The sequence below is a fragment of the Dryobates pubescens genome, chromosome 20 (genome assembly GCF_014839835.1).
Source record: "Dryobates pubescens isolate bDryPub1 chromosome 20, bDryPub1.pri, whole genome shotgun sequence".
In the NCBI taxonomy this organism is placed as follows: Eukaryota; Metazoa; Chordata; class Aves; order Piciformes; family Picidae; genus Dryobates; species Dryobates pubescens.
Window position 1 is genome coordinate 7,687,976 of NC_071631.1, and position 136,097 is coordinate 7,824,072.

At 58.8% G+C, this 136,097-nt stretch overlaps 3 protein-coding genes across 4 annotated transcripts; 1 reads left to right on the forward strand and 2 right to left on the reverse strand.

Moving 5' to 3' along the window:
- Positions 1-13,656: 13,656 nt before the first annotated feature.
- On the reverse strand, positions 13,657-21,379 carry LOC128898225 (collagen alpha-1(III) chain-like). Its single transcript, XM_054170903.1, has 8 exons — positions 21,370-21,379; positions 20,793-21,006; positions 20,547-20,710; positions 20,250-20,334; positions 19,804-20,136; positions 15,608-15,725; positions 14,034-14,383; positions 13,657-13,936 (listed from the first exon to the last, which is right to left on the reverse strand). Exons 1-8 carry the CDS (start codon positions 21,377-21,379, stop codon positions 13,657-13,659), a joined length of 1,554 nt encoding a protein of 517 aa, XP_054026878.1.
- Positions 13,896-79,306, forward strand: SCMH1 (Scm polycomb group protein homolog 1). 2 transcript variants are annotated; one of them, XM_054170928.1, is made up of 16 exons: positions 13,896-14,000; positions 33,171-33,277; positions 37,980-38,063; positions 40,760-40,828; positions 46,275-46,345; positions 47,714-47,948; positions 48,841-48,929; positions 50,495-50,738; positions 62,775-63,007; positions 63,558-63,684; positions 64,510-64,710; positions 66,173-66,358; positions 72,055-72,186; positions 76,497-76,697; positions 77,747-77,889; positions 79,104-79,306. In XM_054170928.1, exons 3-16 carry the CDS (start codon positions 38,039-38,041, stop codon positions 79,227-79,229), a joined length of 2,082 nt encoding a protein of 693 aa, XP_054026903.1. In that variant the 5' UTR covers positions 13,896-14,000; positions 33,171-33,277; positions 37,980-38,038; the 3' UTR covers positions 79,230-79,306. The 2 variants fall into 2 exon arrangements, with proteins under 2 accessions (XP_054026903.1, XP_054026904.1); XM_054170929.1 differs by having other exon boundaries at positions 66,173-66,347; positions 72,059-72,186.
- Positions 79,307-82,674: 3,368 nt separating this feature from the next.
- On the reverse strand, positions 82,675-102,281 carry CTPS1 (CTP synthase 1). Its single transcript, XM_054170999.1, has 19 exons — positions 102,179-102,281; positions 101,688-101,861; positions 100,818-100,988; positions 99,953-100,053; positions 98,202-98,318; positions 95,158-95,241; positions 94,851-94,931; positions 92,946-93,097; positions 91,209-91,341; positions 90,367-90,455; positions 89,537-89,631; positions 88,518-88,580; positions 87,754-87,797; positions 86,502-86,598; positions 85,874-85,929; positions 85,694-85,790; positions 84,723-84,867; positions 83,920-84,010; positions 82,675-83,251 (listed from the first exon to the last, which is right to left on the reverse strand). The coding sequence occupies exons 2-18, from the start codon at positions 101,851-101,853 to the stop codon at positions 83,926-83,928; spliced, it is 1,776 nt and encodes a 591-aa protein (XP_054026974.1). The 5' UTR covers positions 101,854-101,861; positions 102,179-102,281; the 3' UTR covers positions 82,675-83,251; positions 83,920-83,925.
- Positions 102,282-136,097: the final 33,816 nt, after the last annotated feature.

Genomic DNA, 136,097 nt, shown 5'->3' on the forward strand with positions numbered 1-136,097 from the left:
GAGATATAGAGTCAACATGGAGAGAAGACAAGCACTCAGACTGGCACTAGGAGGCTGGATGAGCTCTGGAGGAGCCAGGATCATCCCCAGGATCATCCCCAGGATCATCCCCAGGATCATCTCCAGGATCCCCAGGCTCAGCAGCTCCAGCTCCATAATGCTCAGCAGCAGGTCGTTGCAGAGCCCAGAGCCCCTCCTCAGCAGCTCTTGGGGGGCACCTGAGCCATGTCCCAGCCTGGAGGGCTCTGCCAGTGGACAAGGGGTGCCAGTGAAAGGGCACCACAGTGTCCCTGCCTTGGTGGCACCTCTCCAGGTGCAGCAGCAGGGAGAACTCTCGAAGAGCTGCAGTGCCAGCTATGGGGTTTGGTTTCTGGAACTCCCTGAGCCCAGAGCTTTCCTGCTCCTCGGGCAGGCAACTGGGAGTCCTGATGGTCCCAGCTGCTGAGTGTCCTTCCAGGTCGTGCCAGCGCTGGGCCAAGGCACGCGGGGAGAGGGCCAGCCCGGGGATGCCGACAGCCTGCCAAGCGGGCAGCGAGGAGCAGACGCTTGCTGCCAGCCTGGTGGTCCATCTGGCAAGCTGCTGAGCGCTTTGGCAGTCCCCACTCTGCAGCAACCTGTGTGGCAAGCTGCTGAGGACTCAGCGAGCCTGGAAGCCATGGGTGCCCATCTGCCAGCCTGGCAAGCACTTGGGCAGCAGAGCAGCCGTGGCTCCCGGCGCCGTGGGGTGGAGCTGGGAGGCAGCAGCATCCTGCAGGTCACTGCCAGGAGTCTCTGCAAGCCTGGCAGGGGCTGGAGAGCCCCAAACGGTGCCTGAGCCACTCTCATGTCTCAGGAAATCGACCTGGGGAGGAGCCTCTCTTGCCCACCACGACTGCCCAGGCTGCTGTTGCGAAGTTGTCCCTGAGCCACATCTCCAGGCCGGCTGCTAGTGCCGGCAGCTCTGTGCCAAAGAGCTGCTGCCCCTTGTGTGTCCGTGGCCACCCTCCATCTCCTGGGGCTCTGGAGACCTGCTACACCAGTGGCACTGCCTGCACCTCCTCAGGCACAGCTCCTGGCTCTGGCACTCCACCACTCCCCTCAGCTGCCCGTTTCAAAGCTTGGTCACCCATCCAGCCATGGCCCCAAGTGCCAGGGCTGGGTGCTGGAGCTGCTGGGAGCACCAGGCTCCCCATCAGCACAGCCTTGGTGGGGACCACATCACTGCTGGACTCCAGCCTCTCTCCTGGGCTCCTCCAGCTGCAGAGCTGAACTTCCTGAGAGCACAAGGAGTTGTTTATAAGCAACAGGGAAACAATGTCTGCGTGCTCAGCTCCTCAGAAGGATCCTGCTCATTTTCCTTTGGTTTTTCCAGCACAGCTCATCCTCTGGCACAGGCAGTGTGGATGTGTCAGACAGTTACAAAGAGCCAAAATAAATGGATGGAAGAGGTCTCTGGTGGTAGCTGCAGCACCTTCCTCAGCTATTGGTGGCCTGCTAAGAACCATCAGGCTGCTACCAGCCATGGCCCAGGTCCTGCAGATTCACCACACAGGATTAAGCTGCAGCTGTGCTCCTGTGGAGGCAGAGGTGCTGGCCTGCAGCTCCCAGGGTGCAGGCTTCCCCTGAGCCAGCCTTGCAGGTGAGGATGGAGCCTGAGCCAGCAGGTCCAGCACTGCTGCTGCCATTGCTGACCTCCTCCCAGCCCGAGGCTTTCACAGGCACCCAGCACTGCCTGCCCTGGGCTCAGACCAGTTCTGCTTCTGCTGCTTTTGTTCAGAGGAAGCTTTCAATGACTTCAAAGGAGCAGGGATGGCAACATCCAGCTCAAACCTTCCCACAACCCAGCTGCCCTGGGTAGTCACAGAATCCCAGCATGGTGGGGTTAGAAGGGACCTCCTTAACTGGTGGTTTTGGGGTTGCTCCTTTTCCTCTGAGGATGGCTTCACCCAGTGCAGCCACAGCAGGGGCCAGCCCCACATGCTTGCTAGACACTGGCACAGGCTGCCCAGGGAGGTGGTGGAAGCCTCATCCCTGGAGGCTTTTGCAGCCAGGCTGGAGGTGGCTGTGAGCAACCTGCTGTAGTGTGGTGTCCCTGGCCATGGCAGGGGGTTGGGACTGGATGAGCCTTGAGCTCCCTTCCAGCCCTAACAGTTCTGTGATTCTATGACTTTGAACACTGCTTTAGCTGGAAGGGACAGAGCAATTCTCCTGACCCCCCCCTTGATACCTCTGATTCCACCAGTTTCACAGCCCAGGCCTCTCCCTGCTCTGTGTCTCACATTCTTTTCCTGTTCTGAGCATTTTCTGCCCCCTTTCTCCCCCCTGGGCCTTGCCACTGAAGCCCTGCACACCGCCAAGGATGAAAGCAGGACCCCAGAACTGCCTTTTCTTGATTCCCAATTTTGTCAGATGCAGAAAATCAGCCTCTCTAGGTTGGTTTTTTTCCCCCTTATTACACAAAAGCACTGCTGCAAGGGATTCACAGCTGTGAGCAGCTGTGCTTCCAGGCTGCTCAGCACCACCGGGGTGTCTCCTTCCTCTGCAAGCAGATGGAGAACCACAGTACCTGTGAGGCTCTCACCTCCCCTCTGTTTTCCTCTCCCTTCCTCGAGAGCATCTTGTGTTTCTCTCATCTTTCAAGCTCAGGAGTCCCACTGGAGTTTTCCCATGCAGTGCTGTACTTTGTCATTTCCCAAACACCAGCAGTATCCTGGTATGACCTCACCCTGCAGGGCCCTTTTGCTAGGGGCTTGCTGCTTCTCCCTTCCTCAAAGCTCCCCAGCAGGTTTTTATTTTTGCCCCTCAGAGCTCAGTCACACTCTTGGAGCTCTTCCCATCTCAAACTGCCATGGCCACTTGCAGACATAGTCTGTTGGAAAGGTGTGACCCCCTCTGAGCCCCCCCCCCCCCCCCCCTCAGAGCCCAGCTGGCACTGCCCTCCCCATGTCACACTCTTCAGGATCACCAGTGGGAAGTCACTGGCAGCCATGCTCAGTGATGCCACCAGCAGCCACAAGCTGGGCTCAGCACCAGTTTGCCCCCAAAATAAGAGATGGTCCCTTAGGGGGAGGCAGAGCTCGTAAAATAGATCAAGTTTGTCACTTTCAGCCTTGGTGTGACCACCACTGCAGAGCCCTCTCCACCTCAAGGTCTGGGTGAAGAAGGGACCTACCCTTGCCTGATCTGCCAAGGGCCAGGGAGGTTTTTGCTTCCTTTACATCAGGAGCTCTCCTCACCTCCTGCTCATCTGGCCTGTTTCACCTCATCATCAGGAAGCAGGAGGGCAATGGATGGGCAATGCCCACAGCCCTCTCGTCTGCCGTGGGCACCACAGGCTCTGAGGATCCCTCTGGCATCCTGCAGATCTCGTGGCTGTGGCACGGTTGGTGGCTCTGCAGTGAGCAGTGGAGCTGCTGGCAGGTAGCTAGGAGCCAGATTTTGTTCTCTGCAAAATATTAATAGAGAAAAACCTGCAGCACCATGCCAGGAAATCATTCCCTACCTTGCCTCCAGAGCACTCCACTCCCAGTCTGTACCTGCAGCTCGATTCACCCTCTGCGAGAGGCAGAGCAGCAGCCCCAGGTCCTCCCTGCTCAGCAGAGCAAGTTCCCAGGGAGGGAGGAAGTCTTCAAAGAATGGTTTGGGTTGGAAGGGACCTCCAAACTCATCCAGTCCAACCCCTCTGCAGTCAGCAGGGCCATCCTCCACCAGATCAGGTTGCCCAGGTGCAGGCAGTGCCCAGTGCTGCGGCAGGGCAGGCACAGGCAGAGCAGGTGCAGGCAGGACAGGTGCAGGCAGGGACCCATCCATTGGTTTGAGGCCAGGAGGTTCCTCATCTCTCCCCTTCTGCACCTACTCTGCCCAGCTGTGCCTTGCTCTGTCCTTCCACCACTCTCAGACCCTCAAGCCAGAGGGGTTTGCCCCACTCTGAGGTGTTGTACCTTGCCCCAGGACTCCAGTGCTGACCCCAGAGATCTCTGAGCTGAGGCAGGGCACAGGGGACTCCAGTGCAGGCAGTTCACCATCCTGCCACCCTCCAAGGGCAGACTGAGATGTCCTGGTGCTGGACTGGGCAGCTGTGAATCCTGCAGGAGCCCTGGAACACGACAAACATTCTCCTGCAAGGCTCCTCAGCATGCTGGCAGGGGCTGAGAGCAGCATCCTGAGGAGAGCCAAGACATGACATAGGAGAAGTGCTTGTGGAGGGCAGGCAGCTCCCTCTCCACACTGAGCAGCCTGCCCTCCTAGTCCATGTCCTGAAAGAGCCCTGCCAGCCCCCACCAGCAGGACTGCAGAGGAAGCTCCCTTTGCTCTGAGGCACCTCTGTGTTCTCATGTCCACAGCTGGGTGAGGCACAAGCAAGAGGCAGCAGTTACCAGTGGTGTTCCTCAGGGCTCACTCTTGGGACCACTTCTGTTTAACATCTTCATCAATGGTCTGGGTGAAGAGGCTGAGGGCACCCTCAGTTTGAGGATGACACCAGTGTTGATCTGCTGGAAGGTTGATCTGCTCTGCAGATGGGCTTGGAGAGGCTGGACCCATGGCTGAGGTCAGTGGGCTGAGGTTTAACAAAGCCAGGTGCTGAGTGCTGCTCTTGAGGCATAACAACCCAATGAAGGCTCAAGGTTTGGGCAGAGTGGCTGGAGCCTGCCTGGCAGAAAAGGATCTGGAGGTGCTGGTTGAGAGCAGCTGAACATGAGCCAGGGTCTGCCCAGGAGGGCAAGAAGGCCACCAGCAGCCTGGCCTGGATCAGTAATGGTGTGGCCAGCAGGAGTGGGGCAGTGATGGTGCCCCTGTGCTGGGCACTGCTGAGGCCACAGCTTGGTAACTGGGTTCAGTTCTGGGCCCCTCACTCCAAGAAGGACATTGAGGGGTTGGAGCAGGTCCAGAGAAGGGCAACAAAGCTGGGGAAGGGTCTGGAGAACAGGGCTGGGGTGGAGCAGCTGAGGGAACTGGGGTGGCTCAGCCTGGAGAAGAGGAGGCTGAGGGAGAGCTCATTGCTCTCTACAGCTCCCTGAGAGGAGGCTGCAGTGAGGTGGGGGCTGGGCTCTGCTTCCATGTTAACACTGATAGGAGAGGGAATGGCCTCAGGCTGCACCAGGGGAGGTTTAGGTTGGACATGAGGAAAACCTTTTTCACAGAGAGGCTTCTCAGGCAGTGTCCCAGGCTGCCCAGGGAGGTGGTGGAGTCCCCATGCCTGGGTGTGCAGATGTGGTGCTTGGGGATACGCCTTAGCAGTGGAGTTGGCAGAGGAGGGTTAATGCTTGGACTCAGTGACCTTGAAGATCTTTTCCAACCTAAATGACTGTGTGATGCTGTGATACCTGCAGGGAAACAAAGTGGTGGCCTGGCAGTGGCTCTGCCAAGCCAAGCCCAAGGCAGGAGCTCACCAGGGCACCCCCGCAGAGCTCAGCCGCCCGGCACTAATGGGAACCAACAACTGCAAATTGCTGTGCCAGAAGGATTTTCCCAGCTGCCTCTCAGCTGAGCACTCAAGGATCTGCTGCAAGTGGTGATGAGGAGAAGGCAAACACAGGCTAGAAGCAGAGAATCTTGGTGTTGCCCTGACCCAGGTGCAGGACATCCACGAGGCTGGCATGGGCCACATCTGCAGCCTGGCCAGGTCCCTCTGGGTGCCATCATCTGTGGCCCCATCATAAAAGCCACCAAGTTTGCCTGGCAGGATTTGCCCTTGGTGAAGCCACCAACCACCTCCTTGTTTTCCACATGCCCTAAGCAGAGCCTTCAGGAGGATCTGCTCCATTGTCCTGCCAGGCACTGAGGTGAGGCTGCCTGGCCTGCAGTTCCCTGGGTCTCCCATGTCAGCCTTTTTGCTAATGGGGGTTATGTCTCCCCTCAGAAATGGTTGCCAGCTTTTGACCCAGTGAGCAGCAAGCTTGGTGGGGAACACTCCCCAAGGCAGGGTGGATGGGGAGGTTGTGTTCCACCATGCTTGATGCCGCTGGAGCAAGGAGCTGCAGTGAGATCTTTCCTGAGCAGGGGAGTTCTGAGCGCTGCCAGCCCCATGGCAAGGGCTAAGAGCTGCTCCATGCTTGCCCTTAACTGTCACTAGTTATTGGCTTTGCCCCCACGGGGCCACGGCACTGCAGCAGCCAGGCATGGGGTGAGGGAAGGGCTGGGAGTGACAGGACAAGAGGCATTGGCTTTGAGCTAGGAGGGGGCAAATTGAGACTGGAGAGGAGGAAGAAATTCTTTAGAGTGAGGGTGGGGAGACACTGGCACAGGTTGCCCAGGGAGGCTGTGGCTGTCCCCTCCCTGGAGGTGTTCAAGGTCAGGCTGGATGAGCCTTGAGCAACCTGGGCTGGTGGGAGGTGTCCCTGCCCATGGCAGGGGGTTGGAATGGATGAGCTTTGGGGTCCCTTCCAGGCCAACCCATTCTGTGAGGCTGACACCTGGGAGAGGCTCCTCTTGTGCAAACAGCAGTGAATTGTATTTGCTTTGGAGGAGAGGAACGGGCAGGGCAGCAGCAATCCATGGAGGGGCTGCAAAAATGGAAGCCCAAAGTAACCATTAGAGAGCACTTAGAGCAGCTCTTATCTCTCACAGGTCTCACCCAAATACTCTCCACTGAGCCCAGAGCCTGTAGTAAGGATAAATATTTCAATCCTCTAAGTTCCAGCTGCCAGCAGAAAGGGACCAGCAGGGCCTGGATCAGATGGGATCCACCATGATCCCCCCAGGTGAGTGTGGCACACCTCTTGCTTCAAATGAGATGGAAACCCCTCGGGTCTCTGCCAGCCTAAGGAGCAGAACTCTCCTGGGGTTCGTGCTTGATTAAAAGGCACTGGTGAGAGTCAGTAGTGACTCTCCATCACGGGTGAGAGCAGAGTCCACAACACTCCTTCTTCAAGTGGGATGGGCCAGCAGCAAGCACTTGGGGAAAGAACAACCCAGAAGGGCACAGGAAGCCCTTGTGCAGACAGAAGCAGCAGTCCAGTGTGTGCTATTTAAATGTATGGTGGCAGGAATTCCCTGCTCCACCAGGGTCAGCAAGGCAGGGTCACAGCCCCAAAACAAGCCTCAGACACTGCCCATGGGGTGATGTCCTATCTCCCTCACTCTGGTCAGGCCACCCCAGCACCAGCAGCTCCTGCTGCTCCGCATCACCCCCATTTCCATTCCCAGCCTCTCCACCTCGTTGCACCACCCAGCTGCCTCCTTGTGAGAGGGGCACAGCATGGCAAAGATCCTCCAGCTCTCTGTGTTGAGTGGGAACTGCTCCTTGACCTCGAGCCAAGGGTGTTTCCCAGCCCCCAGAAGACTTCTGTAGCTCTCCTTTCAATGCTTATTTGTGCTCCCACAGCCCCTGTCAAGAGCTGACAGCAGAGCTGCTGCTGTGCTCCTGTAATAGCTCTCCCAATGCCGTGTGAAGGATCTAGGTCACTGCTGCCTCCTTGCTGCTCCCCTTTGATAAGCCCCACGTCAGGCAGATGCACAGAACGGCTCTGAAGCTGCCCTGAATGATGCTTTGTGAGATGCAGTTTCTCATCCTGGGGAATGTGTTTTGCTGGAGCTCAGATGGGCTTTTGTGGATGGCTCTTCAGGCACAGGGGCTGGACTGGGACATTCTAATGACACTGTTGGGTTTGCCCTGCTCAGCCTTTGTGTGAGCTGCAAACATTTCATGCCTGCCATCTGCAGCTCTGACAAAATGACTCCATAGCACTGTCCCAGTTCTAGCAGGAACAGCGTCTCTCCTCCAGCTCAAGGCACTGGGGTTGGCTGGGTGCTCTGCCATGAAGCCAACATTAACATCCTCACTTGAGTGCACTCAATGATTTCCACACTGTGTTCAGCCTCCCTCTCTCATGGTGCTGTCACTGCAGGGCCCTGCCTTGGCACTGCCTGGCCCTGTGTGGATGTTTTCAGCAGCCCCAGGCTCTCACAGCAGAGACCATGGCTTTGTCCAGCAAGACCTGCTTGCCATACCAAAAGCCACCAATGACCTTCTTAGACCAACACTTAGCTGTGGAAGCTCGTTCATCCTGCCCACCATCTGACCTGGGCTCCTGGCTTCCTTTCTCAAGCCATCAGGACAGTTTTGTGATCCCACAGCCCCTTGAGGTCTTCCAAGTGTTCAGGGCTTGCTGAATCCCAGCATTCATGACTCACTGTCCTGGGTTTAACTCAGATGGAAGCTGAGCTTCCCAGCAACTCCCTTGTGAGGCTCCCTTCTGAGCTTCAAGTTTAGGCTTTCCAGAGTGTCAACATGAAAATGCTCTCTGTCATGGAGCCTGCACCCTCCCCAGGGCAAAATAAGAGAATCACAGAATGTTAGGACTTGGAAGGGACCTCCAGAGATCCTCCAGTCCAAGCCCCCCGCCACAGCAGGGGCACCCAGGGCAGGGCACACAGGAACACATCCAGGTGAGGCTTGAAAGTCTCCAGAGAAGGAGACTCCACAACCTCTCTGGGCAGCCTGCTCCAGGGCTCCAGCACCCTCACACCAAAGAAATTTCTCCTCATGCTAAGGTGGAACCTCCTGGGTTCCAGCTTCTGTCCATTGTACCTTGTCCTATCACTGGGTATCTCCATGGACACCCAGCTGAGCTGGAGCAGTTTTCAGGTGACTTCATAGTAGATTTACACAGAAAAGTTTCCCAAAAGGATGCCCACAACCATCAGTCCCTTGAGGGCTTTGAGTTCTGCTTTGTTCCTTCTTTTCTTTCTTGTCTCTTTTCTTCTCTTTTCTTTTCTTTTCTATTTTCCTTTCCTTTTATTTTCTCTTTCCTCTTTTCTTTCCTTTTCTTTCTTCTTCTCTTTCCTTTTATTTATTTTCTCTTTTCTTTTCTCTTTTCCCTTTTATTTTCCCTTTTCCCTTTTTTCTTTTCCCCTTCCCTTCTTCCTTTTCCCCTTCCCTTCTTCCTTTTCCCCTTCCCTTCCCTTCCCTTCCCTTCCCTTCCCTTCCCTTCCCTTCCCTTCCCTTCCCTTCCCTTCCCTTCCCTTCCCTTCCCTTCCCTTCCCTTCCCTTCCCTTCCCCTTCCCCTTCCCTTCCCCTTCCCCTTCCCCTTCCCCTTCCCCTTCCCCTTCCCTTCCCTTCCCTTCCCTTCCCTTCCCTTCCTCTTTTCTTCTTTGTGCAAAAGAAAACTGATTAAAGTTTTCATCCAGCTCCCCCACATGCAAGTGATGGAGGACAGGCCTCAGGGACTGATTTATGTTCTCCCACTTCCATCGGGAAGGATCACAGACTCCCAGCCTGGTGGGGGTTGGAAGGGACCTCTGAAGATCATCTAGTCCAACCTCCATGCTAGAGCACCTGAGTAAATCACAGAGGAGCACCTCCAGGAGGCAGGTTTGGAATGCCTCCACGGAAGGAGACTCCACAACCTCTCTGGGCAGCCTGCTCCAGGGCTCTGCACCCTCAAAGTGAAGAATATTTCCCCCCTGTATTCCAGTTTGTGTCCATTGTCCCTTGTCCTGTCACCAGACACCACTGAGGAGAGTCCCTTAGATATTTGCAAGCATTAACGAGCTCCCCGCCAGGCTCCTCTCCTCCAGGCCAAACAGAGCCAGCTCTCTTGACTCCAGACGGGCACAGTGCGCTGGTCCCGGCTCTCTGCGGTGACCCCACTCGCTCCCGCACGGCGCCCGTGCCCCGCAGCCCCGGCGGCTGCCTCGCCCCGCGCCTGGCTGGGAGCCCAGCAGCCAGCAGCGCTAATGACCCATCCGCAGCAGCTCGTTACGGCCCGGGGCTCCGCCTGCCTGCCCCATCAAAGAGGGCTCTGGAGTCGCGAATCCCTCCGGGAGGATGAGGGGTCGGCGCAGATTAAGAGGCGCAGTAATTTGTGAAGGGTAGGGAGAGAAGAAACAAGCTATTAGGGGACGTGTCTGGGGCTGGGGGGATTAAAGAGCAGCAGCAGGAAATGTTTAGAACGAGGCAGGAACAAAGCAAGGCTCTGCAGACCTCTGTGTCTGGTAATGGACAGAGGGAATTTATTAACGGCGCTGACAAATCAGGTGTTTGATAGCTGCCAAAGTTCTGCTCTTGCAGAGAAAATGAATCCTCCTCCTTGCCAGAGCAATGGGCAAGGATGCTCTTAGCCAAGACATTTAATCAGCTCACAATGAACTTATTTCTTACACCTATGTCTGGATAACCCAAACAGAGCGGGTCCAGAGCAGGCCACAGAGAGGCAGCTGGAGAACCTTCCCTGTGGGGACAGGCTGGGAGAGTTGGGGCTGTTCAGCCTGGAGAGAAGAAGGCTCCAGGGAGACCTCAGAGCAGCCTTCCAGGACCTGAAGGGGCTCCAGGAGAGCCGGGGAGGGACTTTGGACAAGGGCTGGGAGTGATAGGGTGAGGGACAATGGCTTTGAGCTGAAAGAGGGGAGATTAAGACTGGAGATGAGGAAAAAATTCTTTAGAATCAGGGTGGGGAGACACTGGCACAGGTTGCCCAGGGAGGCTGTGGATGTCCCCTCCCTGGAGGTGTTCAAGGCCAGGCTGGATGAGTCCTTGAGCAACCTGGGCTGGTGGGAGGTGTCCCTGCCCATGGCAGGGGGTTGGAGCTGGATGATCTTTAAGGTTCCTTCCAACCCAAACAATTTTATGAATCTATGATTCTATGATGCTGAAAGATCTGGTGGATGCATGGCAGGCTTTGGCAATACCAGACAGCTGCTGAGACAGGAAGAGTGCTGCTGCTGAGCTATGGTGAGATCCTCACATCGGGTAATTAAGGGCCAGCTAGATTGGTGTTAGGAGAATAGGAGGCAGAGTTATATGTACCCAGTCTTGCTGGGGTGTTCAGCAGCAAGGGTGGGGTGGAAGGATGTGCTCAGGGAAGCAGCAATGCTAGGAAGAAGTTAGTGGTGAGCACAGCAGAGCTGAACTGCAGCAGTGAGTCTTCAGCAGAGGAGTCCTGGTTAAGTCTGGGGGTGTACACTGGAGAGGGGAGGGTGTGATGAACGGGGTGTGAGCCATGGGCATGGCACTGTGTCACCTTGGCACTCTGTGGCCAGGCTTGGTGTCCACAGGGGATGTGGAACATAGAAATAGTTGAAAAGAGCCATCAGCAATAGGAGAAACAAATGTGTTCCAATGAGAGTTGCCCTTTTGCTTCACAAGGAGGTTGGAAACTGGGGGATGTCTGGGTGGGCTCGCAGGGTGCAGCCTTCTGGGTAGAGGATGACTGAAGCCTGGCAGGGAAAAGCAGAGCTGCCTGCAAACATCAGCCCAGACAGTTTCCCACTGCCTGTATTCACAGAGGTGGTTTCCCAAGCCAGGAGCTGTTCAGCACAAAAATGCACCCTTTGGGGAGGGTTTATCCTGGGTAAAGCCAACAGCTGGTCTCAATATGAGTATGCTTTGGGAAAGGGAACGCACGGGAGGTCCTGCAAGGTGATCTGCTTCTGATCAAGGCTTTAAACTCAGTAGATAACCTTTCCTCCTGCCTTTTCAAGGCACAGAGAGGAGATTTCCACCTCCCCTCTTCAAGGGAGATGTCAGGTCAGCAAACACATGGATGTGAAAGCCAGGATCACTGCGTGCACATGTTCCCTCAGATCCTCCTCTGCTGCCAGCCCCGTGCCCTGTTATTCACCTCTCTATGAAATATCAGATTCAGGGGCAGAAGATCAGGGGCCATGGGACCTGAGGTGTTTCTCTAGCAGAACGTGGTCTATATTTAGATCACCCATGCCAGACTCAGGATCAATTTCTGGCAGCAAATCGAGTCAATGATATCATGGGAACACTGCAAAGAGTGGGAAGCAGCCGAAGGAGGAAGTGCGCTCCCGATGGCTGAGAGGCACTAAGGAGGGAGGAAGGGGGAGAGAAAGGGAGGGTACAGACAGCAGGAGCTTTTCTTCCCAGGCACATTGCCTTATGTTCACCTCCATCCTCTCCTTCTGAAGGTCCTGCTTTGCTGGGCCTGACCCCACACGCAGCGAGGGAGCGGTGCCCTTCTGCCGCAGTGAGCTCCCAGCCGCTGGCACTCTCCAGGAGCTGGCTTGAGCCGGAGCTGTTCTGGCAGCACTTCATAACCAATGAGAAACCACTTCTGTGGCTCCTCTCTGCTGTGGTGTTCATCAAACTGGGTTCCTGTGGTGCTCATATGGATGTCACATGGAAACCCTTCTGAACTCGCCTGTGGTTAACTCCAGATTTAATTGACTGGGGAGAGTTCTCTCCCATCTCCATCTTGCAGCCCTCATGCATGGATTTCATTCATGAAATCCTGATTGTTGTGGAAATGGGGAAATACCAGAGCTGATGGAACCCATGAGCAGCACTGCTCAGCCCTCTGAAGCTATGGGGAAGGTTCTCAGAGGCCATGCTGACAGTCAGCACCACGAAGTGAACGCAGGTCCCACCATACCTGAGTACTGCACATGTTAACCCGAAGCCCTCACCAGCACTTCCAGCTGGCCACCCCCTGCGTGGGAGCAGTTTAGGAACCAGAGGCTCTCCAGGCCAGTGCTGCTCTCTGCAGCACTGTGAGCAGGTGGTGAGCTCTGCTATGGATGGAGAGGTGACTGTGTGTTGGTGCAAGGGGCTCAAAGAGGTGTGGGGAAGGGAACACTGATGGGGGGCATGGGGGCAAGGGGAACCATTGCAGCAGCCATGTGTCACACCAAGCTGTAGAACTGCTTGGGCTGGAAAAGGCTTTTCACTGAGTCCAGCTTTTAACCCAACACTAAACCACAGCCCTCAGCACCACAGCTACCTGTCTTTCAAATACCTTCAGGGATGGGGACTCCACCACTGTCCTGGGCAGCCTGTTCCAGGGCTTAACAACCCGTTGGGGGAAGAAATTGTTCCTCATGTTCAACCTAAACCTTCTCTGGAGCAACTTGAGGCTGTTTTCTCTTGTCCTGTCTCTTGTTACTTGGGAGTTCCCTAGCTGAAGGGAGCTAGGGGATGCTTTTGGGGTACCATGTGTAGGCTCTGGTGGCTCTGCAGGACCCAGAAGGTGCACAGAGAGGTCCATGTCTGGTCGGGAGAGGTCACCAAGGTTCATAGGCTCTCATGGGGTTGGCTTGCAGTGGGTTGTGTCTGGATGCAGGCTCGGGGATGATGTTGTGAAGGTTGTGAGATACAACAGTGCTGGGAGTCAAAGGGGTCTGATGCTGTCTTGGTGGGATTGGGGGCACTGAGGTTCATCTCTGCTGTCTCTAGCCAGAAGGGCTGCATGCAGGGTGAGGTCCTGCTTGAGATGGAGTAGGAATATTTGGGGGTTCCCTGTCCCCAGGGTCTGGATGTGTTGCATGGGGTCCACCCTAGTCCTGAGCATCTCCAGTGGGCCCTGGGGCAGGCACAGAGCTGTCACCAGTGGAGACCCACACATGGGTGGGCATCACTTTGCAGCACCCAGAAGGGTCTCTGCTGGGCACTGGGAGTCCATCCTTGGGCTGAGGACCATAGTGGGGGTCTGCCTTGTGCCCGGAGGTGGGCACTGGGGGATCCATTCCCAGCATGGGGATCACAGTGGGGGTCTGCCCCAGTGTGTCCTAGGTGGGCTCAGGGCAGTCCATCCCCAGGCTGTGGTCACAGTGTGGGTCTGCCCATAACGCATGTGCTGGGTGGGCACAGAAGGGTCAAGCCCCACGTTTGGGGCTCACAATGGGGGTCTGCCCTGTCCCTAGAGCGTCGCAGATGGGCGCAGGGGGGTCTGCCCTGTGCCCAGAAGGTGCTGAGCGGGCACGGGGAGGTTCAGGCTACAGATCACGGTGGGGGTCTGCCCCGGGCCCACAGGCGTGGGATGAGGAGCGGGCTCCAGCCCTGCGCGGGCACGGCGTGGGGCCGCCGCACCGCGCTCGGCGGCGCTCCGCAGGGCTTTGTGGGAGCCGCGCCGAGCCGGGCCGGGCCGGGCAGGACCCCGCGCGCAGCCCGCAGCGCACGGCGGCGGCGGCGCGGGGCCGGCGGCAGGGGGCGGCGCGGGGCCGGGCCGGGCCGGGCCGGGTCTGGCCGCGCTCCCTCCCCCGGTCCCCGCCCTCACTGCGCATCGGAAACATGGCGGCGGCGAGGGACTGAGCAGCCCCAGCGCTCGGCGGCCGCGCAGGTGAGGGGGCGGCGGGGGGCGCTACGGCCCGGCCCGGCTCGGCCCGGCCCGGCGCTGCCGGAGAGCGGGCGGGGGTGGTGCGCGTCGGCGGCGCGGTGGCAGCTCTGTGGGCCCGGCCCGGCGCCGATCCCGCTGCCGCCTGTCAGCGCGGCCCGGCCCGGCGCCGCCTGACCCGCGGGGCCGGGCCGGGGGGGACCTGTCACCGCCGGCACCTGTTGGTGCCTGTCACGGCCGCGCTGCCGCCGCCCCCGGGGCCGCCCCCCCGGCAGCGGGGCAGAGGGCCCGGGGGCTGCGCCGGCCTCCCGCGCCTGCCCCTGGGCCGCCTGCCCGTTCCCGAGCGGCTGGCAGCTGCCGGTGGAGCGCCTGCGAGGGGCTTTGTTGTGCTGCCAGGTGTCCCCAGGCAGGGCTCATGCGGGACGGCCCTGCCAGCCGGGGGGCGCAGGGCGCAGCAGCTCTTCCCGCAGCACCGGGGCAGGCTTGTCCTGCGCGCCCCGAGGCCTCGGCGCCGTTTGTGCCGGAGCCGGGCCGCTGTTTATTATCTGCAGGACAAGAGGAGCCAGAGCGAGCTGCCGGAGGGTTTGCATGCAGGAGGTGGCCCTTGCCTGCGGGCTGTGCCCAGGGGAGGTTTGTGCTCTTCCCTCTCCACGAGTCCTTTAGGGCGCTGGTGCAAGCCTGCCGTAAGCACCCTGCGTTGTGGACAGGGATGCTCTGAGCAGGACTCGTCGCCAGGGCCCTGCTTCTGGAGGTGTCCGAGGTGATCCTGGGGGCCCGACCTAGACATCTCCATATTGCCTGTCCTGGGGGAACGCCTGCGGCTCCTTCACAGCCCCCCGGAGCCGAGCACTTGAGCAGAGCTGGGAGTGAGACAAGATTTGAGCTTTTCGTGCACAGTAAGGTGTTTAAAAATAACTCCAGTGTCAGGCTGGCTGCTGCTGCGTGTCGCAGAGGTTTAATCTGCAGGCTCTTTGAAGCTGCCGTGTACAACTGGCAGCACTTTGGAGTCTTCAAAGGTAGCAAGAGCAAAGCTAAACAGGGAGCCTGTGTCTGGGATGCACGGAGCAGCCTGGCTCCCTTCGGCCTCGGATGTTTTCGTTTCAGCAGCTGAGTGCTGAAAGTCAGGGTGTGGAGACCGAGGTCTGGGGTAGCAGGCTCGGATTTTTGGCTCTGTTGTTGTTTATAGTAAACACCGTGCAGTGAGTGGCTGAGCACAGCCATGTGGTAACTCCTCTTCAGCAGCCAGTAATAGTGAGGGAAATAGGCTCCCTCCTCAGCTCAGCTGCCTGGGTGAGGACATAGAATCATAGAATCAATAAGGTTGGAAAAGACCTCAAGGATCATCAAGTCCAACCTGTCACCCAAGACCTTATGACTACTAAACCATGGCACCAAGTGCCACGTCCAATCCCCTCTTGAAACCTCCAGGGACAGTGACTCCACCACCTCCCTCGGCAGCACATTCCAATGTCCAATCACTCTGTGAAGAACTTCCTCCTCACCTCGAGCCTAACCTTCCCCTGGCACAGATTGAGATGTGTGGCAGGTTGTAGTTAGGCTGCTGGTGCAGGTACAGCCACCTCCTCCTCCTCTCTGCCTTCCTCTTCTCTCACCTTCTGCTGGTGGGGCTGTGGTGTCCCCAGGCACTCACTGGAGACGTTTGGAGCATGGGTGGTGGTTTCATGGCTCCCATGTGCTTCGTAGCAGGCACTGGCTTGTGGCTTGGTGCTGCTGTGGAGAACAAAATTGGGCTGGTGGGGGGCTTGGTTCGGCATGAACTGCCCTGGGCTGCAGCCTTGCAGGGCCTGTGCTGTGTCTTGGGTAGTTCAGGATCTGCCCAGTAGATGGTATGAAAATGCAAAGAGAAGTAGGGGAGTCCTCCACAGCGGGCAAGAGGGAGACACAGGCATTTAGATACTCATTTTACTAAAGTATTCCTTTCATAAAGTAGTCCTTTTGTTAAAGGCTAAAGTGTGCTTCATTTGAGAGGGAGGCACTGACCCTTGGTCCTCCTGGTTCTGTAATTTACATCTTAGGAAGTGATAAATCAGCATCTTGCTAAGCTGCTTTTGAGTCCAATATTTGGTATTAATCAAATCAAGCAATTAGCTAATTGAAAGCACCACAACCCCCCAAAAAGGCAGCTGCAGAGTTTAGGACAGGAGCATGAGTGGTGTCCCCTGCATGCTGTGAGCCCTTGGCCCCTGGTTTTCCTGTGGCAGAAGTTCTAATAATGTTCAACTCTTGAGGCACTTCTCTGGGAATGACTTTTGCAGCCCAGTTTGGTGTCTTTCAACGACAGATGCTGCAGGGGTATGAGATGGTGATGAGGCTCATGGGGTAGCTGTGTTCCAGACTAGGATGGGAGTGGTCTGGGGGTGCTGGCCTTGCCAATTTAAAGGACTGTCTGAAAGCTGTGTTTCATAGCTTCATAGATTTGTAGAGTGGTTTGGGTTGGAAGGGACCATAGAGGTCATCTGGTTCCAAGCCCCTGCCATGGGCAGGGACACCTCCCACCAGCCCAGGTTGCTCAAGACCTCATCCAAACTGGCCTGGAACACCTCTGGGGAGGGGACATCCACAGCCTGTGCCAGTGCTGCTCTAAGGTTCAGACCAGAGAGGACCTCCAGAGATGTTGCTGTTGTCCCCCAGCCTCAAGGTAAGGTCTAAAGCCTTCCTGAGGAACGTTTCTTCTTTTCAGGCTGTCCCTGCTGGCAGTGCCCCATCCTGGGCAGATGATCTATGTCAGCACTTGAGCCTCCTCACCATCAGATAGATTTTTCTGGGGTTTCATCTAAATCTCTGTCTTGCACTTTCAGCCTGTTCCTTCCTCTCTGATCCCCAGGGCCCGTGGAGAGCACTCTGCTCCTTACATCTCTGCAGCTAAATTTGAAGTATTTGAGGACTTGTTCTCTTCCTAAGCTGAGCAAGCTCTGTTGCTGTGCTCTTTTTGTGGGGGCTTGCTGTCTGCATGGGTGATCTCTGCCCCTCTCTGCTGCCCATCCCCACCTTGCTGTGGCTGAGTTGGGCTCGGTGGGACCGTGTTAGCTGAGCTTCTGTGGAGCAGTAGCAGCAAGCAGGCTGGAATGACCCCGTTTTGGGTATGTCTGTGTCCTGTTCTGTGTAAAAGCACAGAGCTCAGCCAGCTGCATATTTGTGTGCTGCAGGGTGTGTTTGTGGCAGGGCACTTGGCCTGCTCCTCGCTGCAGCCCCTGGCACAGCCTGCAGGCAGCCTGGGCTGGGAGCTGCTGGAGCTTAAGGCTTGGCAGGTTTGGGCCTCCTAAAGCAGTAAGGTTTGCATCTAGCCCCCTGTCTCTTCTGCTTTTCTTTTTCTTGGCTGCAACTGCAGCTCGGTTTGTGATGAGAGCAGAAGATTTTGAGTCGTTTACTCGTCCAGTTGCGTTTGAAAAGTTTCCTAACGAGATGGCCAGGAGGGCTTTGTGAGGAATGAAGGGAGCTGCTTTGAGGACAGAGCAGCAGCTCCACTGCTGGCTCCTTTTGCAAGATGGTTAACCTCCTGCATGTGTTTTATGGCGTTCAGCACCGTGCCAAGGTAAAAACCATCCCCAGAATTAAGCTGTCAGTGTGAGGGAACAATAACTCTGACCCTTCCTTCGCCCCACTGATATGCCCTGGGGTGGCTGTGTGACAAGAGCATTTCATCCCACTGTATTTGCAGGATGACAGAGGCCAGGCCTAAAGGAAAATACCCAGTTCCCCCCCTCCCCTTAATACTCCTTTCTTACCAAGCTTAAATATATACAAGTGGAAGCTTCTGTATAATGCTTGCTCAGTGTTTAAAGTGATAATGCAAGTAGCAGGAAGCACAAGAAATCTTCAGGCTGGTCAGGTCTGCTTGGAGCAAGCAATTAGAATGGCTTGGGTTGGAAGGGACCTTAGAGATCATCCAGTTCCAACCCCCTGCCATGGACAGGGACACCTCCCACCAGCCCAGGTTGTTCAAGACCTCATCCAGCCTGGCCTTGAACACTGCCAGGGATGAGGTGTCTACAGCTTCTCTGGACAACCTGTTCCAGAGTCTCACCACCAAACAGGACTTGTCCATGTCTAGTGACCTGAGCTGGTGGTGTCAGAGCAGTCTGTGGTGGGGCTTGTAGGCCCACCACAGCCTCTTGCTTGTGAAGCTCTGCTCTTTGCTGATGGCCCTGCACAGCACTCCCCATTAACAGGAAATCTCAGAGGTAGCTTCAATTGTGAGCCCTCGCCAAGGAGGGACATGGTTGCAGTCTGGCTGGTGCTGAAAACTTTTAATTCCCTGAGATCTCCATCTGTATTGAATTTCCTACCCCCCAGAATCAGGCTTAGCTCTTTGTAAAGGCTTCTGAGCAAACCTGCAGCAGTTGGTGTACAGCATGGCAGTCTGCAGGGTTCTTTGACACCTGGGGAATGTCTGTGCCTCTGGAGCTGGGGTTTAGCAGAGTGGGTGTCTCTGCCTCTGCTCCAGCTCTCTGCAGTCTCTTGGTTTTATGCAGACTCATCCTGGTCAAACCTGGAAGCTTTTGGCTGTGAGGAGGAGGAAAAGCTGAGTGTCTGATTCTCTGCTGTGTGCCTGCCAGCCTCAGCCAGCGGGCCAGAGGCACCAGCTAGTGCCTTAAGCTGCTCTGAAGGTGCCTACCAGCACCTGTCTTCCTCAGATCTGACTTTATCAGCAGTGGTAAGTCACCCCTGCAGCTCTACTGGCTGCTTGGTGACTGGGCAGCAGAGATGAGGGCAGGAGAGCAGACATGAGGCAATGTGGCCATTGCCAGGGCGAGGGAGCTGGTTTTTCCCTGGGACAAGCTGCAATGCACACTCCTCTCTCCTGTTCTTGCTCAAAAGTTTTCTCTGTGTGTTGTGAATCAACTGGTGGCAGCAGCAGTTGGAAGCCTTCTGGAGGTACCTGTGAGTTCCCCAACTTCAGTTGGCTCTTATGACACAGAACAGCCCAGAAACCTCCCTGGGGCTGGGGTTTGTTTTTAACAATGGAACCCACAGGAGCAGATGCTGATGGAAATCTGGGAAGCTCCATCTTTGCCCATTGAGAAACATGGAATTCCACCCCTGTCCTGGTCCTTCCAGCGTTGCACTGGACACTGTCAGGTGCCTTCTGGATATCATGGATATGTATGGAAGAGGGCAGGCCAAGAGGGGGTCTGAGCAATGGTTAAAAACAGCTGAAGGGTGGGGGGCAAGAAGGGGCCAGGCTCATGCCAGTGGTGTCCTGGGAGAGGCCAAGGGGCAGTGGACACAAACTGGAACCCAGGAGGTTCCACCTGAACATGAAGAGAAACTTCATTGTTGTGAGGGTGCTGGAGGCCTGGAGCAGGCTGCCCAGGGAGGTTGTGGAGTCTGTTTCTGTAGAGGCTTTCAAGGCCAATCTGGATGTGTTCTGTGTGCCCTGCCCTGTGTGACCCTGCTGTGGCAGGGGGCTTGGACTGGAGGATCTCCAAGGTCTCTTCCTACCCCACCATGCTGGGATTCTGATCATGGCAAGGGCACAGTCCCCATTCTGCAGTTCCATCTGCTGCAGTTAGTTTGGGGGCATGGCAGGTCGGTGCCCCTTTGGAGGTGCCCCACGGTACTGCTGATGGTTGGCTCCAGGAAAAGGTCCTGCTGGGAAAAGGAGGGAATCGGTGTGTGGAGGGGAGCTGCAGGACGCTTGTGCTGTGTCTGTTCAGCACCGGCAGAGCACTGTGCGGGGTGGAAGCCCAGCGCGGCTGTGGCCCACGCCGCAGTCTCTGTCTCACCGGCTGCTGTCCCCCCTGGCCTTCCCCTGTGCCGGGGCTGCCCCTTCTCCCTGCTCCCGGGCCTCTCTGCCGCCGTGTCCCGGGTGAGCCCCTGCCTCCTCCCACCGCGCCGAGCGCAGCGTTCGAAGCGCTGGGACGCGCCCGGCTGCGTCTGCAGCGAGCGGGGGCTGCCCTGCGCTCCCCCTCCGCTGCCTCCTGGCTCTTGGCCTTCCTCCCTGGGATACTTGCCAGAGGCCTCCGGCCCTCCCCGTGAATCCAGCAGGCAGCGAGCGGCGCCGGTCCGGGCTGCACGCAGGTGAGGGGAGCAGGACGAGCAGCTCAGCTCCGGGCAGGAGCCGGGGCAGCACGGAACGGCGTCCGCACCGCGCTGCCTCCTGCGCCTGGAGCCCGCCGGGCTGCAGGGGTAGCCGCCTTCGGGTGAGGCTGGGGCTGGGCTTGGGTTTGCTGGGTGGGCTCTGTTGGGTGTTGGGGCTCCTAGCAGATGTTGGGGCGCCTAGCAGGTGCTCGCCTCCCCGCTGGCGCTGCTGCAGAGGCCCTTGCCTCCCGCTCCCGTTTCTCGCCGGAGCGTGGCCCCTCCTGGCCGAGCAGCACCCCTGAGGCAGGAGAGATTCCTGCTTACGCCCACAGGGTATGATGGAAGGGAAGGCAGCAAGCAGGCAGCAGAAGTGGTGGAGTCTGCTGGGGACCCAGGAGGAAGTTGCAGCAGTTCCACTCTAAAAATAAGCCGAGTGCGTGCCCTGCAGCCGGGGGGCTGCCTGGCTCCGCACTCCGCTCCCTGCAGCCGGGGGGCTGCCCGGCTCCTCACGGGGCTCCCTGCGCTCCGTTCCGTGCAGCCCGGGGGCTGCCGGGCTCCGCACTCCGCTTCCTGCAGCCCGGGGGCTGCCGGGCTCCTCACCCCGCTCCCTGCGCTCCGCTCCCTGCAGCCGGGGGGCTGCCCGGCTCCTCACCCCGCTCCCTGCGCTCCGCTCCCTGCAGCCGGGGGGCTGCCCGGCTCCTCACCCCGCTCCCTGCGCTCCGTTCCGTGCAGCCCGGGGGCTGCCGGGCTCCTCACGGGGCTCCCTGCGCTCCGTTCCGTGCAGCCCGGGGGCTGCCCGGCTCCTCACCCCGCTCCCTGCACTCCGTTCCGTGCAGCCCGGGGGCTGCCGGGCTCCTCACGGGGCTCCCTGCGCTCCGCTCCGAGCAGCCGGGCAGCAGCCGTGCTCCGCGCTCCGCTCCCTGCACGCCGCCGCTCCCTGCACCCCGGCCTTGTTTGCTTTGGTATTGTTCTGGCAAATTTGAAACCACGATGACTTTAAACCATCAAATCCTTGCAGTGGCTGTGTGGTCGGATCTGTGCTTGGGCAGAAATTCTTGGTTGTTTCAGTGTTTCCAGAAGTGACCTTGAGGGATTTCCTACAGGCAGTGTTTCCTAGAGGTCTAAGCTGCTCTTAAAGATTTCCAGCGCTGCTGATGCAGCCTTTCCTCACAGTCTGCTCCGGTGCCTGGTGATGGGGATGATTAAGGAGCTGTGCTCGATTTCAGGCTGGTATTGCTGTGCTTTAACCTCCTCATTCTGACATTTCACCCTCTCTCTGGCAGGCCACCAAAGAGAAGAGCAGTTCTGTAAATGGAAAAGCAATCATTTATACCGAGGTTCATCTCTCTTTCCACCTCTCCCTTCTGTGCTCCTGCACTCCCTGTGTTTAATTACACGTGTGGCAGCTGGGAAGCCCCAGTCCTGACTCCTCCTGTTCTGCCGGCCATAACTTAACAGTCCTTGATCTGTGCTGATGGCAGTGATTTCCCCACTTGTCTCACACTGCTATAGCCCAGTGGATGTCTTGAACTTCCTCCACAGGTTTTGGTTGGTTGTCAACAAGATGACATTGAAAGTTGCATTGCCTCACAACGTCATAGAGAGATGCTGCAGGTAAAACTTCCTGAGTAGGAAGGAGCCTGGAGAAGAGAAGGCTCCAGGGAGAGCTTAGAGCAGCCTTCTGGTGCCTGAAGGGGCTACAAGAGAGCTGGGGAGGGACTTTTGACAAGGGCTGGGAGTGACAAAGTGAGGGGCAATGGCTCCGAGCTGGAAGAGAGGAGGCTGAGACTGGAGATGAGGAAGAAGCTGTTGAGAGTGAGGGTGGGGAGGCACTGGCACAGGTTGCCCAGGGAGGCTGTGGCTGCCTCCTCCCTGGAGGTGTTCCAGGCCAGTTTGGATGAGGCCTTGAGCAACGTGGGGTGGTGGGAGGTGTCCCTGCCCATGGCAGGGGGTTGGAACTGGATGACCTTTAAGATCCCTTCCATGAGTCTGTGAATGTTCTCTGTCACAGGTGGGGTTCTGTTCCCATTGCTGTGCTGGCACACTGCTGCAGTGTGTGTTTGCTGTGGAACTTCACAGGCTGCAGCTCATTTTCCATCCCCTTCCCTGCTTGCCATGGCTCTTCCCAAATCACTCCAGGGTGTTACTGTGACATTTCTTCATTTGAATCATTGGTAACACTGCTAGGATGCATTTCAGGGAGAGATCCACAGTAGGAGTAGGCTGTGACTTCATTTCAGAGAGGGGGAGCATGCTGTGAAACTCTTCCCTGGGATGCGAGCTGCTCTCCGAGCCAGGGTGGGCTGGGCTGTGCTCCAGGCTGTAGGGCAGCAGTGGTGCTGAAGCTGTCTGTGTTGCAGGAAGGCTTCTCTCACAGTCCCCGTGCTTCCTTCCTGCCCTTGCTAGGATCTGCTCCTTGTTTCAGCACTGGCAGTGGGTGACTGCCCCTGTAGCCCTGGCAGGAGAGGCTGTGGCAGCAGGCGTGCAAGATGCCTTTGCAGTGCCCCTGCCCTCCTCTCTGCTCAGCTAGAGGGGTGTGGATTCCCAGGAGGCTTCAGCCTCATTACCTGTTATCTCAGAACTGGATTTCTGTTTTGCTTTACTACTGCAGACTCCAGTGGAGGCTATGAGGATGCTGAAGGGCCTGGAAGATCTGCGTGGTGAGGAGAGGCTGAGAGCCCTGGGGCTGCTTAGCCTGGAGAGGAGCAGCCCCAGAGGGGATCTGAGCAATGGTTACAGATAGCTGAAGGGTGGGGGGCAAGAAGGGGCCAGGCTCATGCCAGTGGTGTCCTGGGAGAGGCCAAGGGGCAATGGACACAAACTGGAACCCAGGAGGTTCCACCTGAACATGAGGAGAAGGTTCTTTGTTGTGAGGGTGCTGGAGGCCTGGAGCAGGCTGCCCAGAGAGGCTGTGGAGTCTGCTTCTGTGGAGGCTTTCAAAGCCAATCTGGCTGTGTTCTGTGTGACCTACCAGGCTGGTGAGAAGTACCTGGCAGGTGATGCTCCTTGCTCTCTGCTGGTGGCAAGCCCACTGCCAGGCAGCTCTGGACTGGGGTGCTGTGTTTGGGCTGGGCAGCAGTGTGCTGATTGCAGTTGCACCATTCCAGCTCCAGGTTTCTGGCAAGCTTGTGCCTGCCTGCAGGACCATGGAAACATCTCAGTGATCAGCTCAGTTATCAGCTGCTGATCAGATTCCTAAAGAAAAGAACTTCTGAGGCTGTGCAGGTTCTTTGAAAGGTGTTTCAAGTGAGGGTCTCCATTAGAGCATGAGCTGTGGAAGGAGGGTTGAAGGCTCTACTGATGCAGGGATGTGCTGTCCCCACCAGCTGCTGGGGTTGTGCTTGGTTCAGGGCTGTGTTGGTAGTTCAGTAACAGGCACTGCAGCTTGCCCTGTTCTCCAGGGGGTGAAAGTTTACATAGAATCAGAGAACTGTTTGGGCTGGAAAAGCTCTTTAAGATCCCCCAGTCCAACCAGACTCTAAGTCTGCTGAGGCTGGTGCTAAGCCACAGCCCTCGGCACCACATCTCTGCCTCTTTGAAACACCTCCAGGGATGGGGATCTGACCACCTCCCTGGGCAGTCTGTGCAAGGTTTTGAGAACCCTTTCAGTGAAGAAGTTTCTTCCAAACCTCCCCTGGGGCAACCTGAGGCCATTTCCTCTCATTCTATCACTTGTTACTAGGTGGAAGAGACCATTGAAGATTGTGTCCAAACCCCCTGCTAAAGCAGGATCACCCAGGGACACATCCAGGTGGGGTTTGAATGTCTCCAGAGATGGAGGCTCCACCACCTCTCTGCCAGCCTGCTCCAGGGCTCTGCCACCCTTCAATCACAGAAGTTCCTCCTCATGTTCAGAAGAACCTCTGATGCTCAGTCTGTGCCCAGTGCCCCTTGTGCTGTCCCTGGGCACCACTGAACCAAGCCTGGTCCCATCCTCCTGACCCCCACCCTTGAAGTATTGATCAGCATTGATCAGATGCCCCTCAGGCTGCGCTGCTCCAGACCAAAGCCCCAATTCTCTCAGCCTTTCCTCCTCACAGAGATGTTCCAGGCCCCTCAGCATCTTTGCAGCCCTTTGCTGTCCCCTCTCCAGCAAGTCCCTGCCCTATTCTATGCTACACTATGCAGTTAACCACCAAACCTGAGCAGGGGACGTGGTCTGCTCTGGGCCTGCTCATTCAGTTCAAGTTGCTGTTGGCTGGGAAGTCTCTAAATGCTCTTTAGCATAGCATAGCATAGCATAGCATAGCGTAGCATAGCATAGCATAGCATAGCATAGCATACCATAGCATAGCATAGAATTAACAAGGTTGGAAAAGACCTTTGAGATCCTCAAGTCCAACCTATCACCCAACACCATCTAATCAACTAAACCATGGCACCAAGCACCCCATCCAGTCTCTTCCTAAACACCTCCAGTGATGGGGACTCCACCACCTCCCTGGGCAGCACATTCCAGTGGCCAATCTCTCTTGCTGTGAAGAACTTCTCCCTAACCTCCAGCCTAAACCTCCCCTGGCACAGCTCTGTGGTCTTTGATGGCTTCCTGAGCTGCAGAGAATGTCCAGCAGGTAGTTTAATGTCTGGCAGATCTCTGTGAGAAGGCCTTTTCTTCATTAGCTCTTTGGCAGCCACTGAGCATAGCTGCAGAGCTGCAGGGTGGACTTTGGCTTCCCCCTGGGCCTGGGTAGTTTTTCACTGGCAGCTGCTGTGAGGCCCTTGCCAGAAAAAGAGGTTTGATGGAGCCCTGTTCAGACAGCACTGCAGGGCCTCACCAGAGAGCTTGGAGCTTTCCAGACTCTTGGCCCTTCAGGAGCATGAGGCAGCCTCACAACTTTTTCTTTACATGCCATTTCCATCCACTTCTCTTGAATTAAAAGTGATCTGGCCAGGGTTGAATCAGATCCTGAAGGTAGTTACAGAACCCTTGAACATCTAAGTACCCAGGTGGTCCTGTGAGCCACTTTGAGTGCTGGTCATCACCTTGTGCCTTAGGGATGTGTGTCATCAAAGTGGATGTTGTCAGGTTAGAAACTGGCCCTCCCTAAAGGGTCTGAAGCACCTGAAAGCTTCCTGAAGCACCCACAGTGGTGCCGGTTCACATCCCGGTGAGTAAAAGGCTCCTCTTTGCTTTGCAGCTCAGGTGCAATGGTTTAGCTGCTTCTGTGGCAAGGGTGAAGACCTCTTGTGTCTTGAAACCTGCTCTGGGTGACCCTGCTTTAGCCGCAGGGGGGCTGGACTGGCTCCCTTCCAGAGGTCCCTTCCGAGCCCCACCGTGCTGGGGTTGGGTTTCCTGCAGGGACTGGCCGGGGGGGTTCCCTCTCTGGGAGCAACCTCTGTGTGCTGCTGGATTGCTCTTCCTTGTTAAAATTGGCAGCAGTTTTGATGGGCACCTGTTAGAATTTCCTTGCATCCACCCTTTGCAGCCTCCAGAGGAGGTTTCACCTCTTTCAGGAGCCCTGCAGCTAGGACTGCTGGGATTTCAGCTGCTTCAGTCAGAGCCGAGCCCAGAGTTGCACTCGGGCTAAAAATAGCAGGCAGTAATTAATGCTGGGGGAGCCTGGCTCTGCTCATCTCCTGACATGTTGCACTGCTGCAATTTCCTTTTCCTAAGGAGAAGATGAATTCATATCTGCCTACAGGAGTGAGAAAATGAACCCAAGATGCTTGTTTGCTGCCCTGGCAGGGCCCTCTCCCTGGGGTGCAGGGGGCTGAGAGCTCTGCTCTGCTGTGCAGCCCTGCTGCCTTGGCAGGCTGCTGTGGTGCTAGCAGCACAGCCTCTGCCCTCGCCCTCCCCACCCCTGCAGGGCTGGATTAGCTCTGGCTCCATGCTCCCAGCAGCAGGGATTGAGTTCTCCTCAGCTCTGCAGGGGTGAATCCAGGTTTGTGTGGCTCTGCTCCATCCCCTGAGGCTTCAGATCATTTTTTTCTTCATTTCCTTTGCAGACAGGACAGATCAGCAGGAACTTTGCCTTGTCTGCCCTGTGTTTGCACAAGGAGAATCAGCTGCTGGGAGAGTTGGAGGGGAGAGCTGGACTCTGAGGCTGGCTGTGCTGAGTGGGGTTTGGCAGTTTAATGATGCTTAAAGCAAAGGGATCATCTTACCTTGTCTGCTGCAAGGAAGGAGGCTCAGGAGGGCAGGGAGTTGCCTTTGGCAGGTCTGGGGACTTGGCTGTATGGCTCTGGAGTCAGGAACAGGGGGTTGTGTCTGGATCTATGAAGAATTCACCCTTAAGCAGGCTGGGGAGGGGTCTGCAGCACAGCCCTGTGAGGAGAGGCTGAGGGAGCTGGGGTTGCTTAGCCTGGAGAAGAGGAGGCTCAGGGGAGACCTTCTTGCTCTCTACAACTACCTGAAGGGAGGTTGTAGCCAGGAAGGGGTTGGTCACTTCTCTCAGGCAACCAGCACCAGAACAAGAGGACACAGTCTCAAGCTGTGCCAGGGGAGGTTTAGGCTGGAGGTGAGGAGAAAGTTCTTCCCAGAGAGAGTTGTTAGCCATTGGGATGTGCTGCCCAGGGAGGTGGTGGAGTCCCCATCCCTGGAGGTGTTCAAGAGGGGATTGGATGTGGCACTTGGTGCCATGGTTTAGTGGTCATGAGGTGCTGGGTGACAGGTTGGACTTGATGATCCTTGAGGTCTTTTCCAACCTTATTGATTCTATGATTCTAAGAGAACACCTTGCACACAAGCAATTGCTTTGATGCCACTTGAGGCTTAAGGGTGAAAGTTGCCATCCTGTGTGGTTTCCCAAGGGCTGCTCAGACCCTTCCATTTAATTGTTAGGAAATAGAAGGGACTGGAAGGGAAATAAAAGGGAAGCAGAGCCAGGAAGGAGCCTTTCCAGATGTAAGCAGCATCATCCCCCACCTCTGCAGTGCCTTAGCTCGTTAGAGAGCAGAGAGTTTGTCCTTTACCTTGTCTTCAGGGCTGGTTTGCTCTTGTCTGCTCCCTGAGCTCTCCTCTGCCTTCCTCTCTTTCAGTGGGGACACCTTGCCCTGTGTGCCTGTCCCTGGGGAGCTCTTCCTGCCTCCTGCTGAAGTGCATCCTTCAGGGTAGTGCAGGCCTGGGGTCACCTCCTTCACTCTCCTTTCCAAGGCTTTTCTCATTTGCATTTCTGTTGTGTCCCCTAATTACCATCCCTTTGGTTTTTTGTTCCCTCTCAGGCTCCTTCCCCTGCTTCTGGTCTCCTGAGGATGTTAGGCTGAAACTTCATCAAGCTTAGATTGCTCCAAACAGGGAATGCAGCAGCTTCTGTCAGGGCTGCTCCCTGCACAGCCTGTGCTGGCATGGCCAGCAGAGTCATTGCACAGAAGGGGTTGGGTTGGAAGGGATCTCAAAGCTCATCCAGTCCCAACCCCCTGCCATGGGCAGGGACACCTCCCACCAGCCCAGCTTGCTCAAGGCCTCATCCAGCCTGGCCTTGAACACCTCCAGGGAGGAGGCATCCACAGCCTCCCTGGGCAGCCTGTGCCAGTGTCTCCCCACCCTCACTCTCAACAATTTCTTCCTCATCTCCAGCCTCAATCTCCCAAACCCTGTGTCTGTTTATCCACCTGATGCTTCCTTCCCCCATCTCCCATCCCATAAAGAGCTGAGGGTTTGGTGAGATCCTGTCCATCAGAAAAGGATAAGGCTGCTGACACAGCTTTTGTTGAATCTGTGTCCTGGGTGTTGAGAGAGCTGTGAGGGTTTACAGTGTGTGACTGCTGTGGGGCAAAGCAGTCAGGACTGGGGCTGGGAGGGGTGCTGTGCTAGCCTGGCCTGTAGCTGTGCCTCTGCTGCACCCATGAGCTGTGGTTTTGGTGTACTCCTCTTTAACCTCTCATGTGGAGTCTTTGAAGCATCCCATTGTGTGCCTTTGTGTGGGGTGACTCTGGAACCCTGGCAGGCAGAATCCCATTTCAGGCTCTTCTGTAAGCCAGCTGCTCTCATGGATGGCTTTGGGCTTTGGTACCTGGCTGGGAGCAGACCAAAGTAGCTTCATGACTGCAGAGCTTCCATTCCTGCTCTGTCTCACCCCCAGCCTGGCCCTGGGCTGGGGGTGTGTGTGACCCAGCCCAGAGGTCCTGGAGCTGCTTTGAGGGGAACCCCAGGTTCCTCTGCTATGGGGACAGGCTGAGGGAGCTGGGGTTGTTCAGCCTGGAGAAGAGAAGGCTCCAGGGAGACCTTAGAGCAGCCTTGCAGTGCCTGAAGGGGGCTCCAGGAAGGCTGCAGAGGGACTGTTCCCAAAGGACTCAAGCCAGCCTCTGCCCTGGCTTTTTCAAAAGCCCTTTCCTCTCTCCCTTGCTCTCATCCTGGGGAGCACCAGGCCTGCAGGTTCCTTGCAGCCTTTGTGCAGAGCAAGGTTTGCTCAGGGATCCACAGCAAGATGTTTCTGCTCTGAGCCAAGGCCCATGCTGGGTTTTCTCTGAGAGAGAAGCAAATCTTTATTGGAATCTGCAAGGTTTTATTTCACTTCCTCCCTAGCCATGAGACATAGGAACTGCTGCAGCCTCCCTCGGGGTGCTGAGTGATCCCTTCCAGTGCTCCCTGCCCTTCCCCTCACCCTGAGCCATTGGCTTCCCCCTGAGCTCCACTGGGCAGTGTCTGATGATCCAGCTGTTGTTTGCCAGGAGGCTGACCCATCTCCTCTCACCTCCCACCTGAAGGTGTCCAGAAGGAAGTCACAGAGTTGATACTTCCCTCCTGGAGGCATGGTCTGCCCAAGGGTTTTGCCCTGGTTTTGTGCCTCTCAGTGTATGCTCTCCCCCAAGACTTGGCTCAGGGGCTGAGGAAGTGTGTTGCTCATGATCACATCTTTGAGACACCTCAATGTCTTCACATCTTGCACAGGAATGTGTCTGAGGAGCCAGTCCTGAAGTCTGGAGTTTATCAATCCACTTCTTACGTGGTAGGAAGATAAAATTAGTTCCAGAGAGAGAGAGATGTTGGAAATGGCACAAAATCCTCCTGGCAGAAAGGGGAATAATGGTTTGCAGCCATCAGATATTGCAGATCACACAAGGGGATCAGCACTCCAGATGGGAACACCAACACTGATTGTTACAGGGTTCCTTTGAAGAATTCCCTAGCCTGAATGTCAGAGACCTAGCCAGGGGAGGTGCTGCAGATTCAGCAGCCTGGCTTGGGAGCAGCCAGAACATGGCTGTGCATGGACAAGGAGAAGGAAAACTCCAGTCTTGGCCAGGAGGTGGAAGGAAAATAAGCTGTGGGTCAGGATGAATTCTGAGCCACCTCTGCAGCTACCTGCTCTGGAAAGGTCTCCTTCAGGTCTGATGTCAGTCTGTGTTTATTCATTTGGGTTTAGTTGGTGACACCAAGCTGAGTGGTGCTGTTGGTACACCAGAGGGACAGGAGGGCATCCAGAGGGACCTGGACTGGCTGCAGAGGTGGCCCAGGTGAACCTCATGAGGTTCAACAAGAGCAAGTGGAGGGTCCTGCACCTGGGCTGGAACAATCCTCACTGTCAGTGCAGACTGGAGGATGTGGTGCTAGAAAGCAGCCCTGAGGGAAAGGATTTGGGAGTGCTGATGGATGAGAAGCTGGACAGGAGCAGGCAGGGTGAGCTTGCAGCACAGAAGGCCCAGGGCAGCCTGGGCTGCATCCAAAGCAGGACTGCCAGCAGAGGTGATTCTGCCACTCTGCTCTGTGAGACCTCACCTCCAGTGCTGTGTGCAGGTCTGGAGCCCTCACAGCAAGGACCTGGAGCTGATGGAGCAGGTCCAGTGGGGGCCACAAGGATGCTCAGGGGGTTGGAGCAGCTCTGCTATGGGGACAGGCTGAGGGAGCTGGGGCTGGAGAAGAGAAGGCTCCAGGGAGACCTTAGAGCAGCCTTCCAGTACCTGAAGTGGGCTACAAGAAGGGTGGAGAGAGACTGTTTGCAAAGGCCTGCAGGGACAAGATTGGAGGCAATGGCTTTAAGCTGGAGAGGAGCAGATGGAGATTGGATGTGAGGAACAAGTTCTGCACCAGGAGCTGCTGGAGCACTGCAACAGGTTGCCCAGGGAGGTGGTTGAGGCTCCATCCCTGGAGATATGCAAGGTGAGGCTGGACAGGGCTCTGGGCAACCTGATCTAGTGGAGGATGTCCCTGCTGAGTGCAGGGGATTGGACTGGATGAGCTTTGGAGGTCCCTTCTGGCTTGAACCTTTCTATGATGGTGGTGGCTGGGGGTCAGGGTGGTGCTGGGAGCTGTCTGCTGGGGTTGCCTCCTACCCAGAAGGAGGGGGTCAGGCATCTGGTTCACCAGAGCATGCTCTGAGGGGGAAAGCCATGAGCACAGACCAGCAGAAGTGCTGGTGTCCATGCTGGTGTCCACAGGTCAGGCAGAAATCTGAGCAGCTGAGTCCAGTGTGAAAGCCAGGAGAGGTCAGAAGTGTTTCAGATGACATGCTGGCAGCCCTCTCATTGCTCAGGTGGCTCCAAGTGCCTTTCTTTCTCCACAGCACAAGTTAAAAATGGCAAAAAAGAAAGCTGCTGATAGAGCAGGCTGAGGTGGTTCCATGCATCTGCTCATCTTCTGCCTGTGCCTGGCCTGCTGCCTCAGCTGGAATGCAACTGGGTGCTGCCATGTCAGCCATGGTGCGTGCATGGGCTTCCAGAAGGGTGGCCAAAGAGGCCAGTGGTGTCCTGGGCTGCATTAGTAAGTGTCCAGCAGGCCTAGGGAGGGTCTCCTCCTGCTCTGCTCTGCCCTGCTGACACCACACCTGGAATACTGTGTGCAGTTCTGGGCTCCAGGAGAGACAGGGACCTGCTGGAGAGAGTCCAGGGGAGGCTACGAGGATGATGAAGGCACTGGAACATCTCTGATATGAAGAAAGGCTGAGAGCCCTGGAGCTGACCAATGTCTGTCAATATCTGAGGGGTGAGTGCCAGGATGAAGGCATCCAGTAATAGGACAAAGAATAATGGATATGAGTTAGAACCCAGGAGGCTTCACCTGAAGATGAGGAGAAGCTTCTTTGGTGTGAGGCTGCTGGAGGCCTGGGGCAGGCTGCCCAGAGAGGCTGTGGAGTCTCCTCTGGAGACTTTCAAACCCACTTGGATGTGTTCCTGTGTGCCCTGCCCTGAGTGGGCTGGGTGATCCACCCTCCCATCCCCTACCATTGTGTGATAAGGAGGCTGAAACAGCACCCAGCATGGCTGGGAGGCTGGAATGGCAGCACCTTTGGTGGGCAGGAACCTGCAGTGCTGCCCTCAGATTTCCCAAGGGAATGTGTAAGGGAGAGCTGTTCCTGACTGGTGTGTGGTGGCAAGAGAGCCCAGAAGAAAAGCTCAGCTGCAGCTGAGGTGATGTGGAGGGAGTGGGCTGGTCGTGGTGCTCAGCCTGCCATGCTTCTGTAGACCCTCAGTGACTGCAGGCATTTTGGTGAGAAGCCATCAGGATCCCCCTGTGGCTGTCCCATGGGAGCCCCAGGCAGCAGCATTCTCACAGAGCCCTGGCAGTCTGCAGAGCTTGCTTTCTTTCCACGCTCCCAAGCTGTGGGCTGTGCAGCCAGCCTCATCAAACCACTCTGCAGCTTCCCTCTTGGTAGTTTTCTTCCTCTTCTTTCTGCAAACATCTTGCCTGCTGGCAGCTACATTGTCCTGAGAGGTTTGGAGCTTGGCACTGTGTCAGCAAGCCTTCAGTTCCCCCCTCAATCAAAGATGTGAGCAGACTTGGCCTCCATCCCGAAGCTCACCATAATCTTCCTCCTATAATAGGAAGTCCAAACAGCCCCAGGAAATCATTCAGATGCAAGTGGTGCCCTCAGTGGAATAAAGAAGTGCCTGGAAGAGACCTTAAGGTCCTCAGCTTTTGGTGATTCTGCAGTGCAGAGGGGTGAGGGCTGTGCAGATAAAGAGATGACAGCCCCCAGGAGGGCTGTGGCCTTGGGCCAGTGCCTCCCACCCACATTTGCTCCCTTGCTGTTTTCCTGCCCTTGCAGCTGCAACACTGGGTGGAAGGATTCTGCAGAGCAGGCTGCCCTCTAGCACCAGAACAAGAGGACACAGTCTCAAGCTGTGCCAGGGGAAGTTTAGGCTCGAGGTGAGGAGAAAGCTCTTCCCAGAGAGAGTTGTTAGCTGTTGGAATGTGCTGCCCAGGGAGGTGGTGGAGTCCCCATCCCTGGAGGTGTTCAAGAGGGGACTGGATGTGGCACTTGGTGCCATGGTTTAGTGGTCATGAGGTGCTGGGTGACAGGTTGGACTTGATGATCCTAGAGGTCTCTTCCAACCTTACTGATTGTGTGAGTCCATGATTTTGGTGGTGTTTGAGCAGTGAAGCTGATGGAGAGCAGCAGCCTGAGCTGCCCTGGGCTGCTCTTCCCAGCCCTGGCTGCCTCTGCTGCTTTATTTCTGGAGCAAGGGAAAGGGAAGCAGCCGAGGTGTAAAGCAGTGCCAGGGGGCCCTGGGGGGCTGTAACACTGCTGGTGCCCCCAGGCCTGGCAGCCTGGCAGGAAGCAAGTGCTGGGCTTTTCCTTGCCAAAAGCCAAGGGGAGCAGCTCTTGTGGGATGTGTTGGGCAGGGCTGGGCGCCTGTGGTCAGCTGGCGCTGGAGGTGTGAGCGCCGGCAGCCTGTGCCTGCCGTGCTGTGACACCGCTGGAGATGCTGCTGTGCTTTTGGGTGCCTTTGTCCTTCCTCAGTGGTAGTCACTCCTCTTGCTAGCATCCTCCATGGGGAAGCTCCCAGTGAGCATCTCCTCTGGAGCTGGGTTTTCAGTGCTTCAGCCCTGCCCTGCTGCACTGGGGAAGAGATCATTTGGAGCCCCCACTTCACCCCCTTCCCACTCCTCCTTGTTTCCTGCACCTCTCCTGTGGTCTCTCTCTATTTCTAATCAGGTCTGGGCTTTCAAATCCTCCTTTGTGCAACCCTTTCCCTCTACAGCAGCTGAACTAGTTTCTGTCAGCTCTCTGATGTGCTCCTGCTCGAATCAAAGGTGCTTAACAGCTGCAGTCCCCTCTACTTGTTGCAAGCCCAACTTAAACTGTGTCAGGTTCCTCGGGGTGCTGTGGCAGGTGGGGATGTTTGTTGCAGTTGTCTTTAAATTTAAATGTGGATGTTTTAAATGAATTAAATATGAAGATGAATAATGCAGCTGCTCCCCTCTCCTTGCTGCAGCTGAATGCAAACTTCTCCATTTTGTCTCTGTGCTTTCAGGTTCTGCTATGCCGCAGTGGTTGTGCTGCCTTGGCTGTCTTGTAGGAGGGATGGGGAACTAGAGCCCATGACAGCTCCCTGGAGCCCTTGGCACTGTTGAGATCTTGGTGAGTGGAAGCTGGCTGGGGCTGTGGGAAGGGCACTCTGCCTGCTGCAAAAGGCAGCAAATCAGTTCGGCCTCTTTGGCTTTCGAAGGCAGCATCCTGCTGGAATCAATTTGCACCTTGAGCTGTCCTCTCAGGACAGGAAGCCTGGAAACCAGCAGCACTGGTTAGGCCACACCTGGAGTCCTGTGTCCAGTTCTGGGCTCCTCAGTTTAGGAAAGATGCTGAGTAGCTGGAAGGTGTCCAGAGAAGGGCAACAAAGCTGGGGAGGGGTCTGGAGCACAGCCCTGTGAGGAGAGGCTGAGGGAGCTGGGGTTGCTTAGCCTGGAGAAGAGGAGGCTCAGGGGAGACCTTCTTGCTCTCTATAACTCCCTGAAGGGAGGTTGCAGCCAGGTGGGAGTTGGTCTCTTCTTGCAGGCAGCCAGCACCAGAACAAGAGGACACAGTCTCAAGCTGTGCCAGGGGACGTTTAGGCTGGAGGTTATGAAGAAGTTCTTCCCAGAAGGAGAGATTGGCCATTGGGATGTGCTGCCCAGGGAGGTGGTGGAGTCCCCATCACTGGGGGTGTTTAGGAAGAGACTGGATGGGGTGCTTGGTGCCATGGTTTAGTTGATTAGGTGGTGTTGGGTGATAGGTTGGACTCAATGATGTCAGAGGTCTCTTCCAACCTGGTTAATTCTATCCTATCCTATCCTATCCTATCCTATCCTATCCTATCCTATCCTATCCTATCCTATCCTATCCTATCCTATCCTATCCTATCCTAAAACCTGCAGCTGAGCTCTGTACTTGCAGGGTTACAGACTTGCTGTGGCCTTGGGCAGCCTGATCTAATTGGAGGTGTCCCTGCTGCCTGCAGGGGTTTGGACAAGATGCCCTTTGCAGATCCCTTCCACCCCAGTGCAATCTGTGAATCTCCAAGGATGGGGATTCTGCAGCTTCTCTGTGGAACCAGAGAATGGCAGCCAGTGGGCATTGCCAGTTCCCAAGGGTGCAAGTTTATGTCCATTGCCTCCTGTCCTGTCACTGGGCACCAGGGAGAAGAGTCTGGCCCTGTCCTTCTGACACCCATCCTCAGATCCTGATAGACATTGATCACATCCTCTCTCAGCCTCCTCTTCTCCAGCCTAACCAGCCCCAGGGCTCTCAGCCTCTCATATGGGAGATGTTCCAGGCCCCTCAGGCTCCCAGTGGCCCTGTGCTGGACTCTCTCCAGTAGCTCTCTGTGTTTCTTGAGCTGGGGAGCCTTCCAGCCCTGGCAGCCCCAGGTCTCTCAGCCTTTCCTCATGACACAGATGCTCCAAGTCCCTTCACAATCCTCATAGCCTCTCTGCAGTACATCCTTGTCCCTCTTGAAGCAGCCCCCCCCCCCAAAATGGACACAATACTTGAGATGTGGCCTCAGCAGAATAGAGGGGGGGTGAGAACCACCCTCTCTGAGTCTCTGTGCAGCCTCAGCCTCCTGCTTTGGGGCTGAATCCCCTCGGTTTGGTTTATTTTAAATAACAGTGGCATGGACAATGCCTCATTCTCTTCCACTCCTTGCTGGGAGCCCCCTGCAGTGTGGCTGAGGGACTCTGGCAGTCCCAGTGTGCTTGGGGAGCATCTGAGGTTGCTGTGCTTGCTGTGTGTGTGAGGAAGGAGCTTCCACCAGCGGTCACAAGTGGTTCCTCCGACCCCTTCTGCAGGGACGGCTCACCTGGCCCTGCCAAGCAGGGCTCTGACCTGCTGAGGCCAAAGCAGCTTTTCAGAGGCTGTTGAGTGGCCCAGGAGCACCAGTCCCATGCCAAACTGTGAGGCCTGTGGTCAGTGTGTGGTTTGCTTCAGAGGGTCCCAGCTCTGGAGGGGCCGAGCAGAGGTGCAGAGCCAGGGCATGCCTTTGGAGGAGCCCTTTTCCCCGGGGGGGTTATGGCTGGGGGCTTTTCCTCCCAGCCCTGCATCTGCAGAAAATGCTGCAGAGCAGCACTGCAAGCTGTGCAGAAGCCAGAGACAGGCTGCCTGCTGCTGGTGAGAGGGCAAGAAACTGCTGCTCTCACAACCAAACAGGGTGGGTGAGAGGGGCAGCGAGAGACTTTGGGTGCTATGTAGGGGGAAAAACAGCCAGGGGAGTTCCTTCAGGGTTTAAGGTTCCTTCTGCTCTGTGCTGCAAGCACTGCTTGTAAGGGCTGCAGTTTGTGATGCTTTCATAGAAAATGAAGCTCTTCATTTCTCTTCTCCAAACCACAGCTCCTCCCCAGGCTGGGTCTGCAGCCTGCCCCCAGTGCTGTGTCCTGAGATGGCTTCTTCTGACATCCTCCTGCCTGCCCCTCTCTGAGCAAAGTGGAGTTACACTGACACAGTTCATAGAATCATGGAATGGTCTGGGTTGGAAGGGCCTCCAAAGCTCATCCAGTCCAACCCCCTGCACTCAGCAGCAACATTCCCAACTAAATCAGGTTGCACAGAGCCCTCTCAGGCCTCACCTTGAGTATCTCCAGGGATGGAGCCTCCAGCACCTCCCTGGGCAGCCTGTTCCAGTGTCTCCCCAGCCTCACTGTGCAGAACTTCCTCCTGAGGTCCAACCTAACTCTGCCCTGCTCCAGTTTCAAACCATTGCCTCTCATCCTATCCCCACAGCCCCTTCTGAGCAGTCCCTCCCCAGCCTGCCTGTAGCCCCCAGCAGGTACTGGAAGGCTGCTCTAAGGTCTCCCTGGAGCTTTCTCTTTTCCAGGCTGAACAACTGCAGCTCTCTCAGCCTGTCCCCCTAGCTGAGGTGCTCCAGCCTTCAGATCATCTTTATAGCCTCCTCTGGACCCTCTCCAGCAGTGCTCTGGGGCCTTTCCTGAGGGCTTGGCTGCAGCTCAGCCCTCCTCGCTGGTATTTTCTGTCGGGGCTCGGTGAGGCTGGCAGCACGCAGAAGGCACTGCCCTGAGAGGCCAGCCATGGGCTCTGTGCAGCTCCCTGGAGCTCTGCTTTGCTTCTGAGCAGAGTGTAAATGCTTTTCCTCCCTGGGGCCAGGCCAGGCAGCTTCCCTCCAAGCAGGGTACAAAGAGCCGCGGCTTGGCCGCTCGGTGCGGCGCTCATGGCAGAAATATTTCCCAGGTCATTGTCCCTTCTCTCATCCTCATTCCCCAGCAGTGCTGCCAGCAATTGGAACTGCAACTGTGGCTCTGCTCTGCCAGAGTTAATGTTGTGTTTCCATGTGTTTTCTTTCATAAATTTCAGTTCTGGGCCCTTTGTTAGTGAGCAGGAGCAGCCCCTGCTCCCTCGCACAGCCGGGGCCTGCTGTGGAGCCTGCACCAGGGCTGACAGCTGCTCCTCTCCCTGGGTTGTGCTGCTCCTCTCCCTGGTTAGTGCTGCTCCTCTCCCTGTGCTGCTCCTCTCCCTGGTTAGTGCTGCTCCTCTCCCTGGTTAGTGCTGCTCCTCTCCCTGGGTTGTGCTGCTCCTCTCCCTGGTTAGTGCTGCTCCTCTCCCTGGTAGTGCTGCTCCTCTCCCTGGTTAGTGCTGCTCCTCTCCCTGGTAGTGCTGCTCCTCTCCCTGGTTAGTGCTGCTCCTCTCCCTGGTTAGTGCTGCTCCTCTCCCTGGGTTGTGCTGCTCCTCTCCCTGGTTAGTGCTGCTCCTCTCCCTGGTTAGTGCTGCTCCTCTCCCTGGTAGTGCTGCTCCTCTCCCTGGTTAGTGCTGCTCCTCTCCCTGGTTAGTGCTGCTCCTCTCCCTGGTTAGTGCTGCTCCTCTCCTTGGGTTGTGCTGCTCCTCTCCCTGGGTTGTGCTGCTCCTCTCCCTGGGTTGTGCTGCTCCTCTCCCTGGGTTGTGCTGCTCCTCTCCCTGGTTAGTGCTGCTCCTCTCCCTGGGTTGTGCTGCTCCTCTCCCTGGGTTGTGCTGCTCCTCTCCCTGGGTTGTGCTGCTCCTCTCCCTGGGTTGTGCTGCTCCTCTCCCTGGTTAGTGCTGCTCCTCTCCCTGGTTAGTGCTGCTCCTCTCCCTGGTTAGTGCTGCTCCTCTCCCTGGGTTGTGCTGCTCCTCTCCCTGGTTAGTGCTGCTCCTCTCCCTGGGTTGTGCTGCTCCTCTCCCTGGGTTGTGCTGCTCCTCTCCCTGGGTAGTGCTGCTCCTCTCCCTGGGTTGTGCTGCTCCTCTCCCTGGGTTGTGCTGCTCCTCTCCCTGGTTAGTGCTGCTCCTCTCCCTGGGTTGTGCTGCTCCTCTCCCTGGGTTGTGCTGCTCCTCTCCCTGGTTAGTGCTGCTCCTCTCCCTGGGTTGTGCTGCTCCTCTCCCTGGGTTGTGCTGCTCCTCTCCCTGTGCTGCTCCTCTCCCTGGTTAGTGCTGCTCCTCTCCCTGGGTTGTGCTGCTCCTCTCCCTGGTTAGTGCTGCTCCTCTCCCTGGGTTGTGCTGCTCCTCTCCCTGGTTAGTGCTGCTCCTCTCCCTGGGTTGTGCTGCTCCTCTCCCTGGTTAGTGCTGCTCCTCTCCCTGGTTAGTGCTGCTCCTCTCCCTGGTTAGTGCTGCTCCTCTCCCTGGTTAGTGCTGCTCCTGCTGCCGTAAAGCTGAAGTTGTCCACGTGCTGGAGCAGGACTTGCAGTGTCAGGGGCTGGAAATGAATGGTCTGCCTTGAGCAGGAGATGTTCTGTGCAGCTCAGGGTGAAAGAGCCTCTCTTTCCTCCCCGCTGTGCGGTTAGTTCATGTGCAGATGACTGCCTGCTCCGGGCTGGCAATGTGCTCATCTTGGTTTCTTTTGTCCCAGGCATCTTCGGTCCCCTGAGGGCAGCCAGCGCCGGGAGCAGGCCAGCAGCAGGTGATAGAATGCGGAAGCCAGGCCCTCAGAAAGGTGAGCGTGCTGCTGGCACAGCCAGGGCCTGCCACCGAGCTGGCACAGCCACGGGGCTGAGACCTGGGTGGGAGCAGGGGGAGGGGATGGAGCTGTCTGTTCCCCCAGCAGCGTGCAGGGGATGGCTCCTCAACCCACCCTGAGACGGGTGAGGGGGAGGCCCTTGCTGGCTGCACCCCTGCGGCTGGCAGGGCCCAGGGCCAGGGTGCCCTGGCGGGGCACGGGGTCAGGGCGAGGGTGCCCTGGGAGCCCTCAGCACAAGCCATCTGCTCTTGCTCCCAGTGGGAGGCAAACTGCTCCTGGCTGGCACAGCCTCCCCATCTAATGAGGCGTGAAAGCAGGGAGCAGCCTACCTTGTGGAGCTGGAATCTGCCAGGGACACTTCCCTCTGCCCACCCCAGCCCATGCAGGGCTGCCACAGCGCTGCCTTGTGTCTGCTAGTCCCAAGCAAATGCTGAAGCCAGGCAGGCCAGGGGCAGCTGAGCTGCCCCTGGTGCTTAAGGAGCCCATTGATTTCCCTCGGTTTGGTGCCAGTGTGCCTGCTCTGGGCTGAGCTGATCCCGGGGGATGGGGGAAGGGAGAGGCTGGAGCATCCTCGGCAGCTCTTTGTTCCCAGCTGCCTCACGCTGGCAGGGTTTATGGCAGGAGATTTCTGTGCTCGAGTTGATCTTGTTTCAAAGGGCTCCTTTGCCCCTCTGGTGGCTCATCTTGCAGCAGCATTATCCTCTTCCTAATGCTGCTTGTCCTCTAATGAAGTGAAAATAAATGAAGGCAGGCAGGGAGTAGGGAGAGCCCTGCTGCGAGGCAGCTGGAGGGCTTGGCAGTAAAGAGGCAGGTTGAGCAGTCAGCAGCTCGGCCTGGCTGGCTTCAGCCTCTCACACAGCTTGTCCTCCATGCCTGCTGCAGCAGGGCTGCCTGCCCCCAGCTCTGCTGCCCTGCCCCGGGGTGCAGAAGCAGCTCCTGCATGCTGCACACGTTGGCTTCCTGCCCTACTTTACCTGCTTCTTAAATAATGCAGCCAGCCTGCCCTTTTTTCCTGATTTGCCTGCAGAGATTCTCCTCTCTCTCTGCTGCTTAATGAGGAGTTTTGCATGTGAGAGGTTAGGAATAAAATGGGACTTCCCCTGCAGTGCCTTGTGAGGGGCAGGGCTGCTGCTGGAGAGCTCTCCTGCTACATGGAGAGGAGCACTGCTCATCCTGGGAGGCTTTTGTTGCTTCTGCCTTAATTACTTCATGTCCTTTATTTTTGCTGTAAGGAGATGGCAGAATGCTGTCCTTGATGGGAACACACTGATAGGGAGGGAGTCCTTCCATACTCCTCATTCATTTGAGTCTCTCCAGGGAGGCTCTTTGCCTGGTCCGTGCCTGCTGGTGCTGTGGCCACACTCACAGTGACACACAGTGACACACAGTGACACAGGGACCACAGTCACAGAACCATGGAGCTGTTTGAGTGGGAAAACCCTCTGAGACCATTGACCCCTCAACCCGGCACCACCATGGCCACTAAACCTTGTCCCCAGGTGCCATGCCACAGCACCTCCATGTGCCCCTGGTGTTCACTTCAGTGCCAAGCTGCCTGCCGTGCTCCTGCCCCTCGTGTTGGGAAGAACCTGGCAAGGAGAGAACATTGCAAAACTTCAGCAGCTTGGAGAGATGCAAACTCCAAAGGCACTTTCAGACATCTGGAGAGTCACCAGGCCACAGGCCACCAGCAGCAGCTCATGGCCTGCCTCTCTCAGCTGCTTGCCAGGAGATTTCACAACCTCTCCTCTTCTCTGCAGCCTGCCTTTCACAAGGAGCTGCTCTCTGCAGGGAGCAGGCACATTTCAGAGAGCACAACCAAGCTGTTGTTTATAGTGGCCCTCAAAGTGCTGTGTGAGGTAAATGAGCTGGGCTGCAGCAGTGCTCAGGGGCTGGGGAGCTCGCTGAGGGCAGGCTCAGCCTCGGCACACTGACCTGGCACCCTCTCCTGGGCTGGAGGCTGCTAGAGGCAGGGATGGGCATCCCTCACTTCCTGCTCTCTCAATTTTCACAGCTTTCTTGGGAGCTTTATGTTTATTTTTGCTACTCCATGGCCCAGAGCTGTCCTGAGCAAAGAGGAGCTGCTCTCAGAGCTGCTGCTTCTTTGCTGTCCTGCCAGCTGCGGGACCTGTGGTGGTAGCCTGGTGTTGTGCATGGACAGGGGCAGTTGTGCAGCCTTTTGATGTCCTCTGTCCTCAGCAGAGAGGGTGGAGGCTGCTGGTGAGAGTCAGGCTGGCTGCAGTAACCTGCAGCTGATCAACAGGGACTGGTTCAGGGTCTGCTTCTCAGGGCACAAGATCCCCATCCCCATTTCCATCGAGGGGCTTTCACGTCTGTTCCTCTCAAGCCTTGCCAGCCCCTTCCCACAGCTCAAGTGGTGAAGCTGGAGCAGTTTGCTGCTCTTTGCCTGGTGGCTCAGCATGGTGGGAGAGCTCCAGCTGGTGAGGAGCAGGCAGAGGCTGAGACACAAGCTGCAGGTACCTCCCAGCAGCTCTTCTCTGGAGCCAGCTCAGAGCTTTACACAAGTCACCCCTGGGGGTGTGTCAGGGAGGACAGGGAGGTCACTGCTCTCCCCTGCAGTGCCTGTAGAGCAGGTGACAGGAGCAGGTGATGCTGAAGAGGACATTAGCTGCTTTCCTGCACTGACACAAATGGTTTGCTTCTTGTCTCAGCCATAGACTGGAAGGATGGTAAAAAGCACAAGTACAGCCGGCCCGCAGAGTCCCCCTCCCAGTACCAAGGTAAGAGAGCTCCCTGCTCCCCCCTGCTCCCCACTTCCTCCCTGCTTCTTTCCCCTTCTCCCCCCTTCTTCCCCCCTTCTTCCCCCCTCACCATGCTGGATTTTCCCCTGACAGCTTTTTGAGTTGCTTGACTCTGCAGCCTGCCAGATGAACTTGCAGGGGAGAGCTGCCCTTGGCCGGTGCTGGTGCTGTGTCTGGTGCTGACAGTCAGAAATGACCAGGATGACCCCGGGGCAGGCACACAGCTGGGTTTTAAATGTGACAGGATGGAGGAGATCTGCTCAGTGCTGCCCAGCCCTGAGTGCCAAGGGGTGACTCTGCATATTGATCCTTGTGCTCCTCCTCCCTGCTCCCAGCAGCAGCCAGCCCCATTCTCCTTGCTGTGGGAGGTGTGAGCCGTGCTCACTCTTCCCCAGTGGCTCTTGCTCCAGCAGAGGTGGTGCTGGCTGGCTTGACACAGCACAGGGCTAGGACTGGTGGGACTGGGACATGATTTGGTGTCCTAGGCTGTGGCCCTGTGCACAGTGCCTGCAGGCTGAGCTGGTGGCACTGGCAGCTCCTGGAGTCTCTCAGGGGGATATTGCAGACAACTTCCAACTTCAGCAGGTTTCTGTGGGGCTTGTGTAGTGTGGTAAAAGATTTTAAGGCCTGTATTTCACTTACAGGGTGTAAGGGGATGTCCTCATGTCCTTAAGGCCTCAGGCCCACACTTCCCACCAAGTGTGAAGCAACAAGGAATGAAATGGTTGTCTGAGTGAAGCCATTCCTGACAGGACACAGAAGTTTGCCTTCCTGAAAGGCTCTTTCTGAGCCTCCTGGGAGAGCTAAGGTGGCTGCTGTGCCTCAAGGGTTGGGTCACCTTGGGCCCTGAGGTGAGACTCAGGGTGGTGGTTCTCAGGCACTTTGGGCTGTGGGTCACCATCAGCATTTGCTGCTCTCTCTCTGGTCATCTCCTCTGTCCTTGTCCACCCCTGTACTGAAGTTTTGTGCACCAGTTTGGGAGGGACCTACTCCAAGAGGAGGAAGTTTAGTAGCACCTCCAATAAAGTCCTGGCTGCTGTGTCAGGAGGAAATGGCCTGAAATTGTGCCAGGGGAGGGTTAGGAAAAATCTTTGCTGCAGGAGTGGTCAGGGATTGGCACAGGCTGCCCAGGGAGGTGGTGGAGTCCTCATCTCTGGAGGTGTCCAAGAAGCTGTAGCTGTGGCACTTCGGTGGTCATGGCACTTGGGTTACACAGGATGATCTTAATGATCCTGTGGTGTGGCAGCAAGGATCAGCCAGCAGCTCCTGCAGGAAACCCTGAGCAGCTCATTGCTGCCCCAAGCTTAGGCACACAGTGAGGGGAGAAACTGCAGCAGCTTTTGGCACAGAGCCTCCCTGACACAGGCTGGAAGGGTTTCTGCTCAGAGCTGCTCCTGAGCTGGGAACCTCTGTGGAGAACCAAGGCAGACAGCACCCTGGTGTCTGAGAGCTCTTGGCTTGGGCTCACACCTTCTTGAGTTTCTGCTGAGCAGACTGAGCCTGGGAGACCCTGCTCAGGAGGAGGAGGAGGTGTGGCTGGCTGGCTGGCTGAGCAGGGCCTGGAAGTGGTAATATGGGAAGCATGCTGGAGCTGTGCACGGCAGTGGAGAGCTGACCCAGGCCAGGCTGCCCCCAGCCAGCCTGCCGGCAGCAGAGCCTCAGCCCCTGGCTGTGCTGCTTTCATCTGCTGCCTGGGTGCTCGTTAGCAGCCACACATATGGGCTGCAGGCTTTAATGGGCTGCCTTGATCTGGGGAGGGCACCTTCCCCTTCCCAGCTGTGACCTGCAGCACACATGGATCCATTCAGTTGGATTGATGACCCCTCGGGAGCTGAAATGCTAATGGGCCCCAAAGCAGCCTTCAGTTGGAGATCTGAAGACAAACTCTGTCTGTCTTCATTTACATCCTGGGCAAAAGACCAACATGAAATCAACCTGCTGAGAATCCAGACCCAGGGGTGCAGAGCTGCAGTGTGCACAGCTCCTGCAGGCTGACCTCTTGCCTGTGCAGTGTTCTGGTTGTGGGAAGTACTTTTGAAGGTTAAGACATCAGAGCCCACATCTGACACCCTGCCTGCAAGCAATCCCTCCCTGTGGCACAGCCAGGAGCTTGCCAGAGGCAAGTGAAAAGTGAGGGACAGGCACCTGGAGCAGGGAGCTGCCCCCTGAGCAGGGAGCTGCACAGCTACAGGGAGTGCCCAGGTCCAGAGTCCTCAGCTTTTGTTTAGCTCCCAGGGGTGATGACAGAACCAGAGCCTTTCTTGCTGTGTCCTTCTCTGCTTCCAGGCTCTAGGGCAGGCCTGGTGTGTGTCACAAGTTGGCACACTCCCAGCAGTGATTCTTCCAGGCTGGGAGAGTGAGGGTGGGGGGAGCACAGAACCACAGAATGGGTTGGGTTGGAAGGGACCTTAAAGCTCATCCAGTGCCATCCCCCTGCCACGGGCAGGGACACCTCCCACCAGCCCAGGTTGCTCAAGGCCTCATCCAGCCTGGCCTTGAACACCTCCAGGCAGGAAGCATCCACAACTCCCCTGGGCAACCTGTGCCAGTGTCTCCCCACTCTAAAGCATTTCTTCCTCATCTCCAGTCTCTGTCTCCCCTCTCCCAGCTCAAAGCCATTGTCCCTCAGCCTGGCACTCCCAGCCCTTGTCACAAGTCCCTCCCCAGCTCTCCTGGAGCCCTTCAGATCCTGCAAAGGCTGCTCTGAGGTCTCCCTGGAGCCTTTCCTTCTCCCAGCTGAAGAGCCCCAATTCTCTCAGCCTGTCCCCACAGGGGAGGTTCTCCAGCATCATCTTTGTGGCCTCCTCTGGGCCCTCTCCAGCAGCTCCAGGTCCTTCTTGTGCTGGGGGCACCAGACCTGGAGTCAGTGCTGCAGGTGGGGTCTGAGCAGAACAGAGCAGAGGGGCAGAAGCTGGAAGAGGGCAGAGGGCAGGTGAAGCAGAAGATGATCTTAGGGCTGAGAGGATGTTCTGCTGCAGGAGCAGAGCAAGAGTTCCCCTTTGCTGTTAGGGATGAGTGAGGATTGCGGTCCCTGCAGGCAGCTCTGTCCTTGGACACTGCAGCTCCATCACCAGTGAAAGGGACACTTCAGGACTGGTTTCTTACAAAGCCAAGGGGTTCACTGGCAGCTGGAGAGAAAGCACCAGGGGTTTCCCAGCAATGCTCAGAAAACCTTCTCCTGTGATCTGGCCAGGCCCTGCCCTGGCAGAGGTGATCTGTCGAGGTCCCTTCCAACCCCTGCTGCTCTGTGATTCTGTGAAACAAGCAGCTTGCAGACTGAGCTGTGCTGGCCCTCCAGAGCAAGGCATCCCAGTTACTGCCATGAGCAAGAGCACTGAGGTCTGTGCTGAGGAGAGAGCCAAGCAGGACACTCTCAGTGCTTCCCCCTGGCCTTGTACCCTCCATTCCCAGCAAGCTTGTAAATGGCCATTGGCCAGCACCCAGCAGCTCCAGCCTCCCAGCTGGCAGCACAGCTGCTGTGCAGGCTCCAGAGGGGATCCCTTTGGAGCTGAGTGGGGATCTGTAAGGTGAGCAGGATCCAGAGGCCTAAGGCTGAGGAGAGAGCCAAGAGCAGTGTGTCCATCTTCAGCCCTGGGCGCTCTTGCTCAGGTACAGAGCCTGGGGCTTGTTCCCTGCTCCTTTGATTAAAGCAGCCTGAAGTGCCTCCTGCTTTGTTCTGCTTAATTGGCTGCTCTCCCTCTGATCTCAATGACTTCTGTGTTGCACCATTTCCTGGCCCTCCCTGTGTTTTTCAGTTGAAGCTGGTGGGATCTGTTGATGTTTAGGTGTGGGTATAAGTTCCTGCTTGAAAACCCTCAGAGCTAAACACCAATTCAAAGCCATTCCCTGCATCCTGAGCAGGGCTTCCCCTCCTGCCAAGGCACTGCTGGCAGCCTCCACTTTCACTTGGTGGTTTCTGTCCTGCTTGGAGGGCAGTCCTGAAGTGGTGCAGTGTCACTGTGCTTGTCACAGTCCCAGATGGCATTCAGCTGGAGGGGACCCTCCAAGGGCAGCTTGTCAACCCCCACCTGCAGTCAGCAGGGACAGCTCCAACTGCATCAGGTTTGTCCTTGAATGTCTCCAGGGATGAGGCCTCCACCACCTCCCTAGGCAGCCTGTGCCAGTCTCTGAGAACCTTTCAGTGAAGAAGTTTCTTCTGATGTCCAACCTAAATTCCTCCTGGTGTACCTTGAGGCCATTTCTTCTCATCCTATCACTTGCTACCAGGGACAAGAGACCAACCCCACCTTGCTGCAGCCTCCTTTCTGGGAGCTGCAGGCTGACTCTGTGCCACTGGTTGGAAAAGTGAGGAGTGGAGAGGGGCTGCAAGCAGAGCTCTGCTCAGCCAGTGTGGCAGCCAAGCCGTGCTTGCTCTGCTCCCTCCCACCGTGCCCAGCGGCGTGCCCAGCACCCACAGCCAGCAGCCCTTCTCTCCAGCTGAAGCTGGGAGATCATCAAAGCCCTCCAAGCTTCTCAGTGTGCATGAGGCAGAAGCAGAGCCTGGGTGCCTGGGGTGTACTATGCCCTGCAGGGGCTCTCACCATAGCCCTTGCTCTGCACACAGCCTGGTTACAAACCTGCCGTGCAGGGGAAGCTGCTGCCTCTAATTGAGCTGCCACCAATGCTCCTCAAATGGCCTGGAAAAAGCTGTCTCCTGGGAGCCCTTGGGATGAATACAAGCTAATGTCATGCTGGAAGGATGCTTTGCCAGCTGCTCAGCTCCAATGGCAGAAGCCATGGTGTGCTGGGCTCACAGGAGCTTTTAATTGCTCCTTCGCTAGCAGGGCTCCCTGGATGGCACCGTGGGGCTCGGGAGGGGCTCAGGGGTGTGAGCTGCTGGGCTCAGTGCAGCCCTGTGTGGAGGATCCCTGCTTCCATCCTGCACAGGCTGTGGACTCCCTGTCCAGGGAGTTAATTCCTGACCTGTCTGCAGGTTGCTGGGGCTGGGCTGAGAGCTGCTCTGAGCCTGGCTCGTGGGGCTGGGAGTGCAAAGGGGAGCCACAGAGCCAGCACCCTGCGGGCTCCTGTTGCTCTGGGCAGCTTTCCCTCCAGTGGCTGCTCCTAATCCCCAGACTGAGCAGTGTGTTTAAGGGCTGATGTGTCTGGAGGCCTGCAGGGCTGCCCATCTGTGCTGGCTGTTGTGTGTGAAGCTGCAGGTTGTTATCCTCACTTCTTGCAGCCCCTTCCCAGCAGTGCAGAGGCAGAGCCACGCCATGGGCAGCACCAAGCTTTGTTCTGCCTGTCAGCTGTAGCTGTAAATCATCTGTGGCCACAGACATCAGAGGCTCTTGGTGAAAACATGCTGCCTGTGAGCACCTCCTCTGTGAGGAGTGGAGAACTGCCGGTGCTAGGAGCCCAGCCATCTCTTTGCTGAGATCTTTCCTCCCCAGCTCCTGTCTTGAATCCTTTTGTTTTCTCTTCTCAGGTCACTTCACCTGGGAGAAATACCTGAAAGAGACCTGTGCCATCCCAGCTCCTGCCCATTGCTTCAAGCAGGTGAGAGGCTGAAACAAGAAAGGCCAGGGGTGATGGTGGTGACCCAGGGGTTCTGTGCCTGGCACAGGCCCCTTTTTTGGCAGGGAAAATACTTAAGGATATCAGAGACTTAATCTAACTTTGCTGAAGCAAGGATCCAAAGGTGAGGTGCTGCAGATGTTGGAGCAGCACAGAGGGGTTTGCTCTCAGCTGCACATGGATGAGAACAGGAGAATGTTCTCCTGCCAAGCACAGGCCCCTGGGAAGCTGTTCTGACTGAGCTGTGATCCAGCTTCTGGTGGATCCTGCCCAGCAAGGAGGTTTTCTGCCAAGCTCACCCAGCCTGTGTGAGTGGCATAGAAGGGGGCACAGGGGTGTGGGTGCTGGGTACAGGGGCACAGGAGGGAGTCCCACGGGGTGCAGCTGGGGCTGGGTGGAGGGGCAGCAGCACAGAGCAATGGCTGCTGGGGTCCTGGATGGGCTTGGTGCTTCTGAGGGCTAGGCTTGGTTGTCTGCTGATCACAGGGTGTCAGGGCTTGGAAGGGACCTAAGAGATGATTGAGTCCAACCCCCTGCCAGAGCAGGACCGTAGAATCCAGCACAGGTTACACAGGAACACATCTAGACAGGTCTTGAAAGGCTCCAGAGAAGGAGACTCCACAACCTCTCTGGGCAGCCTGCTCCAGGCCTCTGTGACCCTTACAGTAAGGAAGTTCCCCCTTGTGTTGAGGTGGAAGCTCCTGTGCTGCAGCTGACATCCATTGCCCCTTGTCCTATCACAGGGAGCAAGTGAGCAGAGCCTGTGCCCTCCCTCCTGCCCCCCAGCCCTCAGATATTGATAGACATCAATTAGATCCCCTCTAAGTCTTCTCCAGACTATACAGCCCCAGGGCTCTCAGCCTCTCCTCCCCAGGCAGTGCTGCAGTCCCCTAAGCATCCTTGTAGCCCTCCCTTGGACTCTCTCCAGCAGATCCCTGTCCCTCTTGAACTGGGGAGCCCAGCACTGGCTGCAATATTCCAGGTGAGGTCTCAGCAGGGCAGAGCAGAGGGGGAGGAGAACCTCCCTGGATCTGCTGGGCACACTCAGTGCACCCCAGGACCCCATTGGCCTTCTTGGCCACCAGGGCACGTTGCTGCCCCATGCAGAACTTGTTATGCACCAGCACTCCCAGGTCCCTCTCCACAGGGCTGCTCTCCAGCAGATCACCTCCCAGTGGTGCCAGACTGGCAGATGGTGGCTGGGGCTGACAGCTTTCTGTGGTGCCTCCTCCTCGCCGTGCTCGCGGGACGCAGCTGGGCTCTGTGCGATGCGCCTGGGGCTTCCCGGCAGTGGGGGTGCATCCCCTGGCAGTGCTGGCTCTGACTGGCTCCCTGTCTTATTCCTTGCAGTCATACACTCCACCTGCAAATGAATTCAAGATCAGTATGAAGCTGGAAGCCCAGGACCCCCGGAACACCACCTCCACCTGCATCGCCACCGTGGTGGGGCTGACGGGCGCGCGCCTGCGCCTGCGCCTCGACGGCAGCGACAACAAGAACGACTTCTGGAGGCTGGTGGACTCTGCTGAGATCCAGCCCATAGGCAACTGTGAGAAGAATGGAGGGATGCTGCAGCCTCCTCTGGGTGAGCTGAAGCTCAGCTGTCCAGCACAGGGCCTGCTTTGAACGTGGGAATACCCCAAGGGGGTTCGGAGTTCTGCGCTTGGGCCAGAGTCCTGCACGCTGCCCCTGAAGGGGCTGCAGGAAGGCTGCAGAGGGACTGTCCCCAAAGGCCTGCAGGGACAGGATGAGATCCCCTCTTGGGGTAGAGTTCACAGCCTGAGTGAGCTGCTGCTGGAGGTGCCAGCACTGGCACTGCACGGGGGTCTGTGCCAGGATGGTCACTGCAGGCTGTGCTGAGCAGCAGCAGTGTTGCAGCCAAACAGCTGCTTCCAGCTGCTGCAGGCAGTGAAACATCTCCCTGTGAGGACAGGCTGAGGGGGCTGGGGCTTGGAGCTGGGAGCAGAGGAGCCTGAGGGGTGCCCTCATTGCTGGGGATAAAGATGTGCAGGGCTGGAGCCAGGCTCTGCTCAGGGATGGCCAAGGGCAGCACAAGGGGCACTGGGGGCAAGCTGGAGCAGAGGAGGTGCCATAGGAACAGAAGGGAAAACTTTGTCCCTGTGAGGGTGCTGAGGCCTGGAGCAGGCTGCCCAGAGAGGTTGTGGAGTCTCCTCTGGAGACATTCAGATCCCCCCTGGATGTGTTCTGTGTGCCCTGCCCTGGGTGAGCCTGCTGTGGCCGGGGCTTGGGCTCCAGAGGTCCCTTCCAACCCCTCACATGCTGTGGTAGCAGAGGTTCTGTGCAGCCACAGTGTGTCCTGTGTTCAGAGGCTCTGCAGAAGGTCAGAGCTGACTCTCCAGCTCGGGACAGAGGGTGGTGGGGGATCAGCAGCTGTGCTCCCATGGGAGCAGGCCTGTGCTGCTGGATCCAGGGCCCCCCCAGCCTGCAAGGCTCCAGCTCTGCTTCCCTCCGCGCAGGCTTCCGCCTGAACGCCTCCTCCTGGCCGATGTTCCTGCTGAAGACTCTGAACGGAGCAGAGATGGCTCCCGTCAGGATCTTCCACAAGGTGAGTTCCTGGCCTCTTGCTGCCATGTCCCCTTCACTGCCCAGCACCAACAGCACAGCTGGCACCTCCTGTCAGATCCCCTGAGCCTAGAGGAGATGAACACTGCCCAGCTTTGCCATGCTGCTGCTTCTGCAGGACAGACTCTGCCCCCATGGCAGGGGCAGGATGCAGCCAGAGCTCTGCTAACAAGTGAGGGTGGGGAGGCACTGGAACAGGCTGCCCAGGGAGGCTGTGGATGTCCCCTCCCTGGAGGTGTTCAAGGCCAGGCTGGATGAGGCCTTGAGAAACCTGGGCTGGTGGGAAATGTCCCTGCCCATGGCAGGGGGTTGGCACTGGGGGATCTTTAAGGTCTCTTCCAATGCAAACCATTCCATGAATGTTTGAGTCTAGGACAAAGAGCTTTGGGCTTCCCATCTTCAGCACTTGGCAGATGTGCTTGGGCTTCCCTTGGCCTTCAGGTGCTCCTCAGAGTCAGGGAATGTCAGCACCTCTCTGCAATTTGGTCCTGTAGCAGAGCTCATAAGGAGTGCAAACAGTGCTGAGGCAGCCCTGCAGCTGGGGTTTGGAGCTGCTGTTCTCCCACCCCTGGTGAAGCCAGACAGGGACAGGAACCAGGCTAGAGGTCTCTGCTGCAGTGTGGGTTGGTTGGCATGGGATGGTTGATGTAGTGCAGGGTGGTTGGTGTGGGATGGTTGGGGTGGTGTGGGATGGTTGGGGTGGTGTGAGATGGTTGAGGTGGTGTGAGATGGTTGGGGTGGTGTGAGATGGTTGGGGTGGTGTGGGATGGTTAGGGTGGTGTGAGATGGTTGGGGTGGTGTGAGATGGTTGGGGTGGTGTGAGATGGTTGGGGTGGTGTGGGATGGTTGGGGTGGTGTGGGATGGTTGGGGTGGTGTGAGATGGTTGGGGTGGTGTGAGATGGTTGGGGTGGTGTGAGATGGTTGGGGTGGTGTGGCCTCAGTGCAGCTCAGGTAGAAAAGACTAGGAAGAGGAAGCCCCAGCTAAGGATGGATGGTGGTTCTCTCATGTCTGGCAAAGCTGGAGGTGAGGGAAGGATGCTGGAGAGACACTGTCATGGCTGAGGTGTTCCTGCTGTGAGGTAAGAAGGTGCAGTGTCCTCCAGAGGAGCTTTCCTTCAGGGCTTTATTTCTGTGGAGCGGCAGAGCTGTCACAGTGTCTGGGCTGGGCCAGCAGCCAGGTGCTGGCAGAGCAGTCAGCAGTGGACTTTGTTGCCTCCTGACTTAAAAGACCTGTGGCTGTGTAGCAGACCCCTCACTGGGGCTCACACCCAGCCCAACAGGAACAAGTTCTGCACCAGGAGGGTGGTGGAACACTGCAACAGGCTGCCCAGGGAGGTGGTTGAGGCTCCATCCCTGGAGATATTCAAGGTGAGGCTCCACAGGGCTCTGAGCAGCCTGATCTAGTTGAGGATGCCCCTGCTGGCTGCAGGGATGTGGGACTGGATGAGCTTTGGAGGTCCCTTCCAGCCCAGCCCGTTCTGTGGCTGTTCACCTGCTGGTGCTGCAGGGGCCCAGCCTGAGCACAGCCTCTCCGCTTCTCCTCGTAGGAACCACCATCTCCATCCCAAAACTTCTTCAAGACAGGTATGAAGCTGGAGGCAGTGGACAGGAAGAACCCTCACTTCATCTGCCCGGCCACCATTGGGGAGGTGAGAGGTTCTGAGGTCCTCATAACCTTTGATGGCTGGAGAGGTGCCTTCGATTACTGGTGCCGATATGATTCCCGGGACATCTTTCCCGTAGGCTGGTGCTCGCTGACTGGAGATAACCTGCAGCCCCCTGGAACAAAAGGTAAGGCCCTGGGTGCTGCTGAGCTTCTGCCTTCTCCATTCATCTCTCAGAGAGATGGTGGCAGCTCCTAGCAGTGTGGCTGCAGGGTGCTGAGCAGCAGCCAGCTGGGCAGCTGGGCAGGGTGAGAGCTCTCAGCGTGGTGCTGAGCAGCCATGCAGCTGGGCAGCTGGGCAAGATGAGAGTTCTCAGTGTGGTGCTGAGCAGCAGCCAGCTGGGCAGGGTGAGGGCTCTCAGCATGGTGCTGAGCAGCAGCCAGCTGTGCAGCTGGGCAGGGTGAGAGCTCTCAGTGTGGTGCTGAGCAGCCATGCAGCTGGGCAGCTGAGCAAGGTGAGAGCTCTCAGTGTGGGGTTGAGCAGCCATGCAGCTGGGCAGAGTGAGGGCTGTCAGCACGGTGCTGAGCATCACTGCTGAGCTCTGCTCCTCCAGGACCTGCCTTGGAGTGTGCTGTGTCTTTGGAGCACTCTCCCAGGGCTGGGGGGCGTCTGTGCTCCTTGGGTCCAGGCAGGGCCTGAGCAGCGTGGAGCTGTGGCTCTGCACTCACTGCACTCTGGCAGTGCCTGGCTCTTCTGGGGCTGTCACCCCTGTGGTGAGGCTGAGGGGAGCAGAGCTGCCTGGGGTGATGTTTGCCTGTTCCTGGGGCCCTGTTGTTGCTCTGAGCAGGACTTGCTGCCTTGCAAAGCTCTGAGCTTCGCCTGGGGAGCTCGGAGGTGTCTCCAGCTCAGTGGTACTGCAGGAGTGCTGGGACCAAGGCAGCTCTCACTGTGCCCCTGCATATTCCTCTGGCTTTGCTGCCTGGCCAGCCCAGCACCTGCCTGCCAGTCAGAGGAGAAGCAGGAGAGCAGCTTTGCAGCTGAAGGGTTCCTTAGCAGAGGTGATTCTCTGACGAGACCCCAGGCTCAGCTTGTCCTGCGCAGCAGGCTGGAGGTTTCCTGCTGTCCCTGAGCTGGTTCTGTCCCCCCTGCTGCTGGGGGGGGTTGCCTTGGGTCATGCCTGGCTTGTGGGCTCCCCTTGGGTGGAGGTGGTTGCTGTTGTGGTTGGGAGGTGAGGGCCAGTCCTTTATCTTGGGTTTCTGATGTGGCCTCTCCCTCTCTTCTGCTCTTGGTTGGTGTCCTGCCCCCTGCCTCAGAGCTGCTGGGGTCCTCCTGGCCGGTGCCCAGCCTCTGCAGTGCTGCCATGGAGTCAGAGGCTCTTCCCTGCACAAGGGGCTAAAGATGTGCTTGTGCTGGGTGGGAGCTTTCCTGGCACTCAGCTGGAGGTGGGAGGTTGCAGGACAAGGTGGAGGTCACCTTCCCAGGAGGAGAGGGAAGCCCTGTCCAGCACAGGCACCGCTGCTTCTCTCCAGCCTCCCTGTGCCAAGGGCTGGAGCTGGGAGTGAGCAGAGCACCCAGAGGTCATGTCCCATCCCCAGGGTGCCTCCATGGTGGCTTGGAGCCATGGTGAGGAGGATTTGCCTCCCACCTTGGCAGGCAGAAGGGGGAGGCTCCCTGGCTCCCATCTGCACTGACCCTGCAGCTCCAGCTCATGGGCAGAAAGAGTGAACAGCTGCCCCCAGGCAGGGCAGTGCTTGTCTCAGGCTGGTGTCCTCTCCCTTTGCCATGTTTGCTGAGTGCTGGGGCAGGAGCAGGGCTGCCAGAAGGAGCCATGGAGGAATTCCCTGGAGCTGGGATCAGCCTTGTCTCTGTGGTATTTCACTTTCCTCCCTCTGGCTCCCCAGACTGATTTCCACTCTGGCACTCACCCAAAGGAAGGGAGTGCTGGGAACTTCCCTGGGCTGTAATTAAATTCCTCCTCTGTTCCTTGACTCCTCAGCCCTGCTTTGGAGGAGGGCTCAGCAGAGTCCTCCCAGGACCTGAGTGCTGCTCTTGGCAGGCTTGGAGGATCCTTCACCACAGAGGGATCCTCCTTTCCTTCAGGAAAGCTTCCCTGTGTGGCAGCCTGGAGCCTGCAGCACCGTGCAGTGGAGTCAGGCAGGTTCCCTTTCCTGGTGAGAGTTCCCCTTCCACCAGAGGCAGCAGGGGGTGGGTGCTGGCCATGGCTGCACTGCTGTGGCACCCCCTGGGCTGAGCCTTGCCCTGAGCTGCTGGGCACCCAGGGAGAGGTTGCTGGGGCAGCTGAGGAGTCCTGTGAAGATTAACTCCACCGAGATTGGTGCTTCCTGGGGCTGAGAGGGGAGAGGCCTCCTGGGATGAGCTCATGCTGAAGGGAAGCAGAACTTCAAAGAGGCCAAACATGTTTGTGCAATGCTAGAGCTTCATTCAGCTCTGATCTGTCCCTTCTGCTCCTTGGCAGCAGAGGTGCAGCAGTGAGGGGCAGAGCAGGGAGGGGTGCAGGGGTGTGGGCTTGTCTCCCAGGCACAACCCCACTGTGGCTCCAGGGCCTCCCACTCCCACCAGTGTTTGCTTGGCTGGGCCCAGCTGGGCTGGGTGCTGCTGGGGCTGGGGCCTGTCCAGCCACAGCAAGGGGAGCTTGCAGGAAGGCACTGAGTGAAGGGAGGAGAGGGAGGTGAGCTGGGCAGGAGGAGCAGCTCAGTGCCAGGTTGGTGATCCCATGGCTGTCAGGATGTGCTGGCAGAGCCCTGGAGCTCCTCTGCTTTCCTCTGGAGAGCAGCCAGGCAGAAAGGGACCTGGGGGTGCTGGTTGACAGCTGGCTGAACATGAGCCAGCAGTGTGTCCAGGTGGCCAAGAAGGCCAAGGGCATCCTGGCCTGGATCAGGAGCAGGGAAGTCATTGTGCCCTGTGCCCAGCACTGCTTAGGCCACACCTTGAGTCCTGTGTCCAATACTCAATTTTAAGAAAGATGCTGAGATGCTCAAAGGTGTCCAGAGAAGGGCAACAAGGCTGGGGAGGGGTCTGGAGCACAGCCCTGGGAGGAGAGGCTGAGGGAGCTGGGGTTGCTTAGCCTGCAGCAGAGGAGGCTCAGGGGAGACCTTCTTGCTCTCTACAACTCCCTGAAGGGAGGCTGTAGCCAGGAGGGGGGTTGGTCTCTTCTCCCAGACAGCCAGCACCAGAACAAGAGGACACAGTCTCAAGCTGTGCCAGGGGAGGTTCAGGCTTGATCTTACCCAGAAGCTCTTCCCAGACAGAGAGATTGCCCTTGGGATGTGCTGCCCAGGGAGGGGGTGGGGTCAGCATCCCTGGAGGTGTTGAGAAGAGCCTGGATCAGGCACTCAGGGCCATGGTCTGGTTGATTAGATAGGGTTGGGTGATCAGCTGGATTCTGTGGTTCTGTGAGTCTGTCTGTGCTGCAGCACAGCCTGGGCTGGGGGTGCAAACAAGCCTCCTCTGCAGGGAGGTGCAGCTCCCAGGGGGTCTGTGCAGGTCCTGATGCCCCCTGCTCTGCAGCAGCCTGTGCTGGGGGGGCATGGAGGCTCTGCTGGGCTTGCAGAGCAGGGTGAGGCATGGCAGAGCTCATCCTGTGCATCTGCTGCTCCACAGCAGCGTGGCATCTGTGGGGAAGGGGCCTTGTGGCTGTCCCAAAGGAGAGGGGTTGCTGTGGGGGTGCAGGAGGCTTCCTCCAGCTCCCCAGCCCTGCCAGGGGGCACTCCTGGGCTTGGCTCCTGGCCAGGACTCCCACATGCAGTGTGCACAACTCCTCTGCCTTCCCACACCTCTTCCACAGGGCTCCTTCCCCCTTGAAGGCATCTCCTGGGCTTTTAGGAGTACAAGGTGAGGTGAACTCCCTGAAAGGGAGTGGGGATGGCAGCTCAGAGCTCTGCTGCAGGTCAGGCTGTGCTGATGGCAGCTTCTGCAGCTCCCTTGCACAGGAGGTGCTCAGGACATCTCTGCTGAGTCCCCACCTGGAGCACTGTGCCCAGTTCTGGAGCCCCTGTGCCAGGAAGGATCTGGAGGTGCTGGAAGGTGTCCAGAGAAGGGCCACAAGGATGAGCAGAGGGCTGGAGCTGCTCTGCTATGAGCACAGACTGAGGGAGCTGGGGTTGTGCAGGCTGGAGAGGAGAAGGCTCCCAGGAGACCTAATTGTGGCCTTCCAGTATCTGAAGGGGGCTACAGGAAAGCTGGGGAGGGACTTTTGAGGGTGTCAGGGAGTGATAGGACTGGGGGGCATGGAGCACAACTAGGAATGGGTAGATTCAGATTGGGTGTTAGGAAGAAGTTGTTCCCCAGGAGGGTGGTGAGAGACTGGCACAGGCTGCCCAGGGAGGTGGTGGAAGCCTCCTGCCTGGAGGTGTTTGCAGCCAGGCTGGAGGTGGCTGTGAGCAACCTGCTGCAGTGTGAGGTGTCCCTGGCCATGGCAGGGGGTTGGGCCTGGCTGAGCCTTGAGCTCCCTTCCAGCCCTGGCAGTGCTGTGAGTCTGACTTGTGGGCTCACTCCGGAGCTGCAGAAGCTGCCAAGCTTTGGCTGTTTCTGGGGGAGCTGTTGGCAGCTCTGCTCTTGCTGACCCAGGCAGGCCCCTGGAGATGCTGACTGGGCAATGTTTCTCTGTCCCAGGCTGATGCAGCTTGCCTGGGGCAGTGAGGCCAGGCTCCCTGCAGAGCTGCTGCCCTTGCTGCCAGAGCAGGGTGCCGGCTGCCGGCCCTCAGCCGCCGCGGCGCTGCAGCCCTGGGGCCAGCACACCCTGGGTGCAGGCTGCCAGCTCCTGCCTCTTCCCAGCAGCAGCCCTGCAGGTGTGCTGGGCAGGGCAGGGATTATCCCATCCCCGTGAGCTGTGTGCTGCTGGAGCCAGGGCAGCAGGGGGTTGGTGTTCCTCAGGCTGAGCTGAACTTGTGAGGCAGCTGAGGAGCAGGCAGCTCTGTGCACCGCGGTGCTGTGAGGTGCAGAGGTGAGCTGGGAGAGGAGAGCAGAGAGTGAGGGAGTGAAAGGCACAAACCACCTGCTGGGGCTTGGCCCAGTGGGCAGCTGAGCCCCCCCCAGCTGCTCCCCAGCCTCCTCAGTGGGATGGAGGGGAGAATGGGAAGGGTGAAGGTGTGGAAGCTGGTGGGAGATGCAGGCAGTGTGACAGCAAAGCCACAGCTGCACCTTCAGGGAGGGCAGAGCCAGATACCAGCTCACTGCTGCCCAGCACAGCCAGGCTGCAGCAGGCCTGAGCTGACTGGGGAAGGCAAATCCAGAGCTCCAGTCAGCCTCCCCTCCCTCCTTCTCTCCTCCAGAGTCTCTTCCTGAGCTTGATGCCAGCTGCTCTGGACTGGCCCTTTGGTCAGCTGAAGTCAACAGTGCCTGTGTCCCCTCCCAGCACCTTGTGTCCCCCTCCCAGCACCTTGTGTCCTCCTCCCAGCACCTTGTGTCCCCCTCCCAGCACCTTGTGTCCCCCTCCCAGCACCTTGTGTCCCCCTCCCAGCACCTTGTGTCCCCCTCCCAGCACCTTGTGTCCTCCTCCCAGCACCTTGTGTCCCCCTCCCAGCACCTTGTGTCCCCCTCAACATGCTCAGTGGTGGGGTGGGAAACAGAGAGCCTGGCCTAGCCCTGCTCAGCAGCAGCTGACCTATGGCTGTGTCACCAGCTGTGAGTTGGTCACAGATCCCAGGCCCAGCACCTGGGAGCTGTTGTTAAAGTTAAGTCCAGCCCAAGCCAGAGAAGTGCTTGAGGAGAGCCCTTGGCATTTGTTGTGCCTTCTCCCTGCTGGCTGGGCAGCCCCTGGGCAGCCCCCAGCCCTCACAGCTCCTCAGGTCAGGTGTTGCTGTGTGACCTTCTCCAGGTGACCCTGCCTTGGCAGGGGGTTGGACTGGGTGATCTCCAGGGGTCCCTTCCAAGCCTCTGTGATTTCTGGGAGTCTAAAAGTGTCTGGCTGGGGATGTCCTCAGCTGCTGGGCACCAGCAGAGCTTGGTGGCTCTGCCTAACCATCCTCTGCTGCCAGGTTGGGAAGCAGCTCAAGTCTGCCCAGTGTGGCACTTGCATCTTTACTGGAGCCACCAGGAGAGCAGTTTCTTGCCTAGATGGAGTGTTTGAAACAGCACTGAGAGGCTTCACATAGAGGATGTAGGGCTCCAGGCCTAGTTTCTGCCTGTCAGCAGCAGAGAAGTGCCAGCTGTTGGTGAGAGGAGCAAGGTCCCTTGTAGGGAAGCTGCTTCTGATGCAGGCAAGTGCTGGAGGAACCAGAGTGATGGAGCAGAGCCTCCTCAGAAAGGTCTGCAAGGGCTGTGCAGGGTTAAGGGGATGGCTGTGATCAGAGCAGCTCATGGCAGAGCTGGGCCCATCAGGGTGTCACAGGGAGCAGCAGCCTTGCCTCAGCTCCTGGTGGCCTGCTGGCTGCTGGCTTTGTTCTTTCATTTCCTGCCTGGGTTTTGGAGAGGGGAGGTGAAGGGAGCTGAGCCCAGCTCTGGCCCTGGCTGTGCTGAGCAGCTGTCTTCCCATGGCACAGGCTTTGGCTCCACCAGGGAAGCTGGTCCTGGACATGCAGCCCCCCTTGCCAGAGAGCTTGGCCCTTGGGGGCTTGCTGTGGTTCTTCTCTTGGGCTCTGGGATTTTTATAACTTCTGAACAGCTTTAAAAGAGAACAAAAGGTGAAATAAAGCTGACCCAGCCTGCAGCCTCCTTGTTGTCTGTGCACTGCTGGGTTGAAGCTGCTCTCTAATGTTCAACCAGGAAGCTGAAGCTAAAATAAGAGCTCCAGAGAAGATGAGAAGCAGCAGGAGCTGTCCTGAGTAGCCTGAATGCAGCAGGAGCACAGAACCATGCCCAGCACAGGGCTTTGGAAACCCACTGGGGAGGAGCTGCCAGGATGTGCTCAGGCAGTGCACTGACTGTGGTGGCCTCTCTTGCCACAGAGGTTCTCCAGCCTCTGATCATCTCTGTGGCCTCCCCTGGATCCTCTCCAGCAGCTCCAGGTCCTTCTTGTGGTGGGGGCCCCAGAGCTGGAGGTGGGGTGTGAGCAGAGCAGAGCAGAGGGGCAGAATCCCCTCCCTGTGCTGCTGCTCTCCCTGCTCTGGCTGCAGCTCAGCACACAGCTGCCTGCAGGGCTGCCAGTGCCCATTGCTGGCTCCTGGGGAGTTTGGCACCAACTGACACCCCCAAGGCCTTCTCCTCAAGGCTGCTCTTGAGCCTGGATTTGTGCTTGGGATTGCCCCAACCCAGGTGCAAGACCTTGCACTTGGCCTTGCTGACCATGAGGTTGGCTTGGGCCCAGCTCTGCAGCCTGTGCAGGTCCCTGCCTGCCCTGTGGGTGCAGAGCAGTTAACTTCTTTCCTCTGGGGGGGACAAAGTAAGAGCTGGGTTTAGGGAGTACATACCTTTGTGTGCTCAGCACTGAACTGGAAATGGCTTTTGCTGAGGGCAACACTTTGGCCATGCCTGCTCTTCCCAGGCTGGCTCTGAGCCTCTCCCTCAGCTCTGCACAACAGGGGCTGTGCTGACCCCAGGGCACTCTGCTGAAGGAGTACACTGGGCCCCACACCCCTCAGCTTGCTGTGCTGGGTCTCACAGCACCTTCCCTCTGCCCTGAGGAGCAGCTCCATGGTCATGCCCTAGAAATCATCCACACCTGCTGGGTGAGGAGAGCTGTGGGCTCTGGAGTGCTGCTGGAAGCTGTAAGACAGGAGGAGCTCTGCTCTGTAGGACCCTGAGAGGAGACCTCATGGCTGTTGGTAAAGATGTGCAGGGTGAGTGCCCAGAGGCTGGGGCCAGGCTCTGCTGGGTGGTAAGCAGTGCCAGCACAAGGGGCAGTGGTGGAAGCTGAGGCAGAGGAAGTTCCATGCAAACAGGAGGAAGAATTTTTTCCCTGTGAGGGTGACAGAGGCCTGGAACAGGCTTCCCAGGGGGGTTGTGGAGTGAACATCTCTCTGGAGATGTTCAGACCTGCCTGGATGTGTTCCTGTGTGACCTGCTCTAGCTGACCCTGCTCTGGCAGGGGGTTGGACTGGATCACCTCTCTTCCAGCCCCTAGCATTCTGTGACTCTGGGATTCCTGGGTACAGCCTCAGCTGTGTTCCAGAAAAGATTTCAGCCAGGTTTCTGCCTGAGTCCAGTTGGCAGCCTGGCTTCAGCAAAGGCCTGGCTGAGTGGGAGGGGGGTGTGTGTGTGTGGAAAGGCAGCCTTGGTGATGGGGAGGTCTCTGTGGGTTGGGAGTGCTGGTGTCTGATCCATGTAAGCAGGCCCTGAAGATCCAGAGGAGGGTTTCTGGTCTCTAGCTCCTGTAGCACCAGCTGCTGTCCTCAGCTGCTCTGCCTCAGGGGGCCCTGTGTGCTCCCAGGCAGGGCTGGGAGGTTCAGCAGTTTGCTCCTGGCCTGCACTGGGGGCAGATCACTGCCCTGCAGCTGTGGGGGTGCTGCTGGCAGCCCTGGGCTGAGCATATGGGAGGGTTTGTTGCAGGGTGGGAGGTTCAGCAGTTTGCTCCTGGGCTGCACTGGGGGCAGATCACTGCCCTGCAGCTGTGGGGGTGCTGCTGGCACCCCTGGGCTGAGCATCTGGGAGGGTTTGTTGCAGGGCTGGCTGTGCTCAGTGCAGTCACCAGCATGGTTCAGGGCACACAGGAGAGCTGTGCAGGTAAGGTTTGTGCAGAAGGCAGGCAGCTGTTGCTGGTGTCCCTGGAGCTCTCCCCAGACCCTTTTGTGGTGTTCAGTTGTTGGCTGTTTGGTTTTGTTGTAAATCAAACAAACATAAAAATGCCACAGCTTGTGCCAGGGGCTGTGCAGAGGCATCTGCAGTGCACAGAGCTCAGCCCAGCACAGCCAGGCAGTGACAATGGCAATCACAGAGTCACAGAACTGGCAGGGCTGGAAAGGACCTCAAGTATCAGCCAGTTCCAAGCCCCCTGCCATGGCCAGGGACACCTCACACTACAGCAGGTTGTTCACAGCCACCTCCAGCCTGGCTGCAAACACCTCCAGGCAGGAGACTTCCACCACCTCCCTGGGCAACCTGTGCCAGGCTCTCACCACCCTCATGGGGAACAACTTCTTCCTAACATCCAATCTCAATCTACCCATTCCTAGTTTTGCTCCATCCCCCCCAGTCCTATCACTCCCTGACACCCTCAAAAGTCCCTCCCCAGCTTTCCTGTAGCCCCCTTCAGACACTGGAAGGCCACAATTAGGTCTCCTGGAAGCCTTCTCCTCTCCAGACTGAACAGCCCCAACTCTCTCAGTCTGCCTCCATAGCAGAGCAGCTCCAACCCTCTGCTCATCCTTGTGGCCCTTCTCTGGACACCTTCCAGCACCTCCAGATCCTTCCTGGCACAGAGGCTCCAGAACTGGACACAGAGCTCCAGCTGTGGTCTCAGCAGAGTGGAGCAGAGGGGCAGAATCCCCTCCCTGGCCCTGCTGGCCACACTTCTCTTGCTGCAGCCCAGGCTCTGCTTGGCTCTCTGGGCTGCAAGTGCTGACTGCTGGCTCCTGTTGAGCTTCTCCTCCCCCAGCACCCCAAGGCCTTTTCTTCAGGGCTGCTCTCAGGCCAGTCCCTGCCCAGCCTGAAGCCTGGGTTCTCTAACAAGTCTCTGTGCCTGCAGGAACCTCAGACCTCATGTTCAGACCTGTCCTTCAGAGCCCCAGGAGCCAGGCAGTGGTGCCCATCTTTGCTTTGGCTCTAAGCTCAGCAGTGGTCAAGGCTGCAGTTCAGGGTGATGTTCCTCACTGCAGCCAAGCTGATCCCATGCCAGGCAGCCCACCCAGGGGCCAGCCCATTGCTCCATGGCTGCCCTGCTGCTGGGTGCTGTGTGACCCAGAGCAAGGCAGCTCAGCCAGCAGGAGACTTTTTGTTGCTTAGTTTTCCATTAACAAGCTGAAATGATTAACCCTGAGTTCAGGTCACAGAGTAATTCAAGCTGGGAGGGCTCTTTGGAGGTTACATGACCTAAAGCAGGGAGGTGATGCCTTAGGTTGCTCAGAGCTCCTGTGAGCACCAAAGCTGTGGGGCAGAGACTTTCCACTGTGACAAGCAGCTTCAGTTTCTAAAGAGAGTCCCACTTGGTTATCTGCAAGCTGGGCTCTTCCCAGTGGCTCACCATGGGCAGAGGACAGTGGTACAGGGAAGAACAAGGTGAGGACATCCCTGGCAGAGGCTCACTGCAGGGCTGGCACCAGCACCAGCTGAACAAGGTGAACCTCTGGGCAGTTGAAGGATGTGTGGGCAAAGGTTTGTGGCTGTGAGAGGTGTGCTGAGCACAGCTGCTGCTGAAGCTCAGCTGGGGCTGGCTGGGTGCAGGCAGGGCTGAGAGCTCCATGCTGCTCCTTACTGCAGCAGCCCTGTGCTCCTCAAGCACCTCCTTGGAACTCAGGGCTGCAATCCTGAAGGAAAGTTAGCAGGCACCTGGCACAAACCTTTTGGGCTTGTGTAGGAAGCATCCTGTCACCAGAGGTGGGCAACAGCCAACTGAAGATGAGGCAGCAGTGCCCAGGTGGCCAAGAAGGCCACCAGCATCCTGGCTTGGATCAGCAATGGTGTGGCCAGCAGGCCAGGGCAGTGATGGGGCCCCTGTGCTGGGCACTGCTAAGGCCACATCTTGCATCCTGGAGTCAGTTCTGGGCCCCTCACTCCCAGAAGGACATTGAGGGCTGGAGCAGGTCCAGAGCAGGGCAGCAGAGCTGGGGAAGGGTCTGGAGAACAGGGCTGGGGAGGAGCAGCTGAGGGAGCTGGGGGTGTTCAGTCTGGAGAAGAGGAGGCTGAGGGAGAGCTCATTGCTCTCTACAGCTCCCTGAGAGGAGGCTGCAGTGTGGTGGGGGTTGGGCTCTGCTCCCTGGTCTCAGGTCATAGGAGAGGAAATGGCCTGAAATTATGCCAGGGGAGGGTCAGGTTGGAGAGGAAGAAAAATGTCTTCCCCAGACAGGTGGTGAACTCCTGGAACAGGCTGCCCAGGGCAGTGGTGAGGTCCCCATCCCTGGAGGAACTGAAAAGCTGTGCAGATGTGGTGCTGAGGGACCTGGTTCAGTGGTGACCTGGCAGTGTTGGGTCAGTGGTTGGACTCCATGATCCTAAAGGTCTCCTCCAGCCTAAGCTGGCTGCCCTTCACTCAGTCTGTGCTTTGCTAGCAGTGAAGGAGTTAACAGAGCTGCCAGCTCCCTGGCCCATCCCTGGAGGGTCTCCTGACTTGGGGCTCTCTGCTCTCACCTCACAGGCACAGATCTCCAGACCTCAGGGAAATGGCCCTGGCTCAGTTTGCTGCTCTGAGCTGTGTGCTCAGGGAATGGATCCCTGCTCCTTGTCATTGCTCATAAACCCTCAGGAAAACCTGGGCTCTCCCTTTGTGCACGCCCAGGGCTGCCACCCTTGGGTGCCTGCCAGCCTGGCAGCAGTCTGCTGCTGCACTCTGCTCCCAGCATCTTCCCCTGCAGCAGAAAGCCTCTGGCTCCAAGAGGGAGTCCTCTTCCATCAGCCCACCCATGCTGAGCTCTCAGTGAGCTTGCCAGGCCTGAGGAACAGCACAGCCCAAAGGTCACCACTGTGCATTGGTTGTTTTGTTCCAGCAGAGCTTTCAGCCTCAAGCTTTGCTGTCTGCTGGGCCTGGGCAGCTCACCTCTAGCCTTCAGCAGGACAAATTGAGGGCCAAGAAAGCAGGAACCTGGGATTATGATGGGAGGCATGAAGAGATAAGAGGGACTGAGCTGTGCTGGCATCACTCACAGATCAGGGGAGCAGCTCAGCCCATCCCTCTCAGCTGGGCTGTTGCTTAGGCCAACAGCAGTAGTTCCTACAGGCAGGGAGGGAGGATGGAGCCTTCCCCTGCAGTTCTCTGGTGAGGTAGGGACAGAGCAGCTTGGACTTTGCCTGGAGAGAGGGAATTTCCAGGGCAGCTCTGGCACTGTGACTGCCAGGCAGGTGAAGACTGGTTCCTGCTGCAGGAATGCTGTCAGGGCATCTGGGAGAGCTGCAGTTGCCAGTTCTTTTCAGGAAGGAAGCAGGAAGCAGGAGCCTTGTGGAGTGCAGCCCTTCCAGACTGAGCCACAGTGTCCCACAGCTCCAGGGCTGTGCCCACAGCTCCAGGGCTGTGCCCACAGCTCCAGGGCTGTGCCCAGGGGCAGTGTTTGGTTTGCTGCCAGCGTGGAGGCCGGGAAGGTGCAGGGTTTCCCGCGTGACACTGTCTAAAGATGGAGGCAGCTGGTGCTCTGGTTCTCACCTGATCTAATTGCATTTGCTCTTTCTCTTCTTGTTTCAGTTGTGATTCCAAAGAGCCCTCTGCCTGCCTCTGAGGTGGGCTCAGAGAAGCCAGGCATGCACAGCAGCACCAAGGCTGCTCTGGGGCACCAGCAAGGGCAGAGGCGTCGCAAAGCAGGCAAGAAGCGTGGCCGAGCGACCAAAGCACTCATCCACCACCCCATGCCTACACCCTCCAAGGCAGTGGAGCCTTTGAAATTCCCCAGAAAGAGAGGCCCCAAGCCTGGCAGTAAGGTAAAAGCTGATGCTGGTGCAGGCATGGGTACAGCAGGGGCTGCCAGGGGGTGCTGCGTGCTTGTGTCTGGGCACCGTGGGGCAGCCCCCGGCCCCGGGGCTGCAGCAAGTAGGAGCCCCAAGGGGTGTGTGGGCTGGGAGGGGTTCCTCAGAGGCCAGCCCCAGAGCTGTAGAGAATGTCTGTGTCCTAGAGATCATTTCCATCCAGAAGCTGTGTCCTGGGAGCTGCAGAGCTGGGTGAGCTGTGACGCAGCGTGGCAGATGCTGTGCCCCGGAGAGCGTGGTGGCCCTGCAGGGGAGCAAACTCTGCTGTCTGTGCTGTGTGGCGCTCTGGGCCTGGCACAGGTGGCAGATCTCAGGCTTGTTGCTTTTTCAGGGTTGTGGTTTATAAAATGCACGCAGAGTGAGGTTCTTGTGGCTCCCCCTCATCACCATCAGCAGTGTGTCATGTCCCACAGGGATCTGTTGGATGCAGAGGAGAGAGTGAAGTGAGCAGGGGTGGGGAAGGAGAGCAGGGCTAAAAGGAGAAATGTCTCCTCTTTTTCTGCAGAGGAAACCTAGGACATTGCTGAACCCGGCACCCACCTCTCCAACAACCAGTACCCCAGAACCAGACACAAGCACTGTGCCCCAGGATGCTGCTACAATCCCCAGCTCTGCCATGCAGGCTCCCACAGGTAAGGGTCTCCAGGGGCATTCCTGACGAGGTCACAGAGTCAGGAGCTGCACCAGGCAGAGGGCTCCAAGGCTCTGCCCTTGCTTCCTGCTCCTGTGCACAGCCAGCACTGCAGGCCCAGCAAAGCTGGCCTGGCAGAGAGGGAGGGAAGAGGCACTGAGTGCAGAGCTGCTGTTCAGTTCCCTCTGGTTGGGAAACAGTGAAGTCACAGGAAGGTTGCAAGTCCAGGGGCAGTACAGTGTGTGCAGCACCTCTCCTGAGTCTAGAACCATGCCAGGCACAGCTGCTGCAGCCACAGCCAGGTACAGCAGCTCAGCAACAATGCCCTGTCCAGCTGCAGCCAGGGAACCCAGGCAGAGAGGGGCAGGAGGGAGCAGGGGAGGAGCAGCAGTGTATGCTCTGCTGTGGCTGGGAGGTAGCAGCAGATGGATCCAGGCAGGAAGGTCTAAAGCAAAGCTGCATTCTCTGTGTTGGTCAAGCACAGGACATAGGCTGAGCCCTCCATCTGCCCAGAGCAGAGCTGGCCAGCAATCAGGGGAACCTAAAGAAGGCTTTTCCCTATGAGGTGGGGAGGAGCTGCATTCCTTCATCTCCTTTGAACACAGTGGCCACCTTACCTGGCTGGCAGCCTTGGAGGCTGCCCTGGGGAGCCTGAGAGCTGGAAAGAGAGCAGGTGATTGTGAGGCAGGAGGATGTTGGGATGCAGACAGGCAGCTGTGGTGGACTGTGACAGACAGAACCCCAGCAGCTCTCGGGCTGGGCTTCAGGCATCGGTGCCTTGCGTTCTGGAGCGGGTTAATGGCCAGCACGTTTCTCCTCTTGGCAGTTTGCATTTACTTGAACAAGAATGGCAGCACTGGGCCTCACCTAGACAAGAAGAAAGTTCAGCAGCTGCCTGACCACTTCGGGCCAGCTCGAGCCTCCGTAGTGCTGCAGCAGGCAGTGCAGGCCTGCATCGACTGCGCCTACCACCAGAAAACTGTCTTCTCCTTCCTGAAGCAGGGCCACGGGGGAGAGGTCATCTCAGGTGAGAGCTGGCACACAGCACTTGGCCTTCAGAGCTCTGAGGGCAGGAGGTCGCTGCCCGGGAGATGTCTGTCCCGCAGCCTGCTGCAGTCGTGGCCCAGGGACAGACAGAAGATTCCTCTCTTCTCCTTCGTGTCAAACACCTGCGGCAGCAAAGCAAGGGCTGGGGGCTGGCCCAGAGCAGGGCAGCTCAGGCAGAGCCGCTGGGGCGGGCAGCCGGAGCAGGGCAGCTCAGGCAGAGCCGCTGGAGCGGGCAGCCGGAGCAGGGCAGCTCAGGCAGTGCCACTGGAGAGGGCAGCCGGAGCAGGGCAGCTCAGGCAGAGCCACTGGAGAGGGCAGCCGGAGCAGGGCAGCTCAGGCAGAGCCGCTGGGGCGGGCAGCCGGAGCAGGGCAGCTCAGGCAGAGCCACTGGAGCGGGCAGCCAGAGCAGGGCAGCTCAGGCAGAGCCGCTGGAGCGGGCAGCCGGAGCAGGGCAGCTCAGGCAGAGCCGCTGGAGAGGGCAGCCGGAGCAGGGCAGCTCAGGCAGAGCCGCTGGAGCGGGCAGCCGGAGCAGGGCAGCTCAGGCAGAGCCGCTGGGGCGGGCAGCCGGAGCAGGGCAGCTCAGGCAGAGCCGCTGGGGCGGGCAGCCGGAGCAGGGCAGCTCAGGCAGAGCCGCTGGAGAGGGCAGCCGGAGCAGGGCAGCTCAGGCAGAGCTGCTGGGGCGGGCAGCCAGAGCAGGGCAGCTCAGGCAGAGCCGCTGGAGAGGGCAGCCGGAGCAGGGCAGCTCAGGCAGAGCCGCTGGAGAGGGCAGCCGGAGCAGGGCAGCTCAGGCAGAGCCGCTGGAGCGGGCAGCCGGAGCAGGGCAGCTCAGGCAGAGCCGCTGGAGCGGGCAGCCGGAGCAGGGCAGCTCAGGCAGAGCCGCTGGAGCGGGCAGCCGGAGCAGGGCAGCTCAGGCAGAGCCGCTGGGGTGGGCAGCCGGAGCAGGGCAGCTCAGGCAGAGCCGCTGGGGCGGGCAGCCGGAGCAGGGCAGCTCAGGCAGAGCCGCTGGGGCGGGCAGCCAGAGCAGGGCAGCTCAGGCAGAGCCACTGGAGAGGGCAGCCGGAGCAGGGCAGCTCAGGCAGAGCCGCTGGAGCGGGCAGCCTGCAGCCCTGGGCCCAGCCCTTTGGCCCCAGCATTGCCCCAGCCCCCAGGAGGAGGCAGGCCCCGAGGGACTGCAGAGCTCCTGCCGGAAGGACAAGGACGCCCCGGTGTTAGCTTTGCCTTTAAGGCCGCCCCTGCCCCGTGCTGGAGCACAGCCCCTGCTGGATCCCTTCCCTCCCCTGGCAGCGGCAGGCCGGTTGTGGCCTGTCCCGGGGCAGGCAGTGGCTGCCGGCTGGCTGCGGAGCGGCGGTGCCGAGCTCCAGAAGCTGGCAGCGCGGCCCTGGGCGTCGGCTCGGCCTCGGCTGGGGGTTTACGTGTCGGTCTCTGTTTGTTTCTGTCTCCAGCTGTGTTTGATCGGGAACAGCACACTCTGAACCTGCCAGCAGTGAACAGCATCAGCTACGTGCTGCGCTTCCTGGAGAAGCTGTGCCACAACCTGCGCAGCGACAACCTCTTCGGGAACCAGCCCTTCGCCCACCCCTGCCACATGCAGCGCCCGCACCAGTGCGACCACGACAGGTACCTACCAGGTAGGAGCTGGGGCGGGGGAGGCCTTGTGGGGACCCCAGGTGCTCCGTGTCCTGCCCCAGGTGCTGCCCGCGGCGGGGGAGGCGGGCTGCCTCCTTGCGTCACACGCGGCGGCGCCCCGGGGCCGTGCGGGATTCCAGTTGCTGTGCTCGCTGCCTGTCGCTCCCGTTCCCATCTCTGCCTGCAGCTCATCTGTGCTGTCTCCTTGTCCTCCCTCCTCTCCTTGTCCCCCAGCCCTTCCTGCTTCCTGTAACACGACTGTGGTGCCTTCAGCCGGTCAGGAATCCAGGTGAAAGCCTGCGTGAGAGGTAGGGGAGCGCTAGGGTGCAGCAGGCAGAGTGCCGTCAGCACGGAGCCCCAGGCCAGCAGAGGAGGTTGTGCGGCGGCCGCGGCTCCGCTGCCAGGCCCCGGCGAGCGCCGCAGCCGGCGCAGCCGTAGGTGGCTGAGTTCTTCCTGGCATGGCTTCTCTCGCTCCTCTGTGCCGAGACAGCGCAGCCCCGGCAAGACTGTTCGTGCCGCGGCGCAGATCACCGGGCTGCAGAATTGCTCTTGGACAGGGGGAGGCCCAGCAGCTTTCCCCGCGCTGCTGGGCAGTGGAGCTGCCTGCCAGGGCTGGCTGGGGCGCTCAGGAGGAGTTGCCGTGGTAGGAATGCCAGTCAGGGAGAGGGTACAGCTCCCTGCACCCTCTTAAGGAAGTTGAGAAGTGCGTTGTGCTGGTTTGCTCTCCTCTCCTCTCTTGCTTCCTCCACTACCTTTCCTCTCTCCAAGCCAGCCACAAGCTGTGGTAGTGTCTGAGGTCTCTCCAAAGGGAATCCTTTGGCCAGTCGTGGCTCTGCTGAGGGAAGCAGGAATTCCTCATGGGAACTGAGAGGCACTTGGGAAGGACTGGTTAAGGAAAAGCTGCTAAGCATGAGGCTTGGGAGCAGCAGCCCCAGGGCACTGTGCTGCATGGCGTCTCACAAGGCTCCTGTGCTTGGGGAAGGGATTCACAAGAGGCTGGAGATGAGGAGGGTCTCAGAGTGACTGCCCTCAGCTTCCTCCATGGCTGATCACCTCCAGGCTGGGTCTGTGCAGAGCCATGCTGGAGCTAGCAGTGCCAGGAGCAGGCACCTGCTGTGCTGGAGGAAGTGGGTTGGTTGCTGGAGCAAGTGCAGGAGAGGCCTGTCTGGCTGCAGGGATGAGAGGTTAGCCCTGTGGGGAACCCTCACCCTGCTGTGGTGAGGCAGGGCAAAGCCAGAACGGGAGGGAGAGGATAACAGGGGCTGGGCATGGCAGCAGGCTTGGATGGAGAGGGTCCTGTAGCACACCTGCGGTGTCCAGCCCCCATGAAAGGTCAGTGGTGGCTGTGCTAAGAGCTGGGCTGCCAGGCAGGGGAGAAAAGCCAGAGTTCAGGGAAAGTCAGAGCATGGTGCTGAGCTCTACCCATCCTGATGCTGAGCCCTGCCCATCCTGAACTCTCCTTCTGAGTGTCTGCACAGCCCAGAGCAGTGGGAGCCCTGAGTGCTTCCTGCTGATGTTTTGGGCATCAGTGGGCACCTATCACCTTCCCCAAGCACCTGGAAGAAGACATTGGACATTGTTAGCCACAGATGGCAGTGGCCTCTGGCCAGGGCCCAAGAGCAGTATTCAAGAGGTTAGGGCTGGCAGAGTGAGGCTGCAGCTGTGCAGCTCAGACCACACCAAGTGTCCAGGCTGCCCTGGGCTCCCCTTCAGCTGCCTGTGTCCTGCCTTGGTCCCTCTGCAGTACAGCTGCTTGTGTGACTGCCTGGGGCTGGGGCTTCCAGCAGAGGTCAAACCTTCTCTGGCTAGAGCTGGGAACTGCTCTCATTCCCAGATGCTGTGGGGAGTTCATCTGTGTGCTTGAGGCAGAAGAAGGAAGGTCTGCAGCAGCCCTTAGGCCAGCTGCATCCTGGCCTTCTGCCTTGCTCAGGCATGATCCTGGAAATCAGGGGAAGTAATCCAGTTGTCCATCAGGGGACTGTGGACTTGCAAGCAAACAGGAAGTTGACTGCAGGTCTGGAACAGGCAGGGGCTGTGAAAGGTCAACAGGTGAATCTCACCTGGAACCATCTGAAGACACAGGGCTGGAGGGACCTTTGGACCTGCTCCCCCAGCATTTGGAGATGCTTTAATTAACCCTGGACTTGGGGATGTGGCTTCTCCACTGCAGGCTGCTCCAAGGTGTTCAGATGAACCTCTGCCCATGTTTGTTCTTGGGCAGCTTGGTGTCCCTGCCTCCTTGTCTCAACATAGTCCCTTTAGGGAGTAGTGAGAGAGCAGCTGCATCCTTCAGAGGAGCTCACCTTTGGCTGCTCTGTAGGACAGGCTCCCTGCTCTCCTCCTCAGGGGCTGGCTTCAGTTCATCTTGCTGAGGTGAGCAGGGTGGCACCCAGCACTCTGGGCAAGAGCTCCTGGGGACCTGGTGCCCCAGCACTGGCACCACCACCCTCACAAGAAGTGGCTGTGGAAGGCACTGTTCATTGTGGTGCCCTCTTGTTCTTCTCACCTTGTTTTGTCAGCTGCAGCTCCTGGGCCAGTGCTGCCAGTGCTGCCAGTGCACACTGGTGCCCTGCTGCTGGGTCTCCTCCCTTTTGGTTCTCCATTCTGGATGTATTTTCATTTCTGGCCTGATGTGGGAGGCCATCAGCAGCTGTCAGCACTGAATCCTTAAAATGTGTGTCAGTAATTAATACAAACATGAAAGGAACCTGGGCTCAAGAACGAGGCCCAGGAGAACTCCTTGGCAAGTGCTCTCCAAGCTGATGCCCTTGCTCAGTGCCCTGCCACTGCTGCTCCCTCCAAGCAGATGTTTGGGCAGGTAACAAGGCTCTGGGAATCCCAGAGTCACAGGGCTTGGAAGGGAGCTCTGGAGATCATCCAGTCCAACCCCCTGCCAGAGCAGTCACCCAGGGCAGGTCACACAGGAACACATCCAGGGGGGTCTTGAAAATCTCCAGAGAAGGAGCCTCCACAACCTCTCTGGGCAGCCTGCTCCAGGCCTCCAGCACCCTCACACCAAAGAAGTTTCTCCTCATGTTGAGGTGGAACCTCCTGGCTTCCAGCTTATACCAGTTGTTCCTTGTGCTGTCACTGGGCACCACCAAATAGAGCCTGGGCCCTTCATCCTGACCCTCACCCCTCAGATATTGATAGACATGGATCAGATCCCTCTCAGCCTTCTCCTCTCCAGAGTGAGCAGCCCCAGGGCTCAGAGCCTCTCTCCATGGCAGAGATGTTTCAGTCCCTTCAGCATCCTTGTAGCTCTCTGTGGGACTCTCTCCAGCAGATCCCTGCCTCTCCAGAAGTGGAGAGCCCAGAATGGGACATGGCATTCCAGGTGTGGTCTCAGCAGGACAGAGTAGAGGGGGAGGAGAAGCTCCCCAGCCCTGCTGGCCACACTGCTGAATGCAGCCCAGGACAGCATTGTCTCTCTTGGCCACAAGGGCACATTGCTGGCCCGTGCAGAACTTGCTGTCCACCGGCACTCCAAGGTCTTTCTCCAAGGAGCTGCTCCAGTTCCAAACCATTGCCTCTCATCCTACCCCCACAGCCCCTTCTGAACAGTCCCTCCCCAGCCTGCCTGGAGGTCCTCTGCAGATACTGGAAGGCTGCTCTGAGGTCTCCCTGGAGCCTTCTCCAGGCTGAATAGCCCCAACTCTCCCAGCCTGGCCCCATAGCAGAGGTTCTCCAGCCCTCTGATCATCGTTGTGGCCTCCTCTGGACCCTCTCCATCAGCTCCAGGTCCCTCTTGTGCTGGGGACATATCTGGACCCAGCACTGCAGGTGAGGTCTCCCCAGAGCAGAGCAGAGGGGCAGGATCCCTCTCTCCATCTCTGGCCACACTGCTCTTGGCCCTCTGTGCTGCCAGTGCTCATTGCTGGCTCCTGCCCAGCTTTGATCTGCTGCTCTCAGCATCCTTCTCACAGTGAACACTTCTGCACCTGGATTTGGGGTCCTTCCCTCACTGCTCACTCACCATGTTCAGGGCACTCCAGGTGTTTCCCTCTCTTCCACGTGATGCCTGCTGAGTGCAGCTCTGTGTTATTGCTCCACTGCTTCACTTTCTTCTTGTTCCCCCTTCCAAATCAGAGACCCTGACTGCTGCAGACCTGCTTTTGGTTTACCCTTCCATTCATTTCCCCTGACCTGACTCCTCCTTCCCTGGGTTGTGTTCTGCAGCTGACCTCCTATGTTTGCATTGCTTTTAGTCTTAAAAGCAGCCCAACCACACACCTGACAAAACCTTCTCAAAGCTTCACCTTTTGGTTTGCTTCCAGGACTGTTTGGAGCTATCCAGAGACGTTTCCAAGGGCATTTGTTTCCCATCCCTGCCTGGCCAGTGGAGCTTTGTCACAGGGATGTGTCCTGAGGACAGTTTGTCCTTCTGATGTGACAGAGGGTTTGGGTCAGGGTCAGGTGGAGCCCCAGGGCCTCAGCACAGGCAGCTTTCCATAGACTCACAGAACTGTTTGGGCTGGAAAAGCCCTCAGAGAGCACTGAATCCAACCACCAGCCCAACACCACCATGGCCCCCAGTGCCATGGCCTCACTCCGTAAGGATGGGGACTCCACCGCCTCCCTGGGCAGCCTGTGCCAATCCCTGACCACTCTTGCAGCAAAGAAAGTTTTCCTCCTCTCCAACCTAACCCTCCCCTGGCACAATTTGAGGCCATTTCCTCTCGTTCTTTCAGCTGATAGCAGGCAGCAGAGGCCTCCCTCCCTTCCCCAGGGGCAGAGCAGGGACTCTCCCCTTGCTTGGTTCTCTTTAGGTGTCCAAGTTGTGCCCGTCCGATGCTTCCCCCTCCCTGTCCCTTCGTTTCTCTGTTGGCTGTGATGCATCTCCTGTGGTTCCTGGTCCCAGTCACCCCACATTGTATTTGTGCCCCCTCAGCACCTGTTCCTACCCCTGCTCCTGGGGCTGCTCCGTGCTGTGCTCCTGGCATTTGTCAGCTCTTCCACCCCCGCTCCCTGCACGCCGCGGCCGCGGCAGCTCGCAGGGCACCCGAGCTGGGCCAGCTGCAGGGGCCAGCTGGGAGCTCTGGTGGCCTGCATGGCCAGGCAGGGCTGGTGGGTGAGCTCTCCATGGCTTCCAGCTGACCATGCCATGTCCTGATGGGTCTTGTTCTGGCACCCAGGGGCGGCTTGCCTGCTGCCGTCCCCATCGTGTGAGCACTTCCATTCTGTGTCCATCCCCCCTGACCCTGCCTGTGCAGCCCTTGGCCAGCTGCACAGAGGACTCTCACACCACCTCAGCTGCTTCCTGCAGAGAGCCCCGTGGCTGGGAAGCATCTGGGGAGGAGCAGCAGCAGCAGCAGCTGGGGCACTCGGGGGTCCCTCTGGGGCGAGGCTGAGCACTTGAGCACATTTCATGAGGTGCAGGGGACGGCACCAGGGGCTGTCTGCAGGGCACCCAAGGGTTCCCTGTGCCTGGAAGGGGAAGAGTGGGGAGGAGCAGGATGAGCCAAGGGGTAGAAGGAGGAGCCATGGAATGGAGCCAGTCAGAGGTGATATTTGGGGTGCCCAGGCCCTCGGCTGGGTTGCTGTGCTGGCTTCAGCCTGCCGAGCACTGAGGTGTGCTGGGCACCCTTTACACGGGCTGCCCCCAGGCTGGTGACACAGGGGAGGCTGGAGTGACTCTGGCAGGGCTGGAGTCACCAGCAGGGCTGCACTCTAAAGAGGGCTTCTTCTCTTTTCCTAGACAGAAGCAGCTCCTTAGACGTCTCTCAGCAGGGACCGGGCCGGGGGGCCAAGCGCTATTGCCAGGAGTCCCCTCCCTACAGTGCTCCTCTCTCCCCCAAGTTACCAAAGAATGACCGGCACCCCTTGGAAGGTGAGCACTCTGCCCTCTGCCCCAAGCTGCCCTTCACACAGCCCTCTGCTGGGCAGGGCAGGGCAGGGCTGGGGCTGCCCTGCTCCAGCGGGCTGCCCTGGGTCGCGCTCGGGGTGCTGCAGGGGCAGCCGGCAGCCGCTCGCTGCCGAGGCAGAGTCTGCAGGGGGCTGCGTGAGGCATGTGGAGCACAGGGAGGCTTCACACAGGGACAGCATGGTGGGCTTGGAAGGCACCTCCAGAGATCACCCAGCCCCAGCTCCCTGCCAGAGCAGGGGCACCCAGGGCAGGGCACACAGGAACGCCTCCAGGTGGGGCTTGAACGTCTCCAGAGGAGACTCCGCAACCTCCCTGGGCAGCCTGCTCCAGGGCTTTGCCACCCTCAGAGAAGTTCCTCCTCATGCTCAGATGGAACTTCCTCTGTGCAAGTTCATGCCTTGTGCCTCTTGTCCTGTCACTGGGGACCACTGAGGAGAGCCTGGCCCCCGTCCTGCTGGCCCCCACCCGCCGATGTTTGTGAGCATTGATCAGATCCCCTCAGCCTCCTCCAGGCTAAGCACCCCCAGCTCTCAGCCTTTCCCCACAGCAGAGCTCTTCCAGTGCCCTCAGCATCCCAGTCCTGTGCTAGACTTTCTCCGGTAGCTCTCTGTCCTTCTTGTGCTGGGCAGCCTTCCAGCCCTGGCAGCCATCATCTAGCCCCACATCCTCTGGGGTTCATCACCCACACTTGAGCTCTGTGTGGTACCAACCATCACAGAACTGCCTGCTTGCTTCAGTCCATCTTCCCCAGGCTTTCCCATGGTGGTTTGCTGCAGAGTGTTGGACAGATGCTGCTGTGCAGCTGGACAGGCAGGAACCTGCTGCCCTTGCCCAGGATCTCATCTTGTCCTCCCTAAAGAGCAGGGAGGCTCTCAGGAGCTTGTGCTCCACCAGCTCACCCAGATCAGCCCTGGCCTGCAGCACCCCTGCTTCCTGCAGCAGCCTGCAGCACTGCTGCAGGGCAGCTGTGCCAGGCCTCACAAGCAGCTGCAGAAATGCCCTCTTTGCTGTGTGGTCCATGGGCAGCTGGGAGATTTCCAGGGGGCCCAGGGGGCTGGAGGACTTCCCAAGCCTGAGCAGGAGTCTTCTGTAACTGCTCTTCCACCTCATCCCTGGCTCATCCCTGTGGCATGCCCAGAGCAGTCCAGGCCCCGGTGTGCAAGTGGAGAGCAGTGAGCAGCTGGAGTCCTTCCTGTGAGGGTGCTGGGCCTGTTGGGTGTGAGCTGCCTGCAGCAGCTTGGCCTTCCTCTGCTGCTGGCCCAGGCAGGGGCTGTGCAGGGCAGGGAGTAATGAGCTGCAGTTCCAAATTTCATCTAGAAGTGAACTTCTCTGCCACAGCTAACAGCCTGCTCCTCCTCTCCAGGCAATCCCAGCCCAAGCAAGGAGGTTTGCACCTCAGAGAGGTGTATGGGGAACAGGAGCCTGCAGCAGCCAGCTCTGGAATGTTTCTGGGGCTGCTCCCAGGGCTCCCTGCAGCTCCCCAGCAGGGCAGGCTCTGGCTGCAGCACTGTGACACACTGGTGCCTGGACAGCTGCCAGTTTGCCAGGCTGGAGGCAGAGGGTGGCAGTGGGAAGCCTTCCCTTGTCCTTGGGAGGGCTGAGGAGGGCAGCTCTCTCTTGCATTGTTTCTCTCTGGCAGCCAGGGGCGTTTCTGTCACCTCTTGCTGAGGAGCTGCAGTCCCAGCACAGTGGGGAGCTGTCCTTCAAGGGCTGCCCGTGGCTGGGAGCAGTGGGAGCCTGCTGGCTGTGCAGATCAGAGCTCTGCTTGTCATGTGCTGGCATGGACAGCTCTGGAAGGCACAGCACTGGCAGCTGAGCTATCCTGGAGTTCTCTGCCCCCTGCCTCTCCACCACTGGTGGGGGCAGGTTCTCCTGCAGGGTGCTCAGCACAGGGCTTGGCTGAGAACCAGCACTTTGGGTTAGAGAATGAAGCAGGCCTGGGGAGACTGCTGGGCAGTGGCTGTGCCCAGGCACCGCTGTGCCCTGCCCCTTGCACACCCTGGGGTCTGCTACAGATGATGCACAGGGCTGGGGATCCAGCCTGGCTTTAAGCAATTCCAGGCTTGGAGCCTCCAGAACTCCTCTGGGCAGCCTGTTCCAGTGCCTCACCTCCCTCATGGGGAAAAATTTCTTCATGTCCAATCTAGAATGAACTACTTCAGGTTTGAATCCACTGTCCCTCACCCTGGCACTCCCAGCCCTTGCCACAAGTCCCTCCCCAGCTCTCCTGGAGCCCTTCAGGTTCTGGAAGGCTGCTCTGAGGTCTCCTTGGAGCCTTCTCTTCTCCAGGCTGAGCAGCCCCAACTCTCCCAGCCTGTGGTGTGCAGGGGGAGGTGGTTCCAGGGGTTTTAAGCAGAAGTGTCCTGTTGGATGCTCTTGCTGTGAAGAAGCTCCTGTGGAGTGCCCCTGGTGCTGGCACATCCCCTGTGTGAGCCTGAGCCAGGGAATCTCCACCCAGCCAGCTCAGCACTGGGTTTGCATCCAGTCCTGTGCTGAAATGTGATGTGGGGAGGTGGTGTGAGAGTGAGGGAGGCCTCCAGAGCCCTGAGTCAGAAACCACCTTCTGCAACAGGTGCCAGCACCTCTGCCCACGGGGGAAGCTGTGCCACAGGGGCAGCACACAGCACAGTCAGCAGGGCAAGAGCTGCCTCCAGAGCAGCACTGAGGCTTGCAGGGTGTGCTGCTTGCTCCTGAGAGCAGCCCAGAGACCTCAAGACAAAGAAAGGCAGAAATGCCTCAAGGGCAGAGTGCCCAGGAGACAGAGGGTGGCAGTGCCACAGCTGATAGCCTCAGCTCTGCTCCTCTGGGTGCCCAGCAGGCAGGCCAGAGGGGTGGCTCCGTTCTGCAGCCTCAGGGGAGGGAGCTGGGAGCTGCCTGCCTGCAGCTGGCCTCACCTCTGGCACCTCTGCTGCAGCAGAGGCTCCCAGGCCACAGCACAGTCCTGGCTCAGGGCAACCAGAGCTGGCAGTCTGCCTCCACAGCCGGTGGGGCCCAACCTCTGCAGCACTCAGGGAGCACTTCAGGCTCTGGCAAGCTGCATGGAGCCTCACTGGAGCATGGCAGCATCAGCTGCAGCTGTTGGGGCTCAGGGGCTGCAGGCTGGACTCTGCACCCCCCCAGCATCCCAGCTCAGCACAGCCTCCCCGTGCTGGCTCCTCACCTGCTGCTCCTGTGCTCTGGGAAGCCTCAGGGGAGAAACCTGGGGCCTGGCTGGGCCAGTTCAGGCTTTTCACCCTTGCCACCTACTGTGGTGGCTGAGTGGCTGCAGCTCAGGACTGGGAGCTGCCCTGAGGCTCTCAGACACTGGGAGAGGAGCTGCAGCTCCCATCCTTGAGTGCTCCTGGCTGCAGGAGCTGCTTTCCCCTCTGGCTGCACAAACGTGCCAGGGAGCTCATAATGAAGGCCAGGGGTAGTGGAGGAGCACCCAGGAGACATCAGGGCCACCTGGGCTGTGCCACAGTAAAACCCACAAGCCCCTGTGGGCATGGGGTGAAGCTGGCACAGTGTGACAGCACAGGGACATCTTGCTGGCTCAGCCAGTGCCATCTGCAGAGCTTCTTCAGCCCCTCCATCCTGACCCTGCCTCTGACAGCACCAAATGTGTCTCTGCAAGTGCCAAGTCACGCCGGGCCCGGGAGAGCCCTCTGCCATGTGCCAAGGTGGTGACCTTGGTCAGGCAATGAAACAGCCCAGGGGGAGGTCAGGAGAGGTCACCAGCCCCTGGCTTTTGGGGCTGGAGGACCAGCAGGGTGTGAGAACGTTTCCTGGCCACGCTGGTGTAGCTCAGCTGCTGAGAGGAGCCTGCTGCTCCCTCCAGCTCCATGCCTGCTGCTCTCCTGGCTGCAGGGCTCTCACCCTGTCCCCCACGGTACCCAGTGCCCGGGCTGGGACCCTGCACACCGCTGCCAGTGCCAGGCAGTGCGTGGCCCCTCGGGGAGCCTCCTCTGCCTGCTCAGGGCTGGGTGTGACATCTGTGTCTCCTGGCATCCAGCACGGGCAGCCCCGCGCCCGCTGCCACCCCCGTGTCCCACCGCCACAGCAGGGCCTCTGGAGGTGCTGAGGCCATGGGAGCTGGTGGTGGCATTAACAGGGCAGCTGCTGCTCCAGTCTGGGCACCAGCCCTTGTCACTCTAGCTGGTTGGACTGGCATCTGCCAGGCGTTTGCCAGGCCTGCCCTGGTTGCCGTGCTCCGGAGCAGCCCAGGGCAGCGTGGCCCTGCTGCCGCGGGGCTGCCGCGGCGCTCGGTGCACTGACTGCAGCTTGGTGCCTTCCAGGTGAAACCTTCGTGCTGGGAGATGGCCTCCCAGGGCCCCTGGAGCCTCGCCTGGACCCCATGGACTCTGCCTTGAACTCTGTGCATTCCTCCAGCCACAGCCGGAGCTGCAGAGACTTTCGCCTGCAAGGCTACAGACACCCGCAGCAGCCCCCGAGCCTCAGCCCCGGCGCCGCCGCCCTGCGCAGGCTCAGCTCCGGGGGTAAGCGCCGCCCAGCCGCGCCGGCAGCGGCCGCTGCCCGCTCCCGCTGCGCCGCCCGGGCTCCGGCGAGGACCGGGGCCCGGCCCTGCGGGGCTGCCGGGCTCTGAGCGCTGAGGCTGCCTCTGGAGGGCTGGCGGCGGGGGGTGGAAGGCGGAGAGGGCTCTGCGGGGTCACACTGCGCTGTGGTGTCGGAGGGGAGCGGGAGGGAGGCGGGAGCTGAACTTGCCAGCCTGGGCAGGGGGCTGGCAGAGTCACAAAGAGGTGTCTGTGAGGGTGGGTCAGGAGTGGGCAGAGAGCTGCCTGGTGAGGCTGGGAGCAGGGAAGGGTGGCCGGGAGGACGCTCCAGCAGCACTGCTCCGAGTGCAGGAGCAGGGCCAGGAGAGCTGCTGCCATCGGTCCAGCAGCACATGGCCAGAGCAGCTCTTTGCACAAGTTGCAAGGTCAGGTGCATGGCATCGCTGAAAGCCTCTGGACAGCTCAGGCTGCTGCTGCCTTGCCCTGGCTGCCCTGGCACCTGTGTGTGCAGGCAGAGCTGCAGCCAGGAGCTGTGCTGCTGCCGGGGCATGGGGAGCAGGGCCAGGCTTAGCTCAGGCTGTGCTTCAGGGCAGCAGCGTCCCACAGGGGCTCAGCCAGCAGATGCAGCTGCTGGAGGTGACCAAGCTCTGCTGTGTTCAGCTTGCTGAGGGTGGGGAGCGAGGGGAGAAGCAGCCTGTGGGAGAGAGGGGGGAGGGGGGAATTGCTTTCTGCCAAGGTGGGAGCCATCAGCAGATGGACGGGGGGGAATGGGAACAGGAATGGGAATGGGGGAGCAAACTCAGCTCAGGGCAGGCAGAGGGAAATTCAGATCTAGAGAGAGGAAGAGGGCCTAGGGTAAGGGAGGGCTCCCTCTGAAGCAAGGAGCGAGCTTGAGCTCAGCAGCGGAGGCTCTGGGGCACGGCTGGGACTGTCCCTGCCAGCACTTAGGCAGAGGACAGCGGCAGGGGAGGGACGGCCGAGCGCTGGGGGGGCCCGGGCACGGCTGGAGTGACCCTGCCGCCTCCCTCCCGCAGGCTCGGACAGGTACCTTGGCTCTCGGGACGCGGCGAGGCCGGGCGGCCGCGACCCCTCCTGCTGGACGGTGGAGGAGGTGATGCAGTTCATCCGGCAGGCAGACCCCCAGCTGGGGCCGCACGCTGACCTCTTCCGCAAGCACGTCAGTACCCGAGCCTGCCCCGGGGCTGGGGCTGGGGGGCAGAGCACCGCGGGGGCATCCAGGAGAGCCACAGCGGCAGCACTGGGTGCCTCTAGAGTTTGTGCTGAGGAAAAGCTGCTCAAAACCCTGCCCACACCCTGGCCGGGATGGGGCTCCTCTTGCTCAGATATCACAGCACAGCTCCTGAGCTGCAGCTGAGCCCCAGCACTCAACACAAACCCCTCTTCATCCTCTCTCTATCCCCTCTTCATCCCTTCTCCATCCCCTCTCCATCCTCTACCCTTTCTCTCCCTTCTCCATTCCCTTTCCATCCCCTCTCCATCCCTTTTCCATCCTCTCTCCACCCCCTCTTTTCAGCCTGCAGCAGATTTCCCCTGGCAAGGGGCATGTTCCAAGGGGGGGGTCACTGAGTGCCCTGCTGGGCTCCCTGTTTCCCATGCCAGGGAGTCTCCCACTGCTCTGGTCCTTGAGTGTGTCTGGCAGTGTCCAAGAGCTGCAGACACAGCACTGAGTTTGTGCAGTGAGAGCTGCACAGGTTTGGGCACCTCCACATCCCGAGTCCTGCCAGCTTGTCCTGCCCATGTTAGAGAATCACAGAGTGGGCTGGGCTGGAAAAGCCTTCTGAGATCATCCAGTGCAGCCCCTCAGGGGAGGAAGCACCAGAGGGAGCTTCCCTGGTGGGACAAGAGGGGATGGACACAAACCTGAACACAGAAGTTTCATCTAAACATGAGGAGGAACTTCTTTACTTGGAGGGTGCTGAGGCCTGGAGCAGGCTGCCCAGAGGGGTGGTGGAGTCTCTTCTGGAGACATTCAGGGCCCTCCTGGATGTGTTCTGTGTGCCCTGCCCTGGGTGACTGCTCTGGCAGGGGGTGGGACTGGATGATCTCCAGGGGTCCCTTCCAACCCCTAGCATTCTGTGATGGGCAGGATGGAGGCAGAGGCAGTGCAGGGCAGCAGTCCCTCACTCAAGGGCACCATCTCCCCACTCCTGGAGAGGCTGTGCCCACCCTGCAGCTGTCCTGCCATGGCACACACAGCCAAGGGACCCAGCTGTGAACCCCAGGAGGCTGCCAGGGCGCCGCTGCTGCCCATGGCCCCTTGGACAGGGGTCCAAGCGGCCCTCGTGCTGCAGGCAGGGTGGGAGGCAGGGGGGCGGCGGCGCCGGGCCGGCAGCGTGCCGGGCAGGGCAGTCAGCGGTGTCCCTCTGGCAGGAGATCGACGGCAAGGCCCTGCTGCTGCTGCGGAGCGAGATGATGATGAAGTACATGGGGCTGAAGCTGGGCCCAGCCCTCAAGCTCACCTACCACATCGACAGACTCAAGCAAGGCAAGTTCTGAGCGGGCCCCGGAGCTCCGCTCCCGCCCTGCCCGCTCGCCAGGCACGCACGCAGCCCCCGCTGCCGGCGGGGCAGGAGCCCGGCGCACGGCTGCCCCCGGGCCTCCAGCCGTGGCTCCTGGTGGAAGCAGAGCGTCTGTCCCTGCTGCCCAGCCAGCGCTGCTCTCTGGACTGCTGCTGGCCCCGCGGTGGGCAGCAGCTGTGGGCAGAGCCCGCGGGCGCTGGCTGCTCCGCTCCCCGTCGCCGCGGCTCCGCGCTTCGAGGCGGCCAACGGCTCCCATCCCCTCGCGGGAGAGGGGGGCCGGGCTGGGGGCTTTGCGCTTCACTGGGCAGCCCAGCTGTGAGGGCACAGCGCCCCCAGCCCACGCTGAGTGCCCCCAGCCCACGCTCAAACCCCGCGGCGCCGCGTCGGGCTCGCAGCAGCAGCCCCAGCCCTGTCTTCCACTGCCAGGGGAGCCTGGCCCTGGCCGCTCGCCCCCGAGCTCTGCCTGCCCCCCAGCAGCCTCCCCCGGCGGTGCCAGGCTGCAGGCTTCGTGCTCCTTGCTGACTGGGGAGGCCACGCCAGGAGCAGCTGTGGAGGGCCAGGGCTGGCAGCTGGGCCCGGTGTGCCCGGGGCGGGCCCGGTGTGCCCGGGGCAGGCCCGGGCCGGCGCTGGAGGCTGCTGGGATGCTGCAGGACTCCCCTGGCCCTGCCTCGTTGGGATTTGGGGTTTTATGATTCTTTCAAATGCTGAAAGGATTCTTTTCTACCTGTTGGACTCGCAGCTCCTGGAGCTTGGTAGCCAGAGGTGCAAAGGTCTTCCCAGGGGCCCTGCTGGCCCTCTGGTGTCTGGGCAAGGCTGGAGGGGCTGGCAGGTCAGTGGAGCCCGGGGTGACCCGTCCCTGTGCTGCTCTTCCTGCCAGGGCTGTGCAGAGGACACCTCTATGGCTCAGACCCTCCCATGTATTTATTGTTGATGGCACTTGAGCGCTGTCTGCAGTCCCAGGCACTTGGCTGCAGCTGCAGGAGGCCACCCAGCCCCAGGCCGTGTCCCCCGGGCAGCAGCTAGCGGGGCCAGGGCCACAGCTGTGCCCTGGAGACCGCCTGCCCCGGCCCCACACCGGCTGGGGCAGGGCTGACTGGAGAGCAGGAAGCAGGGCAGAGGGCAGGGCCGTGCCGGGCCGTGCCGGGCCGTGCCTGTGCATGCTCCGCTCCCCTCCTGCTGCCTTCTGCAGCGGCCGGAGGGCTGGGACAGGATCTCCCCTGCAAGCACTTCTTGTCCTCCTGCCTTTAGCTCACCCTCTGCCCCCAGAGAACATCTCCCACCCTCACCCCTGCCAGCTCCGGGGCCCTGGCCGGCAGCAGAGCAGCTCCGTGGTGAGCACCCTCCGGGCTCTCACATGGGGTCAGGCTTACCCCGAAGGGGAAAAGTTGAAGCACCCCCAGAGTGCCAGAGAGGCTGTGCTGCCCTGCTGCTGCCCGGCCGGGGCTGGGGGAGCTGGGCTCAGCCTCCTGCCTCACGGCGCCCAGCCGCTGCTGCTCCCTGCGGGCAGCCCCGGGCGGCGCCAGCAGAGCTTCCTCTGCACTTCTTTTACCTTCGGTCGTTTATAAATAAAAGGATAACGGAATCCCAGCCGCGGCCCTGCGTGCTCCGAGGGCAGCATCGCCCCAGGGAAGGGGCAGAGGACGGGGGGCGCCGGGGCACAGACCCAGGCCGCCGCAGCCCTGCCCCTCCAGGGCCGTTTGTGAAGCGCTGGGCTGAGAAGGACCGGCTGGATCCGGTGATGGTTAGTGGCAGCAAGGAGAGGAATCGGCCTCTGCCCGCCCTCTGCCCAGCCCTTCTGACCCCCCCCCAGGCCCCTCAAGAGCAGTGAGCTCTGCCTGGTCCCACCCAAGGCAGCTGCTGGCTGCCGTCGGGGATGGTTTGCCCCCGAGCAGCCTGGGCAGCAGCTCTGCAGGTCCCGGTGCTGCCCCACACCCAGCACCTCCTGCTCCTGCTGAGCAGCTCCCAGCCCCTCCTGCTGCAGCAGCCTGGGTGCTCAGGGACGTGGCAGTGCGGTGGGCAGAGGCTGGGGCCGGTCTTGGTTCCTGGGGGGCTCCTGGGGGCGTTGGGGCAGGGAGCAGCCCTTGGTGGGAGGTCCTGGCCCCATCACTGCACTCACAGCCCAGAGCTGCCCTGCCATGGTGCCCTGAGGGAGGGGAGAGGGCTGGGCAACCACCACCCACAGCCCGTCATGGGCACACGGTGGGGGGAAGCTGAGCCCTGAGATAGCCCTTGCCTGCCAGATTGCCCAGGGAGGCTGGGGCTGCCCCCTCCCTGGAGGTGTTCAAAGCCAGGCTGGATGAGGCCTTGAGCAACCTGGGCTGGTGGGAGGTGTCCCTGCCCCGGGGAGGGGGTTGGAGCTGGATGAGCTTTAAGGTCCCCTCCAACCCATTCTGTGGTTCTGTGGCAGTGCTTCTCCCCTCAGAGGCTTCCTGGCACCCCTGGGTGCCACCAGGCAAGCCCCACTCCCCACTGGGCAGGAAGAGGAGCAGGAGGGAGCAAATCTTCCCTCAGGCATGGTGTAGAGCGATGCCCCTGACCCCTGCCCTGCAGAGGCTGGAGGCTCAGCGCAGGGCCTCAGGTTTGCAGGAGCTGAGGCAGACTTTGGCACCTCCAGCCCCTGGGGGTGGCTCTGGACCTGGGCTGGGCCCCTTCACTTCTTTCCCTCCCCCAGGCTACAGAAGCAAGAGAGCAGCTCCTGGCCAGTTCCTCCTTTTATTACAAACCAGCACTTCCCAGCCCAGGCAGCTGCAGTGGGGGCCCAAACAAAACCACGGCAGGGAAGAAAACAGATGAGGAGGGAGGCAGGTGAGGAAGAGGCCTCCCTGCTGAGAAGCAGGCAGGGTTTGCTCAGCAGCTCCACCTGGGCCCAGGTTCTGCAGCAGCTGCAGAGGGGAAGAGGGCTGCAGAGAGCTGGAAAGGAGCAAGGAATAGTGAGAGGTGTGGGGAGGACACTGCAGCTGCTGCAGGGCATGGGGCTGGGGTCTGGCCTCAGCCAGGCTCAGAGCCGCAGCATCACCACTGTGAGCCCCTGGAGAGCTCTGCCCAGGGTCAGGTAAGTTCCTGCCCCTGGCTCCTGCTGACCAAAGGCCAACCCCGGGGCTGGGGGGGTGGGGAACAAAGCAAGAAGTGCAGAGCTGAGGCTGCAGGACAGCGAGGAGCTGAGGGCAAAGATCCAGAGCCCTGCCTCAGGAACCAGCTCTGAGCTCCCTGGGCGCCAGGACTCGAGGCCCTCCCTGGGGAGAAGCCAAGAGCAGGCTGCAGGCAGGGAGAAAGAAGCACCAAGAGCTGTGCAGGCAGAGGCAAGGCAGAGGGAGGGCACCAGGGCAGCTCCCTGCTGTGCTCCCTGGGCTGCCAGCTGCCAGCCCCTGCAGCCAGGGGCTGTGAGAACTCTGCTTCAGGGCTCGCTTTTGGTGTGCCTGCAGCTGCCCCCTGCAGTGCTGCAGGGAACTCCAGGAAGCTTTTCCTGGGCAAATCTCATTGCTGGCAGGAGAGGGCCCAAGGGCACCAGTGCCAACCATTCTTCAATACTGCTGAAAGAGCACAGCAGAGCAAAGCCTTCCCTCTGCCCCCCAGGAGACTGCAGGCAGCTGCAGCACAGCTCAGGAGCAGAGCAAGCCTCCAGCACCTCCTGGCCTCCACACAAGCTCCCCAGTGAGGGCTGTGGGGGGAGCAGAGGCTGGAGGAGGCAGCCAGGCCAGGCCCTCACCCAGCTGCATTCTCCCATCAGAGCCAGTCCCAGCCCCAGCCTGCTGTGCATCTCCAGGCTGGTGCCAGCTGAGGCCAGCCTGGAGGTGCTTGTGCTGGGCTGAGCTGCCCTCCAGGAATGAAGTCTGCAGAGGAAACAAACCAAGGAGAGAGGAGCTGAGAAGAGAGAGGGGCAGGATCTCAGAGGAGAAATGACCAAGCCCCAGGGCAGGAAAGGCCAAAGCCAAGGGTTCAGTCACACTATTGCTGTAAGAACTCCTGGGGAACCTGAGGACTTCTCTGCAGTGGAGACATCTGGAGAGAGAGGAGGGGAGCAGGAGTCAACTGGGACTGAAGCACCACAGCTGGACCTGCCCAGCACACTGCAGGCTGAGACCAGCACAGCTCAGCACCCCCAAGCCCAAAGCTCCCCTGCCCAGGACAGATGTCCTCAGTCCCTGGCCCCCAGGGACACAAAAGTGTCTCCCCCAAGCCCTTCCACCCCCAGGGTCTGGTTCAGAGCTCCTCTAACTCCAGCTCAGCCTCTGCTGTGAGTGCTGGGGGCTCCTGCCCCCCTCCAGGACTGGAGTGGCTGCAGCCCCTGGTCACATGCAGCCCACACCTGCAGCAGCTGTTCCAGCTCAGAGCTCAAGGCCTCTGGCTGGATGGAAAGCTGCTGTCCCAGGAGATGAAGGAGCTCAGCTGCTTCCAAACTGCCCCCAGAGCACCAAGCCAGGGACCCCAGCCTCAGCCCCTGCTGGTGGTGCTTTGTTTGTGTATCTCAGCTGGAGCCCAGACTCCCCCATAGGGTTTGGGGTCAGTTTGCTGAGGCAGGAGGGACTGCAGGGCCCTCAGCACAGCTGGGAGCACTTCCCACCAGTGCCACTTCTCTGCCAGCTGCTGTCAAAGGCTCAGCTGCCAGGAGGCAGCCTGGGCAAGGACTCTGTCTGCAGGAGGAGAGGTTTGAGGTCAGTAGAAGTTACCAGGAATCAGTCATGGTTCACTGATGGAAACTTCAGCTCTGTGATCTCCAGGTCAGGGGAGCTGCTGCCACTCCTGTCACTGTAGGTGTCCCTGGGGAGTGCAGAGAGGCTCTGCCTGAGCACAAGTGGTGATGGAGCTGGGTCTGGGCAGCTTGGTGCTGAGTGCTGCTGGCTGAGCACACAGAACCCTGAGGGTCACTACCCCCCTGGGGCTCCATCAGCTCCAGGCTTTGTGAAGTGGTCACCCATGGCTCAGGCGCTGTGACTGCACTGAGGAGGGAACAGGGGGGGCACCCCCCACCAGGCACCACCCCCCCCAGCTCCCCAGTGCCAGCTGGTGGCCTCCAAGCCCTTCAAGAGCTGTCCCAGAGTCACCAGAGACGTTCCAAAGGGAAGGGACCTCAGCAGAGCTGCACCACAGGGACAGCCACCAGGTCAGCCAGCTGCTCAGGGCCTCTTCCAGGCACCTCCTGAAGCTCTCCAAGGACAGAGCCCCAGCAGCCCTTCACCCACAGCAGTGCAGCTGAGCTCATGCAGAGAGAGATGTTCCTTACACCCCCTCAGGACCTCTCCTCTGGCTGTCCCCTGTGTCTCACCCTCCCCTGCACAAGGATCCTGCTCCTAGGCCCTCTCATGCCCTCCCTGTGTGGCAGCTCCACATTCAATCTGAGAATGAAGCCAGGAGGTTTCCAAGACAGAGCAGACAGAGGAGGTGCTGCAGACCTCCCCTGGTTCCCCCACAGTGCCAAGAAGCCTCTCTGGGTTACCCTGTAGGAAGCAGCCCTGCCCTGGTGCCAACCTACCTGGGTGAGAGCCTGCAGCCCTTCTGCAGGTAGTGAGTGAGTCTGCCTGCAGATGCCAGCAGCAGCCCAAAGTAAGGGGGAGATGGCTTGATGGGTCTGGAGAGGAACTCGGGGTGGTACTGCACCCCCACGAAGAAGGGATGCTCTAGGAGACAGGAGAGGCCACGGTCAGGGCCCTGCAGCTGCGTGGCCACAGGCTCACAGGATGGAAGGGCTGGGAAGGGACCTCTGGAGATCTTCCAGACCACCCCCTGCCAGAGCAGGAGCATGGAATCCAGCACAGGGCACCCAGGAACACATCCAGATGGGGCTGGAAAGGCTCCAGAGGAGGAGACTCCACAACCTCTCTGGGCAGCCTGCTCCAGGCCTCTGGGACCCTCACAGTGAGGAAGTTCCTCCTCATGCTGAGGTGGAACCTCCTGTGCTGGAGTTTCCATCCATTGCCCCTTGTCCTATCCCAGGGCACAGTGAGCAGAGCCTGTGCCCTCCCTCCTGCCCCCCAGCCCTCAGATATTGATAGACATTGATCAGATCCCTCTCAGCCTTCTCCTCTGCAGACTGAACAGCCCCAGGGCTCTCAGCCTCTCCTCCCCAGGCAGTGCTGCAGTCCCCTAAGCATCCCTGGAGCCCTCCCTTGGACCCTCTCCAGCAGCTCCCTGTCCCTCCTGAACTGGGGAGCCCAGCACTGGCTGCAATATTCCAGGTGAGGTCTCAGCAGGGCAGAGCAGAGGGGGAGGAGAACCTCCCTGGATCTGCTGGGCACACTCAATGCACCCCAGGGTGCCACTGGATACCACTGGTGCTGGAGCCCTGATGCTGTCATTTCCACCCTGCCCTTTGTCCCCAGACACAGAGGCACAGAGGGCTCCTTGTGGGTGTGGGGTTATGCATGGAGCCATCCTGGGAGAGCCACAGGAGCTCCAAACACTTCCCCTTGGGACCCTCACCCACCCCAGCTGCTCAGGACTCACCTTCCAGCTCCACCACTTCCATTCTCTCTCCCTCCTCGTCCTGGCCTACAAACTTCAGACCTTGCTCTTCAAAGCACTTCTTCAGCTGGGGATTGACCTAGGAGAGCAGAAGCAAGACCCCCCTGATCCCTTGTGTTTGGGTCAGACAGAAGGGCTCCCTGCCCACAGCAGCTTCCTTACCTCAAACCTGTGTCTGTGTCTCTCCTCCAGGAAGTCATGGTCCCCATACAGCTTCCCTGCAGCAGGAGCACAACCACCAAGCACTGCACACAGGGCCAGCTTGCAGCAAGGCCACAGGCAGTGCCCCTCACACTCTGACACTTCTGGAGGGCACCAAAGCTGGGGCTGTGCAGAGAGAAGGCTCCAGGGGGGCCTCAGAGCTGCCTGCCAGGACCTGAAGGGGTCCTGCAGGAAGGCTGCAGAGGGACTTTGCCTGAGGGTGTCTGAGACAGGCCAGGGGGAAGGGTCTGAAGCTGAGGCAGAGCAGGGTCAGACTGGAGCTGAGGAAGGAGTTCTTCAGTAGCAGGGGGTGAGACTCTGGCACAGGCTGCCCAGGGAGGCTGTGCATGTTCAAGGCCAGGCTGGATGAGGCCTTGAGCAGCTGAGTCTAGCTGAGAGCTGTCCCTGCCCATGGCAGGAGGTTGGAGCAGATGAGCTCTGAGGTCCCTCCCAGCCTGAGCCACTCTGTGATTTCCATTTCAGTTCCAGGACAGTCTGCCAGCACCTCCCACTCAGGGACACCCCCAGGCCCCACTTCCCAGCCCCCCATCCCTCACCCCACTTCCAGAAGGGGTAAGCAAGGCCTTACTCATGACTGAGTTCTTGGTTTGGAAGAGTGTTCTCCTCTTGCCAAGCCTCATGGTGCCACCCATCTGCCCAGGATTGTGTTCTGGCATGTCAATGACCTGCAAAGAGCAGCCAGAGAGCAGGCTGAGACTGAGGGAGGAGGAACAGCCCTGGGCAGGCTCTGGCACATCAGTGAGGAGGAGAGAACAACATCCCCACGGCCCACAGGGCAGCTGAGCTGGGGGACACTGTCTGGACAGGGCACCCCAAGTCCCAGGGTGGGCAGCTGAGCTCTGGCAGGGGCTGTGCAGAACACACAGAAGGGTTGAAGGTGTTCAGGAAGCTGTAGCTGGGCTCAGTCAGCACCTGCAGACCCCACACCACTGCTGGGCTCCTGAACAAACTGAGCAAGGACAGAGCCAGAAGCAAAAGCCCAAATCCAACTCCTTTCTGCTCCAGAACCTGGGCTGGACACTTCCCTGGGCAGCACTTCAAAGGACAGCAGAAGCCAACCCTTCTGGTGGAGCCTGGAGGAAGCCCCCAGAGCCTGCAGGCTAAGAGAGGCTGGTTCCAAAGTCCCTCCATGAGTGTCCCAAGGAATTCCTGTCTCCAGGGGGGCCTCAGAGCTGCCTGCCAGGACCTGAAGGGATCCTGCAGGAAGGCTGCAGAGAGACTGTGCCTGAGGGTGTCTGGAGCCAGGCCAAGGGGGAATGGCTTGAAGTTGAGGCAGAGCAGGGTCAGACTGGAGCTGAGGAAGTTCTTCAGCAGCAGGGGGGTGAGACTCTGGCACAGGCTGCCCAGGGAGGTGCCTGGGGGTGTCCAAGGCCAGGCTGGATGAGGCCTTGAGCAGCTGAGTCTAGCTGAGAGATGTGCCTGCCCAAGGCAGGAGGTTGGAGCAGATGAGCTCTTGGCTCCCTTGCAGCCTGAGCCATGCTGTGATGATTTCTGGGCTCCCCATTCCACACTTGTGCAGTGGAATCTGGGTACTGACAGTTAGCCTTCCAGCTGCCCTGTGAGCAGCCCTCACTCCTCCCCTGATGAAGAGCAACTACAGCTCAGCAAACCCTGCCAGAGGCTCACTGCAAGCCCTGCAGCCTCTGTGGAGCAGCAGCTGCCACAGTTCACCAGGCAGAGGCATTTGCTTCTCAGATGGGTAGATGAGGACAGGCAAACCTAAAAGCCACCAGACATTCATCCAGGCTCCTAACTGCAGCCAAGGGTAGGTGCAGAGCAGCCTGGCTCTGGGTGGGTATCACAACCAACCAGAAACTCACCACAGGATGAGCAGTTTTGGGGTCAAACTCTGTCGAGTTGGCATCTGCAAGGGAAGGGTCAGCAGTTGGAAGCAGCAAGGCCCTCACTCCCTGAGCTGCCTTCACAGGACCTCTCCAGGCACTGCTGTCTCATCCCCACACTTCTGGCAGCAGCCACCTGAGCCCTGTGTGCTGAGAGCCTGCAGGGCAGGGCTGGCAGCAGCTCAGGGCAGTCAGTGCCCTGCAGGCAGGGCTGAGCAGGGGGCAGCAGGCACTGAGCAGCTCAGAGTGTCCTCAACACACCCAGCCAGGGGCAGGCAGCAGAAGTGCTCCCAAAAACTCCTCCTGCCCTACCCAATGAGACCCAGAACCAGGCTGAGGAACTCCACTCAGCACTCTGCCAGCAGGGACCCCCTCAGGGCAAGCAGCAGAGCCCAAAGAGCACTTTGAGTCCTGGGTGAGCTGCCTGGGCAGCTGCAGTGCTGCTTGGTCTCCATTCCTGCTGGCTGGGGGGGCTGGACTTAGGGTGTCCAGCACACAGGCACAGCCCCACTGGGGGGCTTGGGCCAGGAGCTGAACCTTCCTGTAGGCACAGCCAGTTCCTGTCACCTGCACTCATGCCTTGCTGCCCTCAGTTCTGTTTCATTAGGAGGAAATTTCCTCTTCCCTCTGAATGAGCAAGGGGGATGAGGAGCTGCACTGAGAATCCCAAGCATGAGAGAGTCAGAGGCATCCCTCAAGCAGGCAGAGGGGTGCCCAGAGGCCAGGAGGTGCTGTGCAGTTACCTTGCCAGCCCAGGACGCTGCGAGCGAACTCCACCACTGCCAGCTGCATGCCCAGGCACACTCCTGGGGGGGACAGGAGACCAGGGTCAGGCCAGCACAGGGAGCACTCAGCACAGCACACAGAGCACTCAGCACAGCACACAGCCTGCAGCAGCCAGACCTGAGATGGCTCTAGGGGTCTGTCCCCCCTGCAGCAGGCAGCTCTGAGGTTTGTTCCCTCCCTGACCCTTCCCTCCCCCTCCAGCTGCTCCCCATCTCCATTCACTCCCAGGCACACATCCTGCTTCCTGCCCACAGCACCACGGCCCCCTCAGACTCCCCCTCCTGATGACAGATTCCCTGGCAGCCCAGCCAGCTCCAACCCCTCCAGAGTTCAGCAGGGCTGGCAGCTGTTGCCCCCTGGGCCCTCCTCAGCCAATCGCCTCCAGGAGTGGGCAGTGCAGAGCCCGGTGCCGGCCGGGGAGGCCGCGGCAGCTGGGGGCGGCGAGGCCACGGCTGGGGGTGGCGAGGCCGCGGCGGCTGGGGGAGGCGAGGCCGCGGCTGGGGGCGGCGAGGCCGCGGCGGCTGGGGGCGGCGAGGCCGCGGCGGCTGGGGGCGGCGAGGCCGCGGCGGCTGGGGGGCGGCGAGGCCGCGGCGGCTGGGGGGCGGCGAGGCCGCGGCGGCTGGGGGGCGGCGAGGCCGCGGCGGCTGGGGGGCGGCGAGGCCGCGGCGGCTGGGGGGCGGCGAGGCCGCGGCGGCTGGGGGGCGGCGAGGCCGCGGCGGCTGGGGGCGGCGAGGCCGCGGCGGCTGGGGGGCGGCGAGACCGCGGCTGGGGGCGGCGAGGCCGCGGCGGCTGGGGGCGGCGAGGCCGCAGCTCAGAGCAGCGAGGCCGCGGCTCAGAGCAGCGAGGCCGTGGCGGCTGGGGGCGGCGAGGCCGCGGCTCAGAGCGGCGAGGCCGCGGCGGCTGGGGGCGGCGAGGCCGCGGCTCAGAGCAGCGAGGCTGTCACACAGCCTCTTGCCCCTGGGGGAAGCTCTCTCACCTAGGAAGGGCTTCTTCTGCTTCCTTGCCCAGGAGATAGCCTGGATTTTGCCTTCTGTCCCCCGAACGCCGAAGCCACCAGGAACCAGCACTCCGCTGTGTGAGGAGGAGATCTTCAGATGGGGCTCCCCATGGGGGCTCCCCACAGCCACCCACCCACCGCCCCTCCTGGAAAGCCCTGGACTTGCAGGACCTCACCCCTGGGAAGGGCTCAGAAGTGCTCTGTCTCCAGCATGGTTTCCATATGGCTTCACCTGAGCCAGCACCAGCACCTGGTACCAGAACCACTCCAGGGCCTGAAGGGCTCCAGGAGAGCTGGGGAGGGACTCTGGACAAGGGCTGGGAGGGACAGGATGAGGGACGATGGCTTTGAGCTGGGAGAGGGCAGATTGAGAGTAGGGAGAGTGAGGGTGGGGAGACACTGGCACAGGTTGCCCAGGGAGGCTGTGGCTGCCCCCTGCCTGAAGGTGTTCAAGGCCAGGCTGGAGGAGGCCCTGAGCAGCCTGGGCTGGTGGGAGGCCCTCTCTGCATCCCAGGGCTTCTCCCTTCTCACACCTTCTCCTTCTAGACCTTTCTCCCACCCTCTCTCTGAGGTCAAAAAGCCTTCCCCTCCCCTCACCTTCCCCCTGCCCTCCCCACCTGCCCTGCTGCTGCCTCTCACCAAGCCCTTCACTCAGTTAACAAGCCTGCAGTTTCCATCCCATGAGGGGGCATTTGGGGCACTGTCAGAGTGTGCTGCTGCAGGGCCCAGGAAGAGCCTGCAGTGAGGCTCTTCCTCCCAGCACTGCCAGCAGCAGGCCCCCATGAAATGCCAGAGGCTGGGAGCCTTACTCAGCACCGCAGAGCTTCTGCCAGGCCTCGTGGTAGCGGACAGGCTCCTCCTGCAGAGTCTCTGGCTCCAAGTCAGCAGAGTCAATGTACTGGGAAGAAATCCAAGACAGGAGGATGAGAGACTGCTGCAGAGTGCACAGGGTCTCCTTCATTCAATTAAGACATCACAGCTCCTCCTGGAGAGCTCTGCATTTGTTTCCTCCTGGATGCTTGCTTGGGGGGGGGGTTTGCCTGGGCTGCTTTCCTGTTAGTCAACAAAGCTCTGAGCAGCCCCACTCAAACCTTTCCTCTGTGCTTCAAGTGATGCAACTCCAGCCCACTGGAGGAGGCTCCAGGGACACCTCAGAGCTGCACTTCACTATCTGCAGGGGACCTCCAGGCAGGCTGGGGAGGGACTGTGGGGATAGGATGAGAGGCAATGGTTTGGAACTGGAGCAGGGCAGAGTTAGGTTGGACCTCAGGAGGAAGCTCTGCACAGTGAGGCTGGGGACACACTGGAACAGGCTGCCCAGGGAGGTGGTGAGGGCCTCAGCAACCTGCTCTAGGTGGAGCTGTCCCTGCTGCCTGCAGGGGGTTGGACAAGATGCCCTTGGAGGGTCCCTTCCAACCCACTGCAGTCTGTGACTCTTAGAGGACGAAAGGTTTCCTCTGAAGCTGGTTCAGGCCTGAGAGGAGATGTTTTGATGCTCAAAATCCAAAGGCAATTTCCAAGCTCCCTGCCTGACTTGACCCTCCCTGCCTGTGGCTCTGTGCAGAACCCAACCCAGCTGGGCAGGGCTGTGGGCAGCAGCAGTCTGTGTGTGGATTCTTCCCTCCTCCCAGGCAGACAGCTCCATTCCTACCTTGATGTCAAGTTTGTGGTTGATGGCCAGTGCAGAGTGCTCCAGTGCTTTAATGACAGAGGCATAGGAGTCTGAGAACTTGGTGTATTTGCCCACCAGGGCTATGGAGCAGCTCTCCAGCAGCCGGTCGTACCTGCAGGCAGCAGACACAGGAGGGGGCCCAGCAGTGACACAGCATGGGGCAAGGCTCACCCACCCCCCAGGCAAGTGACAGCAGAGCCCACCCAGCTGCTGAGAGCAGGACCTGTTACAGGAGTCATGACTCTAAAACACCAAAGCAAGGCTGAAAGAAAGGGAAAAAGAAATGGTGAGAGAGAAAAGCAGCTGCAGAGAGTCCCCCCCAAGGGAACTCATCTCTGCTCAGGCTGAAAAGCCTCCCTGGGTAGATCCAAAGCCCCCTCAGGAGGCTGTCTCAGACCCCAAGCCTGCAGGAAGCTGTGAGGAGAGGATCAAAGCTCTGCAGGTGTCTGCACTGGCCAGCAGCTGCCCAGGCAGATCACCTCAGCAGCCAGCAGAGCAGGAGGGAATTCTGCACTCCTAAGGCTGCACTGCCCACACCTGCAGCCCCCCAGCAGCAGGGCACTCAGGCAGCACTCCTGCCTGCAGCCAAGGGACCCTCCAAGGCTTAGTTCAGCCCTGCCAAGCACCTTCAACCACCTGGGCACCCAGGGCTGTGCCCACAGGCAGGGAACCCTCGCTGCCAGTGCTGGGTGGGAGGTGGTGGAGACAGTCAAGGTCAGACTTGCTGTGGCCCTGGGCAGCCTGCTCTGGTTGGAGCTGCCCCTGCTGCCTGCAGGAGGGTTGCACAAGATGCCCTTGGAGGGTCCCTTCCAGCCCAGTGCATTCTGTGAATCTAGACCTTGGTAGTTCATTTCTCAGAAGGACAAAGACATTTCAGGCCTCAGGAGGGGCCTGAGTGGTGCCTGCAGAGACTCAGTTCACCATTTCCCCACAGGTGAAAATGAAACCCTCTGTGCTGGGAGTCTCAGAGCAAGCCCAAGCAGCTGCTGTGCTTGTTGCAAGCACACTCAAAGGTCCATTTGCAGGGACACCCCTGAGGACTCCCACACAGGCTTACCAAGGGTTGACACCACCTTGGAATGGCACTGGGCTCTTTGGTATGAACAGGGGAGGGCAGAGCTGCCCACCTTTAATGGCTCCAAACTCAAACACAAGGTAAGGAGCCCAGGGATGTGACCCCACAGCATCTTCTGAGGGGTGGTTCAGCCTGCAGGAGGCTGCAGGGAGACCTTCTGCACTTGAAGGGCCATGGAAGGGATGGGGACAGACTTTTTAACAGGACCCATCTGGGTTTTAAACTAAAAGAGGGAGATTTGGAATAGATAAAGGAGGACATTGCTTACAGTGAGGGTACTGAAACCCTGGCCCACATTGCCCACGGGTGGGAGATGCTCATGCCTGGAACCATCCCAGCTCAGACTGTCTGGGGCCCTGAGCAACCTGCTCTAGCTGCAGATGTCCCTGCTGGCTGCAGGGGATTTGGACTGGGTGAGCTTTAAGGCCCCTTCCAGCCTCAAATGCTCCAGGACTCTATGATCCTCTCTTGGAAGAGCTTTTTTAGGTAAACATCAAGAGCAGAGCAGTAAAAGAAAACAATTCCAGCAGGTCAGAACAGCTGAGGAAGATGAAGCAAGACTCAGCACCTGAGAGCCACCAACCAAGAGGAGAAGCTCAAGAGGAGCCTCAGCTCAGGCTGTGCCCAGATGTGCAGCTCACCTGTCAGCCATCTCCTTCCACTTCAGCAGCATCCTCCTGGGCTGCCTCTCAATGGGGAGGTCAAGCCTGTGCCGGAAGTAGTCAACCACTCCCTGCTCCTCTAACAGCAGAGGCACTCGGTAGATGGAGGAGACATCATGCACACAGATGACCTGCACAGGGGAGAAGGAAGGGCAGCATGACAGAGCTGATGGCCTGCACAGGGGAGAAGGAAGGGCAGCATGACAGAGCTGATGGCCTGCACAGGGGAGAACACCTCCCAGGGAGGCTGTGGATGTCCCCTCCCTGGAGGTGTTCAAGGCCAGGCTGGATGAGGCCTTGAGCAAGCTGGGCTGGTGGGAGGTGTCCCTGCCCATGGCAGGGGGTTGGAACTGGATGAGCTTTGAGGTCCCTTCCAACACAAACTACTCCAAGAATTCATTAATCAGCTGTGAGCCAAGAGGCCTCAGGTCAGTGAGGAGCAGCAAGGTCAGCAGCTCCAGCTCCCCAAAAAGGGCTTCCTCAGAAAGGCAAAGACAGCTCTGGGCAACTGCTGCCTGCCCATCAAGAGCCAGGCTGTGCTTTAAGGCTCACAAACACCCTGGCACAACTATTTCTGAGCCCTCATTTCTCAAATGAAAGCAGAGTTCAGAGCAGTAAAACCCCCAGATGCCAGCTCTCCTCCTCCAGTCAACAGCATTTCCTTCACAATCCAGCTCCAAGTGCAGAATGAGAACTGCAGGATCCCAGGAGGTGACTGACAAGAGCCAACTGCCAGGTCCCAGCCAAGAGGAGGCAGAGAGTGTTCTGCTGACATCCACACTGTGGCCAGGTCACTCTGAATGCAAGAGTGGAAAGTGCAAGGCTATAGGAAAGGAATAAAAAGCACTGGACAGAGCCTGCAGCTGGGAAATGATTCTCAGACCTTCTCCAAAGCTCCAGCTGGACTGGGAAGAGTTAATCTCTAGGCTACAGACTGAGTGGCTGAGGGAGCTGGGGGTGTTTAGTCTGCAGAAGAAGAGGCTGAGGAGAGACCTCACTGCTCTCCACAGCTCCCTGAAAGGAGGCTACAGTGAGCTGGGGGTTGGGCTCTGCTCTAGTCTCAGATGATAGGAGAGGAAATGGCCTGAAATTGTGCCAGGGGAAGCTAAGAGTGGAGAGGAGGGAAAATGTCTTTGCTGCAGGGGTGGTCAGGAACTGGCACAGGCTGCCCAGGGAGATGGTAGAGTCCCCATCCCTGCAGGTGTTCCAGAAACCTGTGGCCATGGCACTTGGGGCCAGGGTCTGGTGGCCATGGTGGGGTTGGGGTGATGATCTTGCAGAGCTTTTCCAACTAAACAATGCTGTGACTCCATGGCTATTTCTTAAGCTCAGACTGTGCCATGCAGAGCACTCTCAGCACAAAATGGATCAAGCCAAGATGGGATTTTTGCCTCTCCCATCCCACTCCAGTGAAGCAGTGCTGCTCCCAAATACTACTTCAGTTTGTCTCTGCAGTGTCTCCTCATGCCATCCTCGGCAGAGCAACAGCACAGTGACAAGAGCTGCATCCAAGCACACCCATGGCAACTTCAAATCTCATTCTGGGCCACTACTCTTTGGCCTCTAACTTACTGAACAGCCTCAGCCTCCTGTGCTCACAGCAGGAATGTGGAAGGATAACTAAGGTCAAAAGCAGCTACTCAGAAAATCCCTTGGATTCCACAGGATTCTCTGGGCCTCAGCCAAGTGCCTTGCAAGCAAACCTGAGTGCTGGCATGAAAAGGCCTCTCCTGGCACAGTGACATGTGTAAGGAACAGGGGGGAGACAAAGCAGCAAATGAATTATGCAGCTAACAAGAGCCAGAGCTGAACACAAAAACACTCAGCTCAGAGCTCCACTCAGCACCTGACAGCAGCCAGGGGAGTGCAGACAGCAATCCTCACCTGCTCTGGTTCCACATGACAGAACATGGAGATCTTCTCCTTTACTGAGGTATCCAAGGGAGTGGAGCACCTACAGACAATCTGAGAGAGCAGCAGGGTCAGGGCTGGGAGGCAGAACAGCAGCACATAACCAGCCCCCCCCAGAGCTGTCCCCAGGCAGGCTGGCACTGGGGGAAGCCCAGCCCTGCTGCTCTGAGCCTTCCAGCACTAGAGCTCTCCCCTCAGGCAGGGTTTAGAGCAGGCTGCTGTTGCAACACCCCAGCAGAGCACTTTTGGATGCCAGGCCAAGGCATGCAGCAAACCTTACCAGGTCTGGTGAGAGGCCAAGGCCCCTGAGCTCACGAACGCTGTTCTGGGTGGGCTTTGTCTTCTGCTCCCCTGTGGAGCTTGGCTGGGCAGAGAAGAGCAGGGGTTGGAGCATCAGTGGTGATGTGTGGCAATGATTCATGAGCCTAACCAGGAACCACCCCCCAGCCACCTGGTAAAAACTTTGCCTCAGGCCCTGCCCAGTTCCCAGCAGCTCTGAACAGCCCTGCAGAGCCTTGCTTGAGTCTGAAAGCTTTCAGCCAAGAGGCAGAGACCAGAGCTGAGCTCCACACAGTGAGGGAAGGAGAAAGCAGGCACCCCAAGGGCTTTCTCCACTGCTCTCTCAAATACCAACTCTTTGATAGCTCTGATGTTTTTCTCCATCAAACACTGGCCTAAAGACAAGGGGAAAGAAGCAAGAGGAGAACAAAGATTGACCTGCACTCCATTCACTGTCCCACTGACCTCTGCCAAACCCCATTTCAGGGCACACAGCTCCTGCTCTCCAGCACTGCTGCTGTAACCATGGAGGAGTTTGGTCAGCAGTGACTCCTGCAGCAGAGGTTTCAGACTGCAAGATGTCTCCCAAACCAGAGCAGAGAACACAGCTGAGCCTGTAGCAGTACCAGTGTGGGCAGCAGGGCAGGAGAGGGGATTCTGCCCCTGGACTCTGCTCAGACCTCACCTCCAACACTGCCTCCAGTTCTGGGGTCCCCAGCAGAAGGACACAGAGCTGTGGAGTGAGTCCAGAGGAGGTCACAAAGATGATCCAAGGGCTGGAGCAGCTCTGCTGTGAGGCCAGGCTGAGGGAGCTGGGGCTGTGCAGCCTGGAGAGGAGAAGGCTCCAGGGGGACCTCAGAGCTGCCTGCCAGTACCTGAAGGGATCCTGCAGGAAGGCTGCAGAGAGACTTTTCCTGAGGTTCTCTGGAGACAGGACAAGGGGGAAGGGTTTGAAGCTGAGGCAGAGCAGGGTTGGACTGGAGCTGAGGAATTAGTTCTCCAGTACCAGGGTGGTGAAACTCTGGCACAGGCTGCCCAGGGAGGCTGTGGCTGCCTCCTGCCCAGAGGTGTTCAAGGCCAGGCTGGATGAGGCCTTGAGCAGCTGAGTCTGGCTGAGAGCTGTCCCTGCCCATGGCAGGAGGTTGGAACTGGATGATCTCTGAGGTCCCTTCCAACCTGAGCCATCCTGTGAGTACATGGCACAGAGACACCCACCATCACTTCTGACATGAAGTGGGGTGCACCTCACCTCCTTGGCACACCAGGACCCTTTGCTTTTCTTTGTGATTCTAATGAACTGATTCTTATCACAGCACTGCTTCATGAAGCCTCCTCTTGGCTGAACCTCTGAACCAAGGGCAACTGCCACTCAGACTGTTAGGGCTCAGTCAGATGTGAGGGTCTGTGAGGTCTAGAAAGGTTCTCCTTCCCCTCTGCTCTGCCCTGGCAAGACCACACCTGGAATACTGTGTCCACTTCCAGGCTCACCACTTCAGAAGAGAGAGAGAGACCTGCTGGAGACAGTCCAATGGAGACTACAAGGATGTTAAAGAGAAGGCTAAGAAGGGATCTGACCAATGACTATCAATATCTGAGGGGTGGGAGTCAGGAGGAAGGTGCCAGGCTCTGATGGGTGGTGCCCAGTGCCAGGACCAGGCACTACAGGTACAAGCTGGAACCCAGGAGGTTCTACCTCAATGTGAGGAGAAACTTTACTGTGAGGCTGCTGGAGGCCTGGAGCAGGCTGCCCAGAGAGGTTGTGGAGTCTCCTTCTCTGGAGCCTTTCCAGCCTCACCAGGATGAGTTCCTGTGTGATCTGCCCTGGGCACCTCTGCTCTGGCAGGGGGTTGGACTGGATGATCTCCAGAGGTCCCTTCCAACCCAAAGAACCTCTGATTCTGGGATTCAAGGACCCCAGGAAGAGCCTGGAACACGATCTGATTAGCAAGTCCAAATGGCTGTGGAGCTGTGGCTCTACCACTGCATTTCCTGTCAGCTCTGCAGAAAGGAAAGACTGCAAATGAAGAGAAACAGAAAGCCTAAAGCCCTAGAAACCAAATCCAGCTGCCAGAGCCAGGAGACAAACCCAGAGAGAAAAACAGCAGCTAAGGATGCAGAGCTGCATCTCCAACAAGGCCAAGGTCCTGCAGCTGCATCAGGGCAATCCCCAGCACAAATCCAGGCAGGGTGAGGAGGGGCTGAGAGCAGCCTGGAGGAGAAGGCCTTGGTGACAAACTCCCCAGGAGCCAGCAATGGTCACTGGCAGCCCAGGTTGGGGATTCTGCCCCTCTGCTCTGCTCTGCTCAGACCCCACCTCTGCTCAGACCCCACCTGCAGCACCTGCAGCACTACCTCCAGTTCTGGTGCCCCCAGACAGGGAGGACCTGGAAGAGGCCACAAAGATGATCAGAAGCTGGAGGAACTCTGCTATGGGGACAGGGTGAGGGAGTTGGGGCTGTTCAGCCTGGAGAAGAGAAGGCTCCAGGGAGACCTCAGAGCAGCCTTCCAGGACCTGAAAGGCTCCAGGAGAGCAGGGGAGGGACTTTTGCAAAGGGCTGGGAGTGCCAGGATGAGGGACAATGGCTTTGAGCTGGGAGAGGGCAGATTGAGACTGGAGATGAGGAACAAATTGTTGAGAGTGAGGGTGGGGAGACACTGGCACAGGTTGCCCAGGGAGGCTGTGGCTGTCCCCTCCCTGGAGGTGTTGAAGGCCAGGCTAGATGAGGCCTTGAGCAAGCTGTGCTGGTGGGAGGTGTCCCTGCCCATGGCAGGAGGGTGGAACTGGATGAATTTTGGGGTCCTTTCCAACCTAAACTCTTCTATGAATCTGCTGTAGCTCCCAGCTCTCTCTCACACATTTACACCCTCCCAGTCCCTGCTCCCAAACCTTTTCCAGTGCCCCCCCAGGCATTCCCTGCCTCCCCTGCACAAACACAGCTGTGACAGTGCCCACAGAGAGGGCACTTCACAAACACACACTTTCAAAGCAAGGTTTGTGCTGGGGCAGCCTGTGCCCAGCAGCAGCAGGCAGCTGTGTGTGCTCACCTGGGGCACCAGGCTGACATGGATGTTACAGAAGTTCTCCCTCTTGGCCTTGAACTGGAACTGCCGGAAGGCTTCGATGAAGGGCATGCTCTCAATGTCACCCACTGTGCCCCCCAGCTGGAGGAGAGAAGGACAATGAGGGGTGACATCAGTGCCAAAACCTCCCCTACCTGTGTGCAGCAGCCCTGCTACAACAGGCTGGAAAGCACACTACAGCACCTCCCCAGCGCTCCCCTGCGACTGCCCGCGGGAGCCTGCGGAGCTCCAGGCTCTGCCCCTCCTGTGCACCACTGCCACGGCCCCCAGGCAGCCCCAGCTCTTCTACCTTCATGGTCTCCCCCAGAATCAAAGCAGCACCTCAAAACCCAGCTCCTCCTGCAGGCAGCAGCTCTCCAGAGGATCAGCTGCACCTCTGTGCTCCCTGCAGGGAGGTGGAGACGTTAAAACGCTCAGGTGGCACCGAGAAGCCAAGCTTCAGCCAAGGCTCAGTGACCACAGGGTGGTTCTGGACACTCAGCAGCAGAGGCCAGGCACTCCCTGGGGCCCTGCAGCATCCCACGTGCTGTCAGTGCCTCCCAGGCACTCCAGGATCCAGGTTTGTGAACCCTGGGACAGCAGCTGGCATTCAAGCTGCAGGGAGAGCCCCAGCTCACCAGGACCTGGGCACTCTGACAAGCTGTGCCACAGTCACACATGGGGCTTGGGAGGGACCCTCAAAGGTCATCTCTGGCCAACCCACATCCCAGCAGCCAGCTCAGCAGGCTCAGGGCTTTCACCCTGCTCTGCCTCCTCTGTCAGCAGGACAGCCCTGACAGTGCACAGGAAACTGCACTGGTTTGGCACCACCAGCTTGTGCCGTGCCCTGTTCGAGGTCTGTGCTTGCATTTGGTCACCCCAAGGATCCCTTTATTGCCAAGGAGGGAAGGCAACTGCATCCAGAGGGGCATCCACCCAGCCTCCCTCTACACCCCAAGGAAGAAGGCACTGTGTGAGTCACTCAGGCCTTGGTATAGAAGTTAGGAGCTAACCCTCATTCCACTGACCAATTCGCACTGCACTGGAGAGCAAAGCATCTCAAACATGGAACTGTCCTAGAACCACAGAATGGTTGGGGCTGGGAGGGACCTTCAAAGGTCTAAGTCTTTATGCTGAGTCTTAGACTGGAGATTAAGGAAGAAATGCTTTGCATTGGGGGTGGGCAGACACTAGAACAGGTTGCCCAGGGAGGCTGTGGATGTGCCCTCCCTGGGGGTGTTCAAGGGCAGGTTGGAACAAGTTCCTCACCCTGAGGGTGGTGGGACACTGGAACAGGTTGTCCAGGAAGGTGGTTGAGGCCCTATCCCTGGAGACATCAAGGTGAGGCTCAGCAGGGCTCTGAGCAACCTGATCTAGCGGAGGATGTCCCTGCTGACTGCAGGGGTTGGACTGGGTGAGCTTTGGAGGCCCCTTCCAACCCAGAGCATTCTGTGATCCTATGAAGCTGGGCTCCTGGGAGGTGTCCCTGCCATGGGGTTGGAGCTGATGATCTTCAAGGTCCCTTCCTACCCAAACCATTCCACGAAGCTACGAACAAGTCCCTGTGCAGCCTTGGACAGGCAGCACTCAAGAGCCCAGAGAGAGTAAGTGAAGCTAACAAAGGGGAGTCTAACCAAGCCAGCAAGAGGGGAAGTTGAACATTACTGCAAATAACCCCCAACTTTTACTCTGCCAAATCAGCACAGGGCTGAGCTCAGAACAAAAGAGCTACAAACCTCAATCACACACACTTGGGGCTCGATGCCATCTTCATCCACAGGGATCCGTGCCTGCCTCATCACCCACTCCTGGATGGCATCTGTGATGTGGGGAACCACTGGAGAAGAAACCCAGGCAAGGGTTAACACCACAGCCCACACACATTGCTGCCTCTGATTCCTTGCACAGCAGCTATGGGAAAGAAGCAGGCATGGCCTCTCCTCTGGCCCAGGCTGAGATCTGGGTCTTTATGCATTTTTTGAAGTGATTATTCTTGGCTGTGATTTCCCAGAGAAGAGCCTTGGCAGGACATGCAAACCCTGCCTCAACTTAAACACATGTAAGCAATGCTTCCTTTAGGCTGGGAGACTCAGGAACAAACAGTCCTCTGCTGCAAGCTCAGAGTTACTCTGTGTTAAGCTGTCCAGGAAAGTCCTTATCCAAACCAGCAGTGCAGGATGCTTCAAAAGGGAAGGGACTGAGCTGGTCCTCAAAGATCCTTTGGGCTTTGTAATGACAATTACCCCAGGCAATGACCACTGTGACCAGCAAACCCATATCCCCCATCATCCAGACCCAGGTGTGGCAGCGTGCTCTGCTCACACCCAGTGCTGGCTACGTGAGGCAGCTGGACCCAGGTCCAAACAACTGCGTGCTGCTGAGCTCTGAGGGGCTTCCAGGTGACCCAGCTCAGCGTGGCACACACCAGCACACCTGCAAGCGGTGCATCTCCTGCTTCCCCTTCTACAAACCAAACAAAACCCATCACCAGGGTAGGGCACACACAGCAAAGGCCTCAAGGTAAGATGCAAAAGCCTCCAAAGCAGGACAGAAATGCAGACAGAGACCTTCCCAAGCAGCACAAGTGAAGCCTCCCATCACCTTGGACAGTTTTGCCCAGGTAGTCTCCCTTCCTCTCCTTGTTGATGACATATTGGTAGATCTTCCCCGTGGTCAGGTTGTTGTCTTTGGTGAGTCTGATGTCAAGGAAGCGTTCGTAGTTCCCCAGGTCCAGGTCCACCTCTCCTCCATCATCCAGCACAAACACCTCCCCTGCAGCACAGAGGGCACACACAGCTCAGTGAAGTGCCAGCACCTGGCTGGCTCTGCCTGGGGCAGCTACAGGAACAGCCTCCTGTGACTGCCACAGCAAGCCGAGGTGTGGCTCCTCCAACTCAGAGCCTTCTGCAACAAAGAGGCCTCCTGCCCCGGGGGCCGAGTGCCCAGGCAGGCAGCAAGCGCAGCCCAGGCACATCTCTGCTGCCTGCTGCTGCCGCCAGGCCCTGCCCCAACAGCAGGCTCAGCGCCCAGCCCCAGCCCACCCCCGCGCACAGCTGGCTCCCTGCAGGCACCACCAGCCCCGGGGGGGCACTCACCCCCAGCCCCCGGGGGGGCACTCACCCCCAGCCCCCGGGGGGGGACACTCACCCCCAGCCCCCGGGGGGGCACTCACCCCCAGCCCCCGGGGGGGGGCACTCAGCCCCAGCCCCCGGGGGGGACACTCACCCCCAGCCCCCGGGGGGGGGGCACTCACCCCCAGCCCCCGGGGGGGGGGCACTCACCCCCAGCCCCCCGGGGGGGGGCACTCACCCCCAGCCCCCGGGGGGGGGGCACTCACCCCCAGCCCCCCGGGGGGGGGCACTCACCCCCAGCCCCCCGGGGGGGGGCACTCACCCCCAGCCCCCGGGGGGGGACACTCACCACCAGCCCCCGGGGGGGGACACTCACCACCAGCCCCCGGGGGGCACTCACCGTGCTCGTACGGGGAGAAGGTGCCCGCGTCGATGTTGATGTAGGGGTCGATCTTGATGGAGGTGACATGCAGGCCGCAGGACTTGAGGATGGTGCCGATGCTGCTGGCGATGATCCCCTTGCCGATGCCCGAGATCACGCCGCCCGTCACCAGGATGTACTTCATCTGCCCCGCTGCGGACACCGCCAGCGCCTCAGCCGGAGGCGCAGAGGCGCCTGGAGGAGCCCCGAGCCCCGCCATTGCCATGGGCGGGCCCCCCGCCGCTGCCCGGCCAGCGCTGCCCTCCTCCCGCCCCGCCGTTCCCGCCTCGCACCGGCCGCTCCCCGCCGCCACAAGCTCCCGCCACAAGCTCCCGCCGCTGCCGGCCCCTCGGCGGGGCTCCGCGTGGTGCCGCCCGCTGCCGCCGCCCCGCCCCGCCCCGCCGGGTGCCGCCAGACCCCCGACCCCCTCCCCCCTCCCCCGTCTCCCCTCCCCCCTCCCCCCCACACACCGGTTCCCGCCGGGCACGGGCGGCGCGCGGCGGCTGCGTGGCGGGCTGAGCGCGCGGCGGAGCTGCCGGCTCGCGGCAAGGCGCATGAGGCTGGCGCGCGGCGACGCGCAGGCGCAGCAACGCCCCGGTGCGTGCGCGGTAGCGGCGGGAGGGCGGCGAGGTGGGCGGGGCCAGCCCGGGGAGAGCCCCGTCCGGCCCCGCCCCTCAGCGGGCGCTGGGCCCCGGGGGGAGAGCGGGCGGCGGGGTGCGGCGCAGCGGGCTGGGGGCGGTGGGGGCGACAGGGCAGTGGGGAGCGGCACTGAGCGGGAGGAGCGAGATTCAGAGAGCAGAGGGTGGTGAGACCCCGTCCCAGGATGCCCAGGGAGGTGGGAGCTGCCCCCTCCCCGGAGCCGTCCCGGGTCAGGTTGCCTGGGGCTCTGAGCAGCCTGCTCTGGTTGGGGATGTCCCTGCTGGCTGCAGGGGCTTGCGCTGGATGAGCTCTAAGGTCCTTTCCAACCCAAACCGTTCTGTTTGAGAGCCCTGTAGCTGTTTAGCCTTGGAGAAGAGGAGCCCCGGGCGGGATCTGATCAGTGCTCAGCAAGAGATAAAGAGCAAGGGGCAAGAGGCTGGGGCCAGATACTGCTCAGTGGTGCCCAGGGACAGGACAAGGGCAGAGGGCACTAACTGGAACCCAGGAGGTTCCCTGTGAGCAGGAGGAGAAACTTCTTTGGTGTGAGGGTGCTGGAGCCCTGGAGCAGGCTGCCCAGAGAGGCTGTGGAGTCTCCTCTGGAGAGCTTTCAACCCACCCTGGCCATTGTGCTCCTGGACAAGCTGCTGTGGATGCCCTGCTGGACCAGGAACGCTGGACTGGATGGTCTGAGAGATGCTTTCCAACCCCACCATGCTGAGATTCTGGGATTCTATGATCCCACCTATCCCTGAGGAGCAGGGCAGCTCCAGCATTGCTGGATGCAAGGGAAGCAGCTCCATGGAAAGCTGGGTGGATGATGTGCAGCCCTGCAGATCTCACTCGTGGCTGAGGAGAACCTGTGATGGTTCCCAGGGACCGGTCAAGAGGAACAGAAAAGAGCCTGGGGACGTTTGGCCCTGTCAGGAGGAGGATCTGACCTCCCTTCAGACTGGGTGCTAACAGCTGCTCCATGGGTGCTGGGGAAGCACAACTGAAAGGAGCTCAAAGTAGCCGAGAAAGTTTTCAGTCACTTTTGTGCTCTCTTCCAACCAGCTGGGGAAAAGACCCTTAAGACCACCAATGCCAACCTCAGCTTGTGCTTGCCTGTCCCCAGACAGGACACTACCTGCCTGTGAGCTCAGTGTGTGTCTCACCCCCACCAAACCCCACAGCTGCTTCCCCATGCTGGGCAGGAGCCAGCAATGGGCACTGGCAGCACAGAAGGCCAAGGGCAGCCTGGGCTGCATCCAAAGCAGCTTGGACAAAAATGGAGAGAGGGATCCTGCCCCTCTGCTCTGCTCTGGGGAGACCTCACCTGTAGTGCTGGGTCCAGCTGTGGGACCCCAACAGAAGCAGGTCCAGAGAATGCCATGAAGATGATCAAAGGACTGGGAGAGTTGGGGCTGTTCAGCCTGGAGAAGGCTCCAGGGAGACCTCAGAGCTGCTTTTCAGTATCTGAAGGGGACCTACAGGAGGGCTGGGGAGGATAGAACCAAGGGCAATGGTTTGAAACTAGAGCAGGGCAGAGTTAGGTTGGACACCAGGAGGAAGTTCTGCAGAGTGAGGCTGGAGACATCTCTAGTGGAGCTGTCCCTGCTGCCAGCAGGGGGCTTGCTCAAGCTGTCTTTGGAGGGTTCATCCCCACCCGATGCACTCTGTGGCTGTCAATACTTTCCTTCCAGAAATGTGAAATTGAATGGTTGGCTTGGAAGGGACCTCAAAGCTCATCCAGTTCCACCCCCCTGCCATGGGCAGGGACACCTCCCACCAGCCCAGGCTGCTCAAGGCCTCATCCAGAGTGGCCTTGAACACCTCCAGGGAGAGGGCAGCCTCCCTGGGCAACCTGTGCCAGTGTCTCTCCACCCTCACAGAATGGGCTGGGTGGGAAGGGACCTCCAAAGCTCATCCAGTCCAACCCCCTGGACTCAGCAGGGACATCCTCCACAAGATCAGGTTCCCAAAGCCCTGTCCAGCCTCACCTTGAGTATCTCCAGGGATGGGGCCTCAACCACCTCCCTGGGCAACCTGTTGCAGTGTTCCAGCAGCCTCCTGGTGCAGAACTTGTTCCTCGCATCCAATCTCAACCTGCTCTGCTCTCATTTCAAACCATTGCCTCTCATCCTGTCCCTGCAGCCCTTTGCAAACAGTTCCCCTGCAGCCTTCTTGTAGCCCTTCAGGTACTGGAAGGCTGCTCTAAGGTCTCCCTAGAGCCTTCTGTTCTCCAGGCTGAACAATCCCAACTCTCTCAGCCTCTTCCCATAGTAGAGGTTCTGCAGCCCTCTGATCATTTTTGTGGCCTCCCTCAGGTCCAAGTCCTTCTTTTATGGAGGGCTCTGGAGCTGGACACAGTGCTCCAGGTGCGGTCTGCCCAGCTCAAGCAGATGATGCCGTTTGGCTTGGGGGCAGTGGGCTCCATCCCCGGTGTCACACAGCAGGACGTTCCCCTGGGGGTCCTGCATGGCTGCTTTAGGTTCCCACCGCAGGGCTCACAGAGGGCTTGTGTGAAGTGCTCAGCCCTTTCCTCAGCCTGCCCCTGGGCTCTGGACCCGCTCGGCTGCCACCACAATGCAAGGAGAGGCCACCTGCTGCTCTCGGGACCAAGGCGCTTCGGGCAGGCTGTAGCAGGGGTGCAAACCGCTGCGGGAATTGGAGCTGCTGGAGGCAAGTCCGCAGCGCCCTGCGAGTCCCGGCGGCTCCTGCGTCCCCCCGGCCGGCCGGGCTGTGTCTTCTCCAGAGCCTGGCCGCTAGATGGTGGAATGGGACTGGAGATAAGGGCTGCTGGAGGCTCAACGGGAGGCGGCCGGGCGCCGGTGAGGCTGTGTGGAGCTCAGAGGTGCTCTCAGCACCGGGTCCTGGAGCACCTCATGGCCCTTGGGGGTCAGATGCTGTTGGCAGCGCCCTGCGGGGTCAGTCTCTGCAGCCCATCTCAAAGCAGCTCCAGTTTGTCCCTCTGGAACTGGGGACCTGTGATCCTTCTGGTAGGTCCTTTCAGACAGGGTTTCCTCTCCTCCAGGCCTTTTCCTGGCTACTTTTCCTCCATGAAGAGTTTCTTTTCTAGAGAGCAAGGAGGGAACCCGCTGAGGTGCTGTGGGGCTCATCCTTGCCAGGCTCAGAGGGCTGTGACCTAAGGAGCAGCCAGCAGTGAGCAGAGCTGGCTCTGCATGGAGCCCATCGAGGGACAGGAGCTGGGCAGGAGGGGAAAGGGCTCCAAATGCAGAGGACAGCATCTGCTGGGGACTGGAGCTCCCAGCTCTGCACAGCAAAGCCCTTGGACAGAGCTGGGCTAAGCCCAGGTCCCTGAACTCACTCCTGGCATGCCAGGTCACACTTCTGTGTCTCAGTTGCTCCTGCTGGTTCCTTCTCCACCCCCTGATGTTCTGTGATTCTGTGATCCAGGGAGGGAGGCACTCAGTGGTTGGCTGAGGGTCACCTGAGATTTCTGGCAGAGGTAGGGGTGAAGGCAGAGCTCCTGTTTCTCTCCACAGCATCAGGCTGCCAGGACCACTCTCTTGTGCAGGGAACAGATGCTAGACTCTCACCCAGGTGTCACTTCCCCTCAGGTTCCTGTGCCTGGAAGAAGGCAGCATCCTGCTGCCATTCCAGGAGCAGAGCATTTGTGAAGGTCAGCAGCAGAGAGAATGCAACCAGCACAGACAGGAGCAGGAGCTGTGGGACCTGCCCTTGGCCAGAGGACAGCGAAGCCCAGCTCAGCACCTGCAGAGGGAACACCTCTGACAAAGTGCAAAGCAAGCAGAGGTGTGAGAGGACAGCAGTGAGGGCAGAAGGTGTGAGCAAAGAGCACATCTACAGAGAGGGTTTTCAGGCCAGCTGAGGAAAAGCAGGTCCTAGAGTGACACTCTCTGAGTCCCTTCCTGGCAAGCCAGGCAAGGAGAGAAGAGGCAGAAAGGCTCCAGAGGGAGAATGAAGGCAATTCAGGTTGACACACACTGAGCCCTGAGAGGGGAAGAGTGCCCAGAGGGGATTCCTGGATGGAGTCCTGGAGAGGTGAAGCTGAGCTGGCAAGGAAGCCTCACAGAGGCAGCTGAGCTCAAGTTCTGCCCAAGCCATCTAGGGTCTGCTGCCCCACAGGGCAGCTCCCTGGGCAGAGCCAAGGTCAGGTGGGGTGCTTGTGACCAGTGCCCAGAGCCAAGGAAATCCACCCAAAGGCTTTGCCTCTACCAAGCAGCCTCTGTGGGTGCAGCAGGTCACAGGGGCAGAAGGTCAGGAGAACAGGTTTGGCTTTTCAGGAGCTGGATGGCTTTGAGCCACCAGATGTGACTCAGTGACTCTGAGTGCCCTGCAAGACCCTTTCTGTGTGGATAGCTGGGGAGAACAAGAGGTGATGAGGCTAAGCAGAATGCAGCCCCCTGGCCTGTGTCAGCAGTGGTGAGGCCAGGAGGAGCAGGGAAGTGATCATCCTCCATTCTCAGCACTGGGGAGGCCACACCTTGAGTGCTGGGGTCAGTTCTGGGCCCCCCACTCCCAGAAGGACATTCAGGAGCTGGAGCAGGTCCAGAGAAGGACAACAAAGCTGGGGAAGGGTCTGGAGAGGAGCAGCTGAGGGAGCTGGGGGTGTTGAGCCTGGAGAAGAGGAGGCTGAAGGAAGACCTCATTGCTCTCTACAGCACCCTGAGAGGAGGTCTCAGTGAGGTGGGGGTTGGGCTCTTCTCCCAAGTAATATAGGATGAAAGGAAATGGCCTCAAGTTGCCCCAGGGGAGGTTTAGGTTGGACATGAGAAGAAACTTCTTCACTGAAAAGATTCTCAAGGCCTGGCACAGGCTGCCCAGGGAGGTGGTTGGATCCCTGTCCCTGGAGGTGTTCCCAAGAGGCAGAGCTGTGGTGCTGAGGGCCCTGGCAGGAGAACTTGAAATTCTGTTTACTTCAATCAAAACCCCTGAAATAAACCCATTGGGGTTCTTGGACCCCCACCTGGTGCCCTCTGTCTGCAGGGCTGCTGGAGATGGAAGGAGTTTTCCATTGGAAGGCCACTTCACAGCTCACCTTGATGCTGGTTTGTGCTTAGCTGTCCATGAGGACACACTCACAGACCTTCCTGCCTCGATTGCCTTGCCCTGCACAGAGTGAGCCACTGCAGAAGAAGCCCTCAGGTGCAGCCAAAGGCTTTGGTGTGCTCCTGCTGAGCTGCAGTGGGGTTCAGCATTCCTGCAACCCCTGCTCCATGCCTGCAGCCAGGACAGCAGCTTGTAAGCTCCAATCCTTGCTGAGAAGAGCCCAGCTTTGTGGGAGACACCAAAGGATAAAGAGCTGAAAGGGAAGCAAGGTGTGAAAAGCCAGGCAACACCTGCAGGCTGAGCTGCCACAGCTCAGCAGGGCACGGCCAGGACTCTGCAAGCTCTGCACCCTGCGAGGCAGCAGCCGAGGAGCCAGGGCAGGAGGGTTGGGTGGTTCCAGTCAGGAGGAGCAGAGGAAACTGGCTCAGAACAGAGGAAAGCTCTGCACAAGCACACCTGGGCTGTTTTCAGCAGAGATGAGCAGCATCCTTCATCTCTGTTTCAGAACAAGAAGGCCCTGCCAGGGGAGGGTTAGGCTGGAGATGAGGAGACATGTCTTTGCAGCAGGAGAGGTCAGGGACTGGCACAGGCTGCCCAGGGAGGTGGTGGAATCCCCAGCCCTGGAGGTGTCCAAGAAGCTGTAGGTGCTGTTCTTCAGGATATAGCTTAGTGGTGATGGCAGTTGGACTCAATGATCTTAAAGGTCTTTTCCATCCTGAAGGGCTCTGTGGCTCTCAGAAGTGCTGCACACAGCCCAGCAGGGCCCTGGGAGCATGAGGAGTGTGAGCTCAGCAGTATCCACCCCATGGAGAAACAGTTGGCATTTTGATTCCCTCCACTCTTGATGTCTCTAGCAGGAGGCTGAGCATGGTGTAAGGAGCCCAGCAGTGGGGAGCTGTGCCCCAGGAGCAGATCAGAGAGCAGCTTCTGTCCCTGCTGTCACCCCGGGGCTGCCATCCTGCAGAGGGACAATCTGGATGGGCCAGAGGAATGTTAATCCTGAATGATCTCCACATTCCTTCCAGCCTGGCAAAGGATTCTGCTGAGGCATCAACTGCCCTGTCCAGCACAGCCTATCCTACATCTGATAAGTTAATTGAGGCTTTAATTGAGGAATTAATTGAGGCATTCTGCTGGTTACCACAACACCATCAGTCAGCTTCCCTGAGTCAGAGCTTTCCAGGCCGTTTGGACTCGGTCCTGTAAACAACTAAATGCCAGCAGCCTCCTCCCAGCCCCCTGCAGTGGGAGCTGCTGGGAGCTTCAGGGATCAGCATCCTCTCCGCGGGCCCCCGAGTGCTCTGCTGCTGCTGCTGCTGCCTGTGCTGTGCTGCCGGCAGCTCAGGGGAGAAAGTTCGCTCGGGAAGCAGAAGTGCTGAGAAGTCTTTTCTGCCTTGGTGTGCTGCAGCTGCAGCTGCCTGAGCTCTTTGTTAGCTCAGAGCCTGGCGTTTGTCTGCCCACCCCAGGAAGATGCTCTGCTTTTGTTCCCAAAATGATGCAATAGCCACAGAGATTCCCATCCCCTCTCCCTGCCTTTGTGTGGCTGTGGAATGCAGCTGCAAGGTAATAACTGCACCGTGGTTCAGTTGGTGTCCCAGGCTGGGATGTGCCAGGCCTGCCCCTGAAGGGCTGTGGGAGTTGTAGGCTATGCCTTGAAGAATTACTCACAGACCTTGAGCAGAAAGTGGTAAAGCTCCAAACCTGAGGGGCTCATTCTGGTCTGAATGGGAACAAGGATTGGGGACAGTCACAGGACAAGAGGCAGAGGCAGCTCTGCACTTGCATAGAATCAAAGTTGGAGAAGACCTCTAAGATCATCAAGTCCAATCTTCTACCCATGGTATTCCATGGCCATGTCCCACAGTGCCACAATCTACTCATTCTTTGAACACCTCCAGGGATGGTGACTCTGTCACAGAGTCACAGAGGCCATCCAGTTGGCAGAGCCCTCCAAGCTCACCCAGTCCAGCCCTCCACCCAGCACTGCAGGCTCAGCACCAAACCATGTCCCTGAGCCCCAGGTCCACAGCTGCTGGAACACCCCCGGGGATGGTGACTCCAGCACTGCCCTGGGCAGCCTCTTCCAATGTTTGAGAACCTTCCAGAGCAGAAGGATTTCCTGAGATCCAGCCTGAGCCTCCCTGGTGCAGCTTGGAACTATTTCCTCTGCTCCTGTCTCCTGTCACCAAGGAGCAGTAGCTGCCCCTTCCTTGCTCCAACCTCCCTTCAGGGAGCAGTGAGAGCTCCCTCAGCCTCCTCCTCTCCAGCCTGAACACCCCCAGCTCCCTCAGCCCCTCCTCTAGCCCAGGTGCTCCAGGCCCTTCTCCTGGTCTTCCCATTGGGATGGTTTTTAAGCAGCAGCTTTGTAAAAGGCTGGGGATCCATGGATGAAGGACTGTGCATTGCTGCTCCCATGGGCTGGAACTGGAGCAGATGTTATCCAGGGTCCCCAGCTGGGTTATCTAGGGAGGGGTACAGCCCTCCCAGGAGGAAGAGGGGAAGGTCATAGAACTGCAGAATCACAGAATGCTCTGGGTGGGAAGGGACCTCCAAAGCTCATCCAGACCTGCACTCAGCAGGGACATCCTCCACTGGATCAGGTTCCACAGAGCCTGCTGAGCCTCACCTTGAGGGATGGAGCCTCAGCCACCTCCCTGGGCGACCTGTTGCAGTGTTCCACCATCCTCATAGTGAAGAACTCGTTCCCAGCAGCCAATCTCAATCTGCTCTGCTCTAGTTTGAAGCCATTGCTCCTCGTCCTGTCCCTGCAGGCCTTTGGGGGCAGTCCCTCTGCAGCCTTCCTGTAGCCCCTTTCAGGTACTGGAAGGCTGCTCTGAGGTCTGAACAGCCCCGCGAAGGGAATGTGTCAGCACAAACAACGACCATGGGTCCCATGGCCCTCTGCTTGCCCCAGCTGACAAAGATTCAAGGGGGATGTGGAAGGCTGCCTGGCTGTGTCCCTGGGCATTTCTGCCGGCTGCAGACGACCAAGTGACAGCAGGGTGAACACAGACTGTGTAGTCCCAAGTCTGCAGAGCTTCTGGAGGTGCTTCTCAGCGCTGTTGTTCCGGGCTCTTTCTCCTCAGCCCAGCAGCTGCTTCAGCTGTGCTTGCTCCAAATTGCAGGGTGATGTTAATTTCCTAAGATCTGTCTGTCGAGGAGGATTTCATTTCAGCAGGCAGAGGACAATGCGCTGCAACAGCTCCAGCCCAGACAAAGAGGGAAATTAACATTTGTAAAGGGAGAAAGGGACAAAAGGAATGCTGGTGACGAGGAAGAAAGTGAAACACAACTGAAATCACTGCCATTGTCTGACCACAAAGGGGAGGATGCTGCTGCAGAGAGGAAGCCTCCTGCCACACCAGCCTGCTGCCCGGGACGCTCTCCAGCCAGGAGCTTGCCCACCTCCGCCTGAGGAAGAGGGCACAGCTGCGAGAGCAGAGGGCTGAGTCCCACCCTCAGCCTGGAGCAGTGGTTGCTGAAGGAGTCCATGCCCAAGGCATTCACCTCCTGCAGTGACAGGCTGGGAGCGTTGGGGCCCTTCAGGTGGAGAAGAGGAGGCTCCAGGGAGACCTCAGAGCTGCATTCCAGTATCTGCAGGGGACCCCCAGGCAGGCTGGGGAGGGACTGCTCAGAAGGGGATAGGACAAGAGGCAATGGTTTGGAACTGGAGCAGGGCAGAGTTAGGCTGGACACCAGGAGGAAGTTCTGCACAGTGAGGCTGGGGAGACACTGGAACAGGCTGCCCAGGGAGGTGCTGGAGGCTCCATCCCTGGAGACATTCAAGGTCAAACTTGCTGTGTCCCTGAGCAGCCTGCTCTAGCTGGAGATGTCCCTGTGACTGCAGGGGGTTGGACAAGATGCCCTTGCAGGGTTCCTTCCAAGCCAATGCCATCTGTGACTGTGAGTCAGAGCTGTGCACACCATTCATCAGGCTGTGCTGAAGTATTCCCCCAAGGACAGGAAAGGCCCCAGATGAGTGCCCAAGCTGGGCTTCAAGCTCCTGACTGAGCCTCAGTTTCCCTTGTTGCTGGCAGGAGCTGAGTTAGTGAGGAGGATTCCTGGCCCAGTGGCTGAGGGAGGGTCCTTGGGCCCAGCTGATGTCCCTCCAGCCAGATCCAGGCAGGCAGCCACACTGGCAAACACACAGGAGCCCCTTGGTTGCCATCCTGGCATGCTGGATGCTCTCTTGCAAGCTGGCAGCTATGGCCCTTGTGTTGGGGCAGCTGGGAGCCTCTGTCTGGAGTCACAAACTGCCACTTTGGCCAAAGCCTGGCCAAAACCAAAAGCAGGTAGCAAGCCTGGGAGCCTGCATGGGCATCATCAGCTTGGGTGAGTCCTGGCTCTGAGAACAAAGGTGTCCTCTGTGCAGGCTGTGGGCACACAACTCACCTGCTGCACACCTGCCCTGCCATGGCAAATGCCCTTCTGGAAGGCTCTAACTGTTCCCTAACTGCCTGCACAGCTCAGTTCTCACTAGGGCAGGACCTGTCCTCTCCTCACTGCTCCCAGTGCCCAGCTGGTTCATCTGGTGCCAGGCATGCCCCATGCCCATGGTTTTCCAGTGGCTTGTGAGGAGCTTCCACAAGGTGATTTACTCTGCAGTTGTGCCTCAAAGTTCACCTCCTTGAAGACTGAGATGAGCCCAGGGGAGCTGAGCCAAGGAGCCCTGCTTGTGTGACATCTCTCTGCAGGGTGACAGATGTGCTGCTGGCCCTGGCTGCCTCCTGCTCCAGGACACCCAGCTGTGGGACTCCAAGGGGAACAGGACACCAGCTGGAGAGGTTTGTCCTGATTCCAGCTCTTGCCATGGAGATGTCCTCCCAGGGAGCAGGGAAAGAGGTGCCAGGCAGGGACTGTGTCCTGGGATTGAGCCCTAGAGGCCAGGGACCTGCCCACAGCCACATGGGCTCCCAGCACAGGAGTCTGGGGCACATGGAACAGGCACTGCCTGTCCTGCCAGGGGAGAGTCCCTGGCGAGGCTCCGCTCACTCCCAGTGTGGTGAGTGGTCAGAGGATGGAGAGATTCAAGGTGAGGCTCAACAAGGCCCTGGGCAACCTGATCTACTTGAGGATGTCCCTGCTGACTGTCCCTGCTGACCCTTGGAGGTCCCTTCCAACCCAGACCCTCCTGTGATTCTATGACCTTCCCCTCTTCTTCCTGCTGGAGGTGTTGTACCACTCCCTAGAGAGCCCAGGCAGGGACCCTGGGTGACAACTCCAGTTCCAGCCCAGGGGAGCAGGAATGCACCAGTCAGACTGCATGACCTTGGGAGTCCCTTCCAGCCTGGGCTGTTCTGTGATTCTAAGAAGCCAGCTCTTGGTGGCCTGCCCTCCTGCAGCCTGCTCTGCTGGCCTGGGTGGCAGCAGCTTGCTGTACACAGAGCCCTGGAGCAGTGCTTCAGCTCTTCCAGGAGAAGCACTCTGAAACTGGGGGGTTTCAGTGCAAACTGCCACAAGGTTAATTTCCTCAGCCTGGGCTGGTTGTTCTCTGTCCATCTCAGTGACAAGGAACCACTGCTCTGGATCAGAGCTGATGCTTGTGGTGATCTTAAATGACTGCTCCCAGAGACGTGGTCAGGATGTCCCTGGGTGCTGGTGGTCATTTGGTCAAGGGGAACTATTCTGAGCCAGGATCCACACTGGACCAGGGGTGGGCTGCTGTGGAGACCCCTGTGAAGTGTCCACTGATGCCTGTCTGTGGATCTTATTCCCATGGTCCTAGCCTGGAGAGGACTCAAGGCCCTGCCCTGGAGCTGTTGCACAGTGAGGAGCTCCCTTCAGAGTCACAGAATCCCAGAATCATCGAATCCCAGAACCACCCAGGTTGGAAAAGCCCTGGGATCATCCAGTCCAACCAGTGATCCTACCCCACAAAGTTCCCTCCAAAGTCCTGTTCCCATGCACCACATCCAAACGACCTTTGAACACCTCCAGGGACTCTGGGTCCTCCATACAGTAAAAGGGCTCCTTTTCCAGGAGGTGAAACGTGGCCATGGTGGTGTTGGGTCGATGGTTGGCCTTAGAGGCCTTTTCCAACCCCAGCAGTGCTCTGCTCCTTCAGCTGGCAGCTCCCAGCCGGCAGCAGCGGCAGGGCAGGGGAGGCGCAGCCGAAGGACGGAGCTGAGGGGTTTCGTGTTGCTGGGAAGGAGGCAACCGCAGGGACTCGTTTGCAAGTAATGAATCATGAAACAGCAGGAAGCCAGCGAGCCAAGGAAAAGTGTGAGCGCTGCAATTAAGTGTGGAGGCTTAGGTGAATAACAAAGGGAAGCGATAGGGAGGCAGAGCGCAGGTCCCAGCGCAGGCAGAGCTGGGAGTGCTGCAGGACTCAGCTCTGCAAGCCACAGCGCTGCCAAGCAACTTTTTAGTCAAGGCAATTGCTGCTCCCTCTTGAGCTGAGGCGATCCCCCGTGCCTGTAATTATCAGGCAAACAGCCGAGAGCTCTCAGCTCCCGGGTAAATTTATGAGTGACCCAGATCAGCGCAGGCTGGGAAACCATCTCCTCCCAGAGGGCTCCCAGTAAGGCAGCAGCTATCAGATAAGGTCAGAGAAGCAGCTGAGGGATGGGTTTCCACTTGGGTAAGAGACACTTGGTGGGGGTGATCAGTTTACAGAGGTGGTATTGATTAGCCCCTGGGTGTGGGGAGGGGGCGGCGGCTCAGGTGAGAGCCACCACGAGCAGGGACACAGGACAGGGATACGGGACAGGGACACAGGACAGTGCCACCCCCAGCTCTGCTTTGGATATGCAGCCCTGGGAATGCACAGAGCTTGGGGGTGGAGGCAAAGCTGCCGCCTCAGGACAGGGCTCATCACTGATGTCACCCAAGCCCCGGCAAATCCACCCTGCTCCCTCTGAGGCAAGGTGCCAGGAGCAGCTGTGGCACAGCAGCCAGCTCCCCTGCAGCTCCAGAGGCAGTCATGGGGAAGTGAGAAGCCTTCTGCAGGAAACACTGATCCCAGCTGCTCAGCCTCTGTCCTGTGCCCTTCTCCCAGCTCAGGTAACCCCAGAAACGCTGAGCAGTGTAAACCAAGCCGGCAGCTCTGCCGAGCAGGGCACGCTGTGTTAGAGCTCAGCCTTACCAAAGCTGCCTCTAGGAGGAGGCACCGGAAACCAGCACTCTCTGGACAAAGGGATGGAGACCAGCTGGGACCCCACAGGCTTGCTGGATCCAATGAAGATCCAGTGGATCCTGGCTTTACCTGCCAGTCCTCCCTTCCTGGCCTGTACCCATGGGGTTTGGCTCTCCCTTCCTGTGCCCTGCTCTCCCTTCCTGTGCCCTGCCCACCTTCCTGTGCCCTGCTCACCCCTTTGCTGGCAGACAACAGAGGAGCTCTCTCCTTTCTCCAGGGGAGCAGAAGCAGGAAGAGCAGGGACTGGGGCTTTGTGCTGGTGCAAAACCACCTTTGGGAGACCTCAGCTCAGGTGTGCAGCTCCAGCACTCACCAGTCCCAGTCTGCTGCAATGGTTGCTGCCAAGCATGCAAAGGGTGGCACAGCTGAAAACTTGGTGGCACTGAGCACTCAAGAGACCTGGGCAGAACCCCCAGGTGGAGTCAGTGCTGGTGGCCCTGGCTGCAGCAGGGTTGTCTCACACAATCATCAGAGCAGCTCTGAAGTTTTTCACTGCCCCTCTGTCTGCAGCCATCCCACCATGCCCACTCCTGACCCTGTGGCTGTAGCTGCTACAGGACAAGTGCTGGGGGTGGGAGCTGCCTCCCTTCCCTTAGAAGCACAGAATCATACAGCTGCCAAGGCTGGAAGAGCCCTTTGGGATCCTGGAGGCACTGCTGAGGCAGAAGAATAATGAAGAGGTGATTTGGTACAATCAAAACAGCTGCACCAAGGGCAGAGCATAGAATCAATAAGGTTGGAAAAGACCTCAAAGATCATCAAGTCCAACCTGTCACCCTGCCTGACAGACCTGGTGGCCTTCTGTGACAAGGTCACAACATCAATAGACAAGGAGAGAGCGACAGACATCATTGACCTGGACCTGAGCAGAGCCTTTGGCACTGTCCCACACCACGTCCTGGTCTCCAAGCTGGTGCAGGATGGATCTGGAGGTGCTGGAAGGTGTCCAGAGAAGGGCCATGAGGATGAGCAGAGGGTTGGAGCTGCTGTGCTATGAGGACAGACTGAGGGAGTTGGGGCTGTTCAGTCTGGAGAGGAAAAGGCTCCCAGGAGACTTTCTTGTGGCCTTGCAGTATCTGAAGTGGGTTACAAGAAAGCTGGGGAGGGGCTTTTGAGGGTGTCAGGGAGTGATAGGACTGGGGAGGATGGAGCAAAACTAGAAATGGATAGATTCAGATTGGATGTTAGGAAGAAGTTCTTCCCCCATGAGGGTGGTGAGAGACTGGCACAGGTTGCCCAGGGAGGTGGTGGAAGCCTCCTGCCTGGAGGTGTTTGCAGCCAGGCTGGAGGTGGCTGTGAGCAACCTGCTGTAGTGTGAGGTGTCCCTGGCCATGGCAGGGGGGTTGGAACTGGCTGATCCTTGAGGTCCCTTCCAGCCCTGCCAGGTCTATGACTGTGGTCATCACAGCCAAGTGCTGTCAGGCCTGCAGGGGCACTGAGGGGGCAGCGGTGTCCCACAGCCGGCGGGCAGAGCCCTTCCCCTCCCTTGGTGTTTGTTTTCTCACTCTGCTGCTTCCCTGACCTCCCTTTGTCTTCTGTGCAGCCTTTGCTGGTTTCCCAGGCCCAGGAGGTGAGCAGCTCCATCAGAGGATGCTGTGGGCTGGCGTGCTGCGAGGGGGGCAGGGGAGGTGGTGCTGTCACCGGCAGGCACCGAGCGCTGTGCAGATGCCGGCACCCAGGGGCACGGCAGCCCTCGCTCCCTGGAGCTTAATCCTCTGACCTCAGACCTGCGCCGCTCCGGCTGGAGGAGGAATTCTTGGTGCTTACATGGCTCAGCAGCTAGACAAGGACTTGACTGAGACTTTCCCAGGGGGTCCCGCGGCTCTTTGCTAATCAGCAGTAGCAGGAACACGGCCAGGATCCTGCCGGGTCACTTGCTAGGGACAGGTTAAACAAACCATCAGCAGATGAAAGGCAGCGTGGGGCAGTGGAGGGGAGTTGCAACAACCCTGCTGGAGCCCTGAGTCTGTGCCCGGAGGGGTTTCAGGACCTGTCAGATGGAGAGGTGGTTAGCTGGGAGGCTTGGATCTCAGCCTTGTTCTCACCACTGAGGGGCTGGTGCCCATAGGATGGACCTGATGCTAGCACATGAGCCTGAATGCAGTGGGGGTGGGGGAGACCCTGCTCTTCCCTCTGGCTCCTTGTGCCTTGAAGTGCTCTAGGGAGGTTTGTGACAGCTGCTCTGCTTTTCCCCCATTGTGAGTCTGTTTATAAGGAGCTATGAACCCCCCCTAGAAATCCTACCTCAGCTGCCCTGGCAGTGGGCAGCAGCTATAGAGGTGTGAGCTACACACAGAAGCAGCACAGAGGACACCCAGTTGGGAGCTGCAGAGCTGCTGGTGTTTGGGGTTCTTGATGCATCAAGTCCTACCATCCACATCCTCAGCCTGGCACAGCTAAACCAGGAGGTAGAGTGGCACAGAGACACCAAGCTATGCAGAGAGCAGGACTGCTGGAGGTGACTGCCCCTCTGCTCTGCTCTGCTGAGACCCCACCTGGAGTCCTGCATCCAGCTCTGGTGCCCTCAGCACAAGAAGGACCTGGAACTGCTGGAGAGGGTCCAGAGCAGGCCACAAAGATGATCAGAGGCTGGAGAACCTCCCCTGTGGGGACAGGCTGGGAGAGTTGGGGCTGTTCAGCCTGGAGAGGAGAAGGCTCCAGGGAGACCTCAGAGCAGCCTTCCTCTGCCTTGGACCCCTGCAAGCTCTGTCAGCAGCTGTTCTGTGCTGGTCCCCAACAGCCAACACAGCCAAGCTGGATGGAGACAAACCCAGCTTCTGATCTCCACAGCAAGACCTTGGATCTGAAACAGTCAAAGGGAGCTGCCAGCTTCCAAGACAGCATTTGCATGGAGACTGTGGCAGCACAGTGAAGGAGTGAACCTCAACCTCCCCCAGTCCCAGGTTAGGTGCCACCAGGGCTGACCTGGTAAAGCAGGAGACAAAGCACAGCCCCAGCACAGCATGGGGGATGCTGAAGGGCTGACAAGTCCCTTCAGGAATAGCTGGCACCCAGGAGGACCTTCTGGTGTCAGGGGGTGACCCACTTTGGCAGCACTGCTGAAGTGGGAGGGGAAGATGGGGAGGTGAGGGTGGGACAGGGAGAGGAGGAAGACAGCAGGGATTCAGTCCCTGTGGAGGTTGGTCTGGGTGGTATCAGCATTCAGTTCCCTTTACCCCAGCAACTTGTCCCTCACCACTGCACATCTGGGAGCAGCTGCCACCCCAACTGTTTCATGTGATGCTGTTATGGAGGTGGGAATGAACAGGTCTAATAACACAAGGAGGACATGGGACTGCTGGAGAGGGTCCAGAGGAGACAGAAAGATGAGCAGAGGCTGAGAACCTCCCCTGTGGGGACAGGCTGAGAGAGTTGGGGCTGCTCAGCCTGGAGAAGAGAAGGCTCCAGGGAGACCTCAGAGCAGCCTTCCAGGACCTGAAGGGCTCCAGGAGAGCTGGGGAGGGACTTTGGACAAGGGCTGGGAGTGCCAGGATGAGAGACAACAGCTTTGAGCTGGGAGAGGGCAGATTGAGACTGGAGATGAGGAAGAAATTGTTGAGAGTGAGGGTGGGGAGACACTGGCACAGGTTGCCCAGGGAGGCTGTGGCTGTCCCCTCCCTGGAGGTGTTCAAGGCCAGGCTGGATGAGGCCTTGAGCAGCCTGGGCTGGTGGGAAGTGTCCCTGTCCATGGCAGGCGGTTGGCACTGGATGAGCTTTCAGGTCCCTTCCAACCCAACCCATTCTCTGATTCTATGACAGCTGTGCCCAGTGAGTGTCCAGATGATCTTTGAGGTCTCTTCCAACCTTGGTGATTCTGTGATTTCATGCTGGTCAGCAGTGTAATGATCCCTGGGAGGTAGAGTTCCCTCTGCGAGCTGCTGCTGTTTGTGCATTGCCATCAATTAAACTGTGATCAGTGTTCAGGGTGTTCTGCATCTTCATTTTATCTTCCTTTCTGCAGGAGTCCTGGGACTGGTGGTGAGTGGTGATGGATCTTTGGCTCCCTCTTCCATGCTGAGCCCTTTCTGGCCTGGTTTTGCCTCAGTTCTTCACACACTGTTTGTAGCTCAGCTCAGCTCAGCTGAGAGCAAGCACAGAAGGAAACCCCCCCAGGAATCCAGAGCTTTGGAAATGAACCCTGAGGACTTCCCCAGAATATCAATGAAGACCTCAAAGGTGAAAGGCTCTGAGGCTCACAACAGCCTTGTGAGCTCCTGAGCGGTGGCAGAGGGGTGGTGGAAGCCATCCCCGGCCACTGCCCCCCGTGGGGGGCTGCAGTCAGATCTGGTTTGTCAAGGTGGGGCTGAGGAGGAGGAGGTGGAGGAGGTGACTTTGTTCTGCATGGGGCTGGGGATGCAAATCCATTTCCCTCGAGCACTGCCCAAGGGCAGAGAGCGCTGAGCACCCTGCACAAGCCACTCACCCCAGGCCTGCTCCCTCCCCCCTGCCGCGACCCTGCCAGCCCAGGCAGACCCTCAGGTTTCCAGGCTGAGGGCAGCAGTGTCCCAGTTTGTCCTTGAGCAGGAGGGAAGGACCTGCAGCCTCCTCACTCGGACCTGCACCCAGAAACCCTCCGCTGCTCCTTGGGCTCTGCCGGCCGCGGGGGCTGCCCCGGGCGGGCGCTCCTCGGACTGCAGCAGGTTGTGCATCCTCTCCCCGCTCCTGGGGGGCTGCCACACGCTGTCTTCTGACCTCGTTAGCTTCTCCTCCCGTTCCACTTCCCGGCGCTGCGCTCCCAGCCCCACCGACTGCTAATTACTGCAAAGCAATCTGCGGGAAGGAGCTGCGCCGAGCGGGGAGGAGGGAAGGAAGCTGCCGGTGAGGGATGGAGCAAAGTGGATGAGCAGGGAGCGTGGGGAAGCAGCGCTGCTGCCTCAGCTTGCGCCGGGCTCTTCCCCTGCGCCCCTGCCAGCCCTGGGACGTGGGTGTGCGAGGGGCAAGGCGCTCCCAGGTGCCCAGAGCAGGCTGTGCCAGCTAACCTGGGGTCCCTGTGTCACCACAACAGCCTGCAGGATCACCAGAGCTGCTGTGCCTCAGCTTCATGCAGAGCATCGAAGTGCTGTGCAGAAAGGATGTGAATGTCCAAGGCTGATCTCCAGCAATCAACCTTCTCAGCCAGCTCTGGACCCCCTGCATTGATCCAGGCAGGCAGGCAAAGCAAGGCTGGTGCCAAGTCCCTTGGCTCTGGGCAGGGCAGACTCAAGCCTGCAGGAGAGCTGGGGGCAGGTACTGCTGCTGCCAGGGCCGTGCCATGCTCAGCCAGGCAGAGAGCACAGGCAGAGCTCCTCACAGAGCTCACAGAAACATGGATGGGATGGGTTGGAAGGGACCTTAAAGAGCAGTGCTGCTGTTTCACCTTAGCTTTTGCCCTCAGTAACTTTTGCCCCTAGAGATTTTTGTTCTCAGCTCTCAGTAAAATACAGACTGTGAATTCTGTAGCTCTGCAGGAAAGGACTTGATGGTGCTGGGGGGAGAGGCTGGGCAGGAGCCAGCAGTGGGCACTGGCAGCACAGAAGGCCAAGGGCAGCCTGGGCTGCATTCAAAGCAGGGTGGCCAGAAATGGAGAGAGGGATCCTGCCCCTCTGCTCTGGGGAAACTTCACCTGCAGTGCTGGGTCCAGATATGGGACCCTTAATGCAAGAAGGTCCTGATGGAGAGTAAAGGGGGTAAAGGGTCCAGAGAAGGCCACAAAGATGATCAGAGGGTTGGAGAACCTCTGCTATGGGGCCAGGCTGGGAGAGTTGGGGCTGTTCAGCCTGGAGAAGAGAAGGCTGCAGGGAGACCTCAGAGCTGCATTCAGTATCTGCAAGGGACCCCCCAGGCAGGCTGGGGAGGAACTGTTCAGAAGGGGCTGTGGGGATAGGATGAGAGGCAATGGTTTGGAACTGGAGCAGGGCAGAGTTAGGTTGGACCTCAGGAGGAAGTTCTGCACAGTGAGGCTGGGGAGACTCTGGAACAGGCTGCCCAGGGAGGTGGTGGAGGCTCCATCCCTGCAGGCATTCAGGATCAGCCTTGCTGTGTCCCTGGGCAGCCTGCTCCAGTGGAGCTGTCCCTGCTGACAGCAGGGGGCTTGCACAAGCTGACTTTGGAGGGCTCCTCCCCAGCCGATGCAATCTGTGGCTGTGAATGCTTTCCTTTCAGAAATGTGAAATGAAATGGTTGGCTTGGAAGGGACCTCAAAGCTCATCCAGTGCCAACCCCCTGCCATGGGCAGGGACTCCTCCCAGCAGCCCAGGCTGCTCAAGGCCTCATCCAGCCTGGCCCTGAACACCTCCGATGGAAATGGAGCTGAGCAGGAGGAGTTCTGCATTAATGGCATTGCTGTCCTTGGGCTGAAAAGATTATCCTCTGCCCCCAGGGCAGTGTGGTGCTGGCCTGATCCTGTTAACCAGCTCCCACAGATGTTTGGACAAACACACCCTTAATCCCCACACGAAAAATGAGAGGAACTCAAATAGGTTGTCAGAGGTGGCTTGAGCCAAGCTGCAGACAGGCACAGGAGGGCAGCCACTGGCCTCTGGCTGCATTCCCCTGCAGTGTGCTCTGGCTTCCTCTTCACACCATTCCCCTGCCCCTTGTGGGTGCCCCTTAGGTCACCTGCCATGCAGAGACAATCTGTAGCATGTTAAATTTAGAGCTGAAGTTCTGCCTTACTCAGCAGCCTGGGCCAAAACGGGGTCCAGATTGTGAGCCACCACACCTGGCAGGGCTGGACTTCAGCAGCATGGCCTAAGCATACAACCCCATGCAGCACTCCAGGCTTGGGGCAGAGTGGCTGGAAAGCTGGCAGAGGCCTGGGGGTGTAGGTTGGCAGACAGCTGAAGATGAGCCAGCAGTGTGCCCAGGTGGACAAGGAGGCCACCAGCAGCCTGGCCTGGCTCAGCAGTGGTGTGGGCAGCAGCAGCAGGGCAGGGGTTGTGCCACTGTGCTGGGCACTGGGGAGGCCACAGCTTAAATCCTGGGCTCAGTTTTGGGGCCCTCACTCCAGTCACTGAGGTGCTGGAGCACCAGAAACAAAGCTCAGAGGTTTTGTGAGGAGCAGCTGAGGGAGCTGAGGGTGCTCAGCCTGCAGAAAAGGAGGCTGAGGGAGACCTCATTGCTCTCTACAGCTCCCTGAGAGGAGGCTGCAGTGAGCTGGGGGTTGGGATCTGCTCCCAAGGAGCAAGTGATGGGAGAAGAGGCAATGGCCTGAAATTGTGCCAGGGGAAGGTTAGGTTGGAGAGGAGGAAAAATTTCTTTGCTTCAAGAGTGGTCAGGGATTGGCACAGGCTGCCCAGGGAGGCTGTGGCTGTCCCCTCCCTGGAGGTGTTCCAGGCCAGGCTGGATGAGGCCTTGAGCAGCCTGGGCTGGTGGGAGGTGTCCCTGCCCATGGCAGGGGGTTGGCACTGGATGAGCTTTGATGTCCCTCCCAACCCAACCCATTCCTTGGTTCCATGCATGCAGAGGTGAGAGCCTCTGCACAGGGCATCAGGGCATGTCTGGCTTTCACAAGGGGGTATCTGGAAGGAAGACTTCTCCTACCAAATATTCGTGGCTGAAAGAGGTGAGAGATGCAAACCAAACCATTCTGCACAGGCTCAGCCTGCAAGAAGAGTTCTCTGTCCCTGGCACATTGGCAGCCACCTGTGGAGCCAGACATCTGCCAAGCCTGATGAGCCCTGACAAAAAACCTTTCCAAGTGTGCAGCATCATCTGCAGCACTGATGGAGGCATGGCTGTGGGGTCCCTAAAGCACTCAGCTTCAGCCAGTAATTAAGAGTAAGAAGAAATAAGGATATTAGTTATAATAAAATAATCCTTTGCTCAGCATGAGAGCCAAAGTCTGGGCTGACACCTGCTCCTCATCCTCACCACAGCCTTCCCAGCCGTGAAACTGGGCCCAGAGGACAGGGCTAAAGCCAGGGGGTGCTGCTGAGATCTTCTCTTCCACCGTGGGATTCCAACTGCTCAACCAAATGGTTTGCTAGAGACAGGAGCCAGAGCTTGTGGCAGCTGCAGGCACAGGGCAGGGGCATGCTGCTGATGGTACCAAGCTGGCAGCACTGCCTGAGAGACCCAGAGGCTGTGCAGCCATTCAGCCAGACCTGGGCAGGCGGGGGGGGGGCTGGGCAGAGGGGAAGCTCCTGGGGGTCAACAAGGATAAGGGCAGAGTCCTGCTCCTGGGGAGGGACAGCTCCATGCAGCAGTACAGCTGCTGGAAAGCAGCTCCATGAAGAAGGACCTGGCAGTGCTGGGGGACAATGAGTTACCACGGGGCAGCAAAGTGCCCTGTGGCCAAGAGGGCAAATGGGCTCCTAGGGTGCATTCAGAGGAGTGTGGCCAGCAGGGCAAGGCAGGCTCTCCTCCCCCTGCTCTCTGTCCTGGAGAGGCCACATCTGGAGAATTGAGTCCAGTTCTGGGCTCCCCACTTGAAGAGAGACAGGGAACTGCTGCAGAGAGTCCAGCAGAGGCTGTGAGGATGCTGAAGGGCCTGGAAGATCTGTGTGAGGAGGACAGGCTGAGAGCCCTGGGGCTGCCTAGCCTGGAGAGGAGCAGCCCCAGAGGGGATCTGAGCAATGGTTACAGACAGCTGAAGGGTGGGGGGCAAGAAGGGGCCAGGCTCATGCCAGTGGTGTCCTGGGATAAGCCAAGGGGCAATGGACACAAACTGGAACCCAGGAGGTTCCACCTGAACATGAGGAGAAAGTTCTTTGTTGTGAGGGTGCTGGAGGCCTGGAGCAGGCTGCCCAGAGAGGCTGTGGAGTCTGCTTCTGTGGAGCCTTTCAAGACCCCTCTGGATGTGTTCTGTGTGCCCTGCCCTGGGTGACCCTGCTCTGGCAGGGGGGTTGGACTGGATGGTCTCTGGAGGTCTCCAACTGCACCATGCTGGGATTCTGTCCAACAGAGATGTTCCTGTGCTCAGGTGGTGGAGAAATACTCCCAGAGCACCACAGAAGCTCCTGGTGTGGCTGTGGTCTTACTGGCTCCTCCTGGTCCTCCCTGCCCCTGGCATTCCTGGGTCAGTAGCTGCTAGAGCCTCATGCCACCTCCAGACACTGCTGCTCCCCTGAGTCTCCTGGGCCAGCTCCTCAAGTCAGAAGTCACAGGTGACCAACTCCATCCTCCAAGGAAAGCAAACCTCAGCCAGCACAAGGTGCCTGGAGGCCAGGAGGGACAAAGGCAGCCTGGCATGACCCATGCCAGCTGTCACCCCTGCTGTCCCTTCCCAAGGTTCCTGCAGCCCAAGGTCATGGATTAAGAGGAGCTGCTGAAGTCTGAATCACAGAATGCTCTGGGTTGGAAGGGACCTCCAAAGCTCATCCAGTCCAACCCCCTGCACTCAGCAGGGACATCAGAGCCCTGTCCAGCCTCACCTTGAATATCTCCAGGGATGGAGCCTCAACCACCTCCCTGGGCAACCTGTTGCAGTGTTCCAGCAGCCTCCTGGTGCAGAACTTGTTCCTCACATCCAATCTCCATCTGCTCTGCTCTAGTTTGAAGCCCTTGCTCCTGGTCCTGTCCCTGCCTGGCTTACTGCCTCTCTCCCAAGGGAACCTTGTTTGCAGGGCAGGGAATTGTAGCTTCTGGAGCATGCCTGGGTCTGGCAATCACAGCATCCTCTGCTGGTGCCATCAGCAGTGCAGAGCTCATCCTAAAGCCACTCCAGGAGAACGATCTGAGCTCAGGCAGGGTGAGCTGCAGCTCTGTGCCCTACTTAGCTGCTGTATATATTTGTCAGTAAGTGGGACACTCAATAACCTGAGATCTGACAGCCTTCAGAGCCTGTCTGGAGAGCTGTCGATCATCCTGGCTTACATTAAACACCTTCCCAGGCATCTGGGCCATGCTGTGAAGGCCCAGCAGAGCCAAACGATGAACATGACCTGCACAGGCTAATCTCTTGATCCTCTCTTGTTTCCCTCTTGGACAGTCCCTGAGGGAAGTTAAAAAATGTCTTCATTTCTCATGAGTGTGAGTAGAAGCCAAGCCACGTGTGGGGGAGGGCAGAGGGAGCAGACCCCCCACCCACACCCCCCTCCAGTGTCCCTGCCAGGCCAGCTATGGGGTTTTGTGCTTGATTTGAGGGCAGGTTGAAGGCCATTTCCACACAGCCATGATCACAGTGGGGACAGCCAGCAAGCAGTGAATGGAAGCCAACAGAGGGAAGCCTCTGCCGGTTTGTGTGCTCCTCACTGCCTCCCCAGGGGAGCTGCTGCCTGCCAGGCACAGGGGCAGTGAGTCCACTGCTGGGCAGCTTGCCCTGCTCTGGGCCATGGTGTGGGAGCTCCTCAGCAGGCACAGGGAAAGCACAGGGAGCTCAGAGCAGCTCAGAGAGGAATTTCCCTCTTAGCTTCTGGTTTATTTCTCTTCTGGGAGTGAATTCAGTGGTATCAGAGGACATTTCCCTGACAGTCCTGGGGATGAGAGTCTTTGCATGCATGCAGCTGTACCTCAGGCACAGTCACAGCACGGTGAGGGACCTCTGGAGATCATCCAGCCCAACCCCCCTGGCCAAGGCAGGGTCACCCAGGGCAGGGCACACAGGAGCACATCCAGGTGGGGTTTGAATGTCTCCAGAGATGGAGGCTCCACCACCTCTCTGCCAGCCTGCTCCAGGGTTCAGTTACAGAAGTTCTTCCTCATGTTCAGAAGAACTTCTGATGCTCAGTCTGTGCCCAGTGCCCCTTGTGCTGTCCCTGGGCACCACTGAACCAAGCCTGGTCCCATCCTCCTGACCCCCACCCTGGAAGTATTGATCAGCATTGATCAGATCCCCTCAGGCTGCTCTGCTCCAGACCAAAGCCCCAATTCTCTCAGCCTTTCCTCCTCACAGAGATGTTCCAGGCCCCTCAGCATCTTCATCCAGGCCCTTTCCTGGAACCTCACCAGCAGTTCCTTGTCCTCCTTGAGCTGGGGAGCCCAGAACTGGACACAACACTCCAGATATGGCCTCACCAGGGCAGAGCAGATGGGGTGGAGGACCTCCCTTGACCCATGCAGCTCTCCTCTGTGGCCAGGAGATCAGATCACTACAGAGGCGTGAAGATGCTTGGAGTCATCCCCACGTCCCCAGCTGCAGCTGTTTTCAGCCAAGGACACAGTTCCTTGAGCCAAGGATGCAGGGGGAAGCTTCTTGCACATCTGAAGGGCATGAAGATGGAAGAGATTGGCAGCACATTCTGTGAGAGGCTCAGCATCCCTTGGGGGCTCAGGTAAACCCTGCTAGCTCTTGGGGAAGCTCCTCTAAGAAGCTGCTTCTGGCTCCTGGAGTACCAGAAAGTGACACTGAGATCCACAGGGTCTACTCATCAACCTAAAGGGGAGGCCCACAAGGTCTTCTCAGTCTGAATGGGAGGTCCACAGGGTCTTCTCAGTCTGAATGGGATCCACCAGGAGGAGCTGGAAAGGCCCTTGCCAAGCAGCAAACCTCTCCCTTGCCACAATGACCTTCAGGTAACCTTCCTGCCAGTGTGAGAGCAGCAGAAGTGGTTTCAGTCCACTGCAAGTGGAATGGGCTGGGCAGTTTGCCAGGTGAATATCTGCTGGGTTAATCACTGTGCAAATCTAATCAGGAACTGGAATGTGCCAGGCTCATTACTGAAATTAAATTCACCTCCAATTAAAGAGAGAGCTACAAGCTTCCATCGTGTCGAGCTGCCCCCAGGCTGCCCCTCCCAAAGCCAGCACCGAATCCAGCCCTGCTCAGCTGCAGGTCTGGGAGCACTGGAGAGGGGTTCCCAGGTGCAAGGAAGTGAAAGGCTGCTTGAGCTTTCCCCTGAGGCTGGGCAAGGAGCTTGCTGATGCCCTTAATAAGTCACCTTGCAAGTCAGAAGTAACCTCACCGGTAGGGTTTCCAAGGAGCCCTTGCCAGGAGAAATCTGAGGACAGACTAAGTGGAATGTCTCCCACAGCAGCCCTGCTCCTGGGGTCTGTGGGCACCTTGGCAAATCCCCCCCCTGGAGCTGCTGACTCTCACAGAATCATAGAATCACAGAATGGATGCAGCTGAACCTCAGGCACACAGCCACAGCGTGGTGGTGCCTCCAGTACCTGAAGGAGGCTGCAGGAAGGCTGCAGAGGGACTCTTCCCAAAGGCCTTCAGTGAGAGGACCAGGGACAATGGTTTGAAATGAGAGCAGAGCAGATTGAGATTGGATGTGAGGAACAAGTTCTGCACCAGGAGGGTGAGGGAACACTACAACAGGCTGCCCAGGGAGGTGGTTGAGGCTCCATCCCTGGAGATACTCAAGGTGAGGCTGGACAGGGCTCTGTGCAACCTGATCTAGTGGAGGATGTCCCTGCTGAGTGCAGGGGTTGGTCTGGATGAGCTCTGGAGGTCCCATCCCACCCAGAGCACTCTGTGAGGCTCTGATTCTGCAGGAGTCACTTTCTTAGTCCCCAGCAGAGCCTCACTACCTGCCAAACTCAGCTTGACTTTGCCCCAAGCCACAGCCTGGAGGAGTTCACAGTATCACAATATCACCAAGGCTGGAAGAGACCTCAAAGGTCATCAAGTCCAACCTGTCCCCAGAGCCCTGCCAAGGTCAGGGTCAGTCAATCAGTTGCTTTGCTGTGTTGTGATGGGGCTGGGTGAGGAACAGATTGATGTAGTTAATTTCTCCACTGGGGTGAACAGAACCTCGAGGGGCAATGCCCCATTTGTACCCAGCACACAGGCCATGAAATGTGTGCATTAAAGTAACAAGAACATTTACTTTGCCAGCAGAAGGATTTCCTTTGGTGACTTCTGACTGGAGCTTCATTTTGGAAACACTGACTACTGAGAAGGCTCCAGGGAGGACCTTGGAGCAGCCTTCCAGGACCTGAAGGGGCTCCAGTAGAGCTGGGGAGGGACTTTGGACAAGAGCTGGGAGGGACAGGATGAGGGACAATGGCTTTGAGCTGGGAGAGGGGAGATTGAGAGTGGAGATCTCTTTAGAGTGAGGGTGGGGAGACACTGGAACAGGCTGCCCAGGGAGGCTGTGGAAGCCTCATCCCTGCAGACATTCCAGGTCAAACTTGATGTGGCCCTGGGCAGCCTGCTCTGGCTGGAGGTGTCCCTGCTGACTGCAGTGGGGTTGGACAAGATGACCTCTGAGGGTTCTTTCCAGCCTGATGCTTCCTGTGATTCTAGGATTGGAGGAATGGCCTCAAGTTGGCCCAAAGGAGGTTTAGGTTGGCTATGAGAAGAGACTTCACTGAGAGGGCTCTCAAAGCCTGGTTGCCCAGGGAGGTGTTTGGATCCCCATCCTTGGAGGTGTTTCCAGGAGGCAGAGCTGTGGTGCTGAGGGCTGTGGCTTAGCCCCAGCCTTGGCAGTTAAAGAATGGTTGGGCTGGGTGAGCTCAAAGAGCTTTGCCAACCAAACCCATTCCATGATCCTGTGGCCTTTCCAGACCACTGTAATTGCTTTGGTGTTGTCATCTGGTGAGGCCACACCTTGGCAATGGGTTCAGGTTTGGGCTCCTCACTCCAAGAAGGACATTGAGGGCTGGAGCAGGTCCAGAGAAGGGCAACCAAGGTGGGGAAGGGTCTGGAGAGCAGGGCTGGGGAGGAGCAACTGAGGGAGCTGGAGTGGCTCAGCCTGGGGAAGAGGAGGCTGAGGGAGACCTCATTGCTCTCTGCAGCAAACTGAGAGGAAGCTGGAGCCAGGTCAGTGTTGGGCTCTTCTCCCAGGTATCAAATGATGGGAAGAGAGGCAATGGCCTGAAACTGTGCCAGGGGAGGGTTAGGGTGGAGAGGAGGGAAAATGTCTTTGCTGCAAGAGTGGTCAGGGATGGGCAGAGGCTGCCCAGGGAGGTGGTGGAGTCCCCATCCCTGGAGTGTTCCAGAAACCTGTGGCCATGGCACCTGGGGCCAGGGTTTGGTGGCCATGGAGGTGTTGGGCTGATGTTGGATTTGATGATCTCAGAGAGCTCTTCCAACCCAACCACTTCCACAATTCCATGTTACAGAGCAGAAAGCTGAGCGCTGCCCCATGGGTTAATTAGCAGCATCCTTTGCCTTTGGAGGTGTTCATCTAAGTGCTTCCTGGTGGAGGGAGAGTCGTCTTTGTTGCCTAGCTACAGCCTTGCTGGGGCTCTGAGGAGGGCACCTGGAGCTTCATTAGGAGAGGCTGGTGCTGGGGAGCTCAGCTTTATCTGCCCATGTAAATCACTGCCTGGGGCAGCCCCGAGGCACAGCCTCTGCCACTTCCTATCAGCCACACATCACATCCAGGCCTGACAAGGCAAATCAGGGCCCTTGTCTCCCTCCCCTTGATCGGGGGGGATGTGATTAGCTGGTGCAGGTCTCTGGCCAGGTGCTCAGCAGCATTACTATGCAGCATGACCAGCCTGGCCAGGGCCAACACCCTTCAGCTGCTGGAAGTCTGCAAGCAGCAGTCTGCCATGGCCTGGAGGAAAGGGGCTGGGAGTGTGACCCTCAGGGTAAAAAAGGAGACCTGAGGAACTGGGGGGGCTGCTGCTGGCTTGTTCTCTGTTCCATGGGCTGGCAGGCTGCATGGCCAGCTCAGGGAGCAGGGGCACTGGAAGCTGAACTGCTGAGCTGATGAAACAAATGGTGGTTAGATACTTTCTGGGAGTCACAGAACCAGAGAATGGCTCAGGGTGGAGGGAACCTTAAAGCTCATCCAGCTCCAACCCCCCTGCCATGGGCAAGGACACCTCTCACTAGAGCAGGTTGCTCAAGGCCTCAATCATCTGATGAGTACCAGACCTGACTGGTGATGGTTTAAGCAATGATCCCAGTTCACATCCCTGCAGCTCCCAGCAGCACCAACACAGCCTGAGGGGCATCCCAGCATCTCTGAATGGAGGCATGGGGGATGGACTCAGAGCTTTACAAACCCAAGTGTAGGTGCTCTGTGAAGCACTGAGTGAGAGGCTGAGCCTACACAGAGCACTGACCCCTGGTCAGTGGAGCTAGAAAAGCCAACCATAAAGGACTCCTTCCCACGTGTCCACCTGCCCTTGCTAGAGCCTGAAACCATCTTTGACCCTGAAAGCCTCCTCCAGGGGTGCTGAAAGGCCTTAAGCAGCAAGGGTGCAGCTGCTGGGTGCTGAAGGCTCTGCTCTGGCATGCCTGGCTGGTGTCAGTGTCCACATCTGCCCCCATGGGGTCCAGAGAGACTGAGAGAATTGGGGCTCTGGTCTGGAGCAGAGCAGCCTGAGGGGGATCTGATCAATGCTGATCAATACTTCAAGGGTGGGGGTCAGGAGAATGGGACCAGGATTGGTTCAGTGGTGCCCAGGGACAGCACAAGGGGCACTGGGCACAGACTGAGCATCAGAAGTTCTTCTGAACATGAGGAGGAACTTCTTAATGTTGAGGGTGGTGGAGTGCTGGAATGGACCCAGAGGTGTTGTGGAGTCTCCATCTCTGGAGCCATTCAAAACCTGCCTGGGTGCAGTCCTGTGCAGCCTGCTCAAGGTGAACCTTCTCTGGCAGGGGGGTTGGAAACAATGATCTCCAGGGGTCCCTTCCAACCCCACCATGCTGGGGTTCTGTGGATGTGGTTTCCTAAGGACTGGGCAGCCCCAGCAATCAGACTGTTCCCAAAGGCCTGCAGGGACAGGATGAGAGGCAATGGCTTCAAACTAGAGCAGAGCAGGTTGAGACTGGACGTGAGGAACAAGTTCTGCACCAGGAGCTGCTGGGACACTGCAGCAGGTTGCCCAGGGAGGTGGTTGAGGCTCCATCCCTGGAGATAGTCAAGGTGAGGCTCAGCAGGGTTCTGTGCAACCTGACTGCAGGGGGTTGGACTGGATGAGCTCTGGAGGTCCCCTCCAAGCCAGACCATTCTGGGCCTCTGTGATTCTCTCCCAGCTTGTCAACAGCCAGTCTGCAGTCAGAGCCCTCCGTGCAGCACCCCTGGGAAGTGGCCTTGTTTGGAAAGAGAAACCCAGGGCACAGCTCTTAGCTTGGCAGGTTGTGGTTGCACCTCCACAGGCATCATTGTTGACTGCCTGGGTTTCATTAAGCACAGTGAGAGCTCCCTTGCCCTCCGTGGCTCCCCTCAGGGGCTGGCAGCGTGGTGCCCCCCCGGCAGGTCCCTGGCAGCGCAGGGCTCAGCGATGCCAGCAGGCAGCCCTCTGCTCTCTCTTTTCACCCAGATGAATGACCTCTGAATCAGATGTCAATGACTGCTTGGCATTCCTGGGGCTCTCCACGTGCTGCTGACTTTATCTCCATGCAACTTCCCTGCCGAGAAAGCCACAAAGAGCTTCAGCTCCTGCCATGGGAAGCTGCGGCAGGGGCTGAGCAATCCCAGGAATGCCTGAAATGCCCTCTGAGTGCTGGCTCTGGAGCCTCGTGTTTTGCCTTCTCTCTGTTTCTCAATTCCTGCCTCTTAACCCCAGGTTTTGGCAGGATCCTCCCCTCCTTGCAGTGTGTTTGTGGAGCCCAGTGCACAGGGTGGAAGCTGAGGAACAAGCACAGGAACCCACAGGGCTGCATCCCCAGCGCTTGGTGCAGCAGGAGAAGGGCAGGGAGGGGAGCCGCCATGAGGTGAAGCTGCCAGGACAAACAGAACAACATCCCCTGGGTGACACAGTGCCTTGGGTCAGCATTTGCATCCTTCAACAACCCTCACTGTCAGTACAGGCTGGGGGAGGAGGTGATGGAAAGCAGCCCTGAGGAAAAGGACTTGGGGGTGCTGATGGAGGAGAAGCTGAACAGGAGCAGGCAGGGTGAGCTTGCAGCACAGAAGGCCAAGGGCAGCCTGGGCTGCATCCAGAACAGCATTGCCAGCAGAGCCAGAGAGGTGGTTCTGCCACTTTGCTGTGGTGAGACCTCACCTGCAGTGCTGTGTGCAGGTCTGGAGCCCACAGTATAGGAAGGACCTGGAGCTGATGGAGCAGGTCCAGAGGAGGCCACAAGGATGGTCAGAGGGCTGGAGAACCTCTGCTGTGGGGGCAGGCTGAGGGAGCTGGGGGTGCTCAGCCTGGAGAGGAGAAAGCTGAGAAGAGATCTCATCAATGTCTATCAATATCTGAGGGGTTGGGGGCAAGTGGAGAGGCCCAAGCTCTTCTGGGTGGCATGCAGTAATAAGACAAGGAACAACAGGTTCAAGCTTGACCATAGAAGATGTCAGCTCAACATGAGGAGAAACTTGTTTGGTGTGAGGGTGACAGAGCCCTGGAGCAGGCTGCCCAGAGAGGCTCTGGAGTCTCCTCTGGACACATTCCAAACCCACCTGGATGCCTCCTGTGCAGACTGCCCTGGGTGACCTGCTCTGGCAGGGGGGTTGGACTGGATGATCTCTGGAGGTCCCTTCCAACCTCTAACGTTCTGTGATGCTGTGTGGCCCCCCCAAGGCCTTCTCCTCCAGGCTGCTCTTGAGCTATTCTCCACCCAGCTTGGGTTTGTGCTGGGCATTGCCCTGACCCAGCTGCCCTTGTCCTTGTTCAGCCTTCATGCGGTTGCCTTGGGCCCAGCTCTGCAGCCTGCCCAGGTCCCTCTGGATGGATCCTTCCCTCCAGTGTGGCAGCCACACCACACAGCTTGGTGTCATCCACAGCCCTGCTGAGGATGCCTCAACCCCAGTGTCCATGGCACTGGCAAAGATGTTACCCAGCACTGCTCCCCAGCCCCTGAGGGTCACCACTGGTCCCTGGGCTGCAGGTGGGCACTGAGCCACTGACCACAGCTCTCAGAGTGCAGCCTTGCAGCCAATTCCTTACCCAGCCAGTGGCCACCCCTCAGGTCCATGCTCTCCCAGGCTGGTGACCAGGATGTCCTGTGGGACAGGGTCAAAGGCTTTATACAAGCCCAGACAGAGAGGAACATCTCCTAGCTGCTGACTTGGGTGAAGTGGAGGAGATTTCTGCCCCTTTCTCAGCTGCTGGTGAGCTAGAGGAGCTGTGGCTGTACTCCTGACCCCCCTGGAGGAATCCCAGCCCTGCATCTCTACCACCACAGCAAGGGGCTGCCCCTGGCAGGCAGCACCCCTGGAGCTGGCAGAGATGGGCAGCGTGGCACCGGCAGGAAGCCCTCCAGAAGAGCAGAGTTTTGCAACACAAACAACTCTTGTCCTCCTCTCCCAGAGCTCTGCAGGGCTGTCTGCAGCCTGCTGGGTGCCTGCCTGCAGCCTCTCTCCATTTCCTGTTTTCATTCCAGGCTCTGCAGTGCTAACACACCACATGCCCCGAATTCCAGCACCAGGGAAAGGGGCCAAGGGCAGAGTCATGCCAGTCTGGGAGCCTTTCATGCCCTCTCCCCAGCCAGGCTGGGGACACTGATAACTCCCTGACTCCTTCCTTCACCCCTTCTCTCTCTCTGCTAGTGCCTGGAGGTGCTGTGCTGTCCCTCAGCTCTTCCATGCTGCAGTACTTTGCTCTGCCATGCTCAGAGCAGTGCTTGGCAAGAGGTCCCTCGATGAATCCTCACTGCTGGTCAGCGAGGAAGTGGCTGCAGAAGGTTGCTCTGAGCTCCAAGAGCTTTGGCAGACACTTGGCATAGCCAACACAGCAGCCCCTGCCCCTTGCAGTGGTCACCTCCAGTTCCTCCCTCCTAATGGTACAGAACCATAGGACCACAGAGTGGTTTGGGCTGGAAGAGATCTCAAGGATCATCCAGTTCCAAGCCCCTGCAGGGACACCTCCCACCAGCCCAGGCTGCTCAAGGCCTCATCCAGCCTGGCCTGGAACACCTCCAGGGAGGAGGCAGCCACAGCCTCCCTGGGCAACCTGTGCCAGTGCCTCCCCAGCCTCACTCTAAAGATTTCTTCCCCATCTCCACTCTCAGTCTCCCCTCTCCCAGCTCAATGCCATTGTTCCTCATCCTGGCACTCCCAGCCCTTGGCAAGAGTCCCTCCCCAGCTCTCTTGTAGCCCTTCAGGTACTAGAAGGCTGCTCTAAGCCCTCCCTGGAGCCTTCTCTCCAGGCTGCACAGCCCCAGCTCCCTCAGCCTGGCCTCACAGCAGAGCTGCTCCAGCCCTTGGAGCATCTTTGTGGCATCCTCTGGACTCACTCCACAGCTCTGTGTCCTTCTGCTGAGGACCCCAGAACTGGAAGCAGGATTGGAGGTGAGGTCTGAGCAGAGTCCAGGGGCAGAATCCCCTCTGCTGCCCTGCTGCCCACCCTGCTCTGGCTGCAGCCCAGCACACAGCTGCCTTTGGGCTGCAGGAGGGCATTGCTGGCTCCTGGGAAGCTGCTCAGCACCTGACACCCCCAAGGCTCTTTCTTCAGGGCTGCTCTCAGCCCACTCTGCACCCAGCCTGGATTTGTGCCTGGGGCTGCCCTGACCTAGCTGCAGGGCCTTGCCCTGTGACTTGTTCAACCTCCTGTAGTTGGCACTGGCCACTTCTGCAGCCTGTCAGGATCCTTCTGGATGCTATCCCTGCCCTCAAGTGAGCCCAGCACCACACAGCTTGGTGTCCAGGGCTGCGGTGCAGAGGAGGAGCTGCTCCTGTGCCTCTCTGAGCTGTTAGCCTACCAGACAGGACAAAGTGGTGCCTGGAGGCACCCCAGGCACTGGGGAGATGCAGCTGCAGCAGCTGTGGAGAGCAGCCTCTGCTTTCTGCAGATGGAGCTCCTGTGGTGCAAGAGACACTTGGGCAGGAGGCTGTGCAGCTGGAGCCTGCTGAGCTGGGACAAGCCCTGGGTCCAGGAGGTCCATCCATGCTTCTCCCAGCCTGGAAACGGTGCAGGAGCTGAGGCAGTGGAGATGTCCTTCAGCCTGGTGTCTGAGGCTGCTCCACCTGCCTGCCAGAGGCAGTCTGTACATCCTGTGCTGCTGGCTGAGGCCAGCTTGGCAAGCAGCAGTGAGGAACAGGGGGTTAGGGTTTAAAATAGATCCTCTGATGCCTCCTCTGTGGGTGTCTTTCCAAGCCACCTTTCCCCCCACTGCCAGCAGAGTCATGCCTTGCATTTTCTCTGCCTGCTCCCACTGCACTTGGTCTTGATTCTGACCTTCTGCAGCTCCCTGGAACCCACTAACAATCCCTCCTCCTGCAGGACTTGACTTCATCTTTGAGGACAAGAGTTTAGGAAGGTTGATAAGAGGAAGTGAAACTTTCAGTGCAGGTGGGGAAGGCCCTGCTGTGCCAGCAGCAATGAGAACTAGAGTCGGGGTGGCCAGGGCTTAAGTCAGTCTCATTTAAGCTGATCTTCAGAGACTGGATTGAGGCTTAACATAAAAGGAAATGTCCTGCACCTGCTGCCACAGGGCTCTTGCACCTCCTGACCACTGTCACCTGGAGGAGCTGGGGCCATGTGAGCAGATCTGGTGTCCTTGCAGTCCTGAGGGAAAGGCTTAGTGCCTGCAGGGCTGCAGGCCCCGGGCACATTGGTGGCTGCTGGCCAGGAGCATGGTTCTGAGAGCACAGCATGGCCAGAAGGCTGCAGGTGGCTGCCTGCTGCTGCAGGATCTAACCTCCCTCCTTGACAGGGGGCAATGGCTTCAAACTAGAGCAGAGCAGATGGAGATGGGATGTGAGGAACAAGTTCTGCACCAGGAGGGAAGTGGAGCACTGGAACAGGTTGCCAGGGAGGTGGCTGAGATCCCATCCCTGGAGATATTCAAGGTGAGGCTGGACAGGGCTCTGGGCAGCCTGATCCAGTGGAGGATGTCCCTGCTGAGTGCAGGGGGTTGGCCTGGATGAGCTTAGGAAGTCCCTTCCAGGCCAGCCCCTTCCATGGTTCTGTGGCTCCCTGGGCAGCTGCTTGCCCCACTGGCACCCTTGCCCTGCTGCCATCTCTTCTCAGCTCAGGTGTCCCCCAGCAGCAGCAAGCACAGGGCTGTGTCCCCAGCTGGATGAGGGCCTTGCTCAGCTGTTGAGCACACAGCCCTGTGCCATGTGGCAGCTTTGTGGTGCCCAGCACCCTCAGAAAGGGCTTTCCAGCAGAGCTCATCAGGCACTGTGGCTTCCCTAATGTCTGAGCAGGGCAGACACTGTGCTGTGAGCCACTGCTCCCCTTACAGCTTCCACCTCCCCAGCCTTGGTCTCTCCTGCTCCTGCAGCCCTCCTGCAGCCCAGAAGCAGTGTCCTGGGGAGAAGGGTGGCCAGCACTGGGGGTTGTGTGCTAAATAAATCAGGAGCTCCTGAGCCTGTCTGTTCCTGAACACTATGCAAGGCAGAAGCCCAGCATCCTATCAGCCCCTCTGCTGCTGGCAGGACTCCCAGATCCCTCCCTTTGTGACCAGCCAAGATGCCCTTCAGTTTCTCCTCATTTAAGCATTTGGGAGCCCAAAGTGAGCACTGCTGCAGAGAGCAGCATCAGCTGGAGGCACCAAGGTGGTTTGTGAGCACATGAAGAGCAGGGAGGGGAGCACATGCTGGAGGGAGGGGAGGCACAGGAGCTCTGCCTTCTGTCCAGCTGGGTCTACCAGGCTTGGAGAGGGCTTGCTGAGGAGCAGACCCCTGGAGCAGCCTGGGGGTGAGGGCAGGTACAGAGCAGGAGGAGGGAGGAGATGAAGGGGATGAGGCAGGGAACGGCCAGGTGTCAGCTTTGAGGGTCAGTGATGAGTGTGGAGGTGTGGGAAGGGAGGAAGGTTTCTGCTGACTTCCCAGGGATGTGACTTCTCATTTGCATCGTGGTGACTCTGATGGGAAGGAAGAGGTCCCTGCCCTTGGGCACCCTTCTTAGAATCATAGAACAGTTTGGGCTGGAAAGGCCCTCAA

Coding starts and splice junctions, on each gene's coding strand:
- LOC128898225 (XM_054170903.1), bottom strand. Junction 20,137..20,249: donor GCAGCAGCGCCAGCGGGGAG/GCGAGCACCTGC, acceptor CTACCCCTGCAG/CCCGGCGGGCTCCAGGCGCA. Junction 13,937..14,033: donor GCCGGGCCGGGCCGAGCCGG/GCCGGGCCGTAG, acceptor TCCGATGCGCAG/TGAGGGCGGGGACCGGGGGA.
- CTPS1 (XM_054170999.1), bottom strand. CDS start 101,853: ATGAAGTACATCCTGGTGACGGGCGGCGTGATCTCGGGCATCGGCAAG. Junction 94,932..95,157: donor TTGGCCTCTCACCAGACCTG/GTAAGGTTTGCT, acceptor CTGCTCTCTCAG/ATTGTCTGTAGGTGCTCCAC. Junction 89,632..90,366: donor CAGAAGCTCTGCGGTGCTGA/GTAAGGCTCCCA, acceptor CTCCTCACACAG/CGGAGTGCTGGTTCCTGGTG.
- SCMH1 (XM_054170928.1), top strand. CDS start 38,039: ATGCGGAAGCCAGGCCCTCAGAAAG. Junction 48,930..50,494: donor CCGTCAGGATCTTCCACAAG/GTGAGTTCCTGG, acceptor TTCTCCTCGTAG/GAACCACCATCTCCATCCCA. Junction 76,698..77,746: donor GCGCAGGCTCAGCTCCGGGG/GTAAGCGCCGCC, acceptor TCCCTCCCGCAG/GCTCGGACAGGTACCTTGGC.